Genomic DNA, 144179 nt, shown 5'->3' with positions numbered 1-144179 from the left:
ACAACAAAATATTTTTTGCACGTGGTGAGATAGGACACAGTGGGCTTGTCAATGCCATCATTCCGTGAATCTCTTAACTACATGTGTTTTAATGTTATGCACTTAACACCACTATCTACTGTATAGACAAGTCAGTGGCTACTTTACAAAAGAGAAATACAAAGAGTGTATATGGGATGTACTGTAGTGACCAGTGGCGGCTCGCATATAGGCAGTGTGGAACTACAGCACCCCCTATTTCCACTTGATATTATCGATAACACTTAATGTGAGTCCTTTTTTTCTTTAATTCTTTCTTTATACTTGTACAATATATAATCCTTAAGCTTAATGTCAGTAGCCATCCTCCAGTTTATGAAAAAGATACAAAAATCTTTGTATGGAACTGTGCGCTTCACAGTTCCAGCGGCGTGGTGTTTGGCTGTTGTGCGCATGCGCACATAGGAAGCTGCATGCGAGGCTGCGAGGGAGAGAGAGCACTGTCACTCCCGCAGTGCCGACCCTGGCATGCTGGTGGAAGGTAGGGTTTTTTAATCCGCGTGTGTTTTATTTAAAAACCGTGTACCATATTCTTGAATGTGATAAAGTGTAGAATTAGATTATTATCCTGCTTCCAGCTATTCTATTTGATTCATTTTTTTTTTCGGTTTCTGAATAAATTTTCTTTTTCTACATGTTTGTTTCCTTTTACACAATTTTAAAACAAAGGCTAAAAATTTTCTGAAGCAGCACCCCCACTAATTTTAGCTACGAGCTGCCACTGGTAGTGACGCTCAAAAATATTTCAAGAAAACTGACAACTATAACATTGTTGCAAAAGTCATGGTGGATTGCAGATTAATGTTATTGTATGAGTAACTATTTTACTTTATTGTGCTGTTATAACTTGTATTGTTACCATTTGGTTTTAAGATATTCCCTTAACATTACAGCTGCTTCACAATTATTAACAGTTGTTCTGAATGCATCATCTTATTGTAGTGAAGGTCCATGGGTCAAGTACTCCTTAGCAACAGCAACACATGGTGATTAAATTGTTATTCATGACAGCTATGCATCTGTTAATAAAATAATCAGGCAAACTGCTCTGACAGGAAACTTCACGGTTGCTTTTAACAATTGTAATGGTCCTTCATTATAGATAAAATAAAGGAAGTCTGTCTAGAAAAGTAAGTAGTGTGACACACTGTTTATAATCGAAATGCAGGGAGACACCTGGCTGACAGATTTGGGCACTATTACAGAGCATTTTGTACTTTAGCATTGTGAAATGGGGCGCTATTGACCGCAGTGCTTACCATCCTTTTGTTGGACTTCTCTGTCAAGGCTTAACAATTGCCTTTTTACTGGCTGTTTTTGTTCAGGCAGTTTTTCTTCTGAACATTCATTCTCACCTCATGCCTTCTATTCTTTGTGAATTCACCTATTACAAGACTAACATCCTTTGTGTTTTGTTTTGCTAAAAATATCCCACCCTCTTCCCTTTTTATGTAAGGAAATTCTAGTTTTATATTTTTATAATGCCTTAATGTGCATTCTATTTGAAAATATTGCCCTATCAAGAAATCTTCCGCTTTTATTTTCCTTTAATTAAATTATATTTGCAGAATATCCAGGAAAGGATAGTTGAAAAAGGTGCCCTAATGGAATCTACCAAAAGAAAAGTAAAAAAAATGTTACAAAGTTCAGTATTAGAATAAAATGATCAAGATTCCAAAACATGTAAGCAAAAGCTTTAGTTAAAAAGCAAATGTATGAGTCAAAACCAGAAATCAAAAATAATGTGAAAAAGCAAAGATCCACGATACTGACATCAGCATTCTGCCATCTTTTATAGAAGGTGTGGCGGGTCCCTGTGGAAGGATTGGGGGAGTATTTTTAGGATAGTTTCTCCCCCGGGCTGACAGAGGGCAGTGCCCTTGGTTTCCAGCTCCCTTGGGAGCTCAACGCTGTCCGGAACCTGTGGCCACTGACAGGAAGTGCATGGACCCTTCTAGGAAGAAGCTTGTTGGGCGTCTGGAGTCCTTTCAGGTGCCTTGTAAAAAGGGGCCAGTCCCCACCATTCGATTTCCAGAGTCAGGAGGAAGAGAACTAAGCCTGAGAAGGAGTGGAGGCAGAAGAACTGGCAGCAAGAAGGGACTGTTGCGCTGGTGATGTGTGCACTTAAAACTGTAAATAAACCGTGTGTTGTGTGTGGCAAATTGGTGTCCTGCCTGTCTGTGTCTGGGTTGGTTTCACAAATGGTAATGATGACACAATTCCTCAATAAACTTGCAGCAAATACAGGTGCTGGTCATAAAATTAGAATATCATGACAAAGTTGATTTATTTCAGTAATTCCATTCAAAAAGTGAAATATATTAGATTCAGTCATTACACACAGACTGATGTATTTCAAATGTTTATTTCTTTTAATTTTGATGATTATAACTGACAACTAATGAAAGTCCCAAATTCGTGTGTGTTCAAGCTATTTCTAGAGTTGAACAGCTTTTTATACACATATGTGAATGGATAACCTTACCTAAGTTTTTAAAGCTGGTGCCCTGGCCAGGTGGCTGCGGGCTGATGGACGGACTCCCATTGATTAGGTTGAGTTGCAACAATTTAACAAAGTCAATTTCAGTTCAAGTTTATGGTTAGTGATTTATAGTCATTGGTCCTCAGGTGATTGAATCCGTTGATGCTGAGGGCGGACTGTGTGTGGCATTTGAAAATCTGCCAAATATTCTGAATGTTTAATAATTTTATGCATTCCAACAGAGTGCAGAAGAAAAGTATCATAGAATTGTCTAGGTGTTTGTAGAAATAGGCAGAATTTACAGCAGGTGGTGGCAATCCTTAGCAATCTTCAGCACTAGGTAGAAAAATGAACTCTAGTACTGTCTTGCAGTATAAGAAAATGCAGCTGGACTGGGAGATGAAAAAGTCAAAGGGTCAGACAAAAAACTAGCTACATGACATTTGCAGGATCAAAGCAATCATGAAAATGAAAAACAAAATGCCATCTGAAAATCAGTTAAAGGAATATTTGGCAAAAAATCAAAACCCATAGTTGAAAAGGGCAATAAATAAATCACAAGGTTTTGCTTTTTAGGTATAAAAAAATCAACCAGAAGATGGTCAGGTCAACACAGACTGAAAAGTAATTGGGCAAAGCAAGAGGTTAGAACTGAGGATCTGACTCAGGAGGTGGGTGTGTGCTAGTTCACAGACCTCCCACAGGAAGGTCCATGGGACTAGGAGCAGGAACCGTACCACCCTCAAATGCTATGTTACCCGATAGAGAAGATCATTGTCAATCACAAAGTGTGGCCCCTGTGGCATGGGATGCTATGTGCATTGGCCTTTTACGGAGATGACTGCATTAATGGCATTCTTTAGGGAGTTGTCATTCCACTGCTCCCGTTTAAAGGAGCCCAGCATTTACCTGAACTAAAAATGCAGAGTTGTAAATGGATCAGGCTGCCCTCATGGGGGTGTGGCTTTGGGTTGTAATGTCACTTCCTCATCTGATGACTAGGTCGTCAGCATCACGTCCTGTACCACACCTAACACATTGGACCACCACGTCTGTTTTTGGCGCCGGAAGTAAACACAACATAGAGGCAGGCTGCGAAGCCTTTTCGGTGTCCATACTTGGGCCCAACTTCATAGCCAAAATGATGATCTGCCGCTTTTGGTTTTTGACCAGTCACGGCCTAGGATCATGGGGTATAGTGGAACAGGCATGACAGCCATTGGGAGGCTTTGGAGGTTATTCCTGACCCTGACCACACAGGAAGCTGTGCCGTATTTCTGTGTTTCCCTGTGAATGCAGGTTATACTGGTCTTATCCTCCAACCACTGTCACAGCAACATGAGCCGGTGAGCAACAATGGAAATGTTACTCCCAAAATCGAAGAAAGTGGAAACATTGTGTTCATTAACTATAGCAACCCCTGTATGGGGAATAGACAGAGGGTTAACGAGTGCACAATACCTTTCTCCTTGGGCCCTTTCACAATCCATCGGCTCACAGTGGAAGAAACAAGCTGTCACGATGTGTCCGGACTCCCTGCACTTGAAACAGCACAAGAGACTCTTCTCCTTGGGTCTGTTGACCGGGTCTGTGGTGTGCCTGTTGGGTTCTGAAGGTGTTCTTCGGACCTCTCAGACTGGGACTCTGCCCTATGCCGCTCAATGACCTCAATGAATGCCTCCATGTTTTTAAACGGCTGCCAAAAGACCAGCTGGTCGAGAGATTCAGGTAGGCCACTGATGATGTTGTCACAGGCTAGTTGTTCAACAATCTTGCGGGCATCATTTTTTTTCTGGCTTTAGCCAGATCTCTAATGCCTGTGCACCAGCTGGTCCATGGAAATGCCGAACCATTTGAGGACCTCGGTCCTGAGCTTGTTATGGTTGGCAGCATCTTCCTCTGAGAGTTCGTAATAAGCTCACTGCGCCTCACCCTTCAGGAAATTTGCCAGGATGTTACCCCATTTGGAATGCGGCCACCAGTTCTGGTTCGCTGGCCTCTCAAATATGAAAAAATAAGTTTCTATGTTATCATCGTCTGTCAGCGGGACAACTACCTGGGAGGGTGTCCAGGATTGGTCTTGTTGAAGACCCAGACACGCTTTGATCCTCGTCTTGGATTTAGTGAGTTGTACCTTGACCTGCTGTAGCTCAGTCACCAGGTTGGTCAGTATGGAATTCCGGTCCTACTCCTCTGACATCACAAAGCAAAATCCTGCTGCCTACGCCACTGTAAGAAAAGACAGACAAACAGAAAAAGGTTTGGGGATCCACCCCATATCTTGTGAGAACAATTTGCTCAAACATAAATAGCACCAGAGCAGTTTCTGAGACGGTTTCCAAAACGGGACTGAAAAGCAAGGTGAGGTGGTTAGATTTTATAGGCAGTGGGCAGGAAGAGGAGGGTCCAGGAGGGAGTTGGTGGAAGTGAGGTAAATAGGAGGGCGTTGCCAGGAAGGGGGTTTGGGAGCTGATTGTGATTTAATTGTGCTTCCCTTCTGGTGATCTGTAGAAGATTAGTTAATGATACATTAAAGATACATTAATGCACTTCATTAACCCCTGACTCCGTGTCCTACCCTCAGTTATGCCCTTAGACTGCCTCCCAATTGCACGTGTGTGACTATAAATATCTATACAGTATATATTTCTATATAGAGATATATCTACTGTATATCTATATATATATATATTCTATATATATACAGTCCTGATCAAAAGTTTAAGACCACTTGAAAAATGGCAAAAAATCATATTTTGCATGGTTGGATCTTAACAAGGTTCCAAGTAGAGCTTCAACATGCAACAAGAAGAAATGGGAGTGAGACAAAACATTTGTTGAGCATGCAATTTAATGAAAACAACGATTAAACTGAAACAGGCTGTTTTACAGCTGATCAAAAGTATAGGACCACATGCCTTTAAAATGCCAAATCTGTGCAAAGATGTGGATTCATTGTCATTTTCTGTCAGGTAGTCACACGTTCTGATGGCAAAGGCAAAAAAACTCTCCCTTTTTGAACGTGGTCGGGTTGTTGAACTGCATAAGCAGGGTCTCTCACAGTGCGCCATCGCTGCTGAGGTGGGACGCAGTAAGACAGTCATTTGGAATTTCTTAAATGATCCTGAGGGTTATGGAATAAAAAAATCAAGTGGAAGACCCAAAAAAATTTCACCAGCACTGAGCCGGAGGATCCAATTGGCTGTCCGTCAAGACACTGGATGATCCTCGACCCAAATTAAGGCCGTTACTGGTGCTGACTGCAGCCCCATAACCATCAGACGGCATCTGAGACTGAAGGGCTTCAAAAACAAAAAACGTCTTCAAAGACCTCGTCTCTTTGAACGCCACAGAACTGCTCGTTTGGACTTTGCAAGAGAGCACCAAACGTGGGACATTCAAAGTTGGAGAAATTTTTATTCTCTGATGAGAAAAAATTTAACCTTGATGGTCCTGATGGTTTCCAATGTTACTGGCATGACAAGCGGATCCCACCTGAGATGTTTTCTACGCGCCACAGTGGAGGGGGCGCCATAATGGTCTGGGGTGCTTTTTCCTTCAGTGGAACAATGGAGCTTCAGGAAGTGCAGGGGCGTCAAACGGCCGCTGGCTATGTCCAGATGTTGCAGAGAGCATTCCTCATGACTGAGGGCCCTCGTCTGTGTGGTAACGACTGGGTTTTTCAACAGGACAATGCTACAGTACACAATGCCCGCAGGACAAGGGACTTCTTCCAGGAGAATAACATCACTCTTTTGGCCCATCCTGCTTGTTCCCCTGATCTAAACCTTTGGGGATGGATGGCAAGGAAAGTTTACAAAAATGGACAACAGTTCCAGACAGTTGATGCCCTTCGTGCGGCCGTCTTCACCACTTGGAGAAATGTTCCCACTCACTTCATGGAAACGCTTGCATCAAGCATGCCGCAACGAATTTTTGAAGTGATCAACAATAACAGTGGAGCTACTCAGTACTGAGTTCATGTTTGGAAGTTTGATTTCTGTTTTGGGGGGGTTTACGGGTTTTTTTGGAGGTGTGGTCCTATACTTTTGGTCAGCTGTAAAACAGCCTGTTTCAGTTTAATCGTTGTTTTCATTAAATTGCATGCTCAACAAATGTTTTGTCTCACTCCCATTTCTTCTTGTTGCATGTTGAAGCTCTACTTGGAACCTTGTTAAGATCCAACCATGCAAAATATGATTTTTTGCCATTTTTCAAGTGGTCTTAAACTTTTGATCAGGACTGTATATATATATATATATATATATATATATATAGAGAGAGAGAGAGAGAGTGATAGATAGATATAGATATATACAGTGCATCCAGAAAGTATTCACAGCGCATCACTTTTCCCACATTTTGTTATGTTACAGCCTTATTCCAAAATAGATTAAATTCATTTTTTTCCTCAGAATTCTACATACAACACCCCATAATGACAACATGAAAAACGTTTACTTGAGGTTTTTGCAAATTTATTAAAAATAAAAAAACTGAGAAATCACATGTACATAAATATTCACAGCCTTTGCTCAATACTTTGTCGATGCACCTTTGGCAGCAATTACAGCCTCAAGTCTTTTTGAATATGATGCCACAAGCTTGGCACACCTATCCTTGGCCAGTTTCGCCCATTCCTCTTTGCAGCACCTCTCAAGCTCCATCAGGTTGGATGGGAAGCATCGGTGCACAGCCATTTTAAGATCTCTCCAGAGATGTTCAATCGGATTTAAGTCTGGGCTCTGGCTGGGCCACTCAAGGACATTCACAGAGTTGTCCTGAAGCCACTCCTTTGACTGGTAGCTGCCTCAAAGCTCCAGGAGACTGGGTTTGAATCCCTGATTGAATACTGCCTTTGTGGACTTTGCACATTCTCCCTGGTCTCTCCCTACGAGCGTAGCAGCGAGCGGAAGCACCGAGCAGAAGCACAGAGCAGCGGCGTCTCCCACAGGCACGTAACCCTTCGCAAACACCCGAGCAAGTTCATCGGAAGTAAAGCCGGCAGCTGACTAGAAGAAATAACCGGCAGTGAGAAACTTGAAGCCGACGGTCTCTGAAGCAGAAAGCACTTAAATAAACTACAGAAAACGGAAAAGATGACATCACCACTAAACGTAAGTTCCATCTGCGCTCTGCCCGTTGAGGGCTCGTTTATATGTTGTGTGTCCTGCAGCATGTACAGTTCAGGTTTTCCGGCCGACATTGTAGACAGCTTCACCTGCCAAAAGTGTTTAGTTAATTTAGAGTTGGTCGGGAAAATACGCGAATTGGAGGACCGCGTTAGGAATCTGATAGCGATTAGGCAAACCGAAAATTGGATCGACTCGGTTTGTTTAGACAATTCGGCTACTTCTGATTCGGCTTCAGTCTCTCCTGGCCCCACTGTAGTCAGTGCACGGCCAAAGTCAGCAGCACCAATTCAGCCACAGGGCGAGTGGGTAACAGTAAGACGGGGGTCTAAGAATCCAAAATGTAGTCCCCCGGCACCCAGGTCACCAATTCGGACCCAGAACAGATTCTCAGCACTCTGCAGCGCGCCTGTGGAAACTGAGAATAAGAAAGTGCTCATAATTGGCGATTCCATAGTGCGGAATGTTAGAATTCCAAACTATGTTAAACCAGCAGTTCATGTTAAGTGCCTCGCAGGGGCCAAGATTTCTGGCATAGAGGCCGCATTGGACCGTGTCGCTGACGATGAAGTATCTACCTTATTGCTGCATGTCGGCACTAATGATATTTATTCACAGCAATCTGAGGTATTAAAGAGGAACTTCATCTCTCTTTGCATCAAAGCTAAAAGAAAATGTCGGAATTTAGTTGTATCTGGCCCCTTACCAAGATTATATAGAGGGGATGTGATTTATAGCAGATTGCATTCCCTTCACTGCTGGCTAGAAACCTGGTGTGCAAACAAAAGCATAGCGTTTGTGAACAATTGGGATGATTTTTGGGAAAGGCCTGGATTTTTCAGAAGAGATGGTCTTCATCCTAACTGGAGGGGATCTTATGTATTATCCCAAAATATGGCAGCAAAACTGCCTGGTTGACTGATTAGAGCACCATCCAGGCTGCAGTCATGTGATCTTAAATCACAGGCTGTTGTTTATCCCACCTGTTACTTTCCTGAAGCTGTTACCCATAATCCTTGTCTTGGGGCATCCAGTAAATTTAGTCTTGATACAAACCTTAAATTAATTGATAACCAAAAAATAAGGTGTATAATTAGACCAAGGGATAAAACCAGACCCTCCACCAGGGGCATCTGTAATAGAAATTTACTACAAATTAAAACAAAAAGTATATCACCAATTCAGAAAGAAGCATACAGTTTTAAATGCTGCTTATTGAACATTCGCTCTCTTGGCACTAAAGCTGTTTTGGTAAATGATATTATATTAAGTACAAAATCTGATCTGTGTCTTCTCACCGAAACCTGGCTTAGTAAATGTGACACTGTACCCCTAGCTGAGGCGTCACCAGATGGATACTCGTTCCTTCATAAGTCTAGAGATTCAGGTCGAGGAGGGGGCCTTGGAATAATTCATTGTAACAAAATGCAAATCACTTCTAAAAATTTAGGCAACTTTACATCCTTTGAAGCATTCATTTTAAATATTAAAACAGATTCCAACACAATTATAGTGCTAGTCTATAGACCACCAGGGCCGTATTCATTGTTCATGTCTGAATTTAGCAACCTTTTATCTGACTTGGCTATAAATTATGATCACGTAGTACTGATGGGAGATTTTAATGTACACATTGATGTGGAAACTGACACTTTTAGCAAATGTTTTACTTATTTGTTAAATTCAGTAGGATTTTGTCAGAATGTCAGAGGTCCAACTCATAATCATAACCACACATTAGATTTAATTATAACTTACAAAGTTGAAATTCAAAATTTAATTATTACTCCATTAAATGAAGTTATTTCTGATCACTACTTAATTACATTTGATTTGGTCCTGCCCTTGCGAACACACTCCCAGATTAAAACAAAGACAGTGCGGCATCTAGATTGTAATTCTGCTTCAAAATTTATAGATACTTTGAGTAAGTCGAGTGTAATTGTGGAAAACCATTTAGATCAGTTAACATCAAATGTAAACACAGAAAACAATCTAGATGAGCTAACATCACATTATAATGTGACCTTGAGAGATGCTCTGGACACAGTGGCTCCCCTTAAAACAAAAGTGATCAAAGCACATAGAAACTCTCCCTGGTTTAATGAAAACACTCGAGCTCTTAAATTAGAGTGTCGAAAACTGGAACGCAGATGGAGAACAACAAAGCTACAGGTCTTTCAAATTGCATGGACAGAGAGTGTTAATAAATATAAAAAAGCCCTCTTTAAAGCTCGGTCAGAATATTATTCTACATTAATAGATAGCAATAATAAAACTCCTCGGGCACTGTTTAGAACAGTGGCTAAATTAACAAATGGAAATTCAGATCAACAGTGCAAAATACCAACAGACATTAGCAGTACAGACTTTATTAACTTCTTCAATGAGAAAATTAAAAATATAAGATCCCAAATCTCTGCATCACAGTACAAACCAAATACTAGCTTAGCAGACCCTGTCTCACATTGCACTCAGCACTTTAGTAATTTTAATCCTGTAACTGAGCAGGAAGTCTTAAGTTTAATTTCTAAAATGAAGCCCACTACTTGTTCCCTAGATCCAGTGCCAACAAAACTAGTAAAAAGTGCAATGGATGTTCTTGCAGCGCCTATCCTAAACATTATCAATAGTTCATTATTGCATGGCACAGTACCAGATGCACTAAAAGTGTCAGTCATTAAACCATTACTTAAAAAGTCAGACCTAGACCCACACATACTTAATAATTATAGGCCTATTTCAAATCTACCGTTTCTCTCTAAAATACTAGAAAAAGTAGTCGCCAGTCAGCTTCAGACACACCTTATGCATTACAATTTATTTGAGAAATTCCAGTCTGGTTTTCGCACTGGTCATAGTACAGAAACGGCACTAACACGGGTTGTAAATGACATTCTGATATCCTCTGATGAAGGAAACTCAACTGTAATTATGTTGTTGGACTTAAGTGCAGCATTTGACACCATCGACCATTCTATTTTACTGCACAGGCTAGAAAATGATGTTGGGCTTACAGGCACCGTGCTCGCTTGGTTTAGTTCTTACTTATCAAATCGATTCCAATATGTACAGAAATGTGCTGACAGTACTCCATCATTATACACAGAAGTTCAATATGGTGTCCCGCAGGGCTCAGTACTGGGACCTTTACTGTTTTCACTGTACATGCTTCCACTGGGATCTATCATTAGGAAACATAATGTTAATTTTCACTCGTATGCAGATGACACCCAGTTATACCTTTCATTTAAATCAAATGAAGTTTCTCCAATGTGGTCTTTAATTAGTTGTGTTAGTGAATTAAAGGAGTGGATGAATAAGAACTACTTGTCTTTAAATACAGATAAAACAGAGATGTTAATTGTTGGAGGGAATGATGCTGATCACAATAATATTTTGTCATCATTTAACTCAATGGGAATCCCAGTCAATTTTACTGAATCAGCCCGCAATCTAGGAGTTATCTTTGACTCTAGCATGTCATTTAAAGCGCATATTACAAAGTTGTCCAAAACATGTTTCTTCCATCTTAAAAATGTTAGGAAATTAAGGCGCTTTTTAAATAAACAGGATTCTGAGAAACTAATTCATGCATTTATCTCTAGTAGGATTGACTACTGCAATGCGGTGTTCACTGGATGTTCAAACTGTTCTTTATACAGCCTCCAGTTAATCCAAAATGCGGCTGCGAGAATTATTACAAGAACAAGAAAATACGAACACATAACTCCAGTTCTTAAATCCTTACACTGGCTCCCGGTTAAGTTCAGGGCAGATTTCAAAATCCTTCTTTTAACATATAAATCATTAAATGGTCGAGGTCCGGCTTACTTGTCTGAACTTATCATGACTTACAAACCAGAGCGCACATTAAGATCTCAAGATGCCGGTCTGCTTATGATTCCAAGGATTAATAAAATAACAGTGGGGGGTCGAGCTTTTAGTTACAGGGCCCCTAAACTGTGGAATGGTCTGCCTGCTACTATAAGAGATGCCCCTTCGGTCTCAGCTTTTAAATCCCGGCTGAAGACTCACTACTTCAGTTTAGCATATCCTGACTAGAGCTGCTGATTAACTGTACAGACTGCATCTCTGTTGTTAGTCATTAGCACTTAAACATAAGTAACATGACAGTTATAATTGTATACTAACCCTCACTTATTCTGTTTTTCTTCTCGGTACTCAAATGTGGCACTTGGTGCCACGGCCCACCCGCCAAGTTGTTTTGCCTGCCTAAGGAAAAGTCATCCCAGATGGAGGATCGCAGGAATCGTGGGAGAGAGGGGTCCTTTCATCGGATTGGCTGGCCCAGCACTGTTTCAGCTGTGGAATGGCCAAATGGGGGAGGCAGCTTGAAGGATGAGGTCTCCAGGACTCTATACAAATACAAATCTTATTATGGGATATATCATCTACTGTTAAATTCTGCTCTGTACTTCTAAAATTTATATATTTTTTTTTTTTTATTTCTTACTATATTGAGAAATTGTTCTGTGTACTGTACTGTATTGTATTGACCCCCTTCTTTTGACACCCACTGCACGCCCAATCTACCTGGAAAGGGGTCTCTCTCTGAACTGCCTTTCCCAAGGTTTCTTCCATTTTTCCCTACTAGGTGTTTTTGGGAGTTTTTCCTTGTCTTCTTAAAGAGTCAAGGCTGGGGGGCTGTCAAGAGGCAGAGCCTGTTAAAGCCCATTGCGGCACTTCCTGTGTGATTTTGGGCTATACAAAAATAAACTGTATTGTATTGTATATCTTGGCTGTGTGCTTAGGGTCGTTGTCCTGCTGAAAGATGAACCTTCGCCCCAGTCTGAGGTCAAGAGCACTCTGGAGCAGGTTTTCATCCAGGATGTCTCTGTACATTGCTGCATTCATCTTTCCCTTTATCCTGACTAGTCTCCCAGTCCCTGCCGCTGAAAAACATCCCCACAGCATGATGCTGCCACCACCATGCTTCACTGTAGGGATGGTATTAGCCTGGTGATGAGCGGTGCCTGGTTTCCTCCAAATGTGACGCCTGGCATTTACACCAAAGAGTTCAATCTTTGTCTCATCAGACCAGAGAATTTTCTTTCTCATGGTCTGAGAGTCCTTCAGGTGCCTTTTGGCAAACTCCAGGCAGGCTGCCATGTGCCTTTTACTAAGGAGTGGCTTCCGTCTGGCCACTCTACCATACAGGCCTGATTGGTGGATTGCTGCAGAGATGGTTGTCCTTCTGGAAGGTTCTCCTTTCTCCACAGAGGACCTCTGGAGCTCTGACAGAGTGAGCATCGGGTTCTTGGTCACCTCCCTGACTAAGGCCCTTCTCCCCCGATCGCTCAGTTTAGATGGCCGGCCAGCTCTAGGAAGAGTCCTGGTGGTTTCGAACTTCTTCCACTTACGGATGATGGAGGCCACTGTGCTCTTTGGGACCTTCAAAGCAGTAGAAATTTTTCTGTAACCTTCCCCAGATTTGTGCCTCAAGACAATCCTGTCTCGAAGGTCTACAGATAATTCCTTTGACTTCATGCTTGGTTTGTGCTCTGACATGAACTGTCAACTGTGGGACCTTATATAGACAGGTGTGTGCCTTTCCAAATCATGTCCAATCAACTGAATTTACCACAGGTGGACTCCAATTATGCTGCAGAAACATCTCAAGGTTGATCAGGGGAAACAGGATGCACCTGAGCTCAATTTTAAGCTTCATGGCAAAGGCTGTGAATACTTATGTACATGTGCTTTCTCAATTTTTTTATTTTTAATAAATTTGCAAAAATCTCAAGTAAACTTTTTTCACGTTGTCATTATGGGGTGTTGTGTGTAGAATTCTGAGGAAAAAAATGAATTTAATCCATTTTGGAATAAGGCTGTAACATAACAAAATGTGGAAAAAGGGATGCGCTGTGAATACTTGCCGGATCCACTGTATAGATATACACGGTTCACGAACGTCTCAGTACACATACAAATCGGTTTACGACCAAAAAGTTCAGCAAACTTTTGCCTTGGTTCACGACCACACACTCAGTATACGAACAAGCCAGTTTCCCTTTCGGTTTGTGCACGCTGATGATTTCCGCACGTGTTGCATTGTTCTAGGTCAAGCGTGAGTGCTTGCACGTGCAGGCGTGCTTTCGCTGTGAACTCTTTGTGCTCTATTTCATTTCCTTTCTGGTTCGTACGCGCCGATTACTGTATTTAAGCACGTGTTCAGACTCTCCCTGTTCATTGTTCTCAGTCAGACGTGTGTGCTTTACCTGTGAACTCTTTGTGCTCTACAGTATTTCGTGTGCTTTTGCAGTTAACCATGGTTTCTAAGCAAGTGAAGAGTGGTGAGAAGAAAGTTTTGCAGAAAACTGAAATCAAAGTAAAGAAAGAAATTATTGAAAAGTATGAGCGTGCTGTTCGTGTTATTGATCTTGGCGCCGAGTACAAGAAGTCAAAATCTACGATTTCGACTATTCTAAAGCAGAAAGAATCTATTAAAGCAGCTGATGTTGCAAAAGGAGTTACAGCGTTAACCAGGCAGAGGCCTCAAGTGCTGGAAGAGGTGGAAAAACTGTTGCTAGTGTGGCTGAACGAGAAGCAACTTGCCAGGGATAGCGCAAGCGAGGCGATGTTATGCAAGAAAGCCAGGAAGATTCATGGCGATTTGCTGCAAAACTATCCTTCTACGAGTGGAGAAAGTGAGGAATTTAAAGCCAGTAGAGGATGGTTTGAAAAGTTTAGCAAGAGAAGTGGCTTTCATAGTGTGGTAAGGCATGGAGAGGCTGCTAGTTCCGACGCTGAAGCTGTGAAAAAATTCGTGAAAAATTTCACAAAATTATTGGAGGACGAAGGCTACATCCCGCAACAAGTCTTCAACTGCGACAAGACCGGATTGTTCTCCACCCAGTTCCTCCTCACTTCATGCCAGAACTCGACTCGTGCAAGATTAGTTTTCTTGGTGGTTTATGGTTAGTTTTTGTATTACGAATTTTTCAAATATTCATTTTTCGGTTCGTAGCGTGAATTGTTGCAATGTTACTTTTCTCTTTTTTCAAATGTTAATTTTTTCCCTATGCTTAAAACTCATTAAAAAAAAGTGTTTACAGCGAGTGGTTCGTAGCGTAATTTGTTGCAATGTTACTTTTCTTGGTGGTTTATTAAATTACCGATTTTTCAAATGTTCCTTTTTTTCCCTGTGCTTAAAACTCATTTAAGAAAGTGTTTACAGCGATCGGGTTGTAAGGCTATTAGCGTGAACTCCTGCAATGTTACTTTCTTGGTTGCTTGTGGATGGTTTTTAAATAAGGTTCGGATTTGTTCAAATGTTCCATTTTTTTGTCCCCTGTGCTTAAAACTCATTTAAAAAAAGTGTTTACAGCGATTGGGTCATAAGGCTATAGTTCAAACTCTTGCAATGTTAGTTTTCTCTGTTGTTCAAGGTTTTCTCACTGTTATTCAATGTTTTTACATTTAGTTTACTATTACGATGTGCTTTCTATGGTGTGATTAACTATATTTGTGCTTAAAAATCTTTAAAAAAAATATATTTACATACAGTTCGTATGGTCTGGAATGGATTAATTGTATTTACATACAATCCTATGGGGGAAATTGCTTCGGTTCACGACTAAATTGGTTTATGACCAGATTTTGGAACAAATTATGGTCGTGAACCAAGGTTCCACTACACATGTCTTCATTATCTTTGTTTGTTGACATCATTTGAGCAATAGCCCGAATGCCCATCTCTGGGATGCAACCATCACTTTAAACATTTTCACATACTTGCTTGACCCCACCCACATGCTGGTATATCTACTTCGGATGCCAATTGCACAATCTTAAAAGTTAAAGTACTGTCCTGATCCTGAACTTTCTAATCAGGATCCACCATTAGGTCCACTTTGTAGAAGAAATTTACAGGCACCCCCCACTGGGTGTCCTGTAAATAGGCAATAAACAAAGGCAGGAGAAAGCGTCAATCATTCTTATTCTTTATTCTCTAAATCTTGCAAGAGGTAACCCTTACAGGAGCACAAACACCTTATTAGCAAGTGTTACAAAGGAGGGACACTTTGTCAGGCTCTATTTATACACTTAATTGATTAGATACAAGAAATTAATTATATAATCAGAAAACTTTTGACATGATTGGTTACACATATAGTTGCTAGCGGGACATGACAAAACATTGATACTTTAAATAACCCCAATAAACCTGATCCATTAGGTTGATTGATAGTCCTGTCAGCTTAGGAGTATGACTTCTAAATGTGTTTAACAGGTGCGCTTACATGCATGAGATTTTGCACATTTATTCCATTCTCATGATTTGCAAGACAATGGGTTTTCCTTTTCTAATCAAGCTGGGTTCATCAACAGGAAGCTTAGCATAACCATTACATTAGAACAGTGATTATGCCTTAAAATATGACATTTTCTCTTTTAAGTTTTATATATTTTTGCTATAAAGTCGCTAAATGCCTTTTCTTAATAGTTCAAACCTTTATCACAGTGAATATTAAAATAACACCTTCAGCCTTTAAGCATAAGCTCAGAAGAAGAATATGAAACTCAAGCACAAACCCAGCAGATAATAAAGCACACTGATCCATGGTTCAAATTCAACTTCTACAACTTACACATCAGATAAACTTACTAAAGAATTTCTCCCTTCCTCAGTTAAAAATACTAAATATTCCTCTCTCTTTCCTATTGAAATGTCTCTCCCATCTCAATACATTTACAATGGTTTGCCTATTGCACTACCTATCCACATGCTGTATACAAAACTTCATGGACCTGAACAAAATAAAAGTAACATATTCAAATCCATCAACTCTCAATTTTAGAGCAGCATCAAGTTTCTCAATGCAAATTGCTCTAAATCATGTGGACTTGACTCAGAAAAGATACATGTTTTGAATCTGGTAATTTACAACTTAGCTGGATCATTGTCCTACAATATGTACCCTTATCTTTTAAGTTCATGTATTAGGACAGTGTTTTTTTTTTTTTCAAAAAAAAAGTGGGTACATTTGAAATAATAACTTCTTGCACAATTTAAAAGATGTAAAACAGAAATAAAAGTGCCTTGTATATAAAGGCCATTTTGGATAAGTGTGTTTACTAAAGCATTGTCATTCCAAAAAATTACAACCGTTTTTATTTTTTTGTATTAGCAGCAAATCTGATATTCTTACAGCCAACTAATTTACCAAATTCAACTACACATGTTTCAACCAAAACCATCAAATCCACAATTACTTCATGCTATTTCATCAGGATAAGTTTTAGAAGTTGAGGAGCTGGGTGCAATTCTACTCAGCACGGCTCTTGTAGCCATACCACAATTACAGTACTAAAATCAGTTAAAAAATAACCCTTACCCATTAGAACAAAAAGACTGGAAAAAACAAAAGGTAAGAATTCTAACAAAAGAACTCCATGCACCACATTCTTCTGGTAACCAACAGACAATAGCAACTGAGATACAGATGAACAGAAAGACAGTTCAGCTATACAGATAAATAAATAGGTCTTTATTTGTCCTAAGGAGATTATTACAAAATTATCATGGTTACATTGCTGTATTGTTTTAATAATGCTTCGAATTCAGTTATTTCTCATAACTAAAATTGTACTGTCTTTTACTTTAAGTGCAAGTCATCCTGTTTAATTACAGTGTGTTTAACCGAGTTGATAAGTTCTGATATAAAAAGAAGTGTGTGTGACATTCTAACCATTGGTGTCAGTCACATAACCCCTTCCATTAACCTCAGTACCTAACAAGACCCCAACTGTAAAGGGGGTCATCAGGCTCCAACCTTCTTTGGCTACAAGTTTTGGCTTTGTCCTTGACCAAGATTTTTCCCCTGTTTTGTTGAAGGACTTTGCATCCTTAGCATTGTGGATCTGCAATTTATTCATAATTTTGAAATGGAAAAAAATGGTTATTCATCACATATTTGACAATTATATTGTATTATGAAACATTTGGCTTATGTTACTTTCAATTATGTGCAATTTTCAGCTGAGCCATGAAACAATTAAACTAATTATGAGAATATTGAACCTAATTACCCAGGCCATGGAGAACTGAAATTAGTTTAAATGTCAAATTAAGGTATACTGTTTACAAATAAAAATAGAGTAAAAAATTAAATTGGTGCAAATTTAAATAAAAATGGAAATCTAATTTAGGCTTAGGTTGTTTAAATGATTTAAAACAAATTTCTTATCCCTTTGGAATGGAAAATCAAATAATCTGCCATATTATTAAGTAAGTCTGTTGTGGCAAAGTAATGGAAAAGAGTAACTCACTGAACTATGCAAGTTTTTACAAGACATGATGTCACATACTGTATATACATTGTAATGTTTTATATATTAACACTTTTTTATTGGTAAAAAAATATCAGGAGAATATGTTACCAACACACTGCTCTCTTAAACAATTTTAAAAATATGCAGTGCATTTAATCATATATATCCTGTAACAATATGAAAATCAATTATTAACTATACAGTGTAAATAATCATGGATAGCCAGGATTCAAGTATTGTTACATTGCATAACATGAAAAATACTGATCATGAAGTATAACAATTGTTATATAATTGTTTAGATAGAAATACTGTATATGTGTTTACAAATTCTATCAGAATTGAGCAGCTTGTTCAGGGTTACATGGTTAGTTTGGCTTTCATATTTTTTTAGCTCACAATTCATTTTACCTTCTAAGATTTCATAATTATTTAGTCAAGCAGTGAATATATTGCATTGGAAGCATAGTACGACAGTGCTTAGCACTGTTGTGTCATAACTCCCATTGTCCGTGTGGGTATTTCCCCATGTACACTGGATTTCTTATTATATCCCTATGATATGAGTTTTGCAATGACTGGAAGTGTAAATTGACGTGACATGAGTGAATGTGTGAGTTTGTATAAATTTTCTCTGCAATAAACTGGCACGCCATCCAGGGTTGGTTCTTTTAATGTAAGGATAGGCTCCGTCTGGGTGACCCTGAATTGAATCAAGGTGGTTGTAAAATGTTTAGGTGGGATAATACATTTTATTTAGAGTTCAACCTTTACATACTCAAGATGCTTTAAACTTCTAAATTATCCTTCTTTGATTATTCTCATTTTTTCTTTACAGAATAATAAAAAGAATGTTAAATTCTGATATGTCCAGTGGAAACCAGTTTCATAGATTTTTCAGGTTGTTTGCTCTCCACTATCTTAATATGGCTCTACATTTATTTTAGAACTTTAAGTAAAATTATTCAATATTGTTTCTTATTTATAAGCTTTTTTTTTGGTTACTAAAAACATAATATCTAAAATTAACATTAGGAATGACTTCAACCATGGTGAATTGGGTAGTAATAGACATAAACAACAGCATAGGTCAATGCAGATAAGATACTGTTGTCATATATAGATTTACCTACAGCCTCTTTATCAATTTAAATTTGAAAATATTAAAAATAATTTTTATTTTATTTAATGTCAACTAGAATTAACAAATATGCAGCATCATTGTAATTGTGTCAGGTGGAGAGAAACCCATGTGCTTAGCATATGCCTGATGTAGCAATATTGTGCTGTGAGAAAACGGGGCAACATTTTATTTTGATCTTAGAGAATACATCGCAAGAGGGGAGTAGGTGGATGGAGAGAACTGCGGGGCAGTATATGCATCCTTAACTGGCGGGGTATTCAGGCCAACACATTCTTTGCTGGGGTGGAGCTCTGTCAATACAAACATTACCCATGCCACTAGTGGGTCATGGCATTTGGTAGCTGCAACAGTTAAAGTTCCCTTGGATACTCCTAAAAAGTGTAGTATTTGCAGGAGTTGAATCAGAGCTGTGGTGTACTGAATGTACTGGTTGACTAAAGTATCACTGTATGCAATCCCTATACTGGACTTAAACGGGTTTCCACCTCCTCAGTTGGAAAAGCTTATGAATTAGGAGAAGAGCTGGAATGATGACTTATCAGGCAAGAAAGAAGAGGTTGGCAATTTATTGTGGAAGAGAAACACTAAGAGGCACAACACCACTATTTAAATAAAAAATTTAATTAACTATGAATAATATAATTAAAGATTATACGTTCAGCAAGTAATCCTAACTCAAGCTTAACTTTGATGATACTATATGAAATAATGCATAATATTTGCACATCCAAGGTGATTTTAATGAGGGAATATTATTTTAATGAGTAATTCCACTGACAAGATAGGTGCGAGAATGGCCAGATCTAATGGAATCCTCCTCCTTCTGGACAAATTTTCAGAACACAGCCTCCCCATCTCCAACACCCTGTTCCACTAGAAAAACAAATATTAACAATCAGGGATGCATCTCAGATTCAAACACTAGCATCTCCTTTGATCTGAAGGAAATCCACAACATGAATTCGATGTGTAGAATGACTTCTTGATTGACATATTATTTTCTAGTTTACACAATAATGAACATTTGGATTGCTTGCAAACATATAGGCAAGCAGGATGATCACTTGAAGAAGGTCATACTTTAGGAATATCAATTGGATATACGCAAACACATGCATTTGGATTTCTGTTAACATTGGGTAAATCAAAATATTAAACCAGGTTGTGTTGGCCTAGGAATTAAGCCCACAACAGAATCAGAATCACATTTATTCGACAGTACTTGTTGTACAGGAATTTGACTTGGTATATTTGGAGCTGCTTATAACATTACACAATATCTCATGGGAATAGCAATACAGGTAGTCCCCGAGTTACGCACATCAGACATACGACTTACGAACAGGGCAGCTCTGGGGAACGTGACGTAGGGTCCTCAGTAACTGCCGCACTGTCATCTTTGGCCTGGGGATGCTGCAAGCAGTGGCTGGAGCTCGCGCAGTGTAGTGTCCCTTGGGTGGCTCTGGTTGATGAATGGGGTTGTGGGTGCCGCAACCCATTCATTCTCAGTGAACGACTGGGTGCACGGCAAGTGGTGACCCGGGGTCCATAGTCACCGTTGCCACAGCCACAGCTGCTGCTCGTGTACATGACAGAGGCTTGATGGGGTGGAGGGGGGCGGTTCGCTGCCTGCCCACCACGCCACCGCAGCTACTGCTCCTGACTGGACGGAGGCTTGATGGGGCGGAGGGGGGCATTCCACTACCTGCCCACCACACAGCCTTGCAGTGTTCCTCGAACGGCTGCCTCGTTCATTCTCAGTGGGCGGCTGATGATGCTGCAAGCGGTGACCTGGTTGTGGCTGAACCAAGGACATTGAGGGTGAATGGGGCGGCAGGCAGCATTGTAGTGCGCCTCGGGTGGCTGCCTGTTGAATGGGGGCGGTGGTGGGTGATTCATTACCTGCCTTTCACCACACCCTGTTCGTTCTTGGTGGGCAGACACTGCAGGCAGCATACTGTATGTAAGTAGAGGTGACTGTGTATGAATCGCCCCTTTCTGCCCTCATTCGTTCTCAATAGCAAGCCTGCTTGTACTGTTACATACATAGCAGTAAGTTGTCTCTTGTCAGTACACCAGACATGCTGATGAGGGGTGCCTTCCTGCTGTGATAGCTTGTACAGTGCTGTGCAGAAGAGCTCATCTTAACCTTTTGTCTTCACCCTTCAACAATGTCGCTGAAACACAAATCTGATGCTAGTGCTGGTCATACAGGAAAGAAGAGAAAAACCATCACCATGGAAAATAAAGTAGAAATAATTAAAAGGTCTTAGAGAGGTGACACTCCATCATTCATTGGCAGAGCACTTGGTTACGGTCGGTCAACAATAGCATTTATTAAAATAATGTACCTGTTCTGACTTACATACAAATTCAACATAAGAACAAACTTACACTCCCTATCTCGTATGTAACCCAGGACTGCCTGTATACCATAATTTTTTTTAAAAAAAAGAGAAAAATCTTTATGCAAAGTTGCAAAAAGTGCAATTATAAAGAAGATGTGCAAATGAGGATGTACAAGTGAAAGTGTGAGTGTGTGCATACATACATACATGTTACATATACTGTACATACACACACTTTCATACAGTATATGGCAGAACACACAAATATGTAAAGAAGACAGGCTAAATTACTGGCTTGAGAGGGCTTTGTCTTTGGGAAAGAAACTGTTTAGGCGTCTGTTAGTTTTAGTTTTAAGCATTTACCAGAGGGGACTTTTTGAAACAAGTGATGAGCTGGGTGAGATGAGTCTTTGGTGATCCTTTTGACATGGTGAGTAACACAAGATGTATACATATCTGCAACAGATGGAAAAGCACAGCCAATTATTTTCTCTGCCGACCTCACAACATACTGTAATTTATTTTTGGAGTGTGCCGTTGCTGAATCAAACCAGACCATAATGGAGAATGTGATTACATTTTCAGGTATGGCTTTGTAAAATTATAGCAGAATTGGCTGGGAAATATTTAATTTCTTTTGTTGGCGTAAAAAGTACAACCGCTGCTGAGCCTTTTTAGTGATGGAAGTGGTGTTAGTGTCCCAGCTGAGAGTGTTTGTGATTGTGCTCAAAAATCTAATGAATCTGCAGTCAATATGGTGACTCCTTCAATTTCCAGTGGAAGTAACTGCTGTTTGCGAAAGTCAATGACCATTTTTGCTGTCTTGATGGGATTGTGGAAAGGTTATTGGTAGAACAATGAGACACCTCCTTTCTGTAAGCTGTTTCATTACCATTAGTAATTAATCTAATAACGGTGATGTCATCAGCAAACCTAATGATTTTTACTGAAGGATCAGTGGACATACTGTCATTGGTGTACAGGAAATAATGTAGTGGGGAAAGTAAATGGCCTCGAGGGCCACCTGTGTTAATGTAGAGACAGTCTGAGAGGTAGGAGCCCACATGAACGTATTGTTTCCAGTTTGTCAGAAAACTGTAAAACTATTTACTGGTGTCCATTCAGGGACAATAGTGTTAAAAGCTGAACTGAAGTCAACAAACAGTATTCTGGCATATGTTACTTTACAGTCCAGATGCTCCAGCACAAAGTGAAGGCCCATGTTGATGGCATTGTCCACAGATCTATTTACTCAATATGCTAAAGAGGGTCGAGATCAGTAGCAGTAACAGACTTCAGATGGTTTAGAAGAAGCTGTTCAAATATTTTCATTAGAACTGATATAAGAGCAATAGGCCAGTAATCACTGAAGCAGCTTTATCATTTTTGGAGACAGGAAGAGTAACAGAGGATTTAAGGCAATCTTTTACAGTACACCGTGCAAGAGACTGGTTAAAGATGTCTTTGAAGAGAGGAGCAAGCTGCCTAGCACAGTGTTTGATTATTGCAAGTGAGAATGAATCGGAATCAGCTGACTTTTTGCAGTTCTGTGCTGAAAACAGCTTCCAGATGTTGTATTCTTTGACAGAAAAAGGAGAAGAGGGGTGAGACTTTTGTGAAGAAGTGGCTGGTATCAAAACCACTTCAGAATTGAAGGAGCAGAGGGATTGTTGATACTCGACACCTTTTTATTCAAATCTGCCATAACACTTAAGTTTATCAGGGAGGGATGAATATGAATAAGCCATGGACGATGTCTCTTTGTAATTAGTAGCCTGCTGAATGCTTCTGTATGTAGTGGAACTATTGATTTCTGAACACTGAAGCTCCAGTTTACTTTTTTGTTTTCATTTAGCATATCTGATTGCACTGTTTGGCTGATTCCTGGTCTTGTTCGTAGGTGTCCTTATCACGAGTTTTATGGGCTTTCTCTTTTACCTGATGTAAATTCCTTAGTTCTTTGGTACCATGACTTTGCATTGTTGTAAATCAAAATAGTTTTGCTAAGTATGCAGACCTCTTCAGTTGATACAGTATATGATGTAACAGTGTAAGTCAGCTCATGAATGTTTTCACAAGCATTTTTAAAAGCATCCCAATCAGTTCTGTCCCAACAATCTCATAATGATTCAGGTACATGATTCATCAAGTGCCTGTTCACTTTGCCTGAATGCCTCTTTCATAAGGCATCAAAAGAATGGAATGAATGGGGATGGAGGAGAGCCTTAAATGTATGAAAGCCATTATGAACTGGAACTCCCTACCCAAGATATTGGATTGATGGATTGGATGCATTTGCGCATATCTTCTTATATAATACGGTACCGTGTCTGTCCAGGATTTTAAATCACCTGTAGCTCACAAACCGTTTGACCTATTGACCTGAAATTTGGTACACATATACTATGTGACGTCTACTATCTGCTTTCGGGGTGATGACTGACCTCCAAAGTTATTCCTCTTTTTATTTTATTTTATTGTAGAATCAGTTCTCAGCAGCGGCCAGCAAGACGGCCGTGCAGCACATGCAAAAGGACATCGTTCTCATCCCTACCTTGAGAGGCAGTGTTATTTCTCTAGAATTATAAATAACAATGCTAGTAATCCCAGAGTCTTATTCTCTATGATTGATTGTCTGCTAAATCCAGGTCACTCAATGGAATACCTCCAAAATACTTCCAGTGAAATTTGTGAGGCAATTGCTGTATTTTTTAATCAAAAAACTAATGATATTAGAAACAATATAGTACATCTCCCCAACACTGATCCTCTTAAGCCCCAGTACTCCATTATAAACAATTTAAATTCTTTCACCAGGATAGATTTACCTGATTTATATAAAACTAGCCAACCCGCAGCGTACCATACACCGCATAATCAGGCTGCTTTTTTAATGATTTTTAAGCACAGGGAAAAAATTAACATTTGAAAAATCCGGAGGAGAGGGGAAGGACACCCATTACGCCCCATCCGTCATGCTAGTCTGCTGATTTCTCGTTCAGTAACTTGTGAGTAGTGATGGGCGGAGTGAAGCCTCGCAAAGCATCAACACGTTTGAAGCAATTGTGTTGGAAATCGTATCGAAGCTTCGAAGCATTTGACACTCACCTCTCTCGTGACACCTCCTGGCCATTTTCATTAACGTTACAGAAACTCATGATACACTTTAATGACGTCTGTTAAAAGTCGTATTGCTTTTATTTTTTCGTAGCTACAGACTGACAACGAAGAGAAGGGTTCGTCAGCAGCTTCTAGTGTCTGATGTCTAAAAATTATAAATATAACTAACGCCGACAGGCAGAATGCACTATACGATAGCAAGAGTTAAACAAAATAAGATGCCTCACCTCATGCATTCCCGGCTCTTTCAATTAGTATTTACTTTTGCACTGTATCATTATAATCGCTCCTGTTATTAGTATTATAATTAACCCTGATCTTTTGTTGAGATCACATTTAATAGCCTTAAATGTTTTGTTTGGTCTGTCTTAATTAAAACGGAGTAGACAGAAAATAAAGGTTTATCCCTGTACTTTGCCATGATATAGGTAAGCACATTTGAGAAAGAAAATGTGAAATCCTTAAATCACAGATGTCATTATTCGATCAAGTATTAAAATCTGCAGTGCTTCGAAAGCTCGACACAGTGTCGAAACCTGAGTATCGAGCGGCCCATCACTACCTGTGAGTCACGTAGAGTTTTCATTGTTGTTTGCGATTCTGGCCGCTTTTCGCGTACTGAGTTGTTCGGGAGTCACAGTTGAGAAACAGTTTTTTAATGTCTTTTAAGCACAGGGGAAAAAATGAGCATGTGGCCCGGTGTATTCTTTAACTGCCTTGTGGCGCTGTAGTAGTACGGCTGCTTTGTAGTATGGAGACAGTGGAAGATTGTGGGTTTGCTTCCCGGTTCGTCCCTGTGTGGATAGCAAATTATCCGCGACAAACAAACTGTTTTACACAGTGCAAACCAATCCGCACCGCTCTTTCAATGTTTTTTAATCCTTCGAGTTGCTAATTAACTAACTAACACCCACCCACTCAGCTTGTGTGAAAAAAATGCGCCCGTTCTTTTATCATTTTGTTGCAGCCTATCAAAGACTTGGTGATCATGTTTTGTAGACTCAATATATATTGGCTTTTCACTCAGCGCGAGGGCGCGCATTCATCTCGGATTATTACATCTTGCTAGACTAATCTGCTACACGGCTGCGTTTGAAAAACCGACTTATCCCGGATGAGTTTCACCGGCATTAATGATTAGGAATCTGGTTGGAACAAAACCCTGCAGCCACAGGGGTTCACCAGGGCCGAGTTTGGCAAACACTGCTGAACAGAGACAAAACCGACTCAGGTGAGGAGTGGGGGCGGGCAAAGTAGTTGGAGCTATTGATTATTCAGTGTTGTTTGCCTGGGTGTCTGATCTGCTCAACAGGATTATAAATAAAAGGAAAACAATGTGAAGGCAATGTCACAGGTGATCCTGTGGTATAGCGGGTCCACAGCTCCCCTTCAAAAGCCCATTTTTAAATAAATAATCATCGCACTCACAGTGTAGCGAGGGGCGTGGAAGTGTGGCTGAAACGGTTTCAGGGTAGACTCGTGCTTCGGGTATTTTTCTCCTGTGCAGTGTGTGAGCGACTGAGGAGAGAGAGAGAAAGCCGGTACGTTAGAGTGAGCGAGAGCAGGCTCGAAGGCAATGTGTTCCTGTGGTATAGCGGGTCCATAGGTCACATTCAAAAGGCCATTTTTAATCAGGCGACTGACAGTAGTGGAGTCAGGCACAGAGAAGGTCAGCTGCAGAGAGAGCGTCTCGACTGTTGCAGGGCCTGAAGCAGGTGAGACGCTAATGAAAAAGAGGCACAGGGCTTATTGATTTTTAAAGACTGCTTCCTTCATTGTGTTTTAACTTCAGTTTTAAAGGATTGCGCGGCTCTCTCTTGCGCTGCCTGTGTGTGCCTCTGTCTCTCTGTGGCGCTGCCTCTGTGTGTGTGCGTGGGTCTGTCTCACGCGCTGCCTGTGTGTGCGCTTATCTCTCTCTCTGGCGTTGCCTCTGTGTGTGTGTGTGTGTGTGTGTGTGTGTGTGTGTGTGTGTGTGTGTGCGCGCGGGGCTCTCTCTCTCGCGCTGCCTCTGTGTGAACCAAGATTCCACTGAGGTTGACTAATGAAAAGTCAACGTAGCTCAGAGCTGCAAGTGGAATGTGGCACAGACAAACAGAAATGACGGCGTGTTTTTCGAGGCGTCGCGTCCGAGTTGGTGGGCGTGACTGATTTTTTCATCGTATCCAATGGTCTAAGAGTTGGTGGGCGTGGCTCCTTCCTGCGTGCGCCATTGGCGTCTTACTTGTCGGCGGTTTAGTGAATCCACGCCCCTTCCGGCGTGCTTTCCATGGTCGGCTACTTGTCTCCTGGCTTAGTGAATTATATATATAGATAATTTCTCAGCTGAGACCCTCCACCTGCATCCTTGACCCAATATCAACAAGTTTTTTCAAAGAAGTATCTGGCGTGCTAATTGATAGTATTCTTGACATAGTAAACTTGTCATTAGATACGAGGGTCTTCCCAGACTGTCTTAAGACTGCTGTAGATAAACCCCTATTCAAGAAAAATAATCTTGACTCCTCTGCTTTTGAAAATTTTAGACCTATCTCTAACTTGCCTTTCTTAAGTAAAATTGTAGAGAAGACAGTCATTATGCAGCTTAATGACCACCTCAATAAACATGCTATTCTTGATAAGTTTCAGTCGGGTTTCAGAACAAATCACAGTACAGAAACTGCACTCATTAAAGTAGTAAATGACTTGCAGGTAAATACAGACAGAGGCCGTTTATGTGTTCTCATCCTCTTAGATCTGAGTACCGCATTTGATACCATTGATCACAATATTCTTAGAAATCGCCTTAGTCAATGGGTGGGCCTCTCTGGCAGTGTCTTAAATTGGTTTGAATCCTACCTGGCAGGTAGAAAATACTTTGTTAGTTGTGGTAATTATACTTCTATGACACATGATATTCTATATGGTGTTCCACAAGGCTCTATCCTAGGTCTGCTGCTCTTTTCGATTTACATGCTTCTGTTAGGTTAGATTATCTCGGAGCATAACGTGAGCTACCATAGATATGCCAATGACACACAGCTGTACTTATCAATAGCACCTAACGACCTCGACTCTCTTGTTTCACTGACACAATGTCTTACTTGTGTTTCTGAATGGATGAGTAATAATTTTCTCAAAGTAAATAAAGAGAAAACTGAAATTTTAGTGATTGGCAATAATGGATATAATGAGGTTATTAGAAATAAACTTGATGCATTAGGATTAAAAGTCAAGAAGGAGGTAAAGAATTTAGGGGTAACTCTTGACTGTGACTTGAATTTTAAATCACATATTAATCAGATCACTAGGACAGCATTTTTTCACTTAAGAAATATAGCAAAAGTTAGACCTCTTATATCATTGAAAGATGCTGAGAAATTAGTTCACGCTTTTGTTTTCAGTCAACTAGATTACTGTAATGCACTGCTCTCAGGACTACCAAAAAAAGACATCAATCGATTGCAACTAGTACAGAAAGCTACTAGAATCTTATCTAGGAAAAGAAAATCTGAGCACATTCCTCCAATTTTGATATCACTACATTGGTTACCTGTGTCATTCAGAATTGACTTTAAAATACTACTTATGGTTTATAAAGCCATAAATAATCTCGCTCCATCTTATATTTCAGAATGTCTGACACCTTACACTCCAAATCATAACCTTTGATCTTCAAATGAGTGTCTGCTTAGAATTTCAAGAGCTAAACTTAAAAGAAGTGGTGAGGCGGCCTTCTGCTGTTATGCACCTAAAATCTGGAATAGCTTGCCAATAGGAATTTGCCAGGCTAATACAGTGCAGCACTTTAAAACACTGCTGAAAACACATTACTTTACATGGCTTTCTCAAAATTTCATTTTAGTTTAATCCTGACGCTCTGTATATTCAATTAATTATCATTATTATTCATGGTAGTTCCAAAATCCATACTAACCCCTACTCTCTCTTCTGTTCTTTTTCCGGTTTTCTGTGGTGGCACAGATGGTGGCGCCACCACCACCTGATCAAAGCACCGTGATGTCCCTCCATTGATGGATTAAAGACCAGAAGTCCACATGACTGTCATCATCAAGTCCTTTCATGAGAACCCTGAATGCAATGAGGACTGATTGATGTCATTTATGTTAGGTAGAATGCCTAGAGGGGGCTGTGTGGTCTCATGGCCTGGAACCCCTGCAGACTCCAGCCGTCTGGAGTTTTTTTTTTGGAGTCCCTGGCCATCGGACCTTACTTTTATTCTATGTTAATTAGTGTTCTCTTATTTTAATTCTTATTTTGTCTTTTTTTTCTCTTTCTTCATCATGTAAAGCACTTTAAGCTACATTATTTGTATGAAAATGTGCTATATAAATAAATGTTGTTGTTGTTTGCCATCACTTCATCTAACTCTTCATATATTAAATCATTCTTAAGACATATTGAAGACTTAAGTGCCAGCTTAAGTGAAAAATTAAGAAAAACATACTAAGTAATTGCAACACAAAAGCACATCAACCTCTGAGCAAATGAATGTTAAACGTACAGAGAACGAGTATGAAAACTGAATGCTCAAGTCAAGTGTATTCACTGCACATTATCGTGCAGTACGCCATTACTGGTATATATATATAATATATATATATATATATATATATATATATATATATATATATATATATATACTTAAAGTGACCACCTGGGGGAGCGGTAGCTTCCCAAACTCCTGACACAATGGCTCAAACACAAGTTCTCCTTAAACAAAAGGGTTTTATTGTGTGAAACTCTTGCAGGTAAGCATTTCTCACACCACATCTACAACTCTTATTCTCTCTCAACAACACTGTTATCTCTTCTGTGCTCCTCCAGCTAGCTTTGTCTTCCTCCTCTGACTCACCTAAATGAAGGAGGCTGCTCCTTTTATGCAAAATCTGGGAGCACTTCCACTGTCCCAATACTGTGGCTCAGGGGTATGTCTGGAGCCTGGCAAAAGTAGGGCTCGTAAGTCCTCTCAGCACCCCATGGCAGCACCCATGTGACCCAACATGGCCGGCCAAAAAAACGCCAATTCCCAAATTGCCCTGTGAGTCTCCGTAACACTACCAAAGCCCAGGAGGGCTTCCCCCTAGCGTGTTTGGGGAGGCAATGTCCTGAATAAGTTGTCTTCTTCAGTTCTTCCACACTTCTGGCATTCCTATAATCCATCCATCCATCCATCCATTTTCCAACCCGCTGAATCCAAACACAGGGTCACGGGGGTCTGCTGGAGCCAATCCCAGCTAACACAGGGCACAAGGCAGGAAACAATCCTGGGCAGGGTGTCAACCCACCGCAGGACCATTCCTATAATGTGTTTTTTAAATAAATCTTGTTTTAAAACTGGTCAATGTGATGTCTCATGCAATGGCACCTATTTACATATGAGTAACTAAGCGATTAGAGAATGGGAGAATTGAGAGAGAGAATAAAATAACAGTTTAAAACATAATTTCTTATTTATTCTAGATGTACCAAAACTATTTACAAAATGATGTCTTGTAAATCTATATACAGTTCACTGCAAGAACATTAACATAAACAAGAAAAATAAGTGTAGGTGTCATCTGCTATATCACCTCACAGGTAAGTTGTGCTGTCAACTTTCTCTTTATCCTTGTATTTAACCACACATTGCACTAATTTCGTTGACGCTGGCAATTTGTTTAAACTAAGCACTAGATGCTTTAATTTCTCATACAGCTTCAGACATCTGCCTCAGTTTTGAGCTGGGTTGAATGAACAACAGGTAAATGCCCTTACCACCAAAACTATTTACATTTTCAGTGATAATCTTCTTATATTATACGTTACCGTGGCTGTCAGTTTGTCTGTCCAGGATTTTAAATCACCTGTAGCTCACAAACCATTTGAACTATTGACCTGAAATTAGGCACACATATACTACATGAGGTCTACTATCTGCTTTCAGGTGATGATTAACCTCCAAGGTTAGTCCTCTTTTTATTTTTATTTTAATTTTAATTGTAGAATCAACTCTCGGTAGTAGGGCGGCCATGCGGGACACGCGTAGGGGCGCTGTTGTTATCCCTCTCACCTTCGCCGTCACTTCCTCTACCTCTTCATATCTTAAATCATTCTTGAGGCAGATTGAAGACTTAAATGCCAGATTAAGTGAAAAATTAAGGAAAACGTACTAAGTAATTGCAACACAAACACTGACTTTATCGGTTTAATTAATGCGAAAAGATGCAAACAAAAGTAGTGAAGAAGCGGGCCGATAGGGTGTAGTAAAGAAGAGCTGCTCAGGAAGGAGCAAGTGCATCAACCTCTGAGCAAACGAATGCTAAACGTACAGAGAAAGAGGATGAAAACTAGGAATTCTCAAGTCAAGTGTATTTACTGCATGTTATCGTACAGTGTGCCGTTACTGGACTATAAATAGCTATTGTCTGCATGCACGTCAAAAGGACCTTCTCACAGGCTCAGTGAAGGTATATAATAACCTGCATAGATGAGAGGGGGTGCTGCTGCTGATGCCGTCCTCTCCTTTTTTCCTCACAGTGCCAAGAAGCTGCCTGATGAAGGAGTTTAACCCCACCCCTTCTGACCAGCCACCATAAAGCCTCGGGCATCCCAGAAGGAGGTGCCATTACTGGCCAGAGCAACCCACTGGACAGAGCTCTGCTAGAATGACTGCAACTGCAAATCCTCCCGCTTATGAGACACACACATTACAAAGTGCTATTTCTTTTGTTTTTGTTTTGATTTCGTTGTCCACAGACAATAAAAGGGACAACCCGGTTGGTGCCTCAAAACTCCTTCAGTGTTTCTAGACCTGTTATTCCTGCACTCAGCACACATGTAAATCTGTCTCATGGCTTATTCTCATGGGGACAACTCTTTAAAAAGTTCATAATGAATAGTGACAAAGTCTAAGGCTGCAAATCTTATCCTACAGGGCTTCTTCCAAAAACGCCTGTCTCCAGTTCCTACAGTCTGCACACTTTAAACCGCTGGGGTTCAGGGAGAGAGCAAAAGAAACTGACCAAAAGACCTGTTACTGAGAGAAAATAAAAAAGCTAAAATTGCTGTTATCAATTCAGGAGGTTAGTAGCACAAGGTAAATGAAGCTTAATGATTAATTTGTACATTAATGAATGCTGTGACCGAAGAAAACAGCTTTTTTGATCCACATGTTTGAGAAATACTTTATGTCATAATAGGTTTGTTTGTTTCGGGTGTGTTGAGTATTGAAATCTTCATCTCCTTTAGCTCTTTGTTATCAGCTCTCTTAACGGCAGTCCTTTTCACCTCCTTTTGACGGGATGTTACACTTCGTTTACATTGAATGTTCAATTCATACTTTCAAGAACATAGCTGCTAATTTTTTTAACCTTATATTGACCCCAACAATATCATCATAACTGAACAACAGAGAGCACACTCTGTACTTGTGATAATGTATAGTTCACTTTCACCACTAGTCCATTGATGACTTTGAATGCCAATGTATAATCTGAGTGTACAGAAAGATTTTCCATTGTTACAGGTTATGTTTATTTTTAACACATGCAGTGTATTCTTTTCACACGTAACACACTTATGTTAAATAGACCTCTTTTTAGGAGACTTTTTGACTGTAGACAGTTTATCATAATGAGAAGGTTGCTTTCTGTCAGATCAGGTTAACAAGAACTCCACTGATCTTTGCAGTTCAAAATTTCTGCCCCCTACTTTGAGTGGAGGTTTCATGAGGCATTGAATTTTTTTCAGAAGTGTGATTTTTAGTGAGCTGTCTAACTGTTCCCATCTGGTTTTAAGCAAACTTCACTCATGGTTGTCTCCAGATGTATATATTATACTGTACATCTGGCTTGGCAAGACTTGAAATGGTTTTCCAAAGTCAATTGCATATTCCAAAATGTCGGTATATACAGTCATATGAAAACATTTGGGAACCCCTCTTAATTCTTTGGGTTTTTGTTTTTCATTGGCTGAGCTTTCAAAGTAGCAACTTCCTTTTAATATATGACATGGCTTATGAAAACAGTAGTATTTCAACAGTGACTTTAAGTTTATTGGATTAACAGAAAATATGCAATATGCATCATAACAAAATTAGACCGATCCATAAATTTGGGCACCCCAACAGAGATATTACATCAATACTTAGTTGAGCTTCTTTTTGCAAATATAACAGCCTCTAGACACCTCCTATAGCCTTTGATGAGTGTCTGAATTCTGAATGGAGGTATTTTTGACCATTCTTCCATACAAAATCTCTCCAGTTCAGTTAAATTTGATGGCTGTCGAGCATGGACAGCCTGCTTCAAATCATCCCATAGATTTTCAATGATATTCAAGTCAGGGGACTGTGACGGCCATTCCAGAACATTGTACTTCTCCCTCTGCATGAATGCCTTTGTAGATTTCGAACTGTGTTTTGGGTCATTGTTTGTTGGAATATCCAACCCCTGCGTAATTTAAACTTTATAACTGAAGCTTGAACATTATCCTGAAGAATTTGTTGATACTGGGTTGAATTCATCCGACTCTCGACTTTAACAAGGGCCCCAGTCCCTGAACTAGCCACACAGCATGATGGAACCTCCACCAAATTTGACGGTAGGTAGCAGGTGTTTTTCTGTGGAATGCAGTGTTCTCCATGCAAAGTGCTTTTTGTTATGAGCAAATAACTCAATTTTTGACTCATCAGTCCAAACCACTTTGCTCCAAAATTAATCTGGCTTGTCTAAATGAGCATTTGCATACAAGAAATGTTTGTGGCGTGAGTGCAGAAAGGGCTTCTTTCTTAACCCCCATGCCATACAGATGTTCTTTGAGCAAATTGCGCTGAATTGTAGAACGATGTACAGATACACCATCTGCAGCAAGATGTTCTTGGAGGTGATCTGTGAGTTGTCTGTAACCTTTCTCACAATCCTGCACATATGACGCTCCTGTATTTTTCTTGGCCTGCCAGACCTGCTGGGTTTAACAGCAACTGTGCCTGTGGCCTTCCATTTCCTGATTACATTCTTTACAGTTGAAACTTACAGTTTAAACCTCTGAGACAGCTTTTTGTAGCCTTCCCCTAAACCAGTGGTCGGCAAACCGCGGCTCGCGAGCCGTATGCGGCTCTTTAGCCACTTGAGTGCGGCTCTGCCACGAATTGATTTCGACTACGTGCGGGCGAGCGGGGTGTCAGTCGGGTTGACGTAACGCAAGCGGGCGCGGGGTATGCGGCGCGGAGGAGGCACACGCGACTAACGCACGAGTTGAGCGAGAGTGAGCCAGTCACAGCTTGTCAGTAAGTGTGTATAGTGGTCAGTGCCTGGCGTACCGAAAAGTCTCACGCGAGCGACAAGAGTACCTTAAGCGCATTAAGCTACTTGTATCTTTCAACCAGCTGCAGATCTCACAGGTATTTTTGGCATCAATTTAATAAGTTGTTCTAACTTTGTGTTGCTGCTTTTATTGTTATAAAACAAAACATGTTTTTAGGTGTCACCCATTTGACATGGCTACAAAGAAGAAGCAAAGAAAAACGGAAGACGAAAACCGTGAATTTAAAGTTGAATGGACGGAATTGTTCGCGTTTATACAAAACTCAAATGGCCTTCCAACCTGCCTTATTTGTCAAGAAAAATTGGCGCATAACAAGAAATCAAATTTGGAGAGACACTTTACAACTAAACACGCATCATTTGGCAGTAAATATCCCGCCGGTGATGCGAGGAAGAAAGCTGTTGAGGAACTTCAGACGAGTCAACAAAAATCAAGTTCTGTATTTAATTATTGGGTGCAATCTTCCAACAATGTTAATATTGCAAGCTTTATTGTTAGTCAAGAGATTGCTAAGAGAGGCAAACCATACACAGACGGTGAGTACATTAAAAGTTGTTTTATAAATGCATCCGAAGAGCTATTCCGGGATTTTAAGAACAAGGCAGAAATTCTTAACAAAATTAAAGAGTTACCACTGTCTGCTAAAACAGTAAAAGATAGGACAGTCAAAATGTCTTCGAATATAACCAATCAGCAAATCGAAGATCTTAAATTGGTTTCAGCTTTATCAATAGCTGTTGACGAGTCTTGTGACATAAATGACACAGCACAAGTTTCACTTTTTGTTCGATTTATTTCGTCTACGGGTCCTAAAGAAGAACTTTTAGGACTATTGCCACTGAAAGGTCAAACACGTGGCGAGGATATTGCAAATGCTGTCATTGAATGCATGGAGAAACATCATATTCCACTCGATAAAATTGTTTCAATTTCAACAGATGGGGCAAAAAGTATGACCGGAGTGAGAAAAGGTTTTGTTTCTATTTTGACGGAAAAAATTAATCACGAGATACTTGTTTACCATTGGATCATTCATCAAGAAGTGCTTTGTGCTCAGACATTTCCAGAAGAAATTTGCAATGTTATGGAATTGGTGATCAAGATTGTCAACACAATTGTAGCTAAAGCTCTTTATCATCACCAATTTAAAGAATTTTTAGTTGAAATGGAGAGTGAATACGCAGATCTTCTACTGCATAATAAGGTACGTTGGCTTTCAAGAGGAAACGTTTTAAAACGTTTCGCTTCCTTATTATTAGAAATTAAGGCATTTCTCCTTGAGAAGGGTGTTGACTATCCTGAACTAACGGACGATCAATGGATCCAAAAATTTTATTTCATGGTAGACGTTACGTCTCATCTAAATAATCTTAATCGTAAACTACAGGAGAAAGGAAACACAATTTTTTCGATGTTGGAAGAAGTCATTTCATTCGAAAACAAATTATCCCTTTTTGCTCAAGATTTTGAAAGAGAAACATTAATTCATTTTCCAAGCCTGCTGAAACATCGCCAAGAAAATAACTCGGTAATTGACATTTACTATTTCAAAACAGCAATTTTAAATATGAGGGAAGCTTTTCTATGGAGGTTTCAGGAATTCAGAAATAGCATGGCTACATTAGCCTTTGTTAAAAAACCTCTCAGTGCTGATGTAACAGAATTGAATTTTTCTCTTTTTAATATTGACATTGGCGCTTTTGAAATGCAATTACTGGAGTTAAAAAACAAAGAATTATGGAGCTCGAAATTTGAACGCCTTAATGCTGATCTGGAAAAATTGGATAAAAATAAATGTGATTTTAGTTCACAGCACAAGTGGTCTGCTTTGAAAGACCTGGAGAAGGAAGACATGATAATTTTCAACACCTGGAATAGTATTCCTGACTCATATGATCAGTTAAAAAAACTAGCATTTGCTGTTCTTTCACTCTTTGGCTCTACATATTCATGTGAACAATCTTTTTCAAGCATGAACCTTATCAAAAGTACATTGAGAAATCGTCTTATTGATGAGAACCTGGAATCCTGCTTGAAATTAAAAACAACGACATACAAGCCTGACTTATCCAAACTTTCCAAGGAAATGCAAGGTCATTGTTCACATTAAATGCGTGTTTTGTCATATTTTTATTTTAATGTAAAAAATATTTTTTTGTCAATAAATAAGATTATTATTATTATGATATCTGGTTTTATTTAATGTTAGTAGCTAGTTTAAACCGATTACTAAAAACTTGGTTCTTGAAAAGAAATTTGGCTCTCAAAAGAAATCTTAATCGTTGTACTGCTGATCTTTGGCTCTTTTGACTAATGAGTTTGCCGACCGCTGCCCTAAACCATGATACTGTACAGTCTTTGTTTTCAGATCTTTTGAGAGTTGCTTTGAGGATCCCATGCTGTCACTCTTCAGAGGAGAGTCAAAGGGAAGCACAACTTGCAATTGACCACCTTAAATACCTTTTCTCGTGATTGGACACCATTGTCTATGAAGTTCAAGGCTTAATGAACTAATCCAACCAATTTGGTGTTGCAAGTAATCAGCATTGAGCAGTTACATGCATTCAAATCAGCACAATTACAAGGGGACCCAAATTTTTGCACAGCCAGTTTTTCACATTTGATTTAATTTCATACAACTAAATACTACTTCAATAAAAATCTTTGTTTGGAAAACACCCCAGTACTCAGATGTTCCTAGGAAATGAAAGACATACCACTGTTATCTTTTTTGTTGAAAGTAGAGTCAATTATTATGCAGGCTGAGAGGGGTTCCCAAACTTTTTCATATAACTGTAGTATCCTTTGAGTGTTGCAATGTTAAACAAAGTGAAAATAATTCTAATGTCTTTGATACTGATACCACTTATCTAGTTTAATGTACTTGAAATATTAAAATTAAATATTAATAATGAAAAAAATAAAATCTTAAAAGCATCTAAGTAAGTGCTTTCATCCACAGTGATTTAAAGATGCACTTAATACAAGAGGCCATAACTGGTATCTCATAGTCACTGCTTATTTCTATTGAAAAACTGAAAAACAAACAAACATTCAATGACCTGAATAATCGAGAGAATTGTTCTGTCTGTAAAAGCAAAGTATCTTCTATCTTGATTACAAATTACCTAGATTTTCAACTTGAGTGCAGCAGCATGGTAATGTATGGGCTCTGATGGTTTCTGAGTTTTCTTTGACTTTCCAGTATATTAGTAAAAGAAAAAAAACTTATACTATCTGTAAACCTAGGTAGGGAGTTTTTTTCTTCTAACATTGTTTTCCATTTCTAAATGTTTATCGAGCAGAGCAATAATTTGTCTTGCCATGGTCTAATAAAAGGGTTTTCAGTGGTTCTTTGCTCATATTCATAAGTGCTTATTCAAGTGTTTCAGTATGAAGCAGCATAACCTGTATAATTTAGAAGACTGTACTTGTCAGGATTTTTTTTCAAAACTATTCATTACAATAATTTTGAGCTGCATTCTTTAATTGTAGCTTTATTTCTAACATGCTGCAATGCATCCATTCATTTTACGTATCTATTGAACCTACTTAATCTAGTTTTAGGGTCATGGGGGACCAGATCTCATCAAAGAAGCATCAGACATAAGTAGTAGACACATAGTCCATTGTAGGGCAGAGTACAGACATGTTGGTTTGTAGCAGTTATGAAAGGAAACTGATTCAGGAGAAAAAAAAAAGGAGACCAAGAATCTAGAAAACAAGCTCAGTGCACAGATCCAAAATTGTAGTCCAAGGCGTAGAAAGAAAGCCAAAAACTAGGATATACACATAAAACTGAGCCAAAGCATGCTGAAAGACTTGGTCAAAAAGACAGAAAAGATTTCATAACCAGGGATCGAAAAGATGCATAAAAATAATGGTAGAGATTTTTAAAATTCCGTCTACACAAATATAGGTGAGCCAGTGGGCACATGGCGTTGACGTTTTATATTGGACCGGTGATGATGTCATAGATCACACCCTTCTGGCCATCCTGCCTAACAGCAAAGAGTCATCAAAACAAATGATTGAAAATCGCTTTGCTGAAAAACACGTTTTAAATATAATAATGTTAGTAGGACATCGAACAAATATGACCACAGGATTGCTTGACCTCTAAAATCACCAGAAGAATGTTTCAATTACATTTTCATGTTAAAAAGAACATACAAAAATAAAAAACAAAAAGTCATATTATGACAGTGTACTTAGATGAAAAAATAAATTACACAGCAGCAATCCTGTGATAAAAATAAAGCTTAAATAGATGATTATTGGTTGATTTCATTTTTAATCAACTAACTCTTTATTGCATGTTAATGAGTGCAGTTCCTCTGAATGCAATAATTTAATGTGATTAAATGATTTTCTAATACTCTTTTCCTTCACAGTCAGTATGTGTTTAACTGAGAGCATTGCTAAATGTGTTATGTACATGACAGCTTACATTCATTATTATTCAAAGTACTCACAATTTGCCTATAACATAATTGCTACTTGGAATTTTTATAACTCCAAAAGCCCAAATCTAAACTATTCCAGTATTTAAAAGGTCAGTCTCTAACCAATAAAATAATTCACAAAGCCAACAAATACTTTAAAAAAAAGTTACTGTTATTCACCTGATTTGGGCATATTAAGTGACAGTGTCACAAAGCTTTGAATTATTTATATAAGTCACACTGGGAGGATTCAGTTCTACTTGTCTTTTTAATCTGTTCTCATGATTATCAATTCTTAGTTTTTACAGCTGCAAGAAAAATGTAACTATCACTATATCATTCAAAATAAAAAAGGTTCTGATTAAGAAAGGTGGCTTTCTATATTCTAGTGACACTGGGTAAAGCTGTTGGAAAATGTACCTGAACCACTTTTACTATAGATAAATTAGTGTAATGTATGCACTCCAAAAATGCTTAAAAAATAAAGAAGAAGACGATTTGCTTTTATGCAGCCAATTGGATAAGCAAAATGTACTTGACAAGAGTTTTTAATATGTGCTAAATGATTTCAAATACAAATTTCACATCTTACAATCAGGAAAACAAGATTCATTGGATTGATATAAACTTTTCATTTACTTAGATTTAATTTTTTACTGTATGTGACAAAGAAATGCATAATATAATTAAATTAAATTCAACACACCTCAGTTTATTTGTGTATACTTGATTGATGGCATGTTCAGAGTGCTAGTTCTAAGGCAAATGCAATCACAGACTTTACAAATTACTAATTACATAATAGGTAAACATAAGGCAAAGTTTGTTTAAACAGATAGGAAAAGAAAGTGTTTAACATAAATGCAAGAACGGAATTGTTCATGTTAATGTAGCTCTAGTAGTACTTTCATTTGTAAATATTACTGTAACATTCCTACTGGAATTACAGAATAAAATAGAATACTAGTGCCAGGATAAAGTATTTTTACATTTTATAAAACATGCATTCTGTTCACAGAAGCATGTGAGGCACATTTCTAGAAGCTTAATGGCTACATGATATTGTTTGGGGGCGGCACGGTGGCGCAGTAGGTAGCGCAGCTGCCTCGCAGTTGGGAGACCTGGGGACCTGGGTTCGCTTCCCGGGTCCTCCCTGCGTGGAGTTTGCATGTTCTCCCCGTGTCTACGTGGGTTTCCTCCGGGCACTCCGGTTTCCTCCCACAGTCCAAAGACATGCAGGTTAGGTGGATTGGCGATTCTAAATTGGCCCTAGTATGTGCTTGGTGTGTGGGTGTGTTTGTGTGTGTCCTGCGGTGGGTTGGCACCCTGCCCTGGATTGGTTCCTGCCTTGTGTTGGCTGGGATTGGCTCCAGCAGACCCCCGTGACCCTGTGTTCGGATTCAGTGGGGTGGACAATGGATGGATGGATGGATATTGTTTGGTTATTGATGAGCTGACACTGGGTATTCTTAATTATTTGTAAAAACACACAACTACCTAAAGCATTATTTTCAAAGCAGAGTGAGTTTACAAAATTTGTCTTTCTTATGTGATATTTTGACTATTAATCTAATTATTTGGAAAAAGAAAATATAAACTAATATAACTTGTAAGTATTCAGCATTGTAAGTGAAATAAATCACATATATTAATGGAATTAGAGCAAACCACTAGTTTGAAAACAATAAATATATTTATGAGCATGGTAATAAAGTATACTGACTCAGAATGAGACAATGTATTTTTTATGAAAGGGATCAGAAGATCAGAATGTAGTTGGGAATTCAAAGGGTCGATCATGAATTACAAAATGAAAGGCAAAATCAAAGGTCTAAAGAATCAAAGCATTTCAAATACTAGGAAGTCTTTTAACAAAAATTACATTAGTGCAGCAATACGATGGGGCTGCATGCATCACTTTTCAAATGGTCTTTCCAGTGGCGATGTGTCACACATTCCCAGGTTGTTCTGGATTGCTTCAAAACTGGTGGCACTCATTATTAAACAAAATTGGCAACGTGGGGAGACAGTAAATATTTTCTACTATTTTAATTTCACCATAAAATGAGAACACAGTAATATTTTTGATTCTTTGAAGTTCAAAACCCCTAATTGGATGAATGCTAATTGAAAATCCATCAAAGAAAGGCTACAAAAAATCAATAAAGACTTCTCATCATGACATGAGACTGGCCACAAAGTGTAAAAAATTTTGTTTGTTTTGTAAATGAAATACAAATGATATAATTTGCCCCTTCAGTTCAGTGCCTCCAAAATTGTTTCTGCTAAAATCTCTGGATTTGCTTTAGTATTTTAAAAAATATCAGTCTGTGAGGTGATGCATTTGATGATTGTTCTCAACTAAAATTAAAGTGTTCAGTCACCAACTATATGTTTATAGCATAGCAATTTGAATTCCAAAATAAGATGCAAGTATGAGAAGAAGAAGCATGGAGTGACGACTGCATCATGTTTACAAGAATTAGGATACGGTAAAGGATTTTGGCCAACAAGAAAACAGTCAATTCATGGAAAACTATGATGAAGAAAAGAAGCAATATTTCCTCGTGTAAGGGCAAAGAAATTCCCATGTTTCTGAGAGGTTATGATCCTTCATGAAGTTTCAGATAAAGTGGTAGCAACTGTTGTTGACCAATTAAGTATTTAAGTACCAATAAGTATTTAAAATCCCCTGCCATTATGAATTCATGCAAGCTTATATTAGGAACATTCATTAAAATTTAGATCATGAATTCTTCATCATCTGAATTTGATGTGTATATGTTTAGTTTCATTTAATTTCCCCATCACCATAAAATAGTGTCCTTCAGGATCTACTATTGACTCTGAAACTATTAAAGGAATTGTTTGGTGGATACGAATTCCCACTCCTTGTGTCTTGTTAAAGATGGAATGAGATGCTTGTCTAATACAATACCTTTTTAAACAAGTACAGTTCTTTTGAGCATGTAATGCACTTTTATTTGATGTCATTTTGCATAGCCAATCAGTGCTGGTTATGAATCTAATGTGACTGCTGCCTCAGGGGGACACGACGGCCCTTCATAATCCCCCTCTTAAACAGTTTGCAAATGGAAAAGAAACACACACTTTCAGTGCCTCTTTGTGGGAGCAGCTGCCAACTTGCTGGCTTGCTGCAAGGGGCTATGAACATTTAAAAGATCGAGCCATGGCGATCCTGAGTTCTCTCAGTCTTTTGTCTCTCTTCCCCTAGACTCCCTCCACTCTGGCTGCTACTACTGGCCCACCAGTTCCCCTTGATGAAGAAGACTTTGTGTTCTTTTAAGCAGGAGTCTGGGCCGATGCGTCAGGTTTGACAGCTGTTCCTTGTGAGGCCGGATCACCTCTAGAACAGCAATAAAGTTTCTGCTCCTTGGAAAACCTGCTGAACTCTCCTGTGCAACTTTGTGACCCAAGCCTGACACTAATAAGCTTTAGAAGGCCTTGTAGAGAGAAACAATGTTTTATTAAGCAATAAATGGACAGGCATGAGTTAAAAAGCCCTTGAACTTCACTGAATTGTCTAACAAGCACCATTAACTTTAGTTGTCAAATAGAATAGCACATTTCCTGAGTTGATTTCTTCCACAACAGAGCAACCAACATTGCAGCTAACAACATGTCTCTGAATTGTAGTAAAAAAAAGCCTTCACTAGGCAAACTACTCACAGACGATCTCACATCTGGGATTTAAGCCGAGGTCCAAGTGTTGTAAGACAGTAGAGCTGTGCCACTGTTTAATTAAAAAGCCTTTCTGTCTGCTTAGATAAACTAGATAAGGTATCAATCAGTCAAGCTAATTAGCAAGCTTAAATACGACCCATTTCACAATGTTAATTCACGGTTGCATAATGATATGTATCAGGGTTTTGCATGTGCAGAGCAGCTGAAACAGATGCTTAGATGAACTAAAATTTTTCGTAATGAGGCAAGAGTAACAGAAGTGGAAGGAATAAAATGTTACAGTTTAACAAAAGCTATCTATTAAATAAACAAAAATAGCTTTTAGATCAAATTTTACATTTTACTTTAAATATACTTGTTTACTTTTCATGACTTCAAAAGTGGCTAAAATGAACAAAAAAGAAACCTCCAAAAATATTTGACATTACTAAGTAGCGAATGAAATCTGCACTACTTCCGTTATGTAAGGGAAAGTGAGACACAGTGACTAAGGGCTTTTTAACTGTAAATTCTAATATTGGAAGAGCTTTGTCATAATTTGAAATCCCAAAGAGACTGCCAAACCAGTGTAAAGGCCATGAATTACAGAGATGAATAAAAAAGCAGTGTTCCTTGATTGCTATTTAAGGCTTTCAGGGTTGAAATCATTAATGTATTTAATGAAATTGATGGCTGTGTCTTTTCTGTTATTATTTTTAAATTTTGAATTTAGTCTTGCATGGCTGTTTTATGTAATATAGAATATAAAAGAACACAAATTTTACAAAACAAAGTGCAGTCTAGTTAATAATTTTCAACCTCAAGTTATGAATTTCTGTGAACAGTAGCTATCATATTTTTATATAAGTACCAGGATGGCAGAAACTTTTCATTTACAGTATAACCCCAATATTTTAAAAATTGCAATAAAATACAATTGCTCAGTATTTCAGAAAGATTTTTACTCTTAAATGTATCCACAATCCAAGGCAGGCTTTGCATTGTCTGGCTGCATGGGTTTCCCTCCGACATCCATGCGAATATTAAGTTAACTGGCAACTCCGAATTGACGTAGTATGAGTGAGGGTGTGTATGTGAGTGACTGCCCTTTGCAATAGACTGGCAACCCATCCAAGTGGATTCCTGTAACCCGGACAAAAAGGCTTTTTTGATGAAACTGTAGAACAGTTCTGTTATCTTACCATGCTTGGAGCTTGGCCTAAAAAACAGATGTTATGTCTTCTTTGCATATATTTACCTTGTGAACTTTTTCCCACAATCAAGAAGCATGCTGTTAGGTCCAATAGTGCTTCCTGACCTAGAGGAAATCAACTCTGAGGATCAGTTGGTAAATGGAGTGCATTATTTGGCTGCTAAAGGTATTGCACTTTATTAGGCAATTTAAAAGATTTTAAACTTGTATATGAATGGGATAAGAGAGATAGAAAATGAATAAATGGACACATTCTGCAATGTTCCGTTTTCTGTAAGCAAAGATTCAGGATGTGAAAGGCACTAAGGTCTTGGAGAAAACCAACATGAACATGGAGAGTGGAAAGGCAAACTCGACATAGGCCATAATGGAACCAGAAATCAGTTCCCTAAAGCTTCGAAGCAGCAGCATTTAATAATTTAGTACTGAGCTTTTTCATTCATTTTTCAAACCCACTGGACCAAAGGGAGCAAAAATAATTCATTCAATCATCACCTGTTTAATTGCTATTTTCTGGATTTACTCAGGTTAGCTAGTTGCCCCCAAATCTTTTTCCTCCACTCTTCATGGTCCTGAACATTGTTTGGTGTGAGACCCATTCTTTTAATACCATCCAACACCAGTTACAACTATGCCTTTTTGGCCTTTCTCAGGGCTTCCTGTCATCCACCATCTTGGTGCACCTTTTTACCCAATCATCCTCTGCCTTACAGCCAAACCTTCATGCCCAAATCACCTTAGTCTGTGTGTCCTCAGCATAACACTCAGTATTCATCTTCCTCTCACTCCATGACCCTCCACATATCCACCTGATTATTCTCATCTGTATTATTTTGAGCTTTGTTTCTTGTTGCTCTTGCATCAGACTCCCAAAGAGTACACTGCTCTACAGTCAGCCTTCAGAAGCTTTTCTGTTCAATGCCAGTGAGGCTCCTTTAGAAGTCAGAATGGAAAATAGCTTCAGGAATTTCATCCATGCACTTTTCATTTTTCCTTCTTTATTCAGAACAACTCAACTGCCTATATATACATTTTCACTTACTATGTCAGCATTCTGCACCCCTTTACACACTTTCTACAAGCAAATGTCACTCACACTGCCTGCACACCACTGTGCACATTTCCGACAACTTCTCACAATCTCTACTACTGCACTTTCTTTTTCTTTTTTTTTTGGATTTTATTGATTTTAATAACAAATAACATTCCATACAAATAAGTAAAATTTTACAAGACTTCATTCAAAACAAATTAACCCACACCCATGAGAAAGAGAGCTAGGCCAGCAGAGTAAAACTTTAAGCTATTAAAATAACTAAATTAAAAATAAATGGAGTAACAAAAGGCAAAAAAGAGGGGAGAGAATCTGCTTCCTCAATTAAAATGCTTATTCTAAAATGTTATTGATTGATTATTAATGAAATGTTATTAATGGTGATGGACAGGTTGACAGATGAGATTAGACAGGAGTCCCCGTGGACTATGATGTTTGCTGATGACATTGTGATCTGTAGCGATAGTAAGGAGCAGGTTGAGGAGACCCCGGAGAAGTGGAGATATGCTCTAGAGACGAGAGGAATGAAGGTCAGTAGGAACAAGACAGAATACATGTGTGTAAATGAGAGGGAGGTCAGTGGAACGCTGAGGATGCAGGGAGTAGAGTTGGCGAAGGTGGATGAGTTTAAATACTTGGGTTCAACAGTACAGATTAATGGGGATTGTGGAAGAGAGGTGAAAAAGAGAGTGCAGGCAGGGTGGAATGGGTGGAGAAGAGTGTCAGGAGTGATTTGTGACAGACGGATATCAGCAAGAGTGAAAGGGAAGGTCTACAGGACGGTAGTGAGATCAGCTATGTTATATGGGTTAGAGACGGTGGCACTGACCAGAAAGCAGGAGACAGAGCTGGAGGTAGCAGAGTTAAAGATGCTAAGATTTGCACTGGGTGTGACGAGGATTAGAAATGAGAACATTAGAGGGTCAGCTCAAGTTGGACGGTTGGGAGACAATGTCAGAGGCAAGATTGCATTGGTTTGTACATCTGCAGAGGAGAGATGCTGAGTATATTCGGAGAAGGATGCTAAGGATAGAGCTGCCAGGTAAGGAAAAAAGAGGAAGGCCTAAGAGGAGGTTTATGGATGTGGTGAGAGAGGACATGCAGGTGATGGGTGTAACAGAACAAGATGCAGAGGATAGAAAGATATGGAAGAAGATGATCCGCTGTGACAACCTCTAACAGGAGCAGCCAAAAGAAGAATTCTAAAATGTTATTGATTAGTTCCTGCCAGGTTTTGAAAAAGTTTTGTACAGATCCTCTAAGTGCGAATTTGATTTTTTCCAGTTTCAAATAGTATATAACATCAGTTACCCTCTGACTTAGAATAGGTGAGTTAGGATTCTTCCAGTTGAGCAAGATAAGTCTACATGCCAGTAGTGTAGTAAAGGCAATTATAGTTTGTTTGTCCTTCTCCACTTTAAGCCCATCTGGAAGTACACCAAACATAACTGTTAGTGAATTAGGAGGGATTGTGACACCAAGGCTGTCTGAAAGGCATTTAGACATTTTGATCCAAAATGATGTTAATTTGGCGCAGGCCCAAAACATGCTCAATGAGGCTGGAACTTGATTGCAACATTTGCATGTTGGATTTTTCCCTGGAAACATTTTGGACAATTTTAAACAAGACAGATGCGCTCGATATATGATTTTAAGTTGAATAATTGTATGCTTTACGCAATGGAGCATGAGTGAATTCTGTGCATTGCTACCTTCCACTCCTTTTATGAGATGTTGTGTGAGAGATCCTTTTCCCACTGTACTCTTGGATCTTTGAAAGGGAGGGACTGTAAAATAATTTTGTATATTATGGAGATGCTGTCTGAGTCCTCAAGACTGATCAATATTTTTACAGCACAGAGATAGGTGGGAGGTGAGGAAAATTGGGCAGATTTTGTTTAACAAAATTTCTAATTTGAAGGTAGTGAAAGAAATGTGTTGCTGGAAAGTTAAATTTGGAGTGTAATTGTTCATAGGTTGCAAAGATGTTGTCTATGTACAAATCTCTAAGTGATTTAATCCAGAATGTTTTCCAGATATTAAAAACTGCATACATTTGAGAGGGTGGAAAAAGGTGGTTCTCGTGCAGAGGTGCCACCGATAAAAGATTCTCTATCTTAAAATACTTCCTACATTGGTTCCATATTCTGATTGAGTGAAGCACAATTGGGTTGTTAGTATATTAGCGTTAACTTTTACTTTTTGGGGTACAAAGCAAGGAATATAAAGACGTACTGCAGGATTTTATTTCAATTGTGGACCAAGTCTGTGAATGTTCATCTATTTGTGTCCATGTCCAGGTTTTTATAGCTTATATATTTGCTGCCCAGTAATAAAATTGAAAGTTAGGTAGAGCCACCTTCCGCCTACTACTGCACTTTCAAGCCATTAACTCACCCACCTCTTCCATATTATGTTTGCTCCTTTACTTCCAGTCGTCAATGTGGTCTTCCCTGCAATGTGGTTTAATCTTTGCAGGGTAAGCAAGAGCATCAGGTGCAAGGTGAGAGCAAAACCCAAATTAGACGCCACTCCATCACAGAACACACTCACTCACAAGACGTAATTCGGTCACACAAGACCAAAATAGAATAGTCAATCTAACCTATGTAAAGCCAACATGGAATGAAACCAAGGGTAGTCACGTACAGACACAGGGGAATAAGAAAATACAAACTCCACACAAATGATGTCCATAATGCATTTCCATTTTCTTTTGAACATAACTGTGGTTGTTACGGGATTACAACTGTTATATCACTATGCTTTGTTAGTGTGAACATAGTCATTATATGGTTGCTGAGACAATGCTTGAAGAATTACTGAGAATTACTGTATTGAAGTGAACTTTAAATATTATGTGGCAATTAGTATTTAAGGATGTTTTTATGTTTTTTGAACATATTCATATTTGTACAATATAAATTTGGGTTGTATAACTGTTGTGCGTCAAGTCAAGTCAAGTCATGTTGGGGAACATGCACTGGTACAGTGCATTGCCACACCCACCACACGACGAAACAAATCTGGATCCCGATTGGCAACCCCCCAGCCAGACACGCAGTCCAGTCCCACACTCCGGAAATGACCCTCTATCTGCCACAGCTAGGTGTTATGCGGGCGACCCCTTGGCCTGGTCCAGCCACTCTGATCCCCAACAATGTGGATCCTACGAGTTGGATCACCCTCGCGGAAACACGCCACATGGCCTTAGTGCTGTAACTGACGCTCCCTCACAATGCAGGTAATGTGCCTCATTCGGGACTTCATGAACAACCGCTCATTCGACACAAAGTCAAACCAACAGTACCTAAGGATTTTCCGGAGAGACAAAGTACCAAAGGAGTCCAGTCTTCGTCTCAGGTCACTGGATAGCGTCCATGTCTCGCAACCATATAGCAAAACAGGAAGCACCAGGACTCTAAAGACTTGGACCTTTGTCCTTTTGCATAGATATCGGGAGCGCCACAAACTCCTTTCCAGCAACCTCTTGACCCCCCATGCTCTCCCAATCTGTTTACTAGAGACATGAATGTCGTTGCCATGGTAAGTAAACCTCTCGACAATGTTGACACTCTCCGCAAACAGACACACTGCTAATGGCTGTGCCCAAGAGGTCCTTAAAGGCCCAGACACTCAGAGTCCTCACTCAGTCTCTTGATCGCCCCAATTAGAGCCTCCATTGACTCCACAAAGATCACAGCATCGTCAGCAAAGTCAAGGTCCGTGAATCTTTCTTCACCAACAGATGCCCCACAGCCGTTGGACCCCATGACCTTGCCCAACGCCCAGTCCATACAAGCATTGAACAGAGTAGGAGCAAGAACACACCCCTGACGAACCCCAAAATCAACTGGGAAAAAAACAGAGCTTCTGCCTCCACTCTGCAAAGCACTCACAGTACCAGTGTACAGGCCGCTCATGATATCCAGCAACCTTGAGGGGATCCCATGAACTCTCAGGATGTCCCAGAGGGCAACTCGATCAACTGAGTTGAACGCTTTATGAAAATCAACAAAGGCTGCAAAGAAACTCTGACGATAATCGTGTCCGTGAGAATCCTCAGTGCCAGGATGCAGTCAATGGTAGACTTCATACACGTAAAAACAGACTGTTCTGGTCACTGGTAGGTGAGCAAGTGATCACGGATCCTATTGAGGACGACCCTAGCAAGGACCATACCCGGCACTGAGAGCAGTGTTATCTGCCTGTAGTTGCTACAATCCAGGCGATCACCCTTCCCTTTCCAGATAGGGACAACAAGTCCCGTTTTCCAGTCAGTTGGGATGATGCCAGTCTCCCAAATGGAAGCAAAGAATGCTTGCAATGCCAGGAGGACAGCCTTACCACCAGCCTGGAGAAGTTCACTCCAGATACCACAGATCTCTGCAGCCTTTCCTCCCCTCAGCTGGTTCACCACCTGTACAATCTCGGTGAGATTGGGTGGTTCACAGCTAATTGGAGGATCAGCCTCAAGAACCGTGAACCCAGAGATATCCAACGTTCTAGCCGGAGGATCAGCTTTGAACAAATGCTCAAAGTAGCCAGCCCAGCGGGTCACAACTCCAGTGTCATCCGTAAGGACCATTCCATCAGCTGCCATGACTGCAACCCTCTGAGGAACAGATTCAGATGTGTGTAATGCTTCGATTCCTCTGTAAGCAGAACATGGGTCGCTAGACCACAGATGGTGTGTCACTTGCTCACAGATTCCTCTAACAAATACCTCTTTATCTGCCCTCAGAGCCCTCGCAGCCGTCCTTCTCAGTTCCCGGTACAGACCAGAGTTGCCTTTGAGCCATGCACTGCAACTCCTCTTGATGATATCCAGGGTCCCTTGTGAGATGAAACACCTCCTTCTGGGAACACCGGTAACACCAACACAACCCTCAGCAACCTTCAGGGTCTTGTCACGAAAGGCCTTCTACATCATATTAGGATCAGCAGTCGCACCCAAATCTGCAAATTCCTCACACAAACTGCGTGCAAACTCATTAGAAACAGCCTGGTCTTGGAGTCTGGCCAAGTCCAAGCTCATTTTCCTAGTAGGTGGTAACCTACTGGACCTAAGCTGGATCCTAAGAGTAGCAACAACAAGTCTGTGGTCAGAAGTCACAAACTGGGCACTTCTGTAGACCCTGCAGTTTTGCAAGAGCCTCCAGCGTCTGCCAACGAGGATGTGATCGATCTCCTTCACTGCACCACAAGTATTGGAGTACCAAGTCCAACGATGTGGTTCCGGGCGCTGGAACTAGGATCCAGCAATTTGCAGCCCCTGACTTTTTGCAAAGTCAAGGAACATGAAGCCACTTTCACCATGGTCACCAGACCCATGGGTACCGAGACAATCCTCATAGTCAGCCCTGTCAGTGCCTGTGATTGCGTTGAAGTCACCCATGACCAGAGGAGTGTCACCTCGTGGGTACCCCTCAACCACCGAGCAAAGTTGCGAATAAAATGTCCCCCTCACCAAGACATCACTCACCACGGTTGGAGCATACACTGAGACAACAGACAAGGCACCCAGAGAGTGCCGTAATCTGAGTCTCATAATACGCTCATTGAAAGGAGTGACATTGGACACCATCGGAAGAAGCCAATCCACGACAGCAGCAGCTACTCCCCGAGTATGACAGCCATCAGAGCGACCAGACCAATAAAAGGTGTATCCACCTACAGAGATCTGGCCAGTCCCCGGTCTGCGCACCCCAGAGAGTGCTGCCACTGAAATGCGGAGTTTACGCAGATCCTCTGACAGCAGAGGAAGATGATCATCTTCCCGGACAGACAAGACATTTCATGCTCCTACCAGTATGGGCTGCCTCAAATTGGGACCCAAGTGCTGCCGTGCAGCGGGTGACACCTCAGCACCACACCAGTTCCGATCCCCAACATACCTGATCCCATTGGTTCTCCAACGGTTTTGACTCTTCCAGGGATGGGGCTCCCGAGGGCTTTCCCCCATCCCCATCATGATGCGAGCAGCTTTCCTATGGGCAGCTACAGCAGAGCTACTCCCGCGGAGAGCAAAAAGCAGTCCTTTCTGTCATCTCGGAGCTGTGTGAAGCTTTTTTTTTACGGTGACTGGAGTGCCAATCCTGCCACCAACCCCCATGATTTCCCTGCAAGTTGGAGGACCACTTGCAGGGCCGGGTGCAGTTTAACGTCATACCCAGGTTGTGCGACACCTCTATAAAAATCCTTGGAAGTAGCCTAAACAAATCATTAAGAGATTGTCTAGGTTTTCAGCTTTAAATTCATTAAAATATATAAAGGTATAATTTATAATGTATATATAATGCAAAATAATAGCCTGTCAGCTAAAAGGCAGAAAATTACCACTTCTCAAAGGGAACAATATCTTGCTTTTTTGTCTCAGCATTAAGTTTTGTTCCAGTATAATCTGGCTGCAGAAGAAAACAGACAAAGGAATAGTAGTTTTTGCCCAATGGACTTCTATCAGCTGATCTTACCAGACAAAGTAAGCAATAACATTAAAAAGAAAATACAATAAGGGCATTTATCTCTATGCTGAGGAGGGGAAGAATACTTGTTGCTAGCAACCAAATGATACTTCTTAAAACTAGTCTAATTCCAAGGGAGCTAGTGACTCCTGCTGAAATCACACACCCAGGTCAGCTTTTGGACTGTGACGAAGAAGGGCAAATTGTTGCACCACTATCTTGCTATGCTGTAGATGTTTTGATTGTTCAACCCACAGGATCAGCAAAGGCCTAAAAGAGAAAGAGAAAAACACACTTTGGGGACAGACTAGTGTGGAAAAGTACTGTGAAGCTAGTAACAGTAAGCATCAGAAAAGGAGTGCTGCTGGTAGTGAACAAAATGAAATGTGTTAAAATAACAGAGCTTAAAAATACTAATATGAATGTATATATAAGTACATAAGTATAAGAGGAGATTCTGGTCCACCGTCCGGCGTCTCAGGGGGGGGAAGCAGTGCAGTGTCAACACTGTATATGGTGGGGATGGTGCGCTGCTGACCTCGACTCGGGACGTTGTGGGTCGGTGGGGGGAGTACTTCGAAGACCTCCTCAATCCCAATAACATGCCTTCCAATGAGGAAGCAGAGCCTGAGGACTCGGAGGTGGGCTCCCCCATCTCTGGGACTGAGGTCACCGAGGTGGTCAAAAAACTCCTTGGTGGAAGGGCCCCGGGGGTGGATGAGATACGCCCGGAGTTCCTAAAGGCTCTGGATGTTGTAGGGCTGTCTTGGTTGACACGTCTCTACAACATCGCATGGACATCAGGGACAGTGCCTCTGGATTGGCAGACCGGGGTGGTGGTCCCCCTCTTTAAGAAGGGGGATCGGAGGGTGTGTTCCAACTACAGTGGGATCACACTCCTCAGCCTCCCTGGAAAAGTCTATTCGGGGGTTCTGGAGAGGAGGGTCCGTCAGATAGTCGAACCTCGGATTCAGGAGGAACAGTGTGGTTTTCGTCCTGGTCGCGGAACAGTGGACCAGCTCTACACCCTTAGCAGGGTCCTGGAGGGTGCATGGGAGTTCGCCCAACCAGTCTACATGTGTTTTGTGGACTTGGAAAAGGCGTTCGACCGTGTCCCTCGGGGAATCCTGTGGGGGGTGCTCCGGGAGTATGGAGTACCGGACCCCCTGATAAGGGCGGTTCGGTCCCTGTACAACCGGTGTCAGAGCTTGGTCCGCATTGCCGGCAGTAAGTCGAACCCGTTCCCAGTGAGAGTTGGAGTCTGCCAGGGCTGCCCATTGTCACCGATTCTGTTCATAACTTTTATGGACAGAATTTCTAGGCGCAGCCAGGGTGTTGAGGGGGTCCAGTTTGGTGGGCTCAGGATTGGGTCACTGCTTTTTGCAGATGATGTTGTCCTGTTTGCTTCATCAGGCCGTGATCTTCAGCTCTCTCTGGATCGGTTCGCAGCTGAGTGTGAAGCGGCTGGGATGGGAATCAGCACCTCCAAATCCGAGACCATGGTCCTCAGCCGGAAAAGGGTGGAGTGCCCTCTCAGGGTTGGGAGCGAGATCCTGCCTCAAGTGGAGGAGTTCAAGTATCTTGGGGTCTTGTTCACGAGTGAGGAAAGAATGGAGCGTGAGATCGACAGGCGGATCGGTGCGGTGTCCGCAGTGATGCGGGCTCTGCATCGGTCTGTCGTGGTGAAAAAGGAGCTGAGCCATAAGGCAAAGCTCTCAATTTACCGGTCGATCTATGTTCCTACCCTCACCTATGGTCATGAGCTATGGGTAGTGACCGAAAGAACGAGATCACGAATACAAGCGGCCGAAATGAGTTTCCTCCGCAGGGTGTCTGGGCTCTCCCTTAAAGATAGGGTGAGAAGCTCAGTCATCCGGGAGGGACTCAGAGTAGAGCCGCTGCTCCTCCGCATCGAGAGGAGTCAGATGAGGTGGCTCGGGCATCTGATCAGGATGCCTCCTGGACGCCTCCCTGGTGAGGTGTTCCGGGCACGTCCAACCGGGAGGAGGCCCCGGGGAAGACCCAGGACACGCTGGAGGGACTATGTCTCCTGGCTGGCCTGGGAACGCCTCGGAATTCTCCCGGAAGAGCTAGAAGAAGTGGCCGAGGAGAGGGAAGTCTGGGCATCTCTGCTCAAGCTACTGCCCCCGCGACCCGACCTCGGATAAGCGGAAGAGGATGGATGGATGGATGGATAGATATATAAGTACAGTATATATATATATTGTGGTGGATTGCCGGCTTTTGATTCCGGCTCTCACCCCCAGGCCGCCAGGAGGAGCTCTCCCAACAGCGTGAACGTCCCCCGAGTTCCAGCAGGGCCTCATGGACTATGTAGTTTTTATACGCAGCCCTGCTGGATACCTTGGGGGCCACCAGGCATCGCTGTAAGGGGGCTCATAGGCTCGTATGTGCCCTATAACCCGGGAGTACGTCATGGTCACGTGACGGGAAGAAACGACGTGCTCCCGGGGTGAAGAAAAGGACTGTTTACCCTGACCCGGAAGGAATAAGGAACTGTGGACTGTTGGGCAGGAACCACTTCCGGGTCAGGGGGTATAAAGGACTCATGGGTAAGCCCAGACATTGAGCTGAGCTGAGAGGTAGGGTGGCAAGTGTCTGGGCGAGGAGGAGAGAGTGATTATTGTATTGTATTGTATTGTGTCTATGAGTAGTGTGGAGTGGAGGGTGCTTTGTGCATGTTATTGTTATATAATAAAGAAGTCTTGGACTTTTATCCAGTGTCTGGAGTGGTACCTGAGGGTCCGAGAGGTGGACAAAGACCTTATCTGCTACAATATATATATATATATAGATATATATATATATATATATATATATATATATATATATATATATATATATATTTAAAATCAGGCAATTTGGAAGCATTTGTCAGCTTGATAAAAACAATTTAATTAAAAATATAAATATATACTGTTTATATGCACATGTGTATATATAATATATAAATTAACTGCTCAAAAAATTAAAGGAACACTTTCAAAACACATCACATCTCAATGGAAAATAAAATCATGCTGGATATCTATATTGATATGGACTGGGTAATGTGTTAGAATGAACATCATTTGATGGAAATGAAAATGATCAACCTACAGAGCTCTGAATTCAAAGACACCCCGAAAACCAAACTGAAAAAATGATGCGGCAGGCTAGTCCATTTTGTCAAAATTTCATTGCAGCAACTCCAAATCGTACTCAGTAGTTTGTATGGCTACCATGTGCATGCCTAAAGACGACGGATGGTGTCCTGGGGGATCTCCTCCAAGATCTGGACCATGGCATCACTGACCTCCTGGACAGTCTGAGGTCAACCTGGCGGCGTTGGATGGACCAAAACATAATGTCCCAGAGGTGTTCTATTAGATTTAGGTCATGTGAGCATGGGGGCCAGTCAATGGTATTGATTCCTTCATCCTCCAGGAACTGCCTGCATACTCTTGCCACATGAGGCCGGCATTGTCATGCACCAGGAAGAACCCAGGACCCACTGCACCAGCATAAGGTCTGACAATGGGTCCAAGGATTTCATCCCGATACCTAATGGCAGTCAAGGTGCTGTTGTCTAGCCTGTAGAGTTCTATGTATCCCTCCATGAATATGCCTTCCCAGACCATCACTGACCCACCAGCAAATCGGTCATGCAAGGATACAAGAACATTTTAGGAAAACGATGAACAAATTTCAAGAAATAAAACACATCTGAAAATTGGACATCTTGACCAACAATTCTTTTGAGAAGATTTTGACACATAAATGAAAAGTTGAATTCAATAGTATCTTGACTCGCTTATAAAGAAAAGCAGAGACTCAGGTGTACTCTATGCATAAAGGCCAAAGAATGTATAAATAAAAAAGAAACAACACTGAATAAGTTAATGAACAATAAGTTAACAAAACTGCATAAAACGTGAGATATAAGTATACATTTTTTTCACAAGATATTTTAAAACTGCTCTCAGATTTCAAATACTTGAGTAATTATTCCATAAAATATTACCTGTCGAATCATATTGGGAGTATTAAATAAATATTTGTAATTGCTCTCTAAGATACAGTAATACTTTTTGCAAGTCAACAAGCATAAATGCCAATACCATCACTTTGTTTTGGAAAGTACATACATTTATGAATCAAGTCAACATTTCTATTGACTGTCAAAATGCGGCCATTCAGTGATAAGTACTGGACTGCTGTATGTCTTTGTAAGTATGATTGTATATTTCTCAGACTTGTCATATATGCTTTAAGTCAATTCCATATGTTTGCGATGTAAAGAGAGAACCAAGCAGAATGTCTTTTTCATCGACCTTAGGGACATTGGTACTTGACAGTAACAGAGTCACGGGCAAATTGTTGAATCCCAGAAGCACAAATGTCCCAAAATACTTTCATAGTTGCCCTGTAGGGGGGAAATTCCATCATTAGTGCTTTGTAGTGAGAAAAGCGCTATATAAATAATACTAAGAATAATTTTTATTATTAAAAGACCAACTAGGTACAAAAAGGGCCTTGAATAATCTTTATAAAATAAAGAATTTATTTTAAGCAAAGACTCAATAACCTTGAAGCTCCGAAGAGCACAAAAGCAATCCTCTTCAAACAAATTCCCAATACAGAATCCAAAGGCAAGGTTAAAGACAGAGCACAGATTAAAAAATTCAGAAATCACGAAAAGTAATATCAAAAGGTACAGTTAGTCATAGGTAACACTCGAATCGCTAACACATTTGAAATAAACTGCCAGGAATTTTGGAAGGCCTTCCATTGTATAGGGTGGAGGGCAGTTCCTGGTGGTGATTGCCAGTTGGCCCCACCCCTTGGGGAACTACTTAAAAAATACATGAGCTGCCCAGCAGTGTCCTCCTCCATAAATTGACTGGCCCTTGTGACGTATTATTGCAGAATGTTGATATGCAATTCAACTCTATTTCTCTGCAAAAATGTTGCTGTGTTGATGGGAGTACATTAATTTGTGAAAATGCTTTCTTTTGAGCTTACTGCATGAATCACTAACACATCTGGGGACTCATGTATAAACGGTGCATACGCGTAATAATGTTGTGTAAGAACGTTTCCACGTTCAAATCGCAATGTATAAAACCTAAACTTGGTGTAAAGCCATGCACATTTCCACAGTAGCTCATACCCTGGTGTACTCAAGTTCTGTGCTCGGTTTTACAGACTGGCGGCACCCAGCATCAAAGCAGTGCTAATGTTCCTGTGTGGTTACCCCTTCTTTTTTAGATCCACATTCCTGACGCGGCTTTATCATATACACTAAAACTAACTGCATATTGTTTATTAGTTTAATGCATCTGATTGTAATTAACCTGTAACAATATAATGGTCCAGGGAATAGCCAAAGTATTCCAAATACCTTAGCTGCTTTAGCGTTGTTACTCTCACTGCACCTTCTTTTTCTTCTTTCAGCTGCTCCTGTTAGGGGTTGCCACAGCAGATCATCTTTTTCCATATTACTCTGACTGCACCACTCGGAATATTTATATCACTGTATCTGAGTGGGGAATCACAGCTGTACAGCAGCTGATCAGAAAGAGAATTATCGGTATACAGCATCAAGCACACGCTGCCTCAGCCATGCTGTCTATTGAACTGTTCTCATACGACAAACACTTCAGAGTCTTTCCTGTACTGACCTCGCAGTTCAGAAACAGTTTCATCACAAAAACTCTAAACGCACTCAATCAGTCTATCAAGTGCTCCTTGTAGAAAGCTTTGTACTTATTAGTACAATTACCTCACTGTAAACTTGCAATACAGTTATAATATTGCACAACCTGAGCCACTTTATAAAGCGTGTATTTACATATGATGACGATATCATTTTTAAGATGAAATGCAGCAAAATATGTTTATTATATTATACAGATAAAACTTTAGCTTCATTTAAATAATCTATATTGTTAATAATTAAACATGTGAGGACAAGGTGCCGCAGCGCTAACGAGGCGCTGGCGCTCCGTTCACGGATTGTTCCTGCCTCGTGCTGTATTCTTGCTGGTGCTGGAAGGATAGATAGATAGAATAATTAAACATGTACTATGAAGATATTTCAATGTTCCTTAAAAGTTTTGAAGAATCGGCGTTCTAAGCTTACAGATGGCTCAACGTCTATTACAGAGCTGATTGTGTGGCGATTGGGTATTTGGAGAAAGAAAAGTAAGGACAGGAATTGGAGGTTAGTACGTTTGAAATAGACAGTACTGCTGCAATAAATGATTTCATAGAAGGTCATGCATGGCACAGCAAGCATCTTGCGTGAGACATGAACAACCACTGTGCCACTGTGTTCCCATGTTTAATAACATGCTTTAACTCCTATCATTATGAAAATGATATCACATATACATCTCAGTGTTTTAATTATTCAGAGAGCTGTAATGTTATGAATGTAATGGATTCTGTGTCCTCTAGCAGCGGGAGTCAGGATTTGGGATATGGTGATCTCCACGAGAGAGCCTTGGCCGTGGGAGGAATTCCCAAGTCGCTGTCAAGGGGAGCCGACCGGAGCCAAGGATCAGAAAGGCGACTGACAGTAGTAGCTGGAGGAGTAGGCAGAAGGTCAACTGCATTGAGAGTGTCTCGCCTGTTGTAGGGCCCGCATGGGAGAAGCAGGTGAGACGCTAATGAAAAGAAGCACCGGGCTTGTCATTTCTTTTTTTTAAAGACTGCTTCCTGAAAGAACGTTTTAACCTCGTTTTAAAGGATTGTTGTTTTTGTGTGTTTTTAACCTCCACACGTTTCTTTTATGGATTATTTATTTAACGAAGAGTTTTGAATGAACCGCACAGCACTTTATTAGAACACTGATTGTTTTGATTGTCTTTTAATAAAACCACTGTTTGCACATTTTTGAACCATCCCCTTGCTCATTGTTCTTGCCTCACTGTCTAGCTCATTGGTGACATTACCGACGGTGTTGGGTTCAAGGGCTCCCTAACAGCCGATGGGAGCATGGAGCAGAACCCGCATCATCACAGTGGGCTACGACTCGCCTTTTCACGGCGACTTTGATATGTGACAACTTCTTTTTTATTTTGGGCACTGTGGACTTTGTGAACTTGAGCTTTCGAGTTTCTCTGACACGCTATGTCACTCGATCAGCTTCCTTTTGTTGTTTATACCACTGTTTAAACCAACAAATAGTATGTTTTTCCTTGCCTTAAGGGCTATTTATATTGATTTACATATTCAAAGAGGCGTAATTCTGGAAGAAGTTGGGGTGGGACAGCAGGCACGCGCACGTGCGTTACTTTTCACGGTGACCAGGATTTATGGAGCGGAAGAACATGGAAGTTGGCATTCGCACAGATTTATGCATCTGGATTTTTTTGTGCGTAAGCACATTTCCGCTTTTGTGCTTACGTCATGTTATAGTGTGAGTTCTACGCACGGTGTTATGCATGAGGCCCCAGATCCTTTGAGAAGAATTGATTTTGTTCTCATTTGTCCTACAATGTGCACAGTTGTGACTCTGATTGCTTCTTGTCCATTATTGCCTGTTTTGGGTCCCTGTTGTTGTATGGCCACATCTTGAACAATTGTTTGTATGTGATGTAATTAAGCCTGTTGCTAACATCAGCTCCAGCAATCCAGGACCTAAATGGCAATAATAAATCTGCAGGCTTGCTTGGTATTTGAGAGAAGGAATGTTAGTACATTAGTCCTTCAAAACAGGGATTAACTGCTTCATTAAAAAATTACAACTGGAGTTTCTAATTGCAAAGCAAAGCAAATGTGCAAGAATACCTGTTTTAATAGTAATGTCACACTCTGAATACTTATAAAAGCTTGTTCAGTGGCTCCACATGAATGATACATTGCAGAGATGCAGTAAAAAAGCAATTTAGATGAGTATTTTCAAATTGACAACATTTTTATATATTTGCAAGCAATCATCTATAACACATTGGATATTTGGTGGAGATTTACAAGCACATGTGTCTGTTACATTTAGATTACATATTTTTGAGCTTTGGGATATTGGCTTCTGAAAAAAGACTTTCAGACTTTTTGGAATGGCCTTCTTTCTACACCACTGTCCTTCAGGTTCATTAGCTGAACACTTTATTTTAGTTAATTTTTAAACACACTTCATCACAAATGTCCCCCTCTCTGGCTCTGCATAGAATGTGGGGTTTCTCGACATATTCATCAACTTTTCTGGATTTTTCATTATTTAGAAAACCATTTTTATATTTTAAAGGTTGTGGGATTGTTGGACAATTTTGATTTTTCACAAATGGAATATCTTTCTACAACTTTATTAGAAAATCGGACCAAATTGGAATCAGTGGAAGAAAACAAGAGAACATCTAAAATTTGTGGTCCATAGTATGCGTTTTTGCCAAAGGTAAAACAGTTTAATATTTCATGCTGAACTTTGAGTTTAATTTTTGTGAATTGTAAAGTAAACTCAAATGCAACTTCCACATTCAAATTTAAATGTTTCTTTCTCTTTGCAGGCGATGGTCTCCAGCTGTTAAACTTGTAGCAAAGTAATTGAACCAGACTCATTTAAAAAAAAAAACAGAAAAGAAAAATTTATTGATAAACAAAAGAAGTATAGAAACATGATAACTGCATATATATGTGGACATATAAGACAGGTTGTGGATTGACTAGATAGACAAACATATAACATAGAAAGGCTGGCTATTTACTTTCTGTTTAGAGTCCTAATTTATCTTGGCACTGATAAATACTTTTACAATACCAATTCTTTTTGATGTCTGAAATTGTGTGGAGTTGTTGATTTATTGCTGCTCCGGGTTCAAGTAGAGGGTTCTTCTTGTGTTGGAGTGCACTTTTTCTGTTTGTAACATGGTCCTTGTTCAGCAGTGCTGTGCCTTTCTCAATTAATGCTCTTTGCCATGCTATCTGCAACTTCATTTGGAAAAGCTTTACTCTTTCTGGCTCAAGAGTTTAAATGCTGAAGTTTGCTTCTTGAAGTAATGGCTGCTTCTTAGCAGACTCCGACTACTGGTTCACAGCTTTCGCTTGGCAAACAGGATCTCAGGTTTTAAGTCCACAAAGAGAAAAGAATCGTCAGTGTCCAGTCCCCAAAAGAAATAGATACCACCTGCCTGCTCAACACCTATTGGGCATTCTATAAGATCACAGACTTTGGCTTTACAGCCTGATAACAGCAGATTGAATTCTTGTATTGCTGCATCCCAAGATCCCAGAATCTCACCATGATCAGGAGCAGGATCTCGGCAGTGTAATAGTGGCACAAAGTGCCTTGATAGAGTACCAAAAATAAATGAGGGTCAAAGATGGTTCATAATGATTGCAACTTTTTATTTATGAGCAAGTGACTAATAAGCAAAATAGTTATATCAACAATGAATCAGCAACTTTAATTAGGTTATGTTAGACTCAAATAATAAGTCTTCAGGCTGGGTGTAAATGCAAAGATTGAAGAGACATCTCTTTTTTAAGCAGGCACATCATTCCACATGTTAGATATCCTAAAGGCTAAACGCTCACAGTAATTGCATTTGTCCTTGGAAACTATAGACAAAGAAGCATTTTTAAATTGTAAATATCTTGCAGTGTGTACGCCCTAATAAGTTCTTTGAATTAAATCGGCCCAGGCCATTAGAGCCTTTATGTATTAGAAGATGGATTTTAAAATCAGTCCAAAACTTAACTGGGAGCCAAAGTAAAGACTACATGAATTATATGGTTGTACCTCATAGTTCTAGTAATGATTCTTGCAGCAGGATATTGAATTAATTTAAAGCTACAAACAGAATGATGTGAATAGTCCATGAATAATGTATTGCAGTAGTCCATTCTGCTAGAAATAAATGCAAGAATTAATTTCTCTATCATAATTTTTTTTACAATTTTTTATGTGAAAAATGCAGGTTTTATATAGTGTTGTAAAAGATGGAATGGTGTTAAAATCCCAAATTGAATGCTAATTCAGGAAAACTAACACTTAGGGTTATAGAATTAGAAAATGTAACTACCGTGTTGTAGCTCCAGCATGGATGAGCCTTAGCTGCATTACATTACATTGCTTTTTTATATTAATATGCTTTTACATTGTGAGGGGAAAATGAACATACAGTGATCTCCACTTTATTGCACTATTTTAGGTTTTATTTTATGTAGGAAAAAATTGTTCTTTATCAATACCAATTATGATGAAAGTGGGGTAAGTGTAAAACAGTTGTGTGCTTTTCATTTTTGCACAATAAAATCTGCTGGCTCCTCAGTCAAAGAAAGCAATTTTGAATTGAAGTTGAATCAGAATCAAGTGATCATAGCATATTCTCAACAGCTTGGCATGCTTACTGGTGCCCGATGTGTTCATTGGCCTGTTGAGACATTATTCTTCAGATGAGTAATAAATAAATAAGATGTGTAGCACAGTGTTTTAAACATTTGCAACACATACTTTATGCCATTTGCTGTTTAAGGCAATTTTTTCTGTGAGATACAATAGCAAGATTCTTCTTGCCAAGACACAGCATTTTACTACTACACCTTCTACACACATGCAATGGAATGAACTGATGCACTGTGACACAAGGAAGAATCCCATAGCCCCCCACCCCTCGCACAGATGCAGATGGACAGTGTGCGACAACAGCTAACCAAAAGAGTAGTATGGTGCTACTTTTCACAAATTCAGAAAAATGTAGTGTTTGCAACAAGAAGGTTGAACACAGTGGCAATACAAGCAACTTATTTAAATGTTCAAAAACCACACCACCTGACCATCATAAAGAAATGGAAAAAGTCAGAAAGATTTAGATCTGAAACAAAAATTGATTTAGCTTCACCCAGTGCCAGACGAGGGATGCTGCAGGAGTGTTTTCAGAGAGGCACAAGACAATATCCAGGTAGCACTACTGCTGCCAGGGTTATTTAGGCTGGGGTTTACTAGAAACTTTTTAGTTGTGTTTAACATTTTGCCATTTACCACTGATAATGGCAATAATAATTATGAAATGCATAACACATGTTTAGCATAATGGAATAGTGTAAAAAATCTCTGTCAGAGTCTATTGTCAAGATCTTTCACCATGTATTTTTTTTTACTTTTCTTCTAATATATATATATATATATATATATATATATATATATATATATATATATATATATATATATATATATACATACACACTAGGGGGTTACCCCCTACTCGCTTCGCTTGCCAACCCCCCTGACCTCCTCTTTGCTCAATCAGCTGCTGGCTTGCTCCTGCTGCTGCCATGCCGCATGATCTGCATCTCGCACAGTGCTTCAAACATTTAAAAGCCTCTACAGCAGCTGTCTTTGTCATCTACTCTTTGTCTTTTATTTCTGACCCTGGGCATGGTTAAATCTCTTAGCAAAAAATCTCATCTCGCAGGACGTGAGTTCTTGATATTTTTTAGTTTATAATTTAAAAACAGAATAAGAATCTGAAAATCTAACAACATCACGTTAAAGTTCGATAAATTCTGAAAAGATTGACACCAAACATATATATGTAGGTTTTAAAATAATAATATGACATAAAATCGTTGCACTTTTGGGCTTAGTCTGATTAAACTTCTCAATTAAGTCTGTTTGTGAATGATACACAAAGGTTGTCAAATATTTTATTTTGAGTAAATTGATAACTTCCCTGAACATATCTGAGGTGAAAGGCGTCCCTTGGTCCATGAAGACTTCTTTCAGGATGCTGACTCATGTAAAGATCCCAAGTTCCCATGTGATATTAGCCTGTCACATAGGATTGGCCTCTGGATAATGTGTGGCATAATTAATTAGGACCACAATATATTTATGGCCACTAGTGGGGGGGTTCAAGGAGTCCAACGATGTCAACCCCTATCTGTTCAAATGGTATGTCAACTAATTGTAAGATAACAGAAGCATGGTTATTCTGAGGAATTTGCCAAAGTTGGCATTCCAAACAGGAGACACAAAACTGGCGAACATCTTTATTTACCCCAGACTAGTAGACGAGCATTTTTATCCACTTCAATGATTTTCCTTTCCCCAAATGAGCTCCTAAGAGGGGGATCTGTGTTGCAGCACACAAACTTACCACCTGAAGGTTTGCAGCATTAACCATACCATCCTGACCTTACGGTGACACTCAGCCACTCATAACAGATCATTTCCCAATATGAAATACAGCACTTGCAGCATGGGATTAGCAGCAGGTGGCCCATTCACTGAAACTATGGCATTTCAGGCAAAATTTTAAGAATCGTTGTTCCACTATTCTCTCTTAAGAAAGGTGACATTTGCCTATAAGTAAACTGTAACTGAGCCAAGGGCCAAGAGATCTTTGGTGCCACACTGCATAGCAACCCCTTTAGCTTCCCTTAGTTAGATCCAGTGTGGAGGCAATTTAGGAAAGTAAATCCCCATCAATCACTAGGCCCGCGTTATCATTGGCTAATGAGTCCCTCTGACATTGATGTTAGATCAATCCCTCACCAGGATCGCAGGAATGAGCTTACAGGTTTTCATCCAGTATGTAATGAAACAGAAGGTGATTCTGTGCTATTAGATTTCCCTGTGGATACAGATAAGACTGGTCTTTCCTTAAACTGACTTTTTGGAAGAACATGTCAGCGAGCAAAAATAGAAAAGTTTCTGCCAGAGTCAGTTAAGGCAGATAATTTATGACCATTAACCACAACCATACCCATAAAAGACAGAGTGAGAGGATCAGTGACTGCTAAAGCACAATAACTTAATCCTCGGGTACATTCATTTTCCATTGGCTCATCCTTTCATGGGCAGAGCAGCACTATGTGTTCTGGCTCACCACACTTGTAGTAGCGGACTGGAAGCAGTGAGGTTTCAGCCTTTTCGTTTCCTCTTCTTTGTCTCCCCAATGTTCATGAAGCATTGCCACTATGTGTCTTTGAAGGGTCTCTATTAGACTGCCCATAATGGTCCAATTCAGGTGTTGGGCCTGGTGGGTGAGAGTCTCTAGGAGTACATTAATAAGGTCACCAGAAGCAATGATCTCAACAACCTTTTCCACTGAATTTTTCTCTTGGCTTCAACCAATCAGGTCAACTTACCCCATATGTCAAACACCAGGGTATGAGTGGAATATTCCATTTTGAACTTTCACTCTTGGCACGATCGCACGTGTTGATCCACTGTTAACTGCATACCTTGCTAGGGCTTTGGACTTCAGTCAGTCATAATTGATGTATTCTGTTCATCCAGATTGTAATGGGCACTTTCTGTTCCTCTGGTTAGAAACTGGGTAGTGATGTGTACTCATTTTGCCTTTTCAATGATGTTGTGTTGAAGTTCTGTCTAAAATCAATAAGAATACTTAAATATCATCATTAGGATGTAAAGGTCTTAAAGCCTATAAGGGCCCCATTTCTTCTTTGAGCCCCTTTTCTGCAGTTTTGCCGGACTTCCACCTCTGCTTAGTTAGTGTCTTAATTGGCAACCTGGATCTGCAGAGCCTGGGCATGCTCTGTGAGTAAGAGCACCAACGTTAGGTCTGACAAAATGAAAATTGATTTTTTGCAAATTGAAAAAGAAGGTGCCTTCTCAGTTGTGAATCCATATATTGTCTGACTCCATGGTGGAAGGTGGGGAGATTATATGTCTTCTTGACTGGATGAGGCGGGAATATGAGGAGGAAATGAAAATGACATTGCAGATCCTGCATTCTGAGCTTCCGGTCTGTAGATGAAAAAGGACAGGATGTGAATAACAGTGCCCTTTCTTGATTCAGGGTGAAGATATTATTTAATGTATTTTTAACATTTTGTCGTGATGGACTGGCACTGTTTTCAGGGTTTGTTCTTGTCGTGCCCCTTGTGCTAACTGGGCTAAACACCACCCCAAGCACCAAGGTCTGGATTAAGCAGGTTAGAAAATGACATGATGTGACAATCATACTTTGTTTTATGTTTAATCTTCTGTGTTCTGCAACATCCTAAAAGCAATTAGATGAAGAATAAGACATAATTACAGAACAACAACATTTACAAAGGCTTGTTAAGTAAAATGTTCAATAATTTTCAATTATTTGTATTATATATTGTCTTATCACAATTAACACCACTCCAAAGTGCTTCACAGGGTACCCCACAGGGTTATAATGCAGATAACAGTGGCAGCAAGTGCAGGTAGATGTTCACGAGGCTGCCTCACTATAATCCAGCTCCCTTGCTACTCCAGCATTAGCACTGGATCGGTACTAAAATTTTGACTTTGGTATCAATACCAGCTTTCAGACCTCAGTACTGGTGCAAAATTAGATCAGAAGCAATTTGGCCTCAGGTTGGGTATCAAATGAACTCCATCAAATTGCACCACACTCGCACTGGATCTCTCTTCATAGCCACCTCCCTTGTGCACTGCACTATACACCACACAGAAGCAATACATCGCTATAAAGTTGCGATCACTTTGAAGCAATAAGTGGGAGGGGAATGAGAAGAAAAAACTACTTATTCTGTAGGTTCTTCCTCTCTTTGCCATAACATATCTTAACAGATCTTAATGCTCTTAAGGTATTTCAAATAAACTCAGATTAAATAATCTCTCTGAGCAGTTTGACAGTTTGTCACCTTTTAATAAAATATTCAAAACAAGCCTATTAAGATTCCTGAATAGCAACTTTAGGGATAATGTTGTAACAAGCTGTTCAATTTATTGATGATACCCCAAAATACATTAATATCCATTGAAAAGAAATGGAGAAATATCTAAAATAGGAAAGCCTAAAAAAAATTCCTAAAAAAGGAAATTTGCATGAAAGACTGAATGTGCCATTGGATGGACAGGTGGCCCACTCAGATTTGGTTCCTGGCTTACGCTAAATACTCCCTGAAAGGGGTCTGATCATGTGTTGCGATAAACAGAATTAGAAAATGAATAATGGTATACTATTGATTTGCTTTGTTTATTGAAAATGATCTGGGGGTTGGGGTATCTCGCAAAGCATTAAGCACTGCAAAGAAACTGCATGCGATCAAAAATTTGATGGGTTTGGGGAACTGGAGACTCCCATGAAGCAAAGGGTGCCAGTGCACCACTAAACAGTGAAACACAGTCGATAAGCTTTCTCCACTGATAACACCTGCACTGCAGTTCAAAAACAGATGTGCTGCACTGTTACAATTGCTGCGCTACTGCCAGGACCGCCAGCAGGAGAGACGGGCTGAGTGTAAGCAGCAGGTGTTGCATCCAATTCAGTCCCTCTTGTCCCCCCTTGGCAAAAATATCAATCAAAACTCAAACTCAGATCAATGCAAGGTAAAAAAAGTTATTCACCTTCATAAACGCACCACCCGCAGCAAAGAATCCATGAGAATGTGCATTTCTGCAGCTCATTCACAGGTGACAATTACACATGCAATGATTCTTTTTCATATCATAGAACAGGAGCACTAATTGATAAATGACCTACAAAATGGCAGCACACTGCAAGACACAGATTGCACCACAATAAAGTTGGACAGCACACCTCAGTCAATTTTCGGGAATCGTGACACAGCCTTTCTCTTTGTTGTACAATCTAGGGGTCTGGGCACCCCAGGTTGGGAACCCCTGATCTAAATGATTATTTTTCCAAGCTTATTACTACTAAAATGCCATTATCAATTCAAACAGCATCAAATTTTAGTACATCTTGCCTGTGCAATTGCAATCAACAAAATTTGAAAGCAAGTTGCTTAAACTATCAGGTGGTAACCTCAAGATTTTCTCTCAATTAGTGTGCTGAAAAGGTAGAAATGGAGCTTTAAAGTAAACCACAATGTATAATCCCACTTGCTTACAAAACACATTTGATTCCATATGTCTACATTTTGCAAAGTATTTTGGATTTTTATATAACCATTTTCTATTCTGAATTTACTGAACAATGCCAGTAACCCTGCTAGCGTTTAATATAAAAAGGTAATTCACAAGACTTTACTATACACTATATTAGAGTGTTGTGGAGTTAGTGCAGCTCTACCTCATAGTACTATGAACCAATCTATTTTAAATTTAAGCCTTGGAGCCTTCAGTGTGAAGTGTGTGCATTTCTTCCAAGGACTCAAGATTCATTCAACAGTCCAAAAAGCAGAACTATAAATTGACCTAAATGAATGTGCTTTATGCCCACCAAGAAGCTCCACCTTCTGTGATTCTGAATTAAGTAATAGGTTTGATATACTTCAGTTTCCATGTTTATTTCCATGTCATTTATCAGATTTTTCAGTCAGCTTGCATTGTACATTTTTATCTTGTTGCTTTGAGGTATACTCTTGAGTGCTTGTGCATGACATTGTGGCTAAGATGCTTGACTACAATATAAATGTTTTCTAATTTTATCCTCACATCTAACTTTGTTTGACCTTAGAACAGTCATTTAAAAATTGAGTCATTCATAAAAAAAAATTGTATGAAAGCAGTTGTACTTTAGATATTGTTTGCTTAAGAAAAGAGCTATATAATATGGTTTGCTTTTAACAGCACTTTATAGTGATGTGTTGTTTGAAGTACTAAATATAGGATTGATTGAAAGTATATTATGTTTTTGCTTTTTTTAAATAAATATATTTCCTTTAACAGCACCTATTAAAACACATTAATTGATATGTCATATATACACTATTTTTCAGCTAAGTCACATTCATTTAACACTTAAAACATGATATTATTTTAATTTGTCTTAGTATGACATATTAAGTATTCAAAATTAGGTAATTTAATTTAATATTTTTTTTTATCAATGTGCTTCTGCTGGAGTATGTGAATTTCCCCTTGGGATTAATAAAGTATCTATCTATCTATCTATCTATCTATCTATCTATCTATCTATCTATCTATCTATCTATCTATCTATCTATCTATACTGAACATTCATTTTTATTGTATCTTTTCTTTTTATGATGTCTATGATTTTGCTAAAATGTATGCAAAGTATTTATGTTATTTATCTCAATGATAAATGTTGCCTTTATTACCATAAGTAGTCATCACAGTAGTAGTAGTAGTAGTAGTATTGTCATGTATGCCATTAAGCTACTTGAGTTAAAAAGATGAGGTGAATGCCAACTTTCTTACTGCAGTTTAGTCAAACCAGTGAAAATAGGAGGCTGTTATAACAGATACTTTAGCTTTGACTCCTCATTTTTGTAACACTGCCAATTTCTTTTCCTTTCTCTCATAGCTATTACATGCTTCTCAATTAAGCTATTGGTTGACTAAAAGGGGATAAAGAGAGATTCATTAAAACTCATCTTTTCAGGCATTTCACAGGAGAGCCTGGGTGCCTGGTGATAAAGGAGCCGGCATAACAAGGTTCAGGCTTTACTACTCTTGTTAGGGTTGGAGGGAGGTGAGGAAGTTTCTGAAGGATAAAAATGAAATAGTTATTGTTTCTACATTTCAGCAGCTGGGGAAGGGTGAATGGAAAGGAAAAACTTGGTTTTTTTTTCTTCCTTGCTTTTTTCAACAATAAAAACCCAAATGGCTATCTGGTTTAAAGCTTATTCTTTATGTAAAGGGACTACAAACTACCCAAACTTTCTTTCTTTGTCCTTTACTTCTTTTCTTTCTGACTAATGCTTGGGAATGACAGAAAGATGGGTTTTTTTTTAGGTTTCTGTCAAGAACTGGAGGATGACTACTCAACTTCCACATTTGGCCTCTGCAAAATCTGGGATTAGTGCCACAGGAGGGTAGAGCTATCCATCCATCCATCCATTTTCCAACCCGCTGAATCCGAACACAGGGTCACGGGGGTCTGCTGGAGTCAATCCCAGCCAACACAGGGCACAAGGCAGGAACCAATCCCAGGCAGGGTGCCAACCCACCGCAGCACACACACAAACACACCCACACACCAAGCACACACTAGGGCCAATTTAGAATCGCCAATCCACCTAACCTGCATGTCTTTGGACTGTGGGAGGAAACCGGAGCGCCCGGAGGAAACCCACGCAGACACTGGGAGAACATGCAAACTCCACGCAGGGAAGACCCGGGAAGCGAACCCGGGTCTTCTAACTGCGAGGCAGCAGCGCTACCCACTGCGCCACCATGCTGCCCGGGTAGAGCTACACTCTTAAAAATAATGATTCTTTAATTTCACTTTATGGTTCTTAACTGGGTTTTATGGTTCCATGTAGAACTATTGCTTGAATAAGTATTATTTCAATCTGGGATACAGTAGGTTCTTTGCATAAGAAGCTGATCCTTTGTGCTTTGCATAACTTCCTAATATGTAGAAGAAATCTGAAATCTTTAATATATGGTAGGCTACCTAGTAGGGAACAGATTAAGAAAACCTGGACTATGTATTGTATACAGCTTTTAAAAGTATGACCCATTGGTATTTTACAATCTGATCCCATCTTTTCAGGGATATTAACTATATGGAGCACTGTTACAGATCTAAATAAATAAATGGTTCTTTCTGGAACCTTCATTTGGATGCGTCTTTTTGGCATCACTCTGAAGAATCACTTGTAGTCAAGGGAAGAACAGTCAATGAGTCAAAAAACAGTTTGGGGTGCCAACACAGCCCTCCACGTTTAGTATTAGTTCTTTTATAAACAAAAATAATGCACAATGGCGTAAAACCAACAGAATCATTGCTACATAGCCTCAATTGTCAGGCTTCTGCCAGTGATGAAAAGTCTGAATAAGGAGGTTCTGTACCCAAATTTTCTCCCTGGTCAGTGGATGCCTCCATTTGGGTTATCGTCCCTTTTAAGGCCCTGGGACTGGAAGGGATGGGGTTACCCTCACCAGGTGTTTTGTCCTGACTGTGGAGGAAGAACACAACAAGGCTGGTATTACATACCTGGGAAGAGCTTAGATAGTAATTCTTAGAAGCGTATGCATGACACACTCTGACACCTTTATTTTTGTACTGTATATACTCGCGTATAAGTCGGGTCTTGAAACCTGTATAAATCAATCATAAAATCAGACTCTGACTTATATGCCCATTCGAAAACACAACCCTTAAATTTTTAATCTTGCTTACTCCAATCTCGCACCAGTTTCTCAGACACATCAAATTTTGTTGCAGCAGAGCAGTTACCAACTTCTTTCGCCACTTCAATGACTTTTAATTTAAAACAATCTTCATATTTTATTCTGATCAGATGCTCCATCGTAGATAAGGGATGCTCTTACAATAAAGTTGTATGAGGGTGTGAGATACAAAAAACACTAAACAGTGCAAACGTCGCTTCGGAATAGTTTGGGTGTTACCGTGGGGTCACGTAGGCACAATGCATAGAAAAAAAAGGCAGTGTGCTCCGTGGTTACTCTCTCAGGTGGGCGTTAGCATATCATAATCTCTTGGATCAATAGTGTGAGTTTTCCACATTTGACTTATACGACTGCCATTATAAAATACAAGAAATTATATGGTAAAATCAAGCCTGACTTATCTGTGGAAGAACTTAAAAACGAATATATACGGTAAATGCTTTCAGAGGTATCAATAGCTCTATAACACACTCCTTTTAGCTTTCCATTGAAAACAAAAGCAATACAGGCACATAACTATTTTTTCCAAAGATAACAGAAAAATGATGATATATTTGGTGCAAAATGAGCACTGGGAATGTTTTCCATATTTATTCTAGTCAGTTTAATATAAAAAGAAACCATTGACCTTTGAAAGGCAATTGACAAATTGGTGTGAATATGTTATGACTACAGTAAGTTTGGTATGTATGGCGTTTGAAATACTTCACAGTTGGTTAGTTTATTTAATACAGTAATCCCTCCTCCATCGCGGGGGTTGCGTTCCAGAGCCACCCGCGAAATAAGAAAATCCGCGAAGTAGAAACCATATGCGCAGAAACACAGGAGGTTGTAGTGAGACAGGAACGTTATTCAAACACTGCAAACAAACATTTGTCTCTTTTTCAAAAGTTTAAACTGTGCTCCATGACAAGACAGAGATGACAGTTCCGTCTCACAATTAAAAGAATGCAAACATTTTCCTCTTCAAAAGGAGTGCGCGTCAGGAGCAGAGTCTGTCAGAAAGATAGAAAAAAGCAAACAAATCAATAGGGCTGTTTGCTTTTAAGTATGCGAAGCACCGCGGCACAAAGCTGTTGAAGGCGGCAGCTCACACCCCCTCTGTCAGGAGCAGGGAGAGAGAGAGAGAGAGAGACAGAGTTTGTTTTTCAAACAAAAATCAATACGTGCCCTTTGAGCTTTTAAGTATGCGAAGCACTGTGCAGCATGTCCTTCAGGAAGCAGCTGCACACAGAAGGTAGGAACGTCCCTATCGTCTAGGTGTGCGAACAGCCCCTCTGCTCACACCCCCCTACGTCAGCGCAAGAGAGAGAGAGCAGAGAAAGTAAGTTGGGTAGCTTCTCAGCCATCTGCCAATAGCGTCCCTTGTATGAAATCAACTGGGCAAACCAACTGAGGAAGCATGTACCAGAAATTAAAAGACCCATTGTCCGCAGAAACCCGCGAAGCAGCGAAAAATCCGCGATATATATTTAAATATGCTTACATATAAAATCCGCGATGGAGTGAAGCCGCGAAAGGCGAAGTGCGATATAGCGAGGGATCACTGTATTCTCTATTTTCTACTTTTTAACTTGTCATTATTTTAATGACTTTGAAAGTTATGATTTATTTTATTCAGCAGATAAAACCCAGAAACACAGCCAAACATTTGTACAAAACACAAACAGTGGACTCACTTCACAACAATGTTCCTCTTAGGCTAGGATATCAGCCAGAAGAATTCAATCATATTTTAATCAAGTCTCAAACTCTTCTTCGCACAGGATAAACCCCTAGCTGGATACCAGACAGGTAAAAGAGATTCTGAACTGAAAACCCATCCTCTCAGGTATAGCAAAAACTTGTTTAAAGACATGTATTTTTTCAGGTTGGACTTCACAATGTGAGGAGTTCCTAACAGACATTTCCTTTTAGATAGTAACTTATGGTTTTGTGTTCATTTGTTCTTGATTGGGATTCTTGCTGTTTTGGCAGTTTATAGCAAATTCTACAGTATCTTAATTAAGAGTGAGATTTGTGAGGCTGTAGTACCTGCATACCATGCTAGCTAGAGATTATCATTGATTTAGGTAAAGAGCTTGCATTGCATTGTTTAGCCAAAGTTACCACTGCTTTCCTACAATATGGTGGCATATCATGGTTTATCCTGTGATGGTTACGGCATAAGTTCATTTGAACCAGGCTATTCATTTAAAGATAGCCTGGTTCAAATGAACTGAATTTAACAGCATAACCACATATGAGTGGTTAAAGTGTAATTATTGTTTTAATGTATATGCTGTGAAAAGAATCTATAGGTAACAGTGAACGTATAGTTGTTATGTTCCACACAAGATTTTGCAGTGTATACAGTTTTTCTGAGCTGCTAAGTTTCAATGTCCAGTCCTGTTATGATTGTTCTGGTGTCTGATCAATCATTTAACACATCTTTATTTTGAAACAGGAAAAAGTTCAAGGAATTCAGTGGAAAAAAATAAGAGAAGACATTTTAATAGATTTGGATTAGTGAGATGAATGCTTTTAATATTTTACTGTTAGCTAAACATATCAGATGTCTACCCATAGCAGTCAGTCCAGGATGTTTCTGTGAAGGAAGGTCTGCTATAACACAGGGTGAGATCAAAAGGTCAACTATTTAATGCACTAATCTGTCTTTCCACTTCATTTTCCTGATAATCTCGTGTTTTGCTGGACTGTACTCTTTCACTATGGGTTTTTTTCACTTCTTGTTTCACTTTGTAATTGTTTGTTTGAGTAAAGTGATTATGTATAGAGCAGGGGTGTCAGACTCAATTTAGATTAGGTTAGATTATATTAGCTAAACATTATTAATCTCATAGGGAAATTCATCTGCATACAGCAGCAGAAATTTACAAAAAAAAAAAAAACACTGATATGACAAATAATACAGCCAATCAATCAATCAATCAATCCATCAATCAACTGATACATAAATATATTAATAAATAAATTAACAAATGTGTATTGTGTAAATATTTCAAAATGTACTTAACAAGTCTCCCTTCACTGCTCAAATAAGCGAGCTAAATGACAAGGGAGCCTAATGTGTGTGTGTATATATATCTTATATATAAACGTCTACGCATTGAAGTGTGTGTGTTTGTCCGGCCCGGAAGTGAGAGGTGAAAAAGTGAAACCTCCAAAGAAAGAATCACTCGCTTAACAGCTAATACAGAAGCGAGGTGAGCACATTGGGAACAGGTAACCTCCAAAGAAAGACAGTTGCTTAGCTGCTAATACACAAACGATGCAAGCACGTCTGCAACACGAAACCTCCTTGGAGAGAGATGCCCAGAGCAGTTCCTTTCAATTACCTGACATTTCTACATTTCAATTTTTTTTCTGATGATTTCAATACTTTCTAGGACCCCGTGCTGTAAAAAGCTGACACAGCTAGCATAATATAAGTGCCCTGGAGGATGGACGGGCATCCCAGTGGAAGAAAAAGATTTCTTTCCTGGCTGGCTAGTCATAATGGAAGGGTGGCCAGGTTGTGGACACTACTGAGCCAGGACACCTTATAAATCCCATCCCGGCAGGTACGCTAGAGGAAAGAATGAACTAATTAGAGTGGGAAGCCAAGAGTAGTTCATCCCCCAAATTAATAAATGGCAGTGTTCCTAACAAGTATTCCCAGTTTGGACACCCACAGGGCAACATGGGAACTGGCATCGGAGGAGTCCTTGGGGGATGATAGTGGGTGCTGCTTGGGGAGGATCTCCCTGTTTTCCGCATAATCCAGAAGTGCTTCCAACAAGCCACAACAATGCCCAAGGAAGTACTTCCAGGTCCAAATTATGATACCTGCAGCCACTCCTCCTGTGAGTTTTGCCCTCTTCTACCCAACTCTGACTCACTGAGAAGGAGAGAGAAAAGAGGCAGAAAGAATGAGTATTTAATCTGTGTATTGGCTGTGATTAATTGTTTTATCAGAGCTCTGTGGATTAAAAATCCTTTATTTTGAACCCAGAGTTGTGTTGGGTCTTGTATGTCAGGGGTTTGGAGGCTCAGTGGCACCTCTACTGTTCGCTATATATACTGTGTATACAGTATATCAGAGTGGTTCAGATCTAATTATGCAGCTGTTCGACTGACAACCGTCTCCCCGCCATTTTGGAATGCAGGGCAGGTGATGCCATCTATGGGCAACAAAAAGAATTTTAACTGAAATCTCTACGTGCAGGGCAGGTGCTGTGAATTCTCTATGTAATAAACTTAATAAGTTATAGCGTAATGAAAATTGCATAATTAGATCTGGACCACCCTATATATATATATATATATATATATATATATATATATATATATATATATATATATAGTATATATATAATATAGTAGTAAAATACAGACAACACACTGAAAAAATATGCAAAAATAAAGAAAATACATCTTTACAGATGGAGTTCAAAATGGAACTGGCTAAAAGATTAACAACTGAGCTTAAATATGGTGGAGAAAAGGAAGAGGTGGTGTCAGGTTGGCCAGAACAATAACTGATGTGGTCGGTAAGATGGATTCTGGGTATGGGAAATGATGTCATCAATGTTGGCCGGAAGTGAGGTCAACAGTTGGTGGACCGGTGGTGATGTCATCTAGAGGCCGGGTCTTTGGGTGAACTACAGTGGAACAAAAAGAGAGAGGATTAAGTAAGAGTGCTAACACCGGGTCTGGCTGACGAATATCAGTATTTGAACCTGTAAACTGTCCCCCTTGTGCACGTGTGTGACTATATAAATAAATATATATATATTTTTTTCAGGTTATGATAATATAGGACAGGTGTCCTCAACTCCAGTCCTGGAGGGTCGCAGTAGCTGCAGGTTTTCATGCAAACCCTTTTCTTAATTAGTGATCTGTTTTTGCTGCTAATTAACTTCTTTTGAATTAATTTTAATTGACTTGGTTTTTTAAGACATGTTTCCCTGAATTTCTTCATCGTTCCTTTGAATTGCTTCATTTCTTTCCTTAAATGGCACCCAAACAGAAGTGAAATGTGGAGTGAGTGAGCCAACAGAAGACCAACTAAGTCAGAGCCTCAAACTCCAACCAATTTCACTCCAACCAGTTGCCTAATGAGGTGCTGAGTCTTGTCATTACTTAAACTCGTTCTTTAATTCCATGGCTTGTTGCTGCTCTCGTTGTGCAATAGCAGACATTTCCGAAATTTTGGATTTTTCTCATTTTTTTAAGAGCAGATCAGCATTCCCGAGACCTTCACCTATTTTCAGATATTGTATGATGGTCACAGTTTGCTGGTCCTGTTTTGGCTCATTTTGTATCTCATTATTGTTTGGCTGCTAATTAAGGAAAAAGAAACAATTGAGGGGTCTTCAAGAGCAAGTCAATTAAAATGAATTCAAAAGAAGTTAACAGGTCACTAATTAAGAAAAGGGTTAGAATGAAAACCTGCAGCCACTGCGGCCCTCCAGGACTGGAGTTGGGCACCCCTGATATAGGACATCAGTTTCCCATTGTGTTATAAATGGTTGATTAAGAATCATCCAGTTAAGCAAGAAAAATAGGACACCACACTAGATTTTACATCTAGTGTTATATTTTACTGTTAAATGATTGCCATTGATGTTTATTGTAAGTTTATCTGGGAGATCTACAAAGCTAAAATGGTCTCAGTGTAGAGCAGGGGTGGGCAATGTCATTCCTGGAGGGCCACAGTGGCTGCAGGTTTTTGTTCCAACCCAATTGCTTAATAAGAAACCCTTATTGCTCAAGTAACACTATTGCTTCACTTTAGTTGTCTCGCTTGTTAAGATTTTGAACTGTTATTGCTTATTTTAGTCTTAAACAGCTGTATTCTTGGTTTTTAATTGCCCCGTATTAGCAATAAGATGCTAATGACAAAAGAAACCAGCATTTCTCCATTTAACTTGTTTTCTTTTACACCTGTGTGTATTTATCGTGCACTATTTGGTTTAATTAAATGCTTGGAAAGAAAGTGAAGAGACAAAAGTGAAACACTGAAAATTACTCATCTGTTTTAGACTTCAGATCATTTGGATGATATCCTCAGAAAGGAAAAAAAAAATATAGGATATGAGAATGACCTGACATGGCAGAGTTAAAGCACTAACAAGCTATGAAATTGAATAATTGACAAGGATTGTTTTCTGATTAAGCAACTGGGTTTGAACAAAACCCTGTAGCCACTGTGGCCCTCCAGGAATGACTTTGCCCACCCCTAGTGTAGAGCATTCCCAAAATACACAATATGACCTAGTGATGCAAGTGCCCACTGACAGCATTCCCAATTCAGATCTTGCCCTTGAAACATGTTAGACAGTTTTAAATGATATGCAGCATGTGTGTACAATGAACAATTTCTAGCTTAATTATCACATGCTTTTCACAAATTGAAGAATGCATTTTATAAATGGTGGAGTGTTAGGTTCCTCCATTCCTTAAATGAACTTCTAATTTAAAGATTATTTTGACTCAAGATATTCTAAGAGTAAATTCTTTGCAATTTGTTGATATAATGTTAAGAACGTGCTTTTATCTCCATCAAAACTAACTAGTATCACTTCAGGAAAAGAACTTAATGATATGTGAGGAAAACGAGCCAGATTATCTCATATAATTTCTAACTTGTATATAGAAAAATATATTTATGGATGATTATATTTATGACAGTGGTTCAAAGGACACATAAATATCATCTATATAGATATCTAATGAAATGAATATCTACAGTAGCTTATTCCATTAGCTGAATCCAGAACAGGTTAAAGAAAGACAGAATATGTGGCTATGTTGTATGGGGCAGCTTGCATGTGTGTCCAAGACACAAAATATGACCTACAGTGGTATCTTGTCTTGCATGAAAGTAGATCATCATATTGCTGGTAAATTCACATTAATTAGAATTGCCTAGAGCACAGAGAAAAGCATACATTTTGAAGACAATTTAATTTTCATTGCTTACAAGGCAAGGGTGATTTCATTGACTTCTGCTCCCTTCCAAACTCTCATTGTACATATATTTATGGCCCCATAATTGAACAAAAAATCAGGTAGCACCGTGCCACCATCTTCTTTAAATCTCTATAAAGAAGATTTTTTAATGCACGGTCATTTTAAATTTCAGATATCCAATATTTCCTTTATAACTTAAAGACATGCAAAATGGCCATACTCAAGCTGTGCAATATTTATGCTGACAGAACTAATACTCACTACTCTCTCAGCATCTCATAATTATTCAGAAATTCCTGTTATCAGGGAATATTCAAGTCTTGAACTGGTTGCTGATTGTTTAGACTTTATTCTTACAAAACTGTGCTGGAATATTATGATCCAAAATGGAGAGATTACTGATAATTTTTCAGTTTAATTTTTATGAATGACTGGAAATAATTCAGTAAATTTGATGCATGTGTGAATTCCGATGAGACAATAATCACCATTTAAGAATTCTAACCTCAGGTCACTTGCTTTGCAATGTAGCTTGCTCTTGTCTAATTCCCTTTGCAATTTAAGAATGCAGACACTTGAAATTTTAAAATTACAAAACTGGAAAAATGAATTATAACTTTAATGACATTCAGTATCTCACTTGAACTCAATAACCTTGCCAAGACAACTAAATCAGCATAATGTTGAGTATTTATAATGCAACAGTGCTGTGCAAACAGTTCTGGATTTATACAGTTTTCTCTGTCTTTAGTTTCTTATTTCTGGTTTATGATTAAAGTGCAAATAAACTACAAGCTATAAAGAGCATTTTGTATTATCTACAATTTCCTGAAGCGGTGTTGCTTGTTGCCCGTTTATTATATAACCACTCAGTCTTCTTGGTGTTAAATGTCTATTAAAACAAAACTACACATGCTGTATTAGATAAGTCAGTGTTTTCTGTTGGTGGAACTTATGAATTAGTTTTCATCCTTTCACTTACCAACTATCAAAATATAGTGAGGATGAAATCATTTACAGACCGTAAGAAAGCGCACAGGCAACTGTGAAGTGTTGGGGCACCCGTAGGCAAACACTCCTATAATTTAAAGAAAAGAAAAGAAAACATCTTTGCAGACGCAAGTCTTCAAGTAGTCTAGTTCAAGGTGGCGCAGCTTTCACTGATAAGGACTTCGGGCAGGAAAAGGCGCATCCAGGCAGGCAGACACCAGAAGTGATGTCAAGGGTGGTAAAGCCGTCAATTTTCTGGTCTGCAGAGGGAAGAAGAGATAAGGTGTTTGTCAACACTGCCCTCTTTTGTTCCAGCAGAAAATTACCATTATCCGAACCTTTAAGCTACCCCCAAGGTACATGTGTGTGACAAGAGCTATACAGCTCTTCTTTTCATTTACTTTGTTTTATAATATGAAGTACTAGGTTGCAGCTCTTTAATATACGATAACTAATTAAACAGAGCAAGTTTATGAGATTCATTAGATCATTACAGCATTATAATTTTGATAACAACAGTCCATTCAGCCCAAAGCCTGTTAATTCAGTTCTCTTAAATTCTTCACAATAATATTTTGCTTGAGGTCTGAATGTGCCTGAAGGCCTGCTGTCTACCACACCACATGATAACTTATTTCAAGTGTTTATGGCTCTCCTGTGAAGGAACATTTTGTAATGTTAGTGCAGAATTTACCTTTAACAAGTTTTCATCTGTGTTCCCCTGCGTATATAAGCAAACAATTATATTTCTTCAATTTTACATGAAACTGTGTAGGTAAGCTTTTAATTAAAAGTGTCCTGCTAAACTACAAGTAACCAAGAACTGCTCTATACAATTCAGAAAGATGCTAAAGAGTGAGGGAATTTGGGGTGGTGGGTTGAGGGAGAGAATTCACTACAATAGTTATAGGGTAAAGCCTATTACATTATGCTCAAATAAAAATTATATATTGGGAAATAAGTTTGTTAAAAATAAAAGGATATAACAAATTACTATTCAAAATAACTGTGTTAATTACACATTATTTTTATTCATGTTTTGTAAAGTACTTTTTTTCCTGTAACCATTTTTTTCTTGTACTTTTTTATTATTTCTCATATCTGGGCATTGAAAATAGACATTATTTATGCACATCACAAACTTTAAGTTGTACAGTCAATGTATGACCACATGGTGGCAAACTGCAGTTGCTTAAGAGCTACACAGACCTGCATTGAATTACTGACTTAGACTCATTCAGTGCAGTGGCGTAGCTAGGGGCGGGTGGAGGGGGTGGTTCATCCCAAGTGGCACATTTTTGGCGCCGGCATTATTGCTCAAAAGGCCCAGTACAATTCGTGTATAAGCAGCAAGGTTCAGAAAATACTGTATCACTCTTGAATGAAATTCTCTGATTTTTATCTACAAATGCTTCAAAAATAATTTTCAGACTGTCCTTCTGTGACGGCATCAGACACAGCAATTGAAATTTATGAGGGAATAACAAAAATAAACATGAATATTACACCGATAATAATTTCTAGGAAGATAAACAACTAATTTACAATTTATAATTTAATTTCGTTATCAATCCGAATACGCTCTTGCTCTGCGCAAAAAACATCCCCACCTATCACTTGTACACTACACTGGTTCTGGTTTTCACAGCATAATTATATTAAACTAACAATTAGAATAAACTAATAATTAGCATCTATACTATTTTCTTGTCTAGTTGATGCTTATAAATAATTATATGTGAAAAATTATTGCTGTTTCTCTATATATGAATAAATCTATGCAAAATTTATTTTAATTTTTCTCTATACGTCATTTAAATTTTGTATTTAAATAGGTTAACCCAGAGCAGCACGAACTCGAGCTAAGCCACTGATTCAGTGCGTGTACATGCACTTTAATAAACTGGTTATTCATAGAAACCCTTTTTCTAAAATACCATGTAAACACTACAGTTAGAAAGACTGGGATATTTAGTCTTTGAGAATCTAGATTAAGACAGGTAGATTTCTCCAGTTATTTGGCCATGTAAACCCTTAACTGGGTTACTGTTAAGGATTTTGCAGTCTGCGTATGCCTGTTTCACCCTGTTAGCCTGTGCATGTGTTTGCTTTGCACATGCTTCCAGCTGTCATGGGTAGAAGACAATGGAAATGTCAACAAAGATAAATTTCATACGATTGCATTATTCACACTCCTGGTTGAAATAATCTGTCTTTATATTTAGAAATTGCTAAATTTATGTTGATGAGCTGAACATACACTGCTAAGCTCAGCAACGCAATTTCAGAAGCAGTGGGGTAGCATGTTAAAAGTAACGTGTTAAGTTGTCTGATTGCTTTTTAAATTAACAAGTAACTTAACATAATACTTCTTTAATTGAAGTAAAATACAGTACACCCCCAAAATTCACGGGGGTTACGTTCCTAGAGCACCTGCAAATTGTGAAAAATCACGAATTTTGGATGTGGTTAAAAAAATGCCTATTTTTATAGTTTAAACCCTAAATATGCCCCCAAAACACTTTAATTTAATTTCAAACTCAGCTTAATACATTACCTAAAAATAAAGAATGTAAAGGTAAACCTGTATACTGTACTGCTATGTCTCCCACAGTGCTAGAATCTAAAATACCAATGTTACCGCTATATGTACTGTAATCCATGCAAGCGCATTTTCATTGCCAGAAGCCTTAGAAGGTGCGGGGCCTTTCAGCGGCATCTTGGGGCTTTAACTCTTAAACTGCCACATACTTGGGGTTTAATGTATCCCTGGACGCCAAATACTTTTTTGCTGCACTATAAGTAAATGTCACAATTCACAAAGAAAAAGTGAAATTTTAATGGAACACTTTTCTTCATGCAAAGAACATCACGATTACTGCAACACTGATCATTTTACACACTGCTAATGAACTGTAAAATCTATTTAAAAAACTACTGGAACAATATGTACAAGGTGCAACTGATGCCATCGATAAAATTCATTAAATCAGCGAGCCAACTGCGCTTGAAATGGCTGCACACAAACACACAGAGGTAATCACTGATGCTGGCAGGCTATAGTGCAGCAGCTCAATCCCAGCGATAGTGAGGCTGCAGTGCTGCAGGGTGTCACGCTTGGGTCACAGAATTTCCTCCTGGGATTAATAAAGTATCTATCTATCTATCTATCTATCTATCTATCTATCTATCTATCTATCTATCTATCTATCTATCTATCTATCTATCTATCTATCTAGAAACACAGGAGATTGTAGAGACAGGAACTTTATTCAAACACTTCAAACAAACATGTCTCTTTCAGAAGTAAAACGAGCTCAGTATGCAGTTAATTGTTGATTAAAAGAATAGGCAAACATCATAGGGGAGCACAACAGGAGCGGGACCCCCAACAGGAGCAGAGGATGTCTTGGGGAGGAGAGAGAAACAAAGCAATCAGCCAAAAAGGACACATGCTGTTCAGGCTTTTAAGTATGCATAGCATAGCACGAGAAGCATTTCACACGACAGAGCAGCCGCAAGTAAGCCCAGCAAGTAAGGAAGCAATGTGAAAGTAGTCTTTCAGCATTTCTTAAGATGGTTTTTTTGAGGAGCGTCCGTGTCTTCTAGGGGTCCGTTCAGCCCCCCTGCTCACAAGGGGCTGGCAGTGGTCATGAGCTGGCTGCTCAATGAATGTACGGCTCCTGCGTGCTCGCAAATGGCACTGGGAAATGACTATAGCCAGTTGTGACAGTTTAAGGGTTAAGAGGAAATAAACAGAAAACACAAGAAGACTCAACTGGGGATGCATCACAGTCAATCAGCAGCAAGGAGAACTGAATAACACTGTAGCGGTCCGGTGCCGCTATGATTTACACCGTCGATAAGACGGTGATTTTTTTAATTTTATGGTGGGGATTCCAGAGATGCACCCAGCCTTGGCCCGACCCGCACGCACTCATAAACAGAGATAAAAACAAAGCAAACTGGTAATCAAACAGCAAATAAAGAATGTAATGAAATAAATGAAAACAACAATACCACCCCTGTTCCCTTTACGGCGATTACACATTAAATACAACAAAGCACAAACAAAACACACACAGTAAATCATGAAAAATGTTCATGAAAAACTGCAATAGATGAAATGTAATGATGAAAATAGATAGTTCAGAGATTTGCATGTTGAATTGGAATGTAAAGATAGTCCTACCGCTAGTTCCCGAAATGGTGAAGACGGGTGGATGGGTTCAGGAGCGCTCCTTTCTTTGCAGGATGTGTACACAGGCAGACGGCAGACGCCAGACGCCAAAAACGAAACAATCCAGGACAAAACAAATAAGTACAGGTAACCCAACAGAAGGCAGGCAGACAGACAGGAACTTGAAAAGCAAATTACAAAAACTTTTTTTTTGCTTTTGGTCACCAGCCCCCTTTTTAAAAGCCGCGCTGACATCCTTTGACTCCAACAGCCCCAGCACCCTCAGCAGATGACCAATCAGAGCCACTGCAGGGACTGCTGGGAATTGCAGTTTCAAATTCTATTGGCTACTTTCACCATCCCAAGCCGCGTTTTCCTCTACAATTGCTTCCTGTTCTCTCTACAGTACAGTATTTCCACGAAAAAAACCATAAAAATCGCGGAGGATATTTGCAGTTTCCGCTAACAATTATTAGATAGGTTATAAGGAAAAATCTAAGAATGACTGAGAACCCAAACTCTGAACCGCGACTTTGCGGGGGTCTACTGTACCTGCGTTACTATTAGCCCAGCACTGGGTGTAATGCAAGAAGCAAATGTCCTTGTACATCACTCCTTAACATGGCTCAATCGCACAGAAAAGCAGGAAAATGTATGCTGCATGTGATCTATAGCTCTATGCTATAGATGTGTATATGGGCCTAGAATTTAATAAAAAACGCTGGTGAGTCAAATGTGTAGTTTTTTAAACAAAAAAAGAAAAGATAAAGTAAAAGTAACTATATAATAAATTTAGTTATTTTTTTTGCAAGTAATGAGTAATATAACTAAGTTACTTTTAAAAGGAATTTTCGCCACACAGCTTGAGAGACTCAGGCTGCATCCTTGTTTTCAGATTCACAGAGGTCATTGACAATTTACTTTTTAGCCCAATTCTGTGATGAAGGAGAACTCCAGAAGGAGACTCATGCATGTAAACAGGGGGTTTCTGCCTTAAGTGGGTCACTCACCTTATACTGATTATGTATGTGCATGTACATGGACTTATAGCGTACATTTGACTTTTCTATAGTCGGGTTTCTATACTTGGGTTTCTTCCCAAACATGTAGGTTAGGCTCTTAGTTGGCATGGTTTGACTGGTTTTGTACATGTGCCGTATATACAGCAACAGCTGTGAGCACTCTGCTTGGTGACCTTCAGTAATCTTACAGAGGGCAAATTACACCCTTTGGCTTCATTGATAAATAAATAACATAGGTGAGGATACACTGGGAGGAACATAAAAGTGTAAATTAACCAAAAAATGTGGCTTGTCTACCTCAAAGTACTGCAGAAAAACACTCCTTTCTCGCTCCTTCCATCTCTCTCTATGTGTTAGTGGTTATTTTAATGAACTGCAAGAACAAAAATTGGTGGGAATTTTTTAGAATATTTCCTATTTAGAATATTAAATATTTGGAATATATTATTTAGAATATTTAGTGCAAAGAAAAATAAATTAGTTTTTTTACAACAGCAGCAACATTTATTTATGTAGCACATTTTCATACAAATAATGTAGCTCAAAGTGGTTTACATGATGAAGAAAGAGAAAAAAAAGACAAAATATGAATTAAAATAAAAGAACACTAATTATCATAGAATAAAAGGAAGGTCCAATGGCCAGGGAGGACAGAAAAAAACAAAAAAAATTCCAAACGGCTGGAGAAAAAAAAAATTTGCAGGGGTTCCTGTCCATGAGACCGCCCAGCCACCTCTAGGCACTCTACCTAACATAAATGACCTCAATCAGTCCTCATTGTATTCAGGGTTCTCATGGAAGAACTTGATGATGATGGTCACGTGGATTTCTGGGGGGTATTTTTCATACGTCGCTTAAATCATCCGAGATCAGGTGCCTCATCTTGGATAAGTTAATGCCGGTGACACTTATCCGGGATAGGTCGGTTTTTCAAACGCAGCCGTGTAGTAGATTATTCTAGCTGGATCTAATCATACGAGATGAATGCGTGCGCCCACGCTGAGTGAAAAGCCCATATATAATGAGTCTAGAAAACATGATCAGCAAGTCTTTGATAGGCTGTAACAAAATGACGAAAAAACGGGCGAATTTTTCTTTCACACACACGGCGCAAAACCTTTTATACGAAGGGCATGAAGAATTTCAAGATTTAATACGCACAAGGGGTAACACTGCAAAAGCAGCCCAGACCAGAAAAGACGGCTGGCAAAAAGTGGCCGACAAACTAAACGCTAAGTAGTGTGCATTGTACTTACTGAAAGCAGCGTTTCATTTCCTATGTGTCAGATTAATTATTATTTAATATGTCATAATTCCAGATCAAACGTGAGCACAAGGAGAACATGGGAACAGGTTAAAGTGAAGTACAAGAATACTTCACTTGCCAGCCGTCTTTTCTGGTCTGGGCTGCTTTTGCAGTGTTACCCCTTGTGCATATTAAATCTTGAAAACTGGGTAAATATTGGTATATAACTATTTAAAGAATTCTTTACATAAATAATCATATATAATATAAAAAACATTAATTTTAAAGCTAATAAGAAGGCAGACAAGCAAAAAACAGGTGGAGGTCCATGCGGTCCACACCTAACCCCTGCAGAAGAGTTGGCTCTCCAGCAAAATGCCCATCGCCCTGTTTCTGAGGGCATTCCAGGGGGAAGCTCCTCCTCAGAACCAGTGGCAGGATGCAGTGGTCACTTCATTTCAGGTAAAGGATGGTCATTACATATATTTGTCCTCCATGTGTGCCATAGGTATGTTCCATATAGCCCTCTTTTTTGTTGGGTCAGTTGCAGGGAATATCATATCCCTTGAACCTGTGCCTGACCAACGAGATATTGATGAAGGTCAAATATTTGATGAAGACACTGTGTCTAATTATTCATCAGGAGGAGAAGTACATTTTCCAAATAATTTTGATCAAACTCCACACTGATCAGTCCCATGTGCCCCAATCACATTTGGAAATCCTGGTAATGAGAATGTTAGGCTGATTGAGATTCTTCATGGAACTGTGGGTGTTTTAGCCTGTGTATTACCTACCTGCAATGGCACACAGGTGTCCAGGAAACACTATGAAAACCTGAAGGAAATATTTCAGAACCAAACAGACTTTACAATTTGCCTGGCAAACTGCACTTTTAGATAGATTTTCTGCATCGCCTACAGTATATAAAAAAGTGCTGCTTGTAAAAAACCTCAAAGCAATGCATACTGTCTGTGTGGTTGTGAGAGCCCGACTTCACCTAGTTTGACTTTGAATATAAGGTGCTAATAAATCTTTGAGGTACAATATTCCCCCTCGGCTAAAGCGGTATCTTTCGAAAAGAATTTCCTCCAGGAGCAATAAAGGATCTTGCCGATCGTGCAAAACCCTCTATATGAAATTCTCTTCATATAATTTGCGCACCAATATCTATTCATGAACGGCGAAGCCATGACTGGATGACTTCCACGCACCGTAAATGATTACGTGTGTAAACTAATCCTTGTTTACATAGAACTAACCTGCTCCGAGCAGGTTTGAGGATTAGGATGTGTTGCTATGACAACACTTCCAGCAAGAGTTTCGAAAAACCGACAGATCCAGGATCAGGCCAAATCGTCAACAATTACATCCAGCTAAATGAGTAATCCATGTACGAAAAATACCCCCCTGGTCTTTAATCCATCAATGTAGGGACATCACGGTGCTTTGATCAGGTGGTGGTGGCGCAGATCTAAGAGGATGAGAACAGATAAATGGCCTCTGTCTGCATTTACCCGCAAGTCATTTACTACTTTAACGAGTGCAGTTTCTGTACTGTGATTTGTTCTGAAACCCGACTGAAACTTATCAAGAATAGCATGTTTATTGAGGTGGTCATTAAGCTGCATAATGACTGTCTTCTCTAGAATTTTACTTAAGAAAGGCAAGTTAGAGATATGTCTAAAATTTTCAAAAGCAGAGGAGTCAAGATTATTTTTCTTGAATAGTGGTTTAACTATAGTAGTCTTAAGACAGTCTGGGAAGACCCCCGTATCTAATGACAAGTTTACTATGTCAAGAATACTATCAATTAGCATGCCCGATACTTCTTTGAAAAAACTATAGGATCAGGGACGCAGGTGGAGGGTCACAGTTGAGAAATTATTTTATATAAATCAGGTAAATCTATCCTGGTGAAAGAATTTAATATGTTTATAATGGAGTACTGGGGCTTAAGAGGATCAGTGTTGGGGAGATGTACTATATTGTTTCTAATATCATTAATTTTTTGATTAAAAAATACAGTAATAGCCTCACAAGTTTCACTGGAAGTATTTTGGAGGCATTCCATTGAGTGACCTTAGTTTATGTTTTAGGGATATTTTAGGACTCTTACCATAAAATTTGATTTGGTTGCTGTTGATTTGATTTGGTTGCTATTATCCATTTGTCTTTTCAACATGAACTGATTATATCCGTTTTGAGGAGGACTCTCTTATTTTTACTGTGTTGCAGTTGTTGTGTGGAAGGCAAGGGATGACGGATATGTAGATTACACAACACAAGTTAAATGAGAATTTTTTTTCCTTTTCACGTGGATGTGTTTACATCGTTTACTATTGTCCAAAGTTGGTCACCATTTGGTCCCATTTAATCTGAATTTTCGATTTGTCCTATTTACACAAAAACATGAGATTACATTTTTTTTCCTGCACAATACATCTGGTAAGTAACTTATAAAAATATCATTTTTGGATGGACCAATTCTTTAGAGTGAAAAATGATAAAAAGTAGCAAATGACATGGAGTAGCCAAGCCAAGGGTTACTTCCTAAGCAATCACCAGAATCACTTGTAGAATCAGAAGTGCCCTTTAAAAATTACAGTAATCCCTCGCTATATCGCAGTTCGACTTTCGCGGCTTCACTCTATCGCAGATTTTATATGTAAGCATATTTAAATATATATCATGGATTTTTCGCTGGTTTGTGGGTTTCAGTGCACAATGGGTCTTTTAATTTCTGGTACATGCTTCCTCAGTTGGTTTGCCCAGTTGATTTCATACAAGGGACGCTATTGGCGGATGGCTGAGAAGCTACCCAATCAGAGCATGTATTACGTATTAAATAAAGCTCCTCACATATATGGTGAGCAGGGGGGCTGTTTGCATCCCTAGAGGATACGGACGCTCCTCAAAAAACGCTGAAAGACTACCTTCACATTGCTCCCTTCCTTGTGGCTGTTTTGTCGCACAATATGCTTCCCACACAGTGCTTCGCATACTTAAAAGCCCGAACAGAACCTATTGATTTTTGATTGTTTGCTTCTCTCTCTCTCTCTCTCTTGCTCTGACATTCTCTGCTCCTGACGGTGGGGGTGTGAGCAGGGGGGCTATTCGCACCCCTAGACGATACGGACGCTTGTCTAAAGAATGCTGAAAGACTACCTTCACATTGCTCCCTTCCTTGCTGGGCTTACTTGCGGCTGCTTTGTCAAGCGATATGCTTCCCGCACGGTGCTTCGCATACTTAAAAGCCCGAACAGCTACTATCGGTTTTTGATTGTTAGCTTTTCTCTCTCTCTCTCTCTCTCTCTGACATTCTCTGATCCTGACGTGCACTCCTTTGAAGAGGAAGATATGTTTGCATTCTTTTAATTGTGAGACGGAACTGTCATCTGTGTCTTGTCATGGAGTACGTTTAAAATTTTGAAAAAGAGACAAATGTTTGTTTGCAGTGTTTGAATAAAGTTCCTGTCTCTCTACAACCTTCTGTGTTTCTGTGCAAATCTGTGACCCAAGCGTGACAATATAAAAATAACCATATAAACATATGGTTTTTACTTCGCGGATTTTCACTTTTCGCAGGGGGTTCTGGAACGCAACCCCCGCGATCGAGGAGGGATCACTGTATAGCAATTCTCCTAAACATCACTCTGATGGCCCTCCATAGCATGCAATAGGACCTCATACAGTATGTTCCCAGCTGCCACCTATTGGTTTGTGGAATTCTATTACCTCTAATTCAATTACCTCTTTCATACATCTTACAATACTTTAAATAGTATTATTGTCACATGTCCAAATGAGAGTGAAATTGTTACTTGCACATACAAACAACACAAGCATCACACCATAATTCCATTTTACTTAGTAGAATATACAAAATTCCAAACCACTTATTCATAACGCTCATAGAGCCTAAAAATGTGGTGGGGCTCCAATATAGTTAGCACTCCCAGATGATGCAATAATAAACCTTAGTTACACCATTCTATAATTTTAACATATACAGAATTCAGTTAATTTATTTTCATTTTGTTTAACACTGTCCATACTTTCAGTTTTTTAATAATTCTTTTCATCTTATAGAAACCATCAAAAGAAATCTCATTAGGAAAGTGCAGCTTAGTCACTCTGTAACTTTGAAAGCAAAACACTCACTCTATAAAAATCCCGTATGAGCCCTCACATTAAATAAATCCAATTTCATATTTTAATTTTTCTTAAAGCACAGTGTATTAGCAGGAACCCCTCATCTCATGATAAAACAGGCATTAAAATATTACAGAATATACTGACAGGCTTATCCTGCAGCGTTGGATTGTAACAGATATTACGCATATTTTGCAGAACAAAGATGTGCTAGATGGGGTTTAACTAAAGGTTTTTAAAAGGTGAACCATGTTTAGTTCATTAAACCACTCTCTTGGTACTTTTGAGACATTAAATACATACTTAAAACACAAGACAGACAGATCATATTTGATTTGTTTTCTTTTACATAATTTCCTCTCCTCATAAATTAAAGTCCTTGGAAAAGAAAAGTGATGCCAATGAATTTGATGATTGTTTTCAAGTAGAATGTGATATTTAAATGATACCACTTTTTATCTTTTTAATTAGGAACTTTCAGGTTCTTTGCCACTGGTTAGAAGTTCGAATGAAGCCTACAGTCGTCTGCTATCCTTGACCAACTGGTTGAGAGGCTTCTGCAAGAGATGAAATACCAGTTTCATGGACAACTGGGATGAGATGGTCTGCATCCTAACTGATCCTCTCTGACAACATTTCAAAGATAATCTGCCATTCCTGACTATGTACTGTAATTTTAGTCTTAATGTTTTAGTCCTAATGTTTTCTATAATGCTGTGTTAGGATGTGATAATTCTGTAGTTGGTTCGCCTTTATTATATGTGCACTGTATTAGCACTATAATATCCAACAACAGTCTAACTAAAAAACTGGACAAAGTAGTATAAATATGAATAATTTAATTACCATTTCACCTATGGATGTGCACTTTACTAAATCTATAACAATAGATTAAATAAAAAATCTGCACAAAGCGACCTTAACACAAATAACATAATTACCATTTCAAGCTGCCCTAACACTCTGATTCATCTCTGCACTTTCGAGACCTTAAATGTAGCTTTGCTAAATATTAGATCATTCAACAGCAAGACTTTTTACATTAATAATCTTATCAATGACAGGAAAATCACTAAGTGAAACGTGGCTCAGCTCTGATGGTGTGGCAGTGTTAATTGAAGAAGCACCTCAGAATTACAGCTCTGTTCATTCGACTTGCCAAGGTGAAAAAGGCGGTGGTTTAGCGAGTATTTACTCTGCTAATTAATCTGTAAAAACACAGGTTTTGGTACTTTTTCTTTAGATTATCTTGCCGTGGTTATACAAGGAGTGTTGCAGCCTCTCCTACTGACCATTTATAGACCTCCTAAATATAATGTGTCTTTTACTGAGGAACTCTCAAGCTATAATAACAATAACAACAAACTATGACAGGGTCCTAATTGTTGGCGCTTTAAATTTTCATGTGGACAACCAGTGTCACCTGAAAGCAAGACAATTTCTGAACGTACAGCAGTCTGTTGTTTTAAGTCGGCTAATAAGTCAGCCCACACATAAGGAAAGACGCACGTTGTATTTACTGATTTCAAAAGGATTAAAAGGTGATGTGAGGCAGGTCACGGATATCAGTGTTTTTGGACCATTTTTGCCTACTATTTAATATACAAATACTGCATAACTACAACTAATGAAAAGCCTATTATTAAAAATGCTATTTTGACACATCTGCAACTTCAGTGTTTGCTAATATTCTAAACAATCAGTCTGATTGTAACGCTTACCTTAATGATACTAATAGTGTAAATAATAAAGTGGAAAATATTAATGCTAAGGTGAGACCTGCAGCTGACATAGTAGCCCCTGAAATGACAATTAAGAAATCCTCCAGCACTGTTATACCATGGAAGACTCAAAGAGGGTATGATTTAAAGAGAATATAATAATAATAATAATAAATTTTATTTATATTGCACTTTATATTTTAGCAATCCCAAAGTGCTACAGAGTAAAAATAGAATAATAAAATAAAAAAAAGAACAGAAGAGTCTATAAAATACTTTAACAAAATGACTTTCTAAAAAGATGAGTTTTTAGGTTTCGCTTAAAGGCCTCAGTCGACTGTGGGGCTCTCAGGTAATCAGGGAGGGCATTCCACAGCCTCGGCGCCACCGATGATAGTTTATGAAAAATAACTGAATATACCAATGTAGCCCTCTTTGACAGACAGTCAGTCCTGTTTCTCTAAAAGTATAAATGATAATGCTAGTAATCCAAGAGTTTTATTTTCAGCTTTTGATCATGTTTTAAACCCAGCTCACTCAATGGAATGCCTGCTTAAAACTACTAGTGAAGCTTGTGAGGCTTTTACTATATTTTTAAATACAAAATAAATACTAGAAATAATATTGTACATCCCTCCCCGAAGTTAATCCAATTGAATCCCAGCATGTCCTTTTAAAAGAGTTAATTTCTTTCACTGGAATAGAAATTGACCCAAACTACGTAGAATAATTTCTCAGCTGAAACCCTCCACCTGTGTCCTTGAAAAAAATACCAACAGGCTCTTTAAAAGAATTCTCTGATGTCCTTGTTGATAGCACATTTGACATAGTGAACTCATCATTAGATACGGGGATCTTCCCTGACTGTTTAAAGATTGCAGTTGTTAAACCCCTACTCAAGAAAAGTAATCTCGACTCCTCTGTCTTTGACAATTTTAGACCAAATTTTAACCTGCCTCTCTTAAGTAAAATTCTAGAAAGAGCAGTTATTAAGCAGCTTGATTATTTCATGAATAAGTATTCTATTCCTGACAAGTTTCAGTCATGTTTTAGAACAAACCATAGTATAGGAACTGCGTTGGGTAAAGTGGGTAAATGATTTGCGAGTTAATGTGGACAAAGGCCATATACTGTATCTGTTCTTGTTCTCTTAGACATCACAGACCACAGTATACTTATAAATCACCCTAGGCAATGGGTGGACCTCTCTGGCAGTGTCTTAAATTGGTTTCAGTCTTATTGAATAGGTAGAAAATTCCTTGCCAATTGCAGTAATTGTACTTCGGAGAGCCATGATATTGTATATGGTGTGTACCACAAGGATCTATTCTGGGTCCACTACTTTTTTAACCTACATGCCTCCATTAGGTCAGATTGTCTCAAAGCACAAGGTGAGCTACCACAGCTATGCTGATGATGCACAGCTTTATTTATCTACTAGCTATGTAAGCCCAAGCTGTAAAAAGCCAGGGGTCCTAGAAACTATTGAAATCATCAGAAAAAAACTGAAATGTAGAGATGTCAGGTAATTGAAAGGAACTATTGAGGTTTCATTTTGCTGACGTGCTGGCCCCGCTTGTGTTATTAGCGGCTAAGCGAGTTTTCTGTTTCCTCGGCAGTGGAGCCCTTACCCCGACTCCACCTCTCACTTCCAGGCCAGACAGACACACACACTTCCACGCGTAGACATTTATATATAAGATAGTGCCTGATGATCCTGATGCTCTTGGCTCTCTGGTCCAATGTTTTAGCAGTATTTCCAAATTGATGAGTAGTAACTTTCTCAAACTAAATAAGTACAACATTTTAAGTAAAAAGCAGAAATATTAGTGACTGGCAAACATGGATATAGTGAGGGCATTAGAAATAAACTTGATTCCTTAGGTTTAAAAATCAAAGGTGGAGATAAAGAATTTAGAGGTAGTCATTTACTCTGATGCATATTATCTAGATTACTGGGACTACATTTTTTCACTTAATGAATATAGCTAAAGTTAGACCCTTTATAACTTTACAAGACACTGAAAAATTAAGTCATGCTTTTGTTTTTAGTCAACTTGATTACTGTAATGCACTCTTAACAGGACTACATAAGAAAGACATCAATCGCTAGCAATTAGTGCAGAATGCAGCAAACAGTATCTTAACTAGTAAAAGAAAATTTGAGAAAATCTCAACAGTTGGTTACCCATGTCATTCAGAATTGACTTTAAAATACTACTAATGGTTTATAAAGCCTTACGTAATCTTGCTTCATCTTATGTTTTGGAATGCCTGTCCTTCTACACTCCAAGTCGTAACCTTAGATCTTTGATTGAAGGTCTGACTATAATTCCAAGAACCAAGCTTAAAGGAGTGGTGAGTCAGGCTTTTGCTGTTATGCACCTAAACTATACTTTAAACTACATAAATTTGCCAGGCTAATACTGTGGAACATTTAAAAACAACCCATTATTTTAATATCTCTACCTTGTAGCTAGAATATAGGTGTATTCCTAATAGACTGTATGGGCATAGAATGATCATATTCTTCAGGAATCCGCAATCTGTACTAATCCCTACTATTCTCTGCTGTTTTTTTCTGGTTCTTCTGTGGTGATGATCTGCGGCACCACCATCTGATCAATGCACCATGCAGCCCCCTGAGATGATGGAATGAAGACAGGTGTCTCGGCTGTCCATGAGAACAACTTTATCAAATTCCTATCATGTGAAGCATGGAAACAGGGAAGTTTGGTTTTGAACATTTATGTTAAGTTGAATGCCCAGTGGGGACTGTGTAGTCTTTTGGCCTTGGAACCTCTGTTGATTTTGTTTTTTTTTTTTTCTTCAGTTTAACTGGTGTTCAGTGTGGTGCTGAGGTGTCACCCATTGCACAACTGCACTTGGATCTCAATCTTGGTGGTTTGCCATGTGGTGGGTGTGGCAACGTGCTGTAATCAGAGCATGCTCCCAACCGTTTCGCCTTACGTTTTTGTTGTTTCTTAATTCACTAATATTATTGCCTAATCTTAATTATTTTTATTTTCTTGTGTGAGACTTTCCCGGACACCACCAGTCAGAGACCACATCTTTATAAAAGCACACATTTATTTAATCACTAATAAACACAAATCCACACAGCACACAATACACAAAGCAATAATCACCCCAAAATCAAGTCTTTCTCAGTCCTTGGCCGCCTTTCCTCTCCTCCTGGGAGCTTCGTCCTACTCCCACTCCCGACTCTGGCTCACTGACTGTAAGGAGGCGGCCCCTTTTATTCCTGCCCGGATGTGCTCCAGGTGGCTGATGATGTCCATCCGGCAGCACTTCCTGGTGTGGCAGAAGTGCTGCCCTTTGAACCGGAAGCACTCCTGGCGTCCCTGGCCGATCCCTTCGCCATCTTGCCAAGGGTGGCGGAAGTAATCACATTCGGGTCTCCTGAGGCTTAAAGCGCCCCCTGGCGGTGGCCACGGTTCCCAATAGGTCAAATCCTCTTTGTCCCTTTCCTGTGGTCCTCTTTTTATCCAGGGCTGCTGCCCCCTTGTGTCCCGGAAGCTGTTAATGTCCCTTTCCGGTCCCTCCAGGCATCCCGGCCAGGTAATGACCGCAGTCATCTGTGACAGTGCCCAACCACCAGCGAAGAACAGTCCTTCGAAGCGGCCTGTCCCGCGAGTGTATAAATTACATCTAATTTATTCCTACATCTGGAGATGATACTGTTCAGTGGATGCAGTAGCAGCATTCTGATACAAAAAACAATATTAAATTAAAGAGTAATAAAAATGCAGGTAAAAACAGACAATAACTAATTATTATCCCCCAGGGTGGATTTGAAGAGTCGCATAGTTTGGGGGAGGAACGATCTCCTCAGTCTGTCAGTGGAGCAGACAGTGACAGCAGTCTGTCGCTGAAGCTGCTCCTCTGTCTGGAGATGATACTGTTCAGTGGATGCAGTGGATTCTCCATAATTGATAGGAGCCTGCTCAGCGCCCATCGCTCTGCCACGGATGTCAAACTGTCCAGCTCTGTGCCTACAATAGAGCCTGCTTTCCTCACCAGTTTGTCCAGGCATGAGGTTTCCTTCTTCTTAATGCTGCCTCCCCAGCACACCACCGCATAGAAGAGGGCACTTGCCACAACCGTCTGATAGAACATCTGCAGCATCTTATTGCAGATGTTGAAGGACGGCAGTCTTCTACGGAAGTATAGCCGGCTCTGTCCTCTCTTGCACAGAGCATCAGTATTGGCAGTCCAGTCCAATTTATCATCCAGCTGCACTCCCAGGTATTTATAGGTCTATTATTAAAAAACACAAAGAATTAAAGTGTTCACAGTGCATTGCTAAAATTCAGTGTCAAAGGCTGTAAAAATAAAAGTGTAAAGTTCTTTAATTTAATGCACGAGAGCTGTCTAAAAAAGTCAGTCACTGAGAGAGTCCTGTCCCCTTTGAAGCATATTATGGTACTGGCCGGCAGCGTAAACCACCAGTTCAGCGCTTCCTGGGAAATTCAGTCAACTTGCCCTTGGCCAGCACTGAACCAAGAACCGCATACAGTGGCAGCTTCATCTGTCTTTGGACGCAGTTTCTCCTTTTACTGCAGCTTGCCTACAGCCACCATTGCCCCAAGCCCATACAAAAACATCTCCTCTTGGTTTCACACATAGTTCCAACTTGTATGCTCCAATCCCAGTCTGTTCCTTTCACTCACAAGATTATCAGTCTTCACTGCTACTTTGGAATGCTCAGTAGATGTGGACCTCTCTTCTTTTGCTGGATCACACTCTGTCTCTTTCTCCTCTATGGAGACTCATATACAGTTCACACCATGCTGTTATACTTCCAGATCTATCTCTGGGGCTTAGGCTCACTCTCCTTCTTCCTTACATTTCTATTCTGATTCTTGTTCTCCATTCTTCCACTTAGCCCCTCTCCACTGTTTTATATTGTGCACTGACAACCTCAGCTGCATATGCCAGCTCAGATTAACCTAAGGCAAAGTAAAAAGCTAAAATAGTAGTAAATAAAATTCAGTAAAACACACTGTAATGCATTAGTAAGTTTTTCTTCATAGACATATAGAAAACGTTATTTTGGAAGAATTATATGAGCTTTGTTTTGCTGAATGGACTGTTCTCATCTAGACTGTTCTGATGTTCTAAAAAAAGTAATGGCCCACCACATGCCAGTATATTTTCCAACATGTTGTAATATATTACCCAGACCTTGATTGGATAAATGGGTTATGATCACAGGTGTATGCATTGGCTGTCACTCATTATTTAATTATTTGGTGTGTTTGGGGAAAGAATAATATACTGTGAATTACATATGTCAACTTTTGCTGGTAGTGATCTCAATTGTTGGCATCTGAGCAGGGCAGATATTATGCCTAGTAAAAATCTCTATTTTACCCCTAAGAATCCCTAAATGCTTGAGGCCACCTGAGAAATGTAATTCTTTCCATCTATCATAGGTTTACCCCTGGTCTTCTCCCACAAGGCTATGTTTTGTGCAGTTCCTATGGAAGGCACTTGGGGAACATTCCCATTATATACCCAAATGACCTCATTTAATTGCTCTGTATCAAGGTCCTACCAGACATTTTTCTTCCTTTTTAGTTATTCTGGTGTGTGTTCAGGCTATAGTATGCATGCATATCTATCTATCTATCTATAAAAAATGTTATAATAATTGTAATGAGAAGAGGCAATTCACCCCAACAAGCTTGTTCATCCTATTCACCTATATTAATTTGAAGGTTCTTAAAGTCCTCCTCTCCACAACACTACTTCATCATGTATTCTATAAGTCTATGATTTTTTGAATGAAGTAAAACTTTCTAAAGTTTATTCAAAATCTGCCCTTAACAAGTGTCCTACCATGTCCCTAAGTTCTTGTTGCAGAATTTATTTTACATGTGTTCACCCACAAGAGACACCTCAACAGTCTCTAATAAAAGGTCAATAGGCAAGTAATTTAGTTTGTTTCTAATCAAGACATAAAAGCCTCAATAGACCCATCAATAGATGGTTGATCTGCTGCCATTTTTTAAAAGTTTTATTTAAGAGTAAAACATTTAAACAAACAAAAAATTCAAACACATATTTGTGATCAAAAAAGCTTTACAATTAATGTCTTCCAAAAAAATGCAAGAAAAAAAGAAAACACCCAACCTCTTTCTCCTACCTGCATCACAGAGCTCAGTGTGATTCCTCATAAATATTAAAACAATAGCAAAAGTCAAAGACCCAGCAATCTATTATATGATAACATTAATTCATTTTTTACAAATTCAAAAAAATGAATAGAGAAGAATTATTTTTTTCCCAGTTTAAGAAAATAATCCGAATGATATGTTTGAGTGTTGAGCACATTTTAGACACCTGTTGACAGAATTTAAAATTTGGATCTCCTCCTATCCTGGATAGCCTTTACACAGTTGATCATCTCTGTTTCTATTTAGACCCTCACTATTTAAGTGGGTAGTCTTTAAAATACTATCTCTGCCCTTGACATCAATTGATCCTTCAAGCCCAGTATATTTTGTACTTTTTAGTGTACACCCTACTTTACTTTTAGCTTAGGTTGACTTTAAAGCTGATTGGTTGAAGATGAGTGATTGTCTCCACTGACAACATTGATGTGGTTCCAGGGACAATAGAGACCTGATGAATTAGATAAGCTGTCCCCAGTGAATCACTAATCTGATTCAGCTGCCACAAAACATCTTTGAATTCTTTTCCGAAATGAAAAAAAAAAAAATATATAAAGAATTGTACTGAGCATTAGACATATTTCTCAAAATGCACCTCATGAAACTCTATGATGTGTGTAAAGTTTTAAATATTGTGTGATAAGAGGTCGATGGCATAACATGGTTTTTAAATAAATAATTAGGTCCCAGAACATTCAGGTTCCAAATGGGTGCAGATGTACACATGCCAGTGCCGCTCAGAGGTTGATTGGGGTGCTTGGCTAATCATACAGTCAAATGCAAATGTGAGCCAATCAGTCAGGTGCCTCATTTACACCTTGGAGTAGGTGGTGGACAGCAACTGCACCCAATCAGGCAATACAGTGCATCCGGAAAATATTCACAGCACATCACTTTTTCCACATTTTCTTATGTTACAGCCTTATTCCAAAATGGATTAAATTCATTTTTTTCCTCAGAATTCTACACAACACCCCATAATGACAATGTGAAAAAAGTTTACTTGAGGTTTTTGTAACTTTATTAAAAATAAAAAAACTGAAAAATCACATGTACATAAGTATTCACAGCCTTTGCTCAATACTTTGTCGATGCACCTTTGGCAGCAATTACAGCCTCAAGTCTTTTTGAATATGATGCCACAAGCTTGGCACACCTATCCTTGGCCAGTTTCGCCCATCCGTCTTTGCAGCACCTCTCAAGCTCCATCAGGTTGGATGGGAAGCGTCAGTGCACAGCCTTTTTAAGATCTCTCCAGAGATGTTCAATCGGATTCAAGTCTGGGCTGTGGCTGGGCCACTCAGGGACATTCACAGAGTTGTCCTGAAGCCACTCCTTTGATATCTTGGCTGTGTGCTTAGGGTCGTTGTCCTGCTGAAAGATAAACCGTCGCCCCAGTCTGAGGTCAAGAGCGCTCTGGAGCAGGTTTTCATCCAGGATGTCTCTGTACATTGCTGCAGTCATCTTTCCCTTTATCCTGACTAGTCTCCCAGTCCCTGCCGCTGAAAAACATCCCCACAGCATGATGCTGCCTCCACCATGCTTCACTGTAGGGATGGTATTAGCCTGGTGATGAGCGGTGCCTGGTTTCCAAACATGACGCCTGGCATTCACACCAAAGAGTTCAATCTTTGTCTCATCAGACCAGAGAATTTTCTTTCTCATGGTCTGAGAATCCTTCAGGTGCCTTTTGGCAAACTCCAGGCAGGCTGCCATGTGCCTTTTACTAAGGAGTGGCTTCCGTCTGGCCACTCTACCATACAGGCCTGATTGGTGGATTGCTGCAGAGATGGTTGTCCTTCTGGAAGGTTCTCCTCTCCCCACAGAGGACCTCTGGAACTCTGACAGAGTGACTTTTGGGTTCATGGTCACCTCCCTCACTAAGGCCCTTCTACCCCGATCATTCAGTTTAGATGGCCAGCCAGCTCTAGGAAGAGTCCTGGTGGTTTCGAACTTCTTCCACTTACGGATGATGGAGGCCGCTGTGCTCATTGGGACCTTCAAAGCAGCAGAAATTTTTCTGTAACCTTCCTCAGATTTGTTCCTCGAGACAATCCCATCTCGGAGGTCTACAGACAATTCTTTTGACTTCATGCTTGGTTTGTGCTCTGACATGAACTGTCAACTGTGGGACCTTATATAGACAGGTGTGTGCCTTTCCAAATCATGTCCAATCAACTGAGTTTACCACAGGTGGACTCCAATTAAGCTGCAGAAACATCTCAAGGATGATCAGGGGAAACAGGATGCACCTGAGCTCAATTTTGAGCTTCATGACAAAGGCTGTGAGTACTTATGTACATGTGCTTTCTCAATTTTTTTATTTTTAATAAATTTGCAAAAACCTCAAGTAAACTTTTTTCACGTTGTCATTATGGGGTGTTGTTTTTCTTCCCTTCTCTACATTCCTTTCCTTTAACCTTCATGTCTTCATTTTTCCTTTTCTCTTTTTTTACGTTCTTCCCTCTCTGCTGTGCAGACTTCCTTTATACAGTGCATCTGGAAAGCATTCACAGCGCATCACTTTTTCCACATTTTGTTATGTTACAGCCTTATTCCAAAATGGATTAAATTCATTTTTTTCCTCAGAATTCTACACATAACACCCCATAATGACAACGTGAAAAAAAGTTTACTTGAAGTTTTTGCAAATTTATTAAAAATAAAAAAATTGAGAAAACACATGTACACAAGTATTCACAGTCTTTGCCATGAAGCTCAAAATTGAGCTCAGGTACATCTTGTAGAGGCTGGTGCAATATGTGAGGTGAAACAAGTGGATGAGTTGAGCAAGTGGCAGGGAACCAGAGAAGCTGTTCCTGCTGAGTACCCTTAAGAAGCAGGAGCAACCAAGTTGTCCGGGAGCAACCAAGTTGTCCCACGGAAGCCAGATGGACTGCAGCATGGAAGGAGAAGAAGCAAAAGCTCGGCACAGTGCAATGTGAATGTCAACAGACTGACAACAGGAACATGAGCTGGATTAAGGGTTGTCTGCGCCTGCTGGTGGATGTCTTGTCATGCTGAGAAATCCATAAAGGGTAAGCCAAGGAGACGTTAGGTTTAGAACCCTTTGCACCAATCCCTTGCTGACTGTGTGTCCTCCAACCTGGACTGTCACATATTGAAATTTCATTCTGGGACATCATACATTCATAAATGACCAACTATTGTTAAATGTAGAAAAGTGACAATAAAGGAAATTTCCACCAGTTTGTCTAGACCAATTTTCAGAGGTCTGGGTTAACTGTTTTTTTTTATCATTTTACTGCAGTTATTTTTGTGATTACTTAGTATGATCCTCTTTGAATGTGAGAATGTGAGGATCCTCTTTGAATGAGATTTGATCCATTTGACTGCTGGAATCATTGTAGTCTTTTTTGTTGTTTCACATTGTGTTTCTTTTCATGAGCAACCTCATGTTGTTGATCACAACTGCACCATTGAACCTAAAACCCAATTACAGAGCTGCACATGCAATCTATAATTGGATTTTTAAAAAACAAAAACAGATTTCTTCATACTAGTTCTCCTTTTATCCACTATAATGTGGCACAGATCTGATGTTTTCAGAGAAGTGTGATCAGCAAAAAAGCACAATTTAAGAAAGAATGTATGCCTCTGGACATGGTTTTCTCTCTCGCACAGCTTTAGAAGAAATGCAGAGAACAAAGACAGCCATTCTTCATTGCCTTCAAAGCCCACTTAAATAAACACTATTGCCATGTCCAGAGTAAACAAAAGAGTGTGAAGCAACAGTAAGCTGACAGAACACACTAAGGCCCAAGTTTACAAAGCCTGTGTCATGAGCGCCCTCCTTTATAGCAGTGAAACTTGGACACTGCATGCTAGGCATGAGAGAAACTCAACGCCTTCCACATGTGCTGCCTCCGGCAAATCCTCAACATCTCTTGGCAGGACAAAGTCTGCAACAGTGCTGTCCTTGAGAAGGCTGGGATCAATAGTACATACATTCTCCTGAAGCAAAGATGGATGCACTGGCTCAGGCATGTCACACCGACAGGTGCAGGCTGAATACCCAGGGACCCTATTATATGGAAAACTGGTAAATGCAAAAGAAACATGAATGCCTTTGACATAGACACGGACACATGGGAAATGATGGCCTCTGAACGGCAATCCTGGAGGCAGGCGGTGCAAAAAGGCCTTTCCATTTTGAAGAATCACTCACCCAACAAACAGAGGTGAAACGTCTAAGAAGAAAAGCTAAACTCCTAACAGAAAAAATTGTATTAGCCTTTGTCTGCAGTAGAGGCTGCCATTCCCGCATAGGCCTGCTAAGTCATAACAGATGCTGCATTAGAAGCTGAACACAGTGTTCAACTGACGGATGTCTAGTAGTAGCTCATTTGTTATGTTAACATTGCTGATCATTTAATTTATTTATGTCCAATGTATCTTTATCTATGTGCCATGTGTTTTGTGGGTGGTCCTCAAACAGGCAGGCCATATGCCCCTCATCGTCAAGGAACCGCCCTCAGCCCTATAAAGTCTCAGGAAAACCTACAGTCCCTTGCAGTTCATTGACTGTGCAAGGTGGTTGGTGAGTTTTCCTGTTTTATTTCTTTGTTTTGGTAATTACTGTTATTTGCAATAGTAATGGACAGGTTGACAGACAAAATTAGACAGGTGTCCCTGAGGACTATAATGTTTGAGGATGGCATTGTGATCTGTAACAAGAGTAGGGAGCAGGTCGAGGAGACCCTGGAGAGGTGGAGATATGCTCTACAGAAGATAGGAGTGAAAGTCAGTAGGGCCAAAACAGAATACATGTGTATGAATGAGAGGGGGAGGTCAGAGGAATGGTGAAGATGCAGGGAGTAGAGCTGGTGGAGGTAGAAGGATTTAAATACATGGGATCAACAGTACAGAATAAAGGGGAGTGTGGAAGAGATGCTGGGTATATTGGGAAAAGGATGCTAGGGATGGAGCTGCCAGGAAAGAGGAAAAGAGGAAGGCCTAAGAGAAGATTTATGGATGTGCTAAGAGAGGACATGCAAGTGGTGGGTGTGATAGATCAAGGTGCAGAGGACAAGAAGATATGGAAACAGATGATCCGCTCTGGCTATTCATAATGGGAGCAACCAAAAGAAGAAGAAAAACAAATAAGACTGATTTACTGGATTTTTTACTAGACCTTTTGTTCTATGGTAATTGCTATTTGGATTGCCTATTTTGAAGGCATTGTCTTCTGTGTCTTTTGTGGCCCTTGGAGCTTCTTGTTTCAGAGCATTCTTTATAATAAATCTTTTATTTGCAAAGATTTCAGGCATGCTCTTTTTTATGACTATCCAGGATTTGATGGGACTATTGTGCTGAAAATTTCTCTAGTCCATAACAATAACAACACACCAGAGACACAAAACATAAACATAAATGGTGCATTTATTAACAACAATAACCACAGAAACAGATGAGCATAAAAAGAGTGACAAAGTACAAAACAAGAAACCTTAAACATCAATAGAAGTATTATATTACCAAAATATTCAACTGCACAAAACATCATACAGCATCAGTTGCATAATTATTCACAGAAGACAAATAAAACCACTGAACATATGGAAATAACCAAAATAAACAAAGATGGCCCAAAACATTTCTTACAGATGGTGATCTGGCATAGATGTTTCTTGATTTTAGTTATACTGATCTCCAGCACACAAACATTTCTTACATTTTTCTAAAGCATATTCTATGAGACAGAGAGCACAAACAGCACCTGCCACAACATATCGTTCACATTTACCATTTGTCCATTGATGCTGTCAAATGCCAGTGTATAATGTGAGGCTGCAGAAAGGTCTTTCTCTTGCATCAGATTATATTTATTTATAAAACAGGTTATGTTTATTTCTAAAACGTGCAGTGTGCTGTCTGGACATATACTACACATTTATATGACTAATAGTTTTTTTAGGAGTCTTTTCAACACTAGATGGTTCATCATAAACAGAAGATTGCTGTCTGTTGGACAAGGTTAACAAGAGCAACTCCAATCTTTGCAGTTCAAAATCAACGTCCCTACTTTGAGCTCTGCCTTCATGAGGCATTGGATTGGTTTAGAAATGCGACACTCAGTGAGCCGTCTAATTGTTCCTACCAGGTTTTAAACTAAATTCATTCATGGTTATCTCTAAATGTATATACTCTTTGTGTGGCTTCAGTGAGACTGTAGATCTACAAACTTTTATAACTTTTTTACATTCTCACTTTTCTTAGCATCCAATAAGGTCAAAAATTTGTTACATTTCCAGACTTACTTTGGGCTGCTATCATTAAACCACCTTTTGATTATTTATTTTTTAATACACTTGTTTATCCTCTTCTGTAAGCCTACCATTTTATATTTATATTCCTGAGGTTGTTTGTTATTTTCCAAAAGAAGTTCTTCAATGGCATTAAAATACTTGTTAGTTACACATACTGTATATTACTATTTTTTTAGTGGTTTGTTTCTTCTATGATCTTTGACTCACAGAAACTCATGTATCTATTCAGAGCATAAGTGGTCATAAGGGGTCTCGTCCATTGTCTGTGAGAATGTCAGCACATCTCAGAGAGTGCTCTACTACAGCATATTGCCATGCTCCCACTCAGTGGCATCACTAGGGTTGGTGTCATCCAGGGCGGTAATTTATGATGTTATCAGCTCCATGGACCTCCTCTCATACAGGATCCTTAGTAAAGTTTTTTTTGTACTAATGATACTTGCAAATTGTAATTCCCATATATTGATGAATGTAATGGCAATAATAGTGGCATAAACAACTAGCAAAATTAAAATTATACCTTTAAATTGCAATATTATATACACAGCCCACATCTGTTTACATTTTCATAGTTTCATGTGGTTAAAATGGACATTTGGTAAGAAAACAATAGAATTCAAAGTGACGCTTAAGAACAATATCAAAATTATCTTAATTTTACTGTTAGAATTTACTGTCACAAGAGATACTTTAATGCATTAAGTTTGCATAATCAATAACATCCCAAATAGTGCTGAACTTATAGATATATACATTTGGAAATATAGTCATAAATGAAATAATACCATAAAAATAAACAGTAACAAATACACACGCATTTCAGCACTTAGCGAACATCTCGACTACAGCAGAACTTTCCTTCCCTGGCCTTTAAAGCTGTGAGCTTGTAAATCACTTCACTGAGACTCACGCCAACTCACTTTCTATTGATAATATCTCAAGATTGGAAAGCCTTGACTGTCCCATTGCTGATCGCAAATTGTTCTTTATTTATAAGTTTCAGCTTTGAAAAGCTCCTCTCAGATGAAGCCACAGACACACTGATTGCCAGAAATTATTTTAGCCTTTGTGAAAGAGTTGGGAGAGATTCTACAAAGTCATATTACACTATGAATATCAAAATGTCTAATGTTGCTCAGTATTTGGCTTCTTCTAGATCAATCTGTATTATTTTCAGGTACCTCCTCAGACTTGGTATTTCTGTTAAAAGCACATGGATGCATCATGATAGAAAGTGGTCAGTTTTGGAATGAACACCTTTAACTTTTCTTCAGTAGCAGATATAAGTGTAACCCTTCATTTGAAAAGCCTCTAATATTGCCACTACTTCCTTGATGGCTATTGATCTGACCTGGAGTTCAGAAAGTGATCGATGCATTCAAGCAACGAAAACAGTGCATGCAGCCGAAACAGAGTGTTATAAGTATGGCTGTTTTTCTCTGTTTCAGTTACTGCTTGTACTTTACTAATAAGTGGATGACACTGTGAGCGGATACACCCAAAACTGCTCTGCAATGGCATGTCTAAGCACCAAAGATTTTTCCATTACATTTGTATAATCCATTTAAGGATTTATTATTATAGCAGATATACAGTCATATGAAAAAGTTTGAGAACCCCTCTCAGCCTGCGTAATAATTTACTCTACTCTCAACAAAAAAGATAACAGTAGTATGTCTTTCATTTCCTAGGAACATTTGAGTACTGGGGTGTATTACAAACAAAGATTTTTAGTGAAGCAGTATTTAGTTGTATGAAATTAAATCAAATGTGAAAAACTGGCTGTGCAAAAATGTGGGTCCCCTTGTAATTTTGCTGATTTGAATGCATGTAACTGCTCAATGGTGATTACTTGCGACAACAAATTGGCTGGACTAGCTCATTAAGCCTTGAACTTCATAGACCGGTGTGTCCAATCATGAGCAAAGGTATTTAAGGTGGTCAATTGCAAGTTGTGCTTCCCTTTGACTCTCCTCTGAAGAGCGACAGCATGGGATCCTCAAAGCAACTCTCCAAAGATCTGAAAACAAAGATTGTTCAGTATCATGATTTAGGGGAAGGCTACAAAAAGCTATTTCAGAGGTTTAAATTGTCAGTTTCAACTGTAAGGAATGTAATCAGGAAATGGAAGGCCACAGGCACAGTTGCTGTTAAACTGAGGTCTGGCAGTCCAAGAAAAATACAGGAGTGGCATATGCGCCGGGATTGTGAGAATAATTACAGACAACCCACAGATCACCTCCAAAGACCTGCAAGAACATCTTACTGCAGATGGTGTATCTGTACATCGTGCTACAATTCAGCACAATTTGCACAAAGAACATCTGTACGGCAGGGTAATGAGAAAGAAGCCCTTTCTGCACTCACGCAACAAACAGAGTAGCTTGTTGTATGCAAATGCTCATTTAGACAAGCCAGATTAATTTTGGAACAAAGTGCTTTGGACTGATGAGGCAAAAATTGAGTTATTTGGTCATAACAAAAAGCGCTTTGCATGGCAGAAGAAGAACACCGCATTCAAAGAAAAACACCTGCTACCTACTGTCAAATTTGGTGGAGGTTCCATCGTGCTGTGGGGCTGTGTGGCTAGTTCAGAGACTGGGGCCCTTGTTAAAGTTGAGGGTCGGATGAATTCAACCCAATATCAACAAATTCTTCAGGATAATGTTCAAGCATCAGTCACAAAGTTGAAGTTACGCAGGGGTTAGATATTCCAACAACGCTGATAGACTACCTTCACATTGCTCCCTTACTTGCTGGGCATACTTGCGGCTGCTCTGTCGCGTGAAATGCTGCCTGAAAAGCCTGAACAGCACCTGTCCTTTTTCGTTGATTGCTTTGTTTCTCTCTACTCTCCCACATATCCTCTGCTCCTGTTGGGGGTCCCGCTCCCATTGTGCTCCCCTATGATGTTTGTCTATTCTTTAATTGAGAACTTACTGCATACTGAGCTTATTTTACTTCTGAAAGAGACATGTTTGTTTGAAGTGTTTGAATAAAGTTTCTGTCTCTACAATCTCCTGTGTTTCTGTGCAATTCTGTGACTAAGGCGTGACACCCTGCAGCACTGCAGTCTCACTATCCCTGGGATTGAGTCGCTGCACTATAGCCTGCCAGCATCAGTGCTTACCTCTGTGTGTTTGCGGTGATTTACTGAATTTCATCAATGGTGTCAGTTACTCCTTGTACATATTGTTCCATCTTAAGAAATGCTGAAAGACTACTTTCACATTTCTCCCTTACTTGCTGGGCTTTCTTGTGGCTGCTCTGTCGCGTGATATGCTTCTTGCGCTACGCTATGCATACTTAAAAGCCTGAACAGCATGTGTCCTTTTTGGCTGATTGCTTTGTTTCTCTCTCCTCCCCCACATATCCTCTGCTCCTGTTGGGGGTCCCAGTCCCGTTGTGCTCCCCTATGATGTTTGTCTATCCTTTAATCGGCAACTAACTGCATACTGAGCTTGTTTTACTTCTGAAAGAGACATGTTTGTTTGAAGTGTTTGAATAAAGTTCCTGTCTCTACAATCGCCTGTATTTCTGTGCAATTCTGTGACTCAAGCGTGACACCCTGCAGCCTCACTATCGCTGGTATTGAGCCGCTGCACTATAGCCTGCCAGCATCAGCGCTTACCTCTGTGTGTTTGCGTGCAGCCATTTCAAGCGCAGTTGGCTCAGTGATTTACTGAATTTTATCGATGGCGTCAGTTGCACCTTGTACATATTGTTCCAGTAGTTTTTTAAATAGATTTTACAGTTCATTGGCAGTGTGTAAAATAATCAGTGTTGCAGTAATTATGATGCTCTTTGCATGAAAAAAAATGTGTTCCATTAAAATTTCACTTTTTCTTTGTGAATTGTGACGTTTACTTAAAAAATGCAGCAAAAACTTATTTGGCGTCCAGGGATGCATTAACCCCCAAGTATGTGGCAGTTTAAGGCTTAAAGCCCCAAGATGCCGCCGAAATGCTCTGCACCTTCTAAGGCTTCTGGCAATGAAAACGCGCTTGCGTGAATTACAGTACATATAGCGGTAACATTTGTATTTTACATTCTAGCACTGCTGGGTGACATATCAGTACAGTACTGTACAGTATACGGGTTTACCTTTATATTCTTTATTTTAGGGTATTGTATTAAGCTGAGTTTGAAATGAAGTTAAAGTGTTTTGGGTTTAAACTATAAAAATAGGCATTTTTTTAACCACATCCAAAATTTACGTTTTTTCACAATTCGCGGGTGCTCTAGGAACGTAACCCCCGCAAATTTTGGGGGTGTACTGTATATATATATCTATCTATCTATCTATCTATCTATCTATCTATATATATATATATATATATATATATATATATATACACAGGGTGTCCATAAAGTCCGTGTGCAATTTAAATTTAATATAGTTGTAACTTTGTAAGTATATGTGATAGAAAGAATCTGTAAAAAGGATTAGAAAGAAGAAACGCATTTTTTCAGTCTTGTTCATTTTCAACATGTCCACCATCATTACTAATACAAAGGGTAATACGAGTCTGTAGTTCTCGGAAATAATTTTAAATCTGATTTTCAGTAATACCAGCAATCACATCAGTTATCCTCACTTGCAAGTCTTCTAAAGATTGAGGTTTGGTTGAATAAACATTAGTTTTCACATGTCCCCATAAAAAGAAATCCAATGCAGTCAAATCTGGCGAACGTAAGGCCAAGAAAATGGTCCACCTCTTCCAATCCCTCTGTTAGGGAATTTCTCATGTAGAAACTGTCTAACATGCAAAGCAAAGTGACAAGGAGCACCATCTTGTTGAAACACTGTATTCTCTATCAGTCCTAATTGTTCAAGTTGAGGAATAAAGTCATTTTGTAGCATTTCTAAATAGCTATGGCCATTAATAACACACCCTTCAAAAAAGAATGGCCCTATGACTCGATTTTTTCTCAAAGCACACCACACATTAACTTTGGGAGAATCTCTTTCATGTTCAACAGACTCGTGTCGATTTTCAGTACCCCAAATACGGAAAAAATAAAACTTCTAAAGACAAAAAAAAAAATTAGATGCTTTCTATCACATATACTTACAAAGTTACAACTATTTTTTTTCTAAATTGCACACAGACTTTATGCACACCCTGTATATATTATATCTTAGTGAAAACATGTTTTCATCCTACTGAGCGCAGGCTTCTAGCACTTACATATGCAGTACATACAGCAAACTAGTGGCTTCCAATTGTAGGCAAACAACATACGCTGTTTGACTTGAGTTCTAAATTGTTCTGGTAAAACAGAATGTGGGTGATTGAATCTGAGTTTTCTGTCTTTCTACCAGTACTGCTGGGATAGACTGTTGCTTCCTTTAATCATGACTTTTGTTAACAGTCAGTGAATCAAAATTTTCCGACAGATTTCTCATTTTCTTAATGAAAACATTTTTTCATCATTTACTTCACTACGCAGAAAGTGTGCTATTCGTTTTTTTTTTTTAATTACCTTTAATGGCACTGTGTAATACTGTAACCAATCACTGAGAAAAAGCAAGATGTGGTAAGAATACATCTGAGAAAAAAAAGATTAGATTTTCATCTATCAAAACTGTAGTTTTTCATGTTCTTTCTATTCATTGATGTATTTGCTCAGCGCATAATGAATTGTCACAGGTAATAGTGTTTCCTATGAAGGAGCCATTAGCCAAGCAGTTGCAGCAAATGTGTTATCAAGAACACTGTCAGAGAATAGATTACAGTTTGAAAGGAATGCTCTGACCTTGTTGCCTCGGCCTGACGGGAAAACAGAATGGGCTTCACCCGTACCATAAATTTATCATCTTTACCTTCTAACAGATAATTTATCATCCTTAGATCTGATCCCAGTCATGCAGGAAGTGTTTGCTTTGTACCATTACTTATGCCATTATGTGATTCACCTTCTGCTTTGAAATCATTTTTAATACACTAGAAAGATGTAAGATGAATGATTCTTGTTTTACAATGCTTAACAGCACAGATATTTCAAACATTCAAGGAAAAAATAAAAGCCTTTTCTTAATAACTTCATTTGGTTATTTTTTAGGTAAATATTATCGCTATGTGTCATGTTGTGGTCTGCATGGGTTACCAGTTGCAAGAATGAGAAAAGGTGAAAAGAAAAGATAAAAACATCAGTTTGACATCTCTATTTTTTGGGAAAAAAAATGTGTGTATATATACAGTACAGTATATATATATATATATATATATATATATATATATATATATATATATATATATAAAACAATCATTCCTATATAGAGCACAAAAATTACATACAACATAACACAAAATTATAACGCTGAAGACAATCTATGCAATATAAATATCTAAATCTAAAAATAAGTACATTTGTCTACAGTTGTGCACACAGAAATTCCATAGCTTTCTGCAGCATTGTCATTGCTTCCTGACACATTTTACCTCATTGCTGTACACTTCCACAATCAGTGCTTTATGTTTAAGTATCATGGTCACTGTAGTTCTGCCAGATAACAAATTGCTTCCTTTGAAAACCCAGTGCACTAACTTACAAATAATTAATATTGTTCTGCATGGTTGATTTTTATCCCTATATACCATGAGATGTAGTTCTATCATTGAAATGTTTTCAAATTATATTATTTGAAAATATTATTTTGTAAATATATTACTTCCCAGCATCTTTGGACAAGATGAGTGGGTTTCAGAAAGGGCATTGTGTCTAGTACAAAAACAGAAGACTATAAAAACAATCGGTTTAGTTATTTAGGTAATATTTTTCTATGGGGTAATTTGGTATGAGGTAATTTTTTAGCTTGTCACAATGTTTGTGCTTGCGTGAGTTGATTGCTATGAGTAAGTGTGCATCACTCTATCGAGTGAGATGCTGGGCCCCAGACTGCTTGCATAGGCTCCGCATATTTTCTAGTGCCATCACACAGATGAACTTCTGCCATATATGAATAGCTACTGAGATAAGGTAAGTTTCAATAAGTATGCAGTGGTAAAAGGCACATAATCCAGAGCCTGAACATTAATAATATTTAATGGTAATATCATATAATTAATTAAGTTAAATTTAATTAAGACTATTTAATATTTGATTAATTATATTTAATGGCAATATTTACTTATTTTATATTTTAGTAATTAATATTTTAGTAATTTAATATTTAGTGGCAATGGCATGGCTGCTGATACAAAGTCAACTTGTAATACAGTATAATTACATATAACTTTAGTAAATTCAAAATTTGTTTTGCAAAAATATACTTAGGCATCGTCAGCATTAACAATGGACCAAACCATGTGTATATGAATCATAAGTGTGTAAAACAGAAATCCATCAATTTTAGGTGAAGTGGCTGCTCCAGGTGTCTTTTTATTTTGCATTCTGTAGTTTATTGCACTTTTTTCTTTTTGTCTTTATGTGCTTTGTCATCTAGCTACAGTGTCCATATTGTGCCGTGGCAAAAAAAAAGTCCAATAATCCTATGTACTGTATTAACAAGATGTGTACAAGACACATCTCTGTATTAGTTAAGTGTACCTTTCCTAATAGGATTACAGTCTATATTCTATACAATACAGCCATTAAAGATTAATAGCAATAAACATCACATGAAAATTTTCCTCTATCTTCAAATGAGGCAGTCATGGAGCCCAGATGAGAATGCAGAGCATTTCTTTACTTGCACAAATCTATGCCCAGAGTCCATGGAGTGGGCAATCAATTAAACAATTCATCTGCTTTTATACTTTTCTATTTCCATCACCTCATCTAATACATCACGTCATCTGACTGTTAATATGCAGAACTTTATCATCTCCTCCAATCAACTATTGCTACAAGTAATTTATGACTCATGTCATTCTGAATGCCTCTTCTTTAGGAAGAGTGTTTGTGGATCATTCTATTCATCCTATCACCGCTTCATGGGAGGTGTGTTTGTGCTTTCCTTTTACTAAGTTCCTGTGTGCTGCTGATTGGCTCAGCGACGGAGTGCTGCATTAACCAGGAAGTCTAATCTCACTCATTCAGCATTAACGCACGTTAATGCTACTGCTGCAGGAGCCATGTCCAAGCGCCAACAGAAGATGCAAATGACTGCAGAAAAGATAAAAGTTTTGGATATGTTGAAGGAAGGAAACAGCTACACCGCTGCAGGACACCATTACAGCATCAATGAGTCCACGATTCTTTTTATTTAAAAAGGAGGAAAAGCATATAAGATCTATGGCCGCAGTGTCCTTTAATCAGGGCGCAAAACGAGTTGCAAGTGAACGTGATAAGGTAGTAGTCTGGATGGAATCTGCTTTAGGGATTTGCATTGAAGAGTGCTGGAAGAAGAACAACGGTGGTGCTAAACAGTCGCCTGAAAAGGCTCCTTTAGAAGAGCTGTAACGCTATCCTTTGTAGTGCAGTAAAATTAAACTCATCGTTATCTGACAAGTCGTCGTGTCATTGTTGGTGAGTAACCATAATTAATTATTTACATACAGTACTTATTACATGTACATAGTTTAGTGTCACTGTACACACATTTTACTGTATACAATTTTTCTTGCATTGTACGTATTTATTGCTGGTGGCCTGTCTGTCGTAATGGCTGTAACATATGTGATATCGGAGACGCTCGATATCTTCAAAATAATATTTAGGTTTTACTGTATGTAAACTGTGTTTACATACATAATTTCAACGAATCTTACCTAATATCTAAGAGAATACAAAGGGTTTATGCTGTATAATTGTGCGTGAAATGTTTATAATAGTGTGGAAGAGTTTGTAAGGGCTTAAAATATATAAAAATAACCATATAAACATATGGTTTCTACTTTGCGGATTTTCTTATTTCGCGGGTGGCTCTGGAACGCAACCCCCGCGATGGAGGAGGGATTACTGTACTATACCAAATAGGATTATTTACAAACTACAGTATCTAGAGATGTATAAATTACAAAAAACAACAACATGCTAAACTTACTAGAACAATTTCATCAGCTGTCTTGCTTATTCAATCCAATTCCACTAAGCTTCTCAGGGTTCATACAGTAAAAGAAAGCAGTTCAATGAATAACCTGCAATAACTGCCAAGCAGGTTTAAGTAGTATCAGTTATTAGTGGTTCTCTTCTAGACATGATTAAAAAAAGCCGAAGGCTTTCTGACAAAAAAAAAAAGGCGGAAGGTTTTTTGACAAATGAATGTTCACAATCCTGTTCTATTACAGAACGTATTTATAACCAGGGGTCTCTCTGTTCTATTGGGCTTGGCTGTTTACTACATGAAAAAAGCAGCTGCTTTACTGGTGGCTTGCAGTGTGCCTGGCACATAATTTCACTGTTGGAATTTCACAAAGAAGCTGCACTCCTGCTTTATCCAAGTCAGGAACAAGAGTCTGTAATGAAAAAAGTCAGAGCTCCATGAAATATGTACATCATAGATCAAACATCCTGGGTTCCATTCTTGCATGAGGCCAATAAACATCCAGTAACGTAATAGTACAGTAATTGCAATAGGACACATGATGTATAAAATAAAATATTTACGAAGAGTATGGAATACTATAATGTAAGTTGTAATGCAAGTCACCAGTACTACCGCTATGCCACCATGTCACCCCAGTTAAATCAGTCATTAAGAAATAAAAAGATTATGGCCCAGCTGTAAATTTGTCTACAGCAGGCTGTCCTCAAACACCCAGTGGAAATAAATGGAGTATCAAACAACAAAATCTGTAGCCCCTATGGGCCTAAATAATCAGATGTTTACATTTTATCCTTGTCCTCCTGCTCACCTTTAAGTGCTACCAACACTCTCAAACTCACCTTTTAGTCGATAACCTGACTTCTTTCTCTTCCATGTCTCTGTTAAGGTTTTTCCCCTGATACCAGGCTTAGGGAATTTGTGCGCTTGAGCTGACATTAAACCAATTCACTTCCAGTTAAGCCCTGGAAACATCTGTGGGTTCATGAGTAGTTATACTGTACTACTGCAACAGTGACATTAGGGAAAAGATTTGTGTAGCAAACTTTGGTGCCTCTGAACACCTTAGATGTCAATTTGTTTAAAAGGGTCCTATTTCCAGTGTACCCAAAAATGGCAGCTCACTTCCTATGATTGTGTACTTTCCTCTAAAGGCCTTGATCTTTTTCTATGAGGTGTCACATGTCCTCTAGCATTCTCGGAGAACATTACACTGGTGCCTGCGCTGCATATTGCTTTAGCTCCTGGGTGCCTCTCATTTTAACCTCTGAAAGAAACCAGCCAATGAGAGCACATATTGAATCTTGGGGGTGCCCTGGTATATAATTTGTATAAAACCCACAATGTATATTTGCTTATGTTTCAAAATTATGTTCTATATTAGTTTTGCACTTCTTATTTCAGACCTTCAAAGACATACTGATTATGTGTACAGTAATCCCTCCTCGATCGCGGGGGTTGCGTTCCAGAACCCGCTGCGAAAGGTGAAAATCCGTGAAGTAGAAACCATATGTTTATATGGCTATTTTTATATTGTCATGCTTGGGTCACAGATTTGCAAGAGGAGGTTGTAGAGAGACAGGAACTTTATTCAAACACTGCAAACAAACATGTCTCTTTTTCAAAAGTTTAAACTGTGTTCCATGACAAGACAGAGATGACAGTTCCGTCTCACAATTAAAAGAATGCAAACATATCTTCCTCTTCAAAGGAGTGCGCGTCAGGAGCAGAGAATGTCAGAGAGAGAGAGAGAAAAAAGCAATCAAAAATCAATAGGGCTGTTTGGCTTTTAAGTATGCGAAGCACCGACGGACAAACCAGCTGCAAGGAAGAGAGCAATGTGAAGGTAATCTTTCAGCATTTTTTAGAGGAGCGTCCGTATCCTCTAGGCCAGTGTGCGAACAGCCCCTCTGCTCACACCCCCTCTGTCAGGAGCAGAGAATGTCAGAGAGAGTGAGAGAGACAAAGAAAAACAAACAATCAAAAATCAATACGTGCCCTTCGAACTTTTAAGTATGCGAAGCACCGTGCGGGAAGCATGTCGCTTGACAAAGCCGGAAGGGAGCAATGTGAAGATAATCTTTCAGCATTTTTAGACGAGCGTCCGTATCGTCTAGGGGTGCGAACAGCCCCCCTGCTCAAACCCCCTCCGTCAGGAGCAGAGAATGTCAGAGCAAGAGAAAGAGAAAAGTAGACAATCAAAAATCAATACGTGCTGTTTGATCTTTTAAGTATGCAAAGCACCGTGCAGGAAGCATATCGCTTGACAAAGCAGCCATATGTAAGCCCAGCAAGGATGGCAGCAATGTGAAGGTAATCTTTCAGCGTTTTTTGAGGAGCGGCCGTATCCTCTAGGGGTGCGAACAGCCCCTGTGCTCACAATATATTTGAGGAGTTTTATTTAATACGTAATACGCGCTCTGGTTGGGTAGCTTCTCAGCCATCTGCCAATAGCGTCCCTTGTATGAAAACAACTGGGCAAACCAAGTGAGGAAGCATGTACCAGAAATTAAAAGACCCATTGTCCACAGAAATCCACGAACCAGCAAAAAATCTGCGATATATATTTAAATATGCTTATATATAAAATCCGCGATAGAGTGAAGCCGCGAAAGTCAAAGCGCGATATAGCGAGGGATTACTGTATTAGAGTTGCTAGTTGTTGTGTGTGTGTTCACCATGTGATGGACTAGTGTCTGGTCTACTGTAGATGTTGTTCCAGCCTTGTGCCCGGTGATTGCTGGGATACTCTCCAGCTGCCCTGCAACCCTCCCAGTATAAGCAGGTTAAGTAGATGGATGGATGGATTTCTATTTAATGTATTGCACCATTGTCTCATAAGTGCTATGCACTTTATATTAATTTGATCATTTAAATTTAAATTGAATTACATTCTTAGACCTGCTTATTTCAACTTAGATTTGATTACTGTAAATGAAGAGCACTTCCATTGTTTATATTTCTTAAAAAATTACTGAGATAATTTGCACATTTAATTTAGTTTATATGTTTTCTTCAGGCTACTTTCAATGTGATGGCTAAACTACTTCTTGGAAGAATTCATTGACTTCTGATACTTTTAGAATAACAGGCAGTTTTTAAAATTTGAAATGTTTTTTGCAACCATCACTCCAACTGAGAAGAGTCCTTTATGATATTTATTTTTTCAAAGGGGTTTGTTCAATTTACTGTAACTTATGCAAGTTATTCAAAACAACCAACATGAAAATCTGTTCAGTGTTGTAAAATCAAATAAAAATGTCCCAAATGTTGAAAGTGTTGGAGTGAATTGAAACATAACAGAAACAAAAATAAATAAAACTATTATGTGAACAATTAAAATTCGTCAGATTAAAAAAAATCTTAACCAGCTTGCCTGCTGCCATCATCACTTTTCAGTTATATTTTAGAATTGTGACATTTTTTGAAAGATATTGTAAATAACAAGTATGATTCTTGGCATTGTTTATGGTTTCATGTTTAGAGTATAACAGATAAAGACAGACTGTCTATTAGAAATATTGGAACAGTCAACAACTAGGCGAAATAGTAAATTAATGTTACTCTTGTCACACGTGGGATTTGAATTTAATCCGTCTTTGACAAAGCATAACAGAAAATCATTTTAATCTGACAGCTCTACATAGTCAGTGAGCTTATAATGTGCCACTTCAGTGTTTCTTCAAACCAAACTACCAGTCCTGTGGCAATCCCAAATTTCACATTCAGCTTGAAGAAACAAAATGGTATGTCACCTTCTTTTCATGACAAATGTATTTTTTAATTGTGACTGCAAATTACAGTAAAGCTTATAAGTAATGTTCAATTAAAATAATAAATACCCAAAAAGAAGTCTGTCTGCATTCTCATTAACATGTACCATAAGGGGGGAGTACAGGCAAGGTCAAAATAAAAACATTCAAATGGCATAGCATTTTCAAATAGTGACGTATTCATCTATGAATGTGTGTGTGTGCACGAGAGAGGCAGAGACAGATTCGATCTCATTCAAGTGGTTACTGGAATACAAAATAAACTCTTTCTCAAAGGTATAACAAAACAAGTTTGCTTTTATTTAAGAATGAAACTGAATAACAAAACATTTAAGTGACAACAAGACACCAAGAAGACATTATTTACTAGCATTTGTGTATCTGCTGATATGCCTTCAGCAATATCTTTTTCAGGTAGCAAAACTTTACACTGGCTGTTACAGACTGAAATCAAAGGCTTCTTCTTTTTGGGCGCATACACAGTCAGCACAGCGCTGCCAGATCAAAACAGTAGCGTTCCGAATTGCTCACGTACTGAAGTGACTTTAGCTGCATGTGGAAGTCCCATTTTACTTTATGGTGCCAAGCAGAGTGTAGCAGTCTATTAGTTGGGGAAATCGCTGTGAAGAAGCTGTCTGTTGCTACGGTCCTGCCTTTGTCCAGTCTGATAGCAGTCACGGGACATTGCATCTTTGATTGCAGTTGCAACAAACAGTTCTGAGCAGGCATCAGCCACAGTGCTGTTCTTGTGAAAAAAATGGAGATAAATGCCATCAACTCAGAAAAGGAGAGGCAAGTTCGTTACACCACGTGAATGTCACTGAGAGAATAAAACTGATTAATAAAAAACAAGCACTAACTTTTACAAGTAGCCAAAATTTACACCGGGTGTTACAGACTCAAATCAAATGTATGTTTTTATTATATAATAATAATAATAATAGCAGCTTACTATTCAAAACCCAGAATGCCCGGTCTCGAACCTGGTATCTTTGAGTTATAAGGCAACATCTTCACCATTGAAGAATACATATTAACTTCCTGTCAATTGACATTTGAGCTTAGGTTTGTAACTCATTGACAGCAACATGTAAATCGAATGTTTTTTTGTTCTTTGCTTATATTCTTGAATAAAAACACGTGTTTATTTGATATTTGGACTAAAGTCTTCATACATTACACACTTCACATCATTATTAGTATCACATGGAAAACGTTTCTGCTTTAGATATGTGTTTAGCATTTCTTGCCTTGCATTTCCTTTCATCCTACTCTTACCCAGATCTTTGTAGACACAGAACACACATGAAATGCATGTATTCCAAATAACGATATACTGTATTATTTACCCTATATAACTCCAGGAACATCACACACATAGATAAGGATCCTTAGTTTGAGCTGGGAGAAACTGAGCTCCGTCAAGGCGGGGGTGGGATAGCAGGCTGCTTGCTGCTTGTGCTGATGGATGCATTTACTAAACAAAAGACGCTGATAGAGAGGCGAAGGGATTTAAGACGGGCCAGGATTGCAAGTTTTTTTGTAGGCTTCAGGGATTCTAGTGTTAACTATATCTTTTATTAGCTGGAACCTAATTTCATGTCATTGGTTAAATACAAGCAATATTATTTTTTATTTAGTTTCACATATTTGTAAAAGATTGGCATGGGATATCAGTGGTTAGTGGCATTACCTCATGGATCCAGAGTCCCAGTTTTAAGCCCCATTATCATATGTTGCCTATGTGGGTTTTAAACATTATCTGTGTTTTTCTATGGCTTTTCTGCTGCATCTCCAGAGACATGCAGGTTGGATTAATCAGTTAACTGTGTGTATGAGTGGGCCCTATAGTGGACTGGTGCCCTGTCCATGGTTGGTTACTGTGCCCAGTGCTGCTGAGACACTCCAACCCCCTGTGAGCCTAAAATGGATTAGAATGTCTGAAATCTGTGAGGTTGAATAGAGTTAATAGAGTTAAATAAGAATACACTGAATTGAAAATGTATTTAATGAAAAAACCTAAAATAAATACATCTAACATCTATTAGGGCATATTTAATTTAAAGTTCAGACTATATGTCTATTCCTAAAACCCCAGTATTGTGAAATTTTGTATACAAGTTGATAAATATTTTGTACGTCTTTATTTGTAATGTAGACAAAGCAATGCAATATTAGTGTTATATCACTGATAGGAACAGTGGTGGTTTGACATTGGCTACAAACCCCCACTTTCTAGGACTGAGTCTTTATAATTTTATGACAGGGTCAGTTGGAAGTGCCTAAACCCAGTTTGGCAAGTGATCCTCTGCAGGACCCTCTCAATCAACCCCCTCTGAAAAGCCAAATTACATAGCTGGCAAGCATCAGCTCAAACAAATGGTTTTGGGGGCAGGTGCGAAAAGTATTGGAAACCCCCATTGGTTTGAAGTATGGCTGTTTGGGATTGGTTTGAATCAGAGGCCATTCTGTAGCACGACACCCTATTAGTGTAAGGATTTGGGCAAAGAATGTATAAATTCGGTTGCTTTACCCCTCCCTCTCTCTCAACATCATGATGAAAGAGCATCTCACACACCATGAACTGAAAAGAAGGCCACACTGCGAAGCACAGCTCATCAGCCATATTGAGACAGGGATGCGGCCTGTCCTGAAGAAAGCTACAAAATGATGACTTAACTAGAGACATTTAAATTAACTGTAAGTCTGTGTGCCACCTGACATTACACATCAGTATTTATCAGGTTGTATGGTTGCCAATATTCACATGTACCTTGCTTAATGCTATTATTTTATGAATATTACCAATAATACATTATTTAAGTTGTAATTTAACTCCTGCTTGTTTTTTACTCTATGTAATTGCCTGAGGTTATAGATGTAGAAGGGAAAGTGGGGAGAAGTTATAAAGTTCAATACCTTATAAACAGTGGAAAGTTTATGGGATTTGAGGCATTCTGACAAAGGCTAAACATTAAAGAATACAAAAGGGGAAAGTACAGTAATGTAGAACTCTACCAAGACAAAACAATCAGTCACTCATAACATACAATATGTAAAGGACTAAAGCGTTCAGGACTCCCTCCATGTAAAACTAAATCTTTTCTTCACATACAGTGTAAATTTCTATGACGCTGTGAAAAATTAATTCTTTGGTCTCCATACCCACCATATTACCCAGGAAATGCAGAAAATTTTACACGTGTATTTGTTATTTTGTTGTCATTTGTAATGCAGTATTGTTTGACTGCTCACTAGCTTGTCTATTAAATAAAATGAAACATGTAATTAATATGGATCAACTGTCTGGAACTTTAGCTTTTAAAATATGAACTGTTATCTTGTTAGTACTGATTGTGAAATTACATAATTAGGAGCATAAAAGGCTGAGGTTATAAGGAAAAGTATTCATTCATATAATATGACAACAAAATAAAACAATAAAGAATATATAGCACAAAGTAATGATTCATTCATGCAATATGACAATAAAATAAAACAAAAAAGAAGAATGAATAGCATGAACTGATAAAAGATATATTAACTCTTAATAATAACTGTCTGCGGTGGGTTGGCACCCTGCCCGGGATTGGTTCCTGCCTTGTGCCCTGTGTTGGCTGGGATTGGCTCCAGTAGACCCCCGTGACCCTGTGTTCGGATTGAAAAATGGATGGATGGATGGATAATAACTGTTATTAATTATTAACTAAACTAGAATGAAAGAGATATTATTTAAACAAACATGAGTTATTTTATCCATTCCCTCAATTTGACTGCATTTTCTCTCTGCTTTTTTGGTGATTACTTGGCAGAAAAATCTGCTCAACTGTTAGGCTTTAGGTAATTAGATAAAACTCAGGTAATTGGATAAAAGCACCCCCTTATTCCTTATTTTTGATATAAAGCAGGTATACAAAATCTCATTGACTTAGGTCAAAGCATTTTCGAGTTATCGTGTTTACATACAGACAGACATAATTTCAAAAATAGTATTTCAGACTCAGGAAGGTCTAAAACATCAAGATTCATCAAAGTCTCAAGGTCGAATTTTGTCACGATTCCTATACTTTTTCTATACTATGTATACAAGAAAGTGAAAAGACTTCCATAATAAAATAACACAAAATTTCAATGCAACATTTATGTATTTGCAAGTGTCATTTAACAAAAACAGTTCCACCTTACAACTTTACAAAAAATAATCACGTTTTAGAATTGAGTTGTTCGTTTCCATTTTCCTGGGGAGGAAATGTTGTACTAGGGTGTTGTACCGTGTTAGCCATTATGAATGTAGTGAGAAGTCAAGCAAAATGACACCTTAGATTACAATATGCATGACTGCAGTCCTTGACTAGATTGCATACGTTTTGGAGGCAATGACATTCTTACTTGATTCAAGTTTTTCTTACAATAACAAGCACTGTCTTCATCACATTCTCTAAGGCTTTATGTTCAGAAATTGAACTGTCATTCCTGACAATAGGATGCAAACTGCCTATTGCTCACTTACAGAAAATGCAAAGCTCTTATAAAGGCAAAGCAGATTTCTCAAGACTCCTGCATAGATAGAGATATGCATTGATGAATGATTACAGGTATGTGATTTGGGGGTGTCTAAAACTTTGAAACTGTTTATTCTCTCTACTGCATCCGCATTGTTGCAAATCAGACGGTGACCATGGCACTGTAATCTAAAGTTGAAATAATTTTCTTAGTTTTGCCAGTCTTAAGAGTGATGATATTTAAATGGCAGCAACATGCCATGTCCTTTACTTAATGACTGTTGTTATGATTAGAAGGCCTAAACATAGCAAAATGGGTGTGAGGACTCCTAAAAGGACCATAAAGACAGGGGCAACCCAACCAGTCTGCCCAAGGAGTCTAATCTCAAATCCAGCTAGTCTCAAAACTGCTAACTGCATACTTCTGGATTAGAAGACACCAAACAATTTGACTTGGCAAAAATAATGGCAAAAGCCCCCAAAAAGCAAGGATGATCAATAACCTTCAGCTTCTGTGCTAAAGCAAAAATTGGAAAAAAAAAAGAGCTGTCTAAAAGGTAATTCTAAGCAGACAAATTAAAATCCATAATCCAGAAGAGAAAACCAGGGACAGGAGCAAAATAAATCAAGAAAACAGCAATACTCACATCCCCTTCACAAACAATGTTTTCTTGCTCATGAACCTTTTCTGCTCTGGTTAAATATCCACGTGGAGGATTCAGGAGTGGAGATGTCAGGGTGGCCCGCCTCCTATGGCTCCACACACAAAGCACAAGGAATGTCAGAACATTTAAATGAATGGTACATAATTACAAACTTCACTGAAAAGTACATAAAATATAAAAAATAATAATTAAAAAACAACAAAAATAACAAATAAATACAGTAAACACACTTTAATAGATAATATTTGCATGTTGATCGAGCTTACAATGGTAGCAGGTTCATTGACAGACTTCAAGGCAGAGTTCAAGCATTTGTGACCAGGAAGTAAAGAAATGAGAGAAGCACACAACCTTTCCCAGTTTTCATAGACTAAAATCTTTAATTGAAGTAACTTTTTTAAGTAACAGATCAGTGAGCTTAGAGATCAATTTAGATGGATTGTATGTTTGAGTGCTGAGCTATAATCTATGAAAAGTAATCTGACACAGGAATTTTTATTGTCAAAGTAAGACAATAATAAAAATAAATGAGCCAGAGGAGTGCAAAAGTTCTTTAGAGCAGTAATTTGAGTGTCTGTTACACAGCTTGCCCTGCTTCTATGTAAGCAATAAATCACTTGCATAAGGGAAAATAATACTTTCCCGTAATGAATCTGTCTTTCTATATCCTGTAATTTCTCTCATCTGCCCATTTTAAAATGTGTTGTGTACTTGAAAACTTCATTTTTTGCAAGGCTGTGATAATTTCAACCCAGTCGTGTAACACTAAATTTAATCTCATGGCACACATACATAGTAAATTGTGTGGTTTTTTTTTCATCTTTCAAATTTATATCAGGATTTTTCACACACATCATAGCAGAACGGCTTTATTTCTGGTTGATGAAATCACCTTTGGGAAAATCCATAATAATTTTCAAGACAAATAATGGAACAATCAATAATAAATAAAACAACCTAATGGATTTTGAAGGAAATTAAAATAGTTGATTAATTGGAGTTCTTTTACCATGACTGAATATTACAGTTTGCTTTGAAGCAGTATTGAAAAAAAAGATTTATGAGATAAAAAAGTATGCTTCTAAATCTTTCTAGAAATAAGTTAAACATCTTACAGTGCAATATGTGTTTATGTGCATTTGTAGACTCACACCATATTTCTGTTTGTGTGTTCAAGGATAGCAGGCAAACTCACTATGAATGCCATCTGCCTCAGGCACCTCCAGACCCCTAATGCTTGCACAACAATAACTGAGGCTTGATGACAAATTTAATATTTCTTTTGACTGCTTCTCTGTATCATTATACAACTGCAAAATACAGGCTAAAAATCATCTCTTTTATCCTGAATATTTCTGACTGTTCCTTTTTACTTCAGAGGATGGCTTAAGGCAGTGACAAGGACCTTTTCTTAACAATAAATGCTCTGGGAAGTTTTTTTTTTGTAACATGAAGACATGATATTTAATTCCAAACATGTTTGTGTGTATGGGGAGCTTTGATATATTCGATATATAAAAGGAAAAAGGTCATTTATGACCATATTTAGACTTGCCCATGGCCCTAAGTGAGCCAGCAGTGGCTGCCCACCTGCCCTTGTTTCAACTCAAAGTGCCACCACATCTCTAACCCTCTCTCATCTTACCAGAGCCCTTCTGTTCCTTTTCATCTGTGAACATGACCTCCCTGCCACAAAGCTGTTCTCTTCTTCTCCGGCAGATGGCAGCTATTTATATTTCAAGTCAGAAGTTACTTTACAGGTCAATGAAGAAGTCAGTTCATCCAATGGCTCCTTTAAGAAGTCTTAGGCCTAAAAGTCTATGATGCCTTCTGGCAGAACTTCAGAAAATCACATTCCTACTCTCATCACTAATTTCCTTAACGTTAAACTTCCTAAATGTTGTTTGATAGGCGCCATTTGGAAATGTTGAATTTGAATTTCAAATTGATACTGGTTATTATTATTATTATTAATATTACCATACCATATTACGCTTGATATAGGACAGGGGTGCCCAACTCCAGTCCTGGAGGGCCGCAGTGGCTGCAGGTTTTCATTCTAACTCTTTTCTTAATTAGTGACCTGTTTTTGCTGCTAATTAACTTCTTTTGAATTCATTTTAATTGACTTGCTCTTGAAGACCCCCCAATTGTTTCTTTTTCCTTAATTAGCAACCAAACAATAATGAGATACAAAATGAGCCAAAACAGGACCAGCAACCTGTGACCATCATACAATATCTGAAAATAGGTGAAGGTCTCAGGAATGCTGATCTGCTCTTAAAAAAACGAGAAAAATCCAAAATTTCGGAAATGTCTGCTATTGCACAATGAGAGCAGCAACAAGCCATGGAATTAAAGAACGAGTTTAATTAACGACAAGACTCAGCACCTCATTAAGCAACTGGTTGGAGTGAAATTGGTTGGAGTTTGAGGCCCTGACTTAGTTGGTCTTCTGTTGGCACACTCACTCCACATTTCACTTCTGTTTGTGTGCCATTTCAGGAAAGAAATGAAGCAATTCAGAGGAACGATGAAGAAATTCAGGGAAACATGTCTTAAAAACCAAGTCAATTAAAATTAATTCAAAAGAAGTTAATTAGCAGCAAAAACAGATCACTAATTAAGAAAAGGGTTAGCATGAAAACCTGCAGCCACTGCGGCCCTCCAGAACTGGAGATGGACACCCCTGATATAGGAGATTCATTTATCCAAGACATTTGTGACAAGTGACGGAAAGTACAAAATAAGCAATAATGAACAAATTTTAAAGTATAGAACAAAGGAAGTCAGGTAATTTGTTTGATTTGATGGCGAGATGACAAATGGGAGTTTAGCAAAAACACAGTTACTTAATGTTTCAATAAGTCACTTTAATTTGTGATATCTAGGAGTATAGCAGAAGATTAGAAAGCTGCAATGTCTTTAAAGCAGTAGTGTGAGCAATCTGGATGTTCATGGGAGAGTTAACTTGAAAGAACTAAGAGAGAACATCAAGTATTAGCAAATCTGGCAAGAGAAAGGACATTCACTAGATAGGTCAAGGTACAACACAGGCTTTTTGGTATCAATATATCAATTTGGTATTGAGAAGCACAGTTGTGCAGAGGCTTCTAAATATAGATGAATTCTGAAATGGATACTAGTTGAAAATGGAAAATGCTAGAGAATATGATGTAGAGGGCAAGGGTAAGGAAGGATACAAATACAATTTACAAAAGACTCTAGCTGTGGACCTCTAAGCTTCACTCCATTGAGGAGGTTGTTGCTTTATATCATACATCAGTGATAATGCCTAGTTACACCATGGTTAAGATTAGGGTTGGGGAAGGCTTATCTAACACAAGTCAAGTACACCTAGTGACAGAAACCTTGGCTGTCCAGTGGAGCTACTGAATTGCAGAAATGTGGAAGTGTGCATCTGGACCCATTTCAAAAATTCACCCATTGAGCAGTTACAATTTGGAAGTGTTTCTGACATTTTTTACTGCTTCATGGGGGCCCTGCCAGAAAAGAACGTTAGTGGAGTGGTGCAGGGAGATCAAAGGTCTGAATAATCAGAATCAGTTTTATTGGCCAACTATGCACACATACATGGAATTTCACTCCGGTTTTGATGACTGTCAAACTATGAGTTACATAATGGACATACACACAACAGTTAATCACACACCTGAGATTTATATACAGAACTGTGCAAAAGTTTTAGGCAGGTGTGAAAAAATGCTGTAAACAAAGAATGCTTTCAGAAATATAAATAATGATTGTTTATTGTTATCAATTTACAAAATGCAAAGTGAGTGAACAAAAGAAAAATCTAAATCAAATCAATATTTGGTGTTACTACCTTTTGCCTTCAAACCAGCATCAATTCTTATAGGTACACTTGCACAAAGTCAGGGATTTTGTAGGATTCTAGTCAGGTGTTTGATCAACCAATAATACCAAACAGGTGCTGATGATCATCAATGTCACACGTAGGTTGAAACACAGTCATTAACTGAAACAGCTGTGTAGGAGGCTTAAAACTGGGTGAGGAACAGCCAAACTCTGCTACCAAGGTGAGGTTGTGGAAGACAGTTTCATGTCATGGCAAGATTGAGCACAGCAAAAAGACACAAGGTAGTTCTACTGCATCAGCAAGGTCTCTCCCAGACAAAGATTTCAAAGCAGACTGGGGTTTCAAGATGTGCTGTTAAAGCTCTTTTGAAGAAGCACAAAGAAACGGGCAACGTTGAGGATCGTAGACGCAGTGGTCAGCCAAGGAAACGTAGTGCAGCAGATGAAAGACACATCAAGCTTATTACCCTTCGAAATCGAAAGATGTCCAGCAGTGCCATCAGTTCAGAACTGGCAGAAACCAGTGGGACCCAGGTACACCCATCTACTGTCCGGAGAAGTCTGGCCAGAAGTGGTCTTCATGGGAGAGTTGCAGCCAAAAAGCCATACCTCCGACGTGGAAACAAGGCCAAGCGACTCAAGTATGCACGAAAACATAGGAACTGGGGTGCAGAAAAATGGCAGCAGGTGCTCTGGACTGATGAGTCAAAATTTGAAATATTTGGCTGTAGCAGAAGGCAGTTTGTTCGTCGAAGGGCTGGACAGCGGTACAATAATGAGTGTCTGCAGGCAACAGTGAAGCATGGTGGAGGTTCCTTGAACGTGGGGCTGCATTTGTGCAAATGGAGTTGGAGATTTGGTCAGGATTAATGGTGTTCTCAATGTTGAGAAATACAGGCAGATACTTATCCATCATGCAATACCATCAGGGAGGCGTATGATTGGCCCCAGATTTATTCTGCAGCAGGACAACGACCCCAAACATACAGCCAAAGTAATTAAGAACTATCTTCAGCATAAAGAAGAAGAAGTCCTGGAAGTGATGGTATGGCCCCCACAGAGCCCTGATCTCAACATCATCGAGTGTGTCTGGGATTACATGAAGAGACAGAAGGATGTGAGGAAGACTACATCCACAGAAGATCTGTGGTTAGTTCTCCAAGATGTTTGGAACAACCTACTAGACGAGTTCCTTCAAACACTGTGTGCAAGTGTACCTAGAAGAATTGATGCTGTTTTGAAGGCAAAGGGTGGTCACAGTAAATATTGATTTGATTTAGATTTCTCTTTTGTTCATTCATTGCATTTTGTTGATTGATGAAAATAAATGATTAACACTTCCATTTTTGAAAGCATTCTTTGTTTACAGCATTTTTTCACACCTGCCTAAAACTTTTGCCACACACGAGTGACTAGGGAGCAGCTAACAGACCCGACGAGCAGCGCAAAATCGCAAGATAGGGGACTACGACGGTGTACTAACCGATCTCTCTTTATTTTAACAGGAAAGACGAGAAAACAACTCCTTGAGTTCGTCTCCAAAACCTTAGCCAGACGTCCGGGCCGCTTCCAGGTTCCTTCACTTTCTCCGGTTCTCCATTAATGATATCACCACCATCCCAAGACCCTCAGCATCCTGTTTCCCAGCATTCCCATTTCCGTTCCCACCTCATAAAATGTCTGTGTTCTCACTACTGGTTGTCTGTTGTATGTAATTCATGACTCACAGTTTGCATGACTTACTGAGAGATTTACAGTATATGGGGACAAAATCCCCAACCCTTAATCTTGGTCTGTTACCTCTTATAATATTATATATATTGTCAATGCATACAAAGTGCAGAGTGAAACACAGTGCAAGAAATGCTGAAATAAACAATGGAGAAATACAAAAAACAGGAATTAACACTATGTGAACAGTGACCCTGTGAGGCCTGTGGGGATGAAACTAACCATTTATGAGCTTGATGACCTGTGGGAAAAAAACTGTTCTTACATCTGTTTGTTTTGACGTATATTAATCTATAACGCCTGGCCGATGGAAGAAGTTAAAAAATGTTGTGGCCTGGGTGTGTGGGGTGGTAATGATTTTCCAAACCTGTTTCATGACTCTGGAATAGTACAGGCCCTGTAAGGTGGAGAGACTGACACCAATGATATTTTCGGTAGACTTGATTATTCAATGTAGCCTATTTTTGTCTTTTTTAGTCACTGATCCGAACCACAGTGTTAGGGATAAGCTGAGAAAGGTCTCAATGACTTCTGTGTAAAACTGAATCAGCAGCTTCTGTGGAAGATTGAACTTTGTCAGCTGTCGCAGGAAGTTCATTTGCTGTTGTGCCCTTTTTATGATGGATCATACATTGGTCTTCCATTTCAAGACCTGGGAGATTATAGATTCCAGAAACATGAAGGCTTCCACTGCTTTCACAGCAGTATTAAGCATAGAGAGAGGGGATAATATTAGTGGGACCTCTCCTAAAATCCACTATCATCTCGACAGGGTTGAGAGTGTTTAGCTCCAGATTGTTATGACTACACCAAAGGGCCAGGTGCTCAATCTCCCATCTCTATGCAAACTCATCACCATTCCTGATGAGACCAATGATGTTTGTGTCTCCCATTTACAGTATTTAATAATTTTGACAGAGGGGTTCTTAGAGGTGCAGCCTTTAGTGTAGAGGGAGAAGTGCAGTGGGGAGAGCATACATCCCTAGGGGGGCACCCATGTTGATCATACGATAGCTAGATGTGACTTTCCCCAGTTTTTTGGGAGTACCGTTCAAAACCTAACGAGTGCACCAGTGCACTTCCCCTTTTTGTGATACCCGTGTCTTCATCTGCTGCTGACAACTGTTGCTCCACCAGCTAAGATATCAGGAAAAGTTACTGTAAAAAACATGAAGTGAATTACCGAATATTCAACAGTTCTTCACGGGTATACTCGATTACATTTGAACACCAAACAACGAGACAAATAAACAAAAACAGACAAAATACTAGAGAGCACCAAACCAGGGCTGCCATGACAGAAGTAACCTAAATAATGGGTTGGAAAGGTCAGATCACGACAATGTTGTAAAGCAAGTACAGTGTCAAACTGAAAACTGATCGGTGCAAAGTAGTCTAAATTAATTACAAATGTAAAACAAGAACATATTGATCAGCCCCTTTATGTCAGTATTTAGCCAGCCATGACAGCCTAGAGTACACAGTTTCTTTCCCAGTTTTTCTTTTCAAAACTTCTCAAGCTCGTGGGTGAGCAGCCTTTTTCAAGTCCAGCCCACAACTTCTTAATTAGATTAAGACCTAACCTCTGATTTGACTGTTCCATCACATTAACATTGCTTTTAAACCATTTCTTTTTAGCTTTGGCATTATCTTTATACTTGTTGTCTTGCTGGAAAATGAGTCTTCTCCCAAGCTGCAAGTTTCTTGCAGACTACATCAGCTTATGATCCAGGATTCATTTTACCCTCACAAGCTGTCCAGAGCCTGCCACAAAGAAGCATCCCCACAGCATGATGCTGTCACCACCATGCTTCACGGTGGGTGTTTTTATAATGTGCAAAAATGGCCACAAATCTAAATGTTGGTCTCATCAGATCATAGAACCTTCTTCCACCTGACTCCATAGACTCCTATGTGACTTCTGGCAAACTTTAGCTGAGGTATCATGTGCGTTTATTTACCAGTGGCTTTCTCTTTGCCACTCACCTATAAAACTAGTGTTGCAAAAATGCAAAAACTATATACACAGTCTCTACAGTCTTGTAGCTTGTAACTCCTTCAGAGTTCTACTCAGTCTCTTGGTGACCTTCCCTTAATAGCCTTCTTCTTGCGCGCTCTCTCATTTTTGTGGACAGCCTACTTTTCACAGATTTACAGCTGTGCCATACTCTTTCCATTTCTTAATAATTGACCTAATTGGACTCCAGGGGATATTCTACGAATTGGATCTTTTCTTGTCTCCATCCTCTGACTTGTACTTTTCAATCAGCTTTTCATGGAGTTGCTTGGAGTGTTCTCTAGTCTTCCTTGTGTGGGTTAGGCCACTTTACTGACTGTCCACATACAAGTGCATTTAGACTAGAGTCAACAGAAACCCCTTGACCACAGACAGGAAATATCCATTGAATTAATAATGTGACTTCTAAAACACCACCAGCGATGATTTTGGTGAGTCATATTAAATGGGTGAATGCTTATGTGATCAGTTATTTTGTGTTTCATATTTGTAATTAATTTAGATCACTTTTCAGAGATTTCCTTTCACTTTGACATTGAAGAGTCATTTTCTGTTAATCAGTTAAAATAAGCCAAATTAGCAATAAAATGTGAAATCTTTCAAGGGAGTGAATTCCTTTCTGTAGTAGTTCTGTACTGTAGTGGCAGGATGGAGACAAAGATTAATATGTTGATTTTAAGAAAGTGAATCATTCAAGGTCTAATTGAGGTCCATTTATGCTGTTCATATATGTGAGGTACACACAAACAACAATTTAAACTGCCTATTTGTGGCACTGACTAGAGTGTTGTAATTAGACAGGGCTCTTTTTTATAAGAAACTACCCTTCTGCTTTGTAGATGGTTTACGATAGTCTGGGGCAGTGTTAAGGCAGCAGTTGCTTTATCGATTTAAAATAAAGTTGGCCATTTATTTTCAGCATTACTCTTTCTCTCTGTTTTTTCTTTTTTTCAGTCTTCATAGAACTAGTGGGATATGACAGAAAATCGGTGACAAGGACAGGATTTGTTAAATTATGAAGAAGTGTTTCCTGAGAGTGGAACAATGAAATTCTTTGCAAATGAGAGAAAAAAATAAAATAATTTGTTTTGGAGTGCAGTAAAATACCATTAATTTAGCTATATTGTGTGATGGATCAACTGTTCTACTACCAGCACTGATAATTTTGGTCAGTCCCTCTAATTCATACCCACTTGGGCACCTACAGTATACAAGATTGAAACATTTATATTATGTCTGCATTTTAACTGATCTGGCATATTTAAAAATGTCACACCCAAAAACTTTCCTGTGTATTAAAAAGAGTGAACATATTTTCTACCGGCTGAATAATGAGGAGATTTTTGATATTTACATTATTAAACATTTTTTAGTTGTATTAGAATTAATATATGGCATGCTTGAGTATAAAAGCATTTCCAGTTCCTATCATCATTGTTAAGCAGTCCTACAAAGGCTGTATCATATGCTTACTTTTGTTAATGAATATTAACTCCCTGGATTCTCATTCTATTTGTTTAAATTTGACAAAATAAAGGTGACAAAACACAACCAAGACTTCATTTTGCAAAATGAAATGGTCAGTATTGGTGTATGGTATATTAATCACATAATCCCTCAGATTTGCTTCAGTGCATTGCTTTCAGCATTGTTTCCCTGCATTTAAAAATGAATATTTATCACCTTTTACCTGTTACACATGAAATTGTATGTGTATGTATCAAACTTCAGATCAAAAACATTTGTTGCTTTAAAAAGGAGACAGTAGTTGTCAGATTACAAGATTCAGGAATAGGCATTTTCAGCGTTAACACATGGAATTAATGAAAACTAACATAAAGACTATTACCATTGTTTCTCACTTGGAATTTTAGTGGTCTTCAAGAAAGGAAAACTGAAAACTTTATCATCCATTCAGAACAGTTTTGTGCACACGTCAATGCAGCACATTATTCATACTAACAGAGGCTACAGGGATATTAATGAATTGGAGCAGAAAAATGTATTTTGCAGCCATGCTGTATATGTTACTCTTTCTAGTTATTCTTTTGCAATTCCAAACACATTTGTTTAGGTTCTGTGTTAGCTTATCACTCTCAAAGTGAAGGGCTGATGTATAGGAAATACTTTAAAGTTTCTGGTCAGGCAGAACAGGGGCCTCATGTACAACACCATGCATAGGATTCACACAAAATAATGGCACATGCACAAATGTAGAAATGTGCATACGCACAAAAAAATTTAGATGCACAAAACCGTGTAAGCCAACTTCCATGCACTTCTGCTCCATAAATCCCAGAAATGTAACACACATGCACTCGCCTGCCACCCCACCTGACTCCTCCCAGAATTATGTCCATTTGACTATGCAAATCAATATAAAAAACCCTTTAAATTTAGCGTTTTGTGAAAAGACAATGGCAAAAGCATGGGGATAAAAGAAGTGTAGGCAAGGAAAAACTTACTATTTGTTGGCTTAAGCAGTTTTATAAGCAACAAAAAGAAGTAGTTTGAATGAAACAGAGTGGGGGAGGCACTTGAAAGTTCAAGTTCAGAAAGTCACACTGTGCCCTAAATAAAAAAGAAGTGGTCAGATATCATAGTCGACGTGAAAAGGCGAGTCATAGCCCATCCATCATAAGGAAGTGTATTAAGGTACAGAGAAAAGAAAAAAAACAGGGACACAATGAAGAAAAAAAGGTCGAAATGTTGACTTTAATCTGTGGGAGATGGCCGGCTGTTCATCCCGGCCAATACCCCCAGGCCGCCAGATGGAGCCCTCCCTGTAGCATGGAAGTGCCCCGAAGACCAGCAGGGAATTATGGACAATTTAGTTTTTATTCCCAACCCTGCTGGACACCGTGGGGCCCACCAGAGGACGCTGCAGGGAGGTTCAAGGACTTATACGTGCCCTATAACCCGGAAGCACGTCATGATAATATGACCAGAGGGAACAACGTGTTTCCGGGTTGAAGAGAAGGACTTTTCATCTGACCCGGAAGTGATAAGAAATCACATGGACTGTAGGATGGGAAATACTTCCGGGTCAGGGAATATAAAAGGACTGTGGGAAAGCCCAGACGCTGACCTGAGCTGGGAGGTAGGGTGGCGAAGTGTCTGGGAGTGGAGGTTTGGTTACTGTTGGTGATTAGTGTACTTGTATCTGTAGTGTGGAGTGGAGGGTGCTTTGTGCACATAGTTATTATAAAATAAATAATAATTATAATTTTACCCGGTGTTTGGAGTGGTACCTGAGGGTTCAAGGGAGCTCTAGCGCCCCCTACTGCTACAAATCTCAAAATTTCCACTTTAATCTTGTAGTTTAAATTTCCATTAAAGTAGAACGTCATAAACTTCATTATAAAATCGATGTTTAATTTACTAGAGTTTCTTAAATCCCATTGTAACTAAAGTAGCATGGTAAATGCTTCCTATTCTAGGTGTTCTATGTGTGTGAATCACTATGTGCTTAAATGGGCTTTCTCTTTTGTAGGCTTGAGTACGCAGGCACTGAACTCCACACAGAATACATTACATTCATGATATTACAGCTCTCTGAACATTTTGGACTACTAAGATGTATACTTGATATTGATTTCATGATGAAATGCATTAAAGCATGAATTAAACTTGTGCCCCATCCAGTGATTGTTCCTGCCTTGCGCTGTAAGCTTGCTGGTACTGGTGTGACCCTGGATGGATAGATAGATGGAATAATTAAACATGTATTAAGAAGACTTTTCAATGTTCCTTAAAAGTTTAGGAGAATTGGCGTTCTAAGCTTACAGCTTTTTGACATTTATTACAGAGCTTATATTGTGGTGATTGGTTACATGGAGAAAGAAAATGGAAGGACAGCAATTGGGGGTTGGTACTTTTGACAGAGACAATACTGCTGCAATAAATGATTTAATCGAGGGTTGCACATGTCTCAGCAAGCATCTTGCAGGATGCAGGAAAAATCCTGGACGAGGCGCCAGATCATAGCTATCACTATGCCATCATGTGCCCTCATGTTTAATTATAAACAGTATACATTATTTAAATTAAGTTGACAATTTATCTGTACAATGTAATATACATACTTTAATGCATTTCATCTTAAAATTATATCAAGTATACATCCTAGTATTCTAACAGCTCACAGCTCTGAGAGGATAGTGCTTGGAAAACTAAATCGATTTAGAAGGAAGTCATCATCATCTGTAAATACGCACTGTCTTTTGTTGAGTTGAAATGAATTCCTTTATTGTCATTGTTCGGTACAATGAAATTCAGTATGCAAATCCTCTATGAACTTGTTTTCCTATGAAATAATAAAATAAAAATACAATAAAAACAATGAAAAACATACAATATGAAAGCATAAGTGCAATATACATGTATATATAGTGCAGATAGTGTAAATGATTCATAAAGTGGTTTGGTTGTACAATATTACAGCTGTAGTGCAAATTTACAGTGAGATAATTGTAATCATAAGTATGAACAGTTTTACCAGGAGCACTTGATTGACTGATTGAATTTATATTTCCCATTGGGATTAATAAAGTATCTATCTATCTATCTATCTATCTATCTATCTATCTATCTATCTATCTATCTATCTATAGCTCTTGGGATGAAAGTGTTTCTGAGCCTTGAGGTCCGTGCAGGAAAAGCTCTGAAATGTTTGCAGATGCTGGTGGCTTTCTTGATGTAGCGTGTGCTATAAATGTCCTCCAGGGTTGGAAGCTGTATCCCGATAATCCTCTATGCTTTTGACTCAACCCGCCATAGAGCTTTTTGATCAGCTGCTGTAGAGCTGTGATTCCACACTCAGATACAATGGGTTAAAATACTCTGAGCCTACACTGAGCGTATCAATGCTAAAGCAAAGTGGTATTTGGAATAACTTGGACATTCTGTGCATCATTATATTGTTATAGTTTGATTACAAATCAGATGCCTTAAATTTATAAATGATATGCGGTTCATTTCAGTATATTTGATGAATCTAAAAAAGAAAGGGAAACCACACAGGAACAGTAGCACTGCTTTGACATTGGGTGCCACCAGTTTGCAAAACCGAGCAGAAATGTGTGTACGGAAGGGGTTAGGGTGGTGCCGTGAGAATGTGCGTGGCTTTATGCCAAGTTTAGTTTTTATACATTGCGATGAGAGCGTGGAAATGGGTGTATGCAACATTTTTGTGCATACACACAGTTTATACATGAGGCCCCAGGAGTGCCATATATGCTGGGAGAGGTGGAATGTGAAGTGAGATTTTAAAGTGGTTTACATAGATAGATTGTTTATGAGTCCCAATAGACTAACCTTAAGTTGGATGTGGGATGAGTGAGCTGAAAGATAATATTGCTTGTAACATTGTTATTGTTTTGTTTTAAGACATCATTTTAGTATGTTTTAATAAAACTGTGAAACATCAGTGTGCCCTTCTGGCACTGATGAAAAACTGTTGCTAAGTAAGCCAGGGTGTCCTGTTTTACATGCATAATATGCAAGAGGGGAGTAGGAGCTGCTGTCTTTTAAAAAATGGACACTTTTCAAAGAGTTTCATCTTTCACTTTGTTTTTGATGAAGAAGACGTAATCTGCAACTAAGAAACTTGAAAATGTGCCAATGTTGCTAATGGAACTGCATGAAGACTTAATCCACCCAGGGTGTATAATTTTATGTATCTCTTTGTATATAGTTTGTGAGTGAAAGCTTAAAGACAGTCTCTTTGCTTGACTGCTACTAGTGAGCTGGGAGGTTAGATTGTTCATTCTTGGTCTAAGTGCTGTCCAGTAAGGGCACAAGAGGATGCCTTTGCAAAGTTTTCTAATAGTGGTAAACTGGTTTGAAGTAAAGACAGCCCCAGTTAGTGAGCAGCCTGCAGTGGAGTTCCCTAAGATGAAACACATGGGGTGAAGCAAGAATAGTGAGACAGAGCAATACCTTCTCTGTTGTGAGAAGCAGTCTCTTGCTTTTATACTTTATATTGAGGTAACTGAATCACACTCATTTTAAGAATAATACAATACAGTATATTGATAAAGCACAAAAATTGAAAAATAAGACAGGACCAGATAGACTAGACATAGAAGAGGCTGCTTTTTTTCTAGCTATTTAGAGCTCCATTTTATCTTGACACTAATAAATAGTTTTACAATACAAAGTCTTTAAAGATGAAGTTCGATGTTCTATGGAGTTGCTACTGTTGTTGCTTCTCCAGGTTCTTCTTGCATTGAAGTGCACTCTTTCTCTTTGTGACTTGGTCCTTTTTTCAGGTGTACTGTGCTTTTCTCAGTTAAGCTCTTTATTATGTCATCTGCAACTTCATAGAGAAAAGTGTTACTCTTTCTGGAAGAACAGTTTACCTGCTGAAGTTCCCTTTTTATAACATTAGAATAATCTACACAAGAACAGGCCACTCAGCCCAACAAAGCTCGCCAGTCCTATCCACTTATTTCTTCCAAAAAAACATCAAGTCGAGTTTTGAAAGTCCCTAAAGTCTTACTGTCTACCACACTACTTGGTAGCTTATTCCATGTGTCTATCGTTCTTTGTTTAAGGAAAGACATCCTAATGTTTGTGCGAAATTTACCCTTAATAAGTTTCCAACTGTGTCCACCTGTTCTTGATGAACTCATTTTAAAATAACAGTCTCGATCCACTGTACTAATTCCCTTCATAATTTTAAAAACTTCAATCATCTCTTCATCTCTTAATCTTCTTTTGCTTAAACTGAATAGGCTCAGCTATTTTAATCTTTCCTCATAATTCAACACTGGACATTTTCTAGCGCTGCTATGTCCTTTTGTCCTTTTTGTAGCCTGGAGAACAAAACTGCACACAGTATTCCAGATGAGGTCTCAACAGTGCATTATAAAGGTTGAGCAGAACCTCCTTGGACTTGTACTCCACACATCAGGGTGCTATATAACCTAACATTCTGTTTGCCTTCTTAATGGCCTCTAAACACTGTCTGTAAATTGATAGCTTAGAGTCCACTATGACTCCTAAATCCTTCTTATAAGGTGTACTCTCGATTTTCCGACCGCCCATTGTGTATTCAAACCTGACATTTTTACTTCCTATATGTAATACTCTACATTTACTGAAATTAAATTTCATCTGCCACTAGTCTGCCCAAGCCTGTATGCTATCCAAGTCCTTCTGTAATGATATAACTGATTCCAAATTATCTGCTAATCCACCTATGTTACTACTTATATTCCTATCTAAATCATTTATATATATTAAAATAGCAGCAGCCCTAGCACTGACCCCTGTGGAACACCACTCTTAACATCAGCCAATTCTGATGAGGTTTCTCATACCATCACCCTCTGCTTCCTGTGTCTGAGCCAATTCTGCACCTACCTAAAAACATCACCCTGAACTTCCAGTTCTTTTAGTTTGATGCCCAACCTCTCATGTGGCACCTTATCAAATGCTTTCTGAATTAATAACTGCTCCTCAGTTCTCAAACTCCTGCTACAGTTACTGGCAGAGAAGTCTCATCTTTCAGGTCCACAAAAAGAAAGGACAGACATTTTCAGCTACCCAAAGAGGGATCAGCTCATCAGCTTTTCAGTTTCAGAGAACAGGTTTCAGATTGTGCAAAAGGCCATTTTGGAGAGTGTAAGAGTAGAGTGTCGCTGGAAGTTCCCCCAGAGTTTCCTCAGAATATCCTTGAGAAAGTCTAACAGCAGCGTGTGTGGAGTGCAATTAGTTTTTGAATGAATATGCAATCTGTCACGATTTCATTAAAGTCATTTCCAGTTACAAAACCAGTGCCTTCTCATAGGTGTGTTATTTTGTCTATTGCAAGTGTCATTTGTTGAATTATAGCTCTTTGTTCATATCTGAGTGCCTTGGTGCCATCTGTTTTGAAAACATCTGCAGATAGGCCTCTGCAAACATGTCAATTTATCTCTGATGTACACCTTTGTTATCAGATGAAGTACACACTGGTCCTGGTATGAAGAGTTTAGCCACTGGAATGTAACTGGAATGTAACTTGGTCCTTTTTTCAGGTGTACTGTGCTTTTCTCAGTTAAGCTCTTTATTATGTCATCTACAACTTCGTAGAGAAAAGTGTTACTCTTTCTGGAAATGCTGGATGTTTGCATTTCTGTTAAATCTGCCATATTAACAGGCCTCATCTAGAAAAGAACGGAAAAGGTTATTTAGTACCTTTCACTTTAGGTGTTTGTCACAGGTGACCTGATAACATGATTAAACTGGTACAGGTACAATGCCAGATTGTACTCAAACTGCAAAAGTATATCTACAACTTGTTCAGATAGACTAGACCTGGATAACATACACTAGCATTTGAGACATGAAATTTAATACTCAGCCAAATTAAAATAATACTGGAGCATGGAAGTATTAAATACACATATGAAATATATTGAAAATAAAGAAAAAAAGGCAGTTAGATTTATGGGTTTGGTTGTGTGTGTATGTTTGTTTTTAACCATAAGAGACTTAAGTGATTCAGATATGTCTAATGAAAAACATTATCTGTCAGCTTTATGTTGGGAAGTGTGATCATGTGATCGGCCTTCAGCGTGATTTCTTTGTGAGGAGGATGTGAACAGGTTATCTCTACCCAGCTGCTTGCAGATTTCACCATCTGCTATTTAATAAGTGTGACACTTTGAGTACATTCTCCTCTATAATATCTCAGTAACAACACTTTGCTTTAAATGTCAGTTTTAAATCTTTACAGTTATAGCCCTCAGTATCACATAATTATTTTATGAACACAGGGAGTAAACAGTAGTTTCCCCTTTTTTATCGGGGCACAATTAAAGTACTAAACTCACCATGACATTTATGTATTAGCATGCTACTATCATGCCTTTGGAACAAAAAGCTTAAGGAAATCTAAGTTTTTTTTTATATCAGGAGAAAAATCTGAGACATATAATAGATTATAACAGACAAGATGCATTATGTCATTCAGAGCTTTACTGAAGGTTTTACTTTTCATTCTGCTTCTGGGTTTGTCTTTGTCTTTTAGTGTATAATGTAGGTGACTTTCTTTCATTTACCAAACAGCCAAGTCACAGAGGTCACAACGTGTTATGCTTGCTCTGTATACTTTCATAACATGGTAGTGTTGCTAAAATTGTAAAAGCATGAAAAAAGACTCATTTATATTTAAAGGCAAAGTGGCCTCCTAGTTGACAGTAAAATGCCTAGCAATGCCATACGGCGCCACTCTTACCAAGTCTCTTGATTTATCATCTGTACTAATAATACTACATTGGGGAACTGTTCACTGGCACAGTGACGTGGTGGTAGCACTGCTGACTTGCAACAATGAGCTTGGAGTTAAAGTCCCAGGTTCTTTCTATGTGAAATTTGCATGTTCTCCCCGTGCCCCGTGTTGGCTTCCTCCAGATGCGATGCTTTCTTCCCACAGTCCAAAGACATGCAGTTAGTTGGACTGGTGAAGCTAAATTGTCCCTGATGTGTGTGTTTGTTAACCCTGTGCTGGGCTGGCGCTCTGGCCAGGGAATTTTTTCTGCCTTGTTCCTGATGCTTTCCAGAATTGGCTCCAGCTTTCCCAGTCAAGACCCTGTTCTGGTTAAGGAAGTTTGAAAATTGGATGCGTAGATGGATGTACTGTTTACTTATGACTAGTGAGTTCATTTTAATTATATAATTATTGTGGAATTATTTGGGATTCAGCAGTGTCTTAAAACTGTAATAGTTATTTAACTTTTGTAACATTAGGAGTCGCTCTTGCTCCTCTAACCTGACAGACAAACGCTCAGGATACTAGGTAAAAGTACTAAGAAGAGTTTTAATTCTTATTCTTCATATTAATAATATGTGCCACAGCCACAATACACAAGTAAATACATAAACACAGTAATCATAATTCTCTCCTCCAAACCACCCAGCAAGCTCTGCCCTCTACCTCCCAACACCGGCTCACTTGCTGAGTTCACAGCAGTCCTTTAAATAGTCCTTGACCCAGAAGTACTTCTGTGCTTCCGTTCCTGTGACTTTGAAGTACTTCTGGGTTATATAAACAGTAGGGACTCCCCAGTCTCCCTGCGGCGTCTCCTGACGACACCTACGGTACCCTGCAGGCATCCAGGGCACCGCTGCAGTCCAGGGAAGGTGACATCTATCGTCCTGGGGGAGGCAGTGTCCTTGATAAGCTGACTTCTCCCATCCTTCCGTTACTGGGGCGTCCCAGCCGGGATAAACTGCTGGCCTTCCCTTACACATTGTAAGCAAATTAAGATGACTAGTGGTTACAACAGTAGTGCACTTATAGTACCACTACAATACTGTAAAAGAATAGTTAACATCTTCGGAATAAACTAACATTAACAAGCTTAGTTACTTGCTTTTCCCCCTGAACCTTAGAAAATTTCAAAATTGTGGGTTCAAGCCCTAGTGAGTAAATACTCATGGCAGAAATCCAAAAGAACAGACTGAGACATTAGATGAGTTACTCATTTTAGTAGAAGAGATTCAGAATGCATTGCACTGAAACCGTGAACCTTGCTACGTAGAGTGTCTCCAACACTGCAAACACCATACATTTTTTCTGTAATGTAAACGCATATGTTACACCAAGTGGCTTCTATACACTTTTGTTCTCAAATCAGCATTCTGATAGCACATCGCTGCTGCCATGCCCTCAAAAAACACTGATAGCCCAAAACAGAATGAGTGGGCATAAAAATAAATACTTTCTTGGCACACTGCATTTTGTTTGAATATATTACAAATTAAAATGTTACTCTAGGCACTCTGGTTTCCTTCCACCATCCAAATAAATGTATGTTTGGTGGATTGGTGACATTAAATTGGCCCTAGTATGCATGTGTGTATGTGTGTGACTGTGCTCCTCTAGTACCCTATTAATGAGATTATTTCTGCCTTGTGCTCTGTTCTTGCAGGGGTAGGCTGCAGCTCCTGGTGACCCTGCGCAGGATTAAGCAGGCTTACAAAATGGTATACTATGGTATGGTTTCCAGAGTTGCACTGCTGCTCTGCATAACACTGCTTTATCGTTTATGCATGAAAAGCACAACAACACTGATCATTCTGTTTGCCACATAAAATAAAAAATGAATAAAAAATTCATAATTTCCTGTGTAAGTAGCTTAACATTTACAGACACACGCATGTTTAACAGTATATGCATATAAATATCAAATGTCAAGTTGTTGAATCACAAAGCAGGTAAGCATTAGCAGTCGGCACAGAGTCCTGTAGTCTTTCTGCGAGCAGCTCCACACATGACAGTAGAACATGACACATCTCTTCCTTGTTTTGTTATGTATGCATCTTCCCACCTGGCAGTGTATTTACACTTTGACCATCTTTAATGTTGCCTTTCATGGGAGGAGGGGTGGGTGGCAGCGCCCATTTCATTTTTGGATCAAAACAAGCTTGTTTTGTAGTTTGACTGGAAAGTGGTATGAAAATATTGTCAAAGGTGACATTTCTCCCTTTGCCTGTGAAAGGCTAAATCACAAAGTCTCAGCACAGTCTCACACTGTCTTTCTCTAGCATGTGGGTGGAATGTTTCTTCAAACAGCGAATAGCGTATTGAATACATTCACTACGAGTGGCTACACAAAACTGTATGCCTGACATATCAGGTTTTTTGACATGTAATGAGTGAAAGTGCATCAACACTGCCATGGGTAACAACTGTTCATCAATGGTTATGTTCTGCCATGGCATGCAAAATTCAAATTCTGCAGAAAAGTATACTGTTTCTTTATAGAGTTTCTTTATATATACTGTTATATATACTATGTATATATACTGTTTCTTTTTAGATATAGAGGCAAAACCATCACTGTAGAAATGCAGTGGTTTGACAGCAAATGCATACTCAAATCATAAGAATTTTTTTCCTAAATGGTGCATCCCAAATGGTCCAGTTTCACATTGCATTGGTCCTTTCGGAAGGAAAGAAAACCAACTACTTCTTGTTGTTTTTTTATACACTGCACAGTAACTGAAAGCATAGTGAGCGAGCGAGCATTTTGCTGTTTACTTGTTCCATCCACTCTGTGCCATTTTCTCCTTTAGCCATGTGGAAATTGATGTACTCTGTTTGTTAATTACTCTAAGTTGTATGAAAAACAATTTCAAGTGACTTTACATATTGCTTTTACCTAACTAAAATCATGAACTGCAGAAACCTTGGGAACTGCTTTCACTTATTACATATTATATTTAACATAATCGATGGAGAAGTATTTCCTGTCTGAAATTCATTCTTGGGAATAAGAAGGAAATTTAATTAATTTTAACATTCCCGTTTCCCAGGTTAAAGCAGAGAAAGTCCCATGAAATTGGTATTTTATTACAATATCTTTAGCTATGAAGATTTAATTCAGGAATGTTATATTTCTGAAGAATCTTTATTGCTGTACCCATTTAGCCTGCGTCTGATGATGCCACATTTGCATTTTCCTTTCAGTTCAATGCAGGTGTGTATTTAAGGTTTTTTCTCAGTATGTGTGTTGGTTGCAAAACATAGATAAGAGGGATGTGCTCTTTTATGTTGTGTGTTGTTTGCAAATCAAGGTGGATCATTAAACTGAGGGTTATTTTTCGTATGTGGATTACTCGTTTAGCCGGATGTAATTGTTGACGATTTGGCCTGATCCTGGATCTGTCGGTTTTTCGAAACTCTTGCTGGATGTATTGTCATAGCAGCATATCCAAATCCTCAAACCTGCTTGGAGCAGGTTTGTTTGATGTGAACAAGGATTAGCTCACACACTTAATCAGTGTCCGTGCGTGGAATTCATTCAGTCATGGCTTCACCGTTCATGAATGAGCGACCAATTGATATCGGTGCGCAAATTATAAGAAGAAAATTTCATATAGAGAGGGTTTTGCGCGATCGGCAAGATCCTTTATTGCTCCCGGAGGAAATTCTTTTCGAAAGATACCGCTTTAGCCGAGGGGGAATATTTTACCTCAAAGATTTATTAGCACCTTATATTCAAAGTCAAACTAGGCGAAGTCGGGCTCTCACAACCACACAGACAGTATGCATTGCTTTGAGGTTTTTTACAAGCGGCACTTTTTTATATACTGTAGGCGATGCGGAAAATCAATCTAAAAGTGCAGTTTGCCAGGCAATTCGTAAAGTCTGTTTGGCTCTGAAATATTTCCTTCGGGTTTTCATAGTGTTTCCTGGACATCTGTGTGTGCAGACAATTAAAGAGGCATTTCATGCCATTGCAGGTAGGTAATACACAGGCAAAAACACCCACAGTTCCATGAAGAATCTCACAATCAGCCTAACATTCTCATTACCCAGGATTTCCAAATGTGATTGGGGCACATGGGACTGATCACAGTGGAGTTTGATCAAACATTATTTGGAAAATGAACCTCTCCTCCTGATGAATAATCAGACACAGTATTTTCATCAAATATTTGACCTTTGTCAATATCTCGTTGGTCAGACACAAGTTCTAGGGATATGACTACCTATGGCACACATTGAGGACAAATATATGCAATGACCATCTGAAATGAAGTGACCACTGCATCCTGCCACTGGTTCTGAGGAGGAGCTTCCCCCCTGGAATGCCCTCAGAAACAGGGCGATGGGCATTTTGCTGGATAGCCAACTCTTCTGCAGGGGTTAAGTCTGGACCGCGTGGACCTCCACCTGTTTTTAGCTTGTTTGCCTTCTTATTAGCTTTAAAATTAATGTTTTTATATTATATATGACTATTTATGTTAACAATTCTTTAAATAGTTATATACTAATATTTACCAGTTTGAAGTATATTCTTGTACTTCACTTTAACCTGTTCCCATGTTCTCCTTGTGCTCACGTTTGATCTGGAATTATGACATATTAAATAATAATTAATCTGACACATAGGAATTGAAACGCTGCATTCAGTAAGTACAATGCACACTACTTAGCGTTTAATTGCTGATGCTTGCTGGGATGTAAATAAAAGATAGTACTTTGTAAAAAACTATAAGATTTCTGAAAAGAATTGTACTTTTGTTTATAGATATCCTAATCTATGAGATAAACATATAAAGAGTGTTGAAAATACTTTAAGAAATTACTTAAGTAAAAATGAGGTTTTTTTTTTTTCAGTCACAGCAAATAATAATGAAATCGTTCAATTAATGAGAGCATTAATAGAAAGATTTTTTAATCAAAATTATAATCCAGAAGAAATACAAGTTACAAATAGTCATGTAAAATACTGTGACTGAGAATAAATCAGATATAAGATCTGAATTAGTCAAAGCAGTATTGCTTTCAATGGAAAAATCAAAAATAGGACTCTCAAAGCATTTTCATCACTAAAAAATTAAATTAACGTTTATGAAGTAACACAGTGCCACCAAACTTGAAGATGCTTTTGAATACATTGTTAATGAGTTGACCAACATCAACACAAAATGAAGAAAAAAAATTCTACGTCAGGAATATTTCTAACAAAACAAAGGTCAAGACTTTCGGGTAGGGCAATTAATGTTCGGTGTGTGTTTTTTTTAAAATTTTATTTTAAAATGGCAATTTTAAATGGTGCATAGTGCATATTTTTCATGTTTTCTTTTGTTGTCAGTAGTTTACTTTTTATTTGAAAAATGTTACATTGTTGACAATGTTTTGGAATGTTTGAGTTCACACATGTACTAGAATAATGTACTTGATATAATAATATAGAAAATTCACCAAACTGTTTTGAACCTTTTAAAACGTCTAATCTCTGTATACACAAAATCCAATATCTGTCTGTCTGTATGTCTGTCCACTTTTCACGAGAGAACTACTTAATGGATTTAGAGTGGGGTTTTTCTTAAATTTGCTTGAACATTCCGGTTGATTTTGCGACTTCTCTCATCGTGCTAAGAATCATAGTTCACTTGCAATAGCGATATATTCAATCTAATCCAAGACAGAGGCTGAGGGCAGAGGGGAGGGGGAAGCGTGACGTCAGGAGTAGGGAGCCAGGCAGGGCCCTCCTCTCTGTCCTGCCTCACTTCTACATGGGCGAAGCCACGGGGGACAGCTAGTTTTATATAATTTAGTCTTATCTTTGCAAAGTAATGATTATTAGTGTTTCATTATTTCCTGAGATTTCCCATTTCATGTTCCTGGTAGCCAAATTTTTACAGATGTTGGGAATTTGGAAACACTACTGTGATGCAAGAGTCACACTGCTGGTGAATGGCACAGTGTGGCACATGTTGATTAAGCATGTACTTTGTTAATGTGATAATAAATCTGAATTGTACTGATTATGCTATAGTGTGTTTTTTTAACAAAGCCTTAGACTTTTGACATAGATAAAAAAAAGCCATTTAAAAGGCAGATTATGCGATAGAACAAACCCATTCCAAAGCTCCACAAACCAATTCTCCTATTTTATAACATATGCCTCATTACTCTTGCTGAGAATATGGTAATGAAAAGTCAAGCAAAATGACACCTTTTATTGGCTAACTAAAAAGATTACAATATGCAAGCTTTCGAGGCAACTCAGGCCCCTTCTTCAGGCAAGATGAGAATATGGTAGAAAGACAACAAATAAAGGAATAAAAGTAACTTGTAATGTTTACTGTTTATTGCTGGTTGGTATTTATTCAAGCCCAAAATATTATGAGGTAGTTCCAGAGCTTCTGGCAATTTTAAATCAACTTTAAATGATTTTTAATAATCTTTATTAGATTACTGAACACTGCTACTGATGTCGTCTACTGTCCTGCAATGACCAATGTGTATTTACAGTGGCTCCCCTGCTGTAGATGCTTTCTGTGGTTCATAACTGAAATAACTGCAGCAGTGATAGTTTCACAGATTTGTCTGTATTCTTCATAACTTTTAAAACACTGAGTGATTATATTTGACATTTTTTCTGTAGTTATTGTCTGTTGTTTTGCAGAACACATGTAACAATTCACACTTGGTCAACAATGACCAGTAATGTTAATAACAGCAGCAGGAGAAGATTTTTGAGGTTAAAAGAATATGTAAATGTGGTCAAGTGTGAACTGGAGGAGCGAAGCAGCAATTCACACCAGGTGGGGTTGGTTACCAGATTTCAGTAGTGTTGCTTGCAGTGGTAATGATTAGTCTTTGAGGTTAAAATAC

The sequence above is a fragment of the Erpetoichthys calabaricus genome, chromosome 2 (genome assembly GCF_900747795.2).
Source record: "Erpetoichthys calabaricus chromosome 2, fErpCal1.3, whole genome shotgun sequence".
NCBI classification, from domain to species: domain Eukaryota; kingdom Metazoa; phylum Chordata; class Cladistia; order Polypteriformes; family Polypteridae; genus Erpetoichthys; species Erpetoichthys calabaricus.
The sequence above is the reverse complement of the archived record's forward strand: the minus strand, read 5'-3'. Positions refer to the sequence as shown.